The 144,179-nt window shown below is 40.9% G+C and overlaps 1 protein-coding gene and 1 non-coding gene across 2 annotated transcripts; both read left to right on the top strand.

Annotated features, from left to right (window-relative positions):
- The first annotated feature begins 790 nt into the window (after positions 1 to 790).
- Tecta (tectorin alpha) lies at positions 791 to 69,560 on the top strand. The gene is made up of 23 exons (XM_021728534.3): positions 791 to 2,346; positions 5,530 to 5,663; positions 8,304 to 8,591; positions 12,321 to 12,458; positions 12,794 to 12,959; positions 16,992 to 17,404; positions 23,399 to 23,969; positions 25,884 to 26,476; positions 27,748 to 28,321; positions 33,311 to 33,912; positions 40,701 to 41,262; positions 47,758 to 47,957; positions 52,048 to 52,431; positions 54,574 to 54,860; positions 56,523 to 56,803; positions 58,950 to 59,060; positions 60,270 to 60,472; positions 61,167 to 61,330; positions 61,786 to 62,034; positions 66,290 to 66,452; positions 67,479 to 67,566; positions 67,854 to 67,970; positions 68,781 to 69,560. Exons 1-23 carry the CDS (start codon positions 2,283 to 2,285, stop codon positions 68,879 to 68,881), a joined length of 6,453 nt encoding a protein of 2,150 aa, XP_021584209.3. The 5' UTR covers positions 791 to 2,282; the 3' UTR covers positions 68,882 to 69,560.
- Positions 69,561 to 128,408: 58,848 nt separating this feature from the next.
- Trnai-aau (transfer RNA isoleucine (anticodon AAU)) lies at positions 128,409 to 128,481 on the top strand. The gene has a single exon. It is a non-coding gene; the product is annotated as a tRNA-Ile (tRNA).
- The last annotated feature ends 15,698 nt before the right edge of the window (positions 128,482 to 144,179 follow it).

Consider the following 144,179-nt stretch of genomic DNA (forward strand, 5'->3'; position numbering starts at 1 on the left):
AAAATTTTGGAATAATTTTAGGCTTTTCACTCATTCAAGTTACTTCTTTTTACCAAATTTTATTTTAAACACTTTGAGCAGTATACTTAGTTTATGCAGCAGCCAGTTTTTCTCATCTTGCCTTCACCAGCTGCCTGGGAGAATGCCGCTCCCATGGTCCCCTTGCCCACAATGCCTCTGAAGTTCTTTACTTACTGCACGTTCTCATCAGGAGGGGTCTATGGCCTCTCTCCCTGCAAGGACCTTAGTGGGCACCAATGAAGGCATCCAGGACGTGCTGGGCTTCCCCTTGAGAAATGTCCTGCCTTGCCCTGGGAGCCTCATTCAGGGTTTTGCCTAGAAAGCGCCCTGTCCTGTCCTGTCCTGTCCTTTCCCATGGCACAGCTGCGGATCAGGGAGAAAAGAGAGGGACTAAAACCTAGAAAAATTCGGGAAAGTTTCTTTAAATACTTCATGCATACCTGTGAAAAACCAGAGTAGAGCCTATCTGTGAACAGAAACAACAACAACAAAAGACTTCAGTAGAAACCCAACTTCATTTAAACGTTGGAGGCAGCAGCTTTGTTTGCAGTTTTAATCCCATGCCGGTGGATGCTAATTCTGTAACATTATACAGTTGCCTTCTTTTGGGTACAAAGGGAGAAGGGGGGTTTTCTTTTTTGTGTTTTTCAGTGCAAAGTGATTCTGATCAGAAAGAACCAAGGCTTCAGCTCCAAGTATCTGACATTTCCAAATGAATCTACTTTTTTTTTTTTTTTAAGAGGCAGGGGGGTGGGGAAGGTCTAGTTTTTCAAGGAAAGGACCTCTCTACGCAATCCTGAAACTGATCTTTAGATTTACTTTTTCTTAATCAATAGGAAAAAACCTTGATTGCAACTCAACACTTCCCTGACTCTAGCGCAGAACTAACTGAATTTTTGGTTTTAAGAGTACGGGATTCAGACATCATTTCAGGAATCAGAAATAATTGGCAGCAAGTTGAGGAGAACTGACATGAATTCTTGTTTTACCTAATTTTTCCTGGTTTACCAAGATTTGGCTTAATATTTCTGACTCAGTTCCTCCAGTCTCTACAGAACAGGTCAGTGACATTTTTCATAAATACGAATATCTAAATGAATCCTCCGTTCCTGCTCTCTGCTTACTGTTTCCCTAAGAGCTCATGTCTTAAACTTGCATAGCACCTGCTCCACTGGAGCTATGTGTGTATCTCTACTGAAGTTCTGTGCCATTTTCAGCAAAACTGACTAATATTTAATATGTGTTGCAAATTTCCACGCGTGTACTTGACAACTGGAGATTTACAACCAAAATCTCACAAGGTGAATTCTTTGCTATTTCATGAAAGTCTGACTGAAGAATGGTGAAAATCTCAAATGATAAGTTCCTGTAAGAACGCTGTCAGGAGCGAATTTCAGAGGCTGGCCACACACTTTGGTGGGTGCAGGTGTGTGTTTTAAGTTGGAGCTTACATGTGTGTTTGCATCCTAGCTTTGTGGAGCAGCATACACCATCCTTGCCCCTGAGAGCAAAACCGCTAGTTGAACTGATTAAACTAACATGAGAACATGTCCATTTTTGCAATGTTCTTTCTTTAATTAACTTGCTGGAACTAATTGCTTGCTTGTGTGCTGGCTTCTGTCTTTATTGTCATTCCAAAGAGCAACCCTGGTGTGGTTCTTTTTGATTACCAATGTAGTTATCATTCACTTTGCTATGGAAAGAGAATAGGGAGCGTCTCAGACAACACCTGAATCTGGCCAGTAAAATGATGGGTTGGCTCCAAATCATTGAGAAGGTAATGGCAAACTATAAATTTCCTACCTGTAGAAATGCATGGTGTCTGAACCAACATTTCTTTGATCCTGATGGAAAGCCCTTGTGAAAATTAGGAAAGCCAGTGTCGGAGTTTGTGTGCTTGAGACCTGACCCTTTGGAGTGAGGTGTTCTTTTCCGGGGCTTTATCAGCTGCCGAGTAGGAACCTCTCCTTGACTCATAGCTGCTCTCCTCGGTCTTGTATAATTACCTGACAATTTGCGTGATCTTATTGCACTTCCAGATGGCTTCTTCTGGGGTCTAACTTGTTCACCAAGTGTTGAACTTGGGAGGACCTGCAGCCTACAGGGAATTTCAACCCGACTCAGAACTATTGATATTGTGATGTGAATTTGTTCTATGATGGTTGTGATGTGTCTTGGGATTTGCCACCAAACACACCTGGTGTTCTATTTACTCTGGCAAGCTGGGGATTTTTTTTTCTTTTTCTTTTTAAAATTCCAGGATGAATTATTCATCATTACTTAGAATTTGGGTCTCTTTCATCTTCGCACTTGTACAGCACCAAGGTGAGTACTACAGAATTCCATAAAGCTCTCGATTAGCATGCTCTTGAATTTATAAAGAGACACTTTTGTTGGAACCATGATTGTAAGGGCAGGTGTACATGTGTCTACAGATACAATGAGAAAATATGTAAATTAAATTCTGTTGTGGAGGGTAAAGTACATTAACTTTGAATGATGTTCACTTATATTCTCACTTTTTATTATTTAACTTAGAACACAATTTTTGAAGAAGTTATTTAATGCAAACTATTTCTATTAAAAGAATATAGAGTAGTTACCTGATCACTTATTTCCATAAAGGCATTTAACTTGTGTTAGAAATTTTTAAATATATATTTATTTTAGCCCTAAATTAAGAAGTTACAATGTCACTGATGTTGGTGACTGTGTATCAGTGAGCTATGTCATGGCCAGAAAATCTAAAAGTGCAAGTGGAATAAGACAATTATCACCTCTGTGGTTCCTTCTTTTCTCTGACCTTTTTCTTTGAGCACTGCCTCGGGTAAGTGAAAGTCCACATATATTTCTTTTTACTGTAGTTTTCTTTTTAAAAAAAATTAGACAAGAAAAATGGGGCACTGCACATAGATCTTGAACTTTTATGGTTAGAATTCTAAAGCATCTTTATTTTGCTGATATGTTTGTTTGGCTCAGCTGGTGCATGGTCACAAGTCTTAGGTGAACAGGTTTTTATGACCATGTGTGGCCCCAACATTTTTCCAAGGTTGGGTGAATTGAAATAGCTATAACACGTAAACCCCACAATGATCCTGCTGACTCCAACCTCCTACTTTTACTCCAAAAAATAGATTTTCTTTGGTGAAAGAAAGAATCCTGAAAACATAGTTATGTTTATTGTGAACATTTCAGCCATTTCAGGTGGAGAATATTCCTTCTTTTACAAACTCTGATACTATTAATAGGTCATGATGCTAACAGATGTATATATGTACAAATAGATATTTATATTTATTTATATAATTAAAAATAATAATAATGGCTTCTGAGATGGAAATTGCTTATTGTGTAAACCTACTCCCTTTTATTAAGCATTCTTTTTTTAATTTAACAAGTATTTATTGAATATTTATAATATTAGATACCTTTATTGTTTGTCTTCTTCTTAAGATTGAAAAATTTCAACTGTCTGTTCTTTCCTGTTCAAAATCACAAACTAGTCAGAATCACTCATGAAGAGAAGAGATTTGGAACTCACTTCACCTTTTGGACAGCCAGAGAAATTAGGAACAGTCTCCATGCCATTTCTTTCTTCTCCATGAATGCTTATAGGTTTTCTCATCCTAGGCAAATTGGCCAACACTTCCCCAAATGCCAATTAACCTTTCCAGGAAAATTACTATAATTCAAGGTGAATTTGAGCCCTTTAACACAGTCAAATGCTGTTTTTCATACTTGGGCATTATTCCTAAAAAGTTCCCCATGAGAGACAAATCCATAGCATGACTTGATTTTTTGCTCTTTATTTGAGGAATTCTGTCATCTTTCCGATTCAGGAAGTGTTTGTGCATAACATTTTAGTAGGGATTATAAAGAAAGTTTTTTCCAAGTCCCTATCTTATAGAAATTTAGAGTTTATTACTATTATGTAAATAGGCAAGTTAGAAGGTCCTGCTTCAAGTACTGATTGTAACATCAAGTGTGGCTCACTGGCTCAGTGCTCCTGGGATAAACTATCAGAGTGCCTCCTACAGGTTAAGATTTGGTTGGCTTCCCTGAAACTCTTGGGGTTTGGGGAACAATGCATATACTCTAATGACCGGGCTAGTTTTCTCTGCTCTCCTACTTTGTGAGCCTCAGAAAGAGATCAGCTCTTGGTCCAGGCTGATCTTTTCCTGCTCCCTGCTCCAGAACTAGGGGGCTGGCACTTTGGCACTCTGGGCTGCTCTCTGGCTGCTCTTGTGCTCCTGTCCGTGAGCTGTTGTCTTTTCACTAACAGACTCCCAAAGGACCAGGACAGTCCTTGGCCAGTTGCTCACAATACTATCGGCTCCATCAGTGCCGAACAGAGACTTTCCCAAGAAGAGGGCCTGACGTGACAAAGGGCATGAAGGGGACAGCCTCTGGATGGCTGTGAGTGGGAACCTCAAGAGCAAAGGCCAGAGGTCCAAAATGGACTGACTGCTGCCCCTGAAAACTACGAGTAGTTTTTTTTAATGGAAAAAAGAGATGATGTTTCATTGTTCTATTTTTTATTCAAGAGAAGAAAGGTCAGAGGCAGAGAAAAGAGACCTGAAATGTAGATAATTTCATAGATGCAATTGGACCTTGTTGTTAGTAACATCGACCCTGGGGAAGTTGTCTCGTTTCTCTTGCCAAACCAGGGCACACCTTGCAAGAGTCTGAATGGGAAACATAGAAGAAATAAGCCACGTACCCAAGGAGGTGGTAACGCTGCCACAGGAGGGGCCTAGGTGTTTGTGTGGTGACTTTCACCTTCGATCAGGAGGGTGAGGAAGAGCCCTGTGCCTCTTCTCCAGAGAGTTCTCAAGTGCCCATCCTCCCTGGGCTCAGAAGATCCCATGTCTGCCTTTTGTGAACGGGAGATGGGCACAGAGCCTCTCAGAGCCAGCCCTCAATCAAGGTCATTCACAGGCCAGTTACTACAAACCCTCTCCTCTCATTTTTGTTCTGGTTCCAACTGTTGTTTACTTCCTTCTGGGCTCTGGTATCTTCTTTTTCTATTGTGTGGCAGGAGGGAGGAGACTCCTTTCAGGAAAAGACATGATAGTAGAATTCTTGGCCACAGCCACACTGCCTTCTCCCCACCTTGCTGTCTCATCCAGAGGCAAGGCCTCCCGAGCCATGCCAGACCTAGAGGCCTCTGGCAGCTCCAGGCAGTGTGGTTTCACTGCCTTCCAGCCGGTTCTCAACGTTGCTTTCTCCAAAATGCACCATAGCCTAGGAATAGAGCACTGAATGCTTTCTTCTAAGGAGAAATGGTGTCCTTAACCTTATCTGTGTCTGAGTTCACAGAAATGGACACCTTCCAGAGGCAGAAGGTAAAGGCCTGAATATGGCTTAGGTTAGGATGAAAGACAAGGCTCTTTGACCTGTGGTTAGCTTGGAAGCCATACTCAGAGAAGATGGCTTTAGGTGAGAGGGAAGTAGCTTGCATAACCAAAAGGGAGCTGCCATCTGCCTAATCACCATGTCTCTTGACAGTTCAGCCCAGGGAGCTCATGTATCCATTTTGGCAGAATGACACCAAAACCCCCAAAGTAGATGACGGAAGCTCATCTGAGATCAAGCTGGCCATCCCGGTGTTCTTCTTCGGCGTTCCCTACCGCACTGTCTATGTAAGTGGAGACGCAGCCCAGCTGTTGCTCTGTGGCTCTCCTTTGTGTTTGTCATTAAGGAAAGCATGTTAAATACCCTCTCCCAAGACTCTGGAATAGAGGATTTATTGGCAGCCAAAACGACAAGTTCTGAGATTTCATGAGCTGATAGGTTTTATGATTAAGAAAGTCAAAGGTATATTTAATGGCTAATGTTCATAGTAGAGGAGTATACAGGGCAATAAATTGTGTTTGTGGGTGATTAAACACAGAAGTGAAGCAGAGGCCCCAATGCCATGAACATTATTTCTGCTACTCGACAAGATAAAAAGATACAATGAACCACGATAGGAGCAATATAATTTTTCTTTCCCTTCTGGGGGTGTGAAAAGTTTAGGTACCTGCTGTTCTTGGGCTTCCAACCAATTTGAAGCAGGGTTGGAGCCTAAAGTAGGGGAAATCAACCATCGTATAAGAGTCATTTACAGAATTGGCCACCCTCATTGGGTCTGTACCTATGCCAGAGGGTCCCATTGTCAAGCCTGCACTCAGAAATGGTAACTTCCTCTGTCAGAGCTCCCCGGGGCACCTGCATTCTCAGGCTATTTTTTGGATCATTGGTTTAGCTGCTGAGATTGTTGCACATCAAGAGGAAGGTGCAGAGTGGCTGAGCCTTTCTCTATCTTTGGCCTTGAAGGACTAAAGAAGCCATATGTAGATTATACCACATCCTATCCTATTCTGTGTCTTGCTCAGAGATACAAATGGGACTCTGAGCACCTCCACCTTTGGCCCTCTGCACATCTGACACCTCTACTTTCCCAACTTGTGATGGATAGCTCGAGGCTGATTCCCACTCAAAAACAGTTCCCTCTTCCATTACCTGGCTGGTAGTTATCGCCTAACCAGTTGACCCTGGATTGGTAGCATCAACATCACCTGGACACTTGTTAGCAATGTCACATCTCAGGGCCTAACCCAGCCCTACTGGATCAGAAACTTGGAGAGGGGAGCCTGGCAATCCAGTTTCATGTGCCTTTCAAGTGATTCCAAGGCTCACAAAAGTTTGAGAACCACTGATTTTAACTATAGAATATAATCAAAACACATGTGAGTCATTGCCAGCTTCTTCTGCGAGTCTGTGTGTTTTAATTACACCTATTATTCCCTAGCAAACACATCGCTCTTGGCATCCTGAAATGCCTTTTATGCTCTGCTCACAGCAGGGCCTCCCCAGTCTGTGTTTGTAATAGCTGACTGTGAGTTTTGGAACGTGTTGACCTGATTTTGGAGATGAGACGGAGTGTAGGACTTCCTTTCTAGAAGCCTTCGCTTCCCAGGTCTCTAGAACAAAGGTATTTAGTTAAGCTCTTTTTCCCCATTCATTACACAATGCCGCCAGGAGCCTGAAGAATTCTTGTCCTTGCAAAAGGATAAACCATCGTTTGGGGCAGACTTGTTCCAGGGTAAATTATTCTGAGTTTCTAGGTCATTGAGTAGTGTAGTCCTTTGCCACCCTCTGGGTTGTTCGAAGACAAGAGGCTCTTAACATCCCTGTAGCTTTGTTTCCATCTTCTTTCCAACCCCATATGCTTGTTTCCAAGGTGTGACAAGGTACGCTTACCCAGGTGCAGATCCCTTGTCTGTGGGTCACTATTAATGTCCATAATGTTATTTGATCAATAGGAACCTAAATAACTAAATGTAAAGGAAAATGGCCCCAGGGCTTCCTTACCCAGCTGTAAGCACTCCTGACTTATATGTTCTGCTGTCCAAGCCAAGCAAGCCACTGGGTAAATCAGTTCACCTCAGAGGCAGGCAGAAGCTGGGTTATTCATAGGTCCTGTGCGAGGAAACCTACTGACTTGTGATGTGCAGCAAGGTTTTGTAATTTCATAAGTTGGCTGCGCTATTTACAAATCATGAAGAAATCACCATAAGCAAGTCATTTACATATATAATGTAAGGTACTCATGTCTCAATTTTTATGCAGTAATTGTACAAGGAAGCTATCAAACTATAAGAGCCGGAATGGAATTGGACATCTGGAGGTCTTAACCTTGTCTGTGTTCTGAGTTCACAGTTCTGAGTGACATCAATAGAAGTCTTAAAGTTCTCCTCCAGAGCAGGGACGTGGTTCATCCTGAGATCTGAGTTCCATGAAAGAATATTTGTTTTATCTTTCTCTGACTTGCCTTTCGTTATAAAATAAGAATCAAGGACCAATATCAAGCGCCTCAAATTTAAATTTAACTTGCCTCTGTGTTTTTGTTTTTCCTTTCTATCTCCAATCTGTCGTTCTGAATTTGGCTTTATTACCCACATTGCCCCCAGGCTGGCCTAGCACACACATACAGGCACAACCCAGTAGTATTTGGTAAGTGCCAATAGAGACAGGATAGACACCATGAAAATGAGACTGATTATTAATAAAAAAAAAACCAAACAAACCACAAAGCTAACTACAAGCTGAAAGTGAAAGAAAGCCAGTGTGTGTGCCCTGAATCTTCTCCTTTGGACCATGGTGCTGACATTGAGGTTTTTAAGTCAGTCGTTGAGAAGTCTTTTCCATTCATACAATTAGGCAAATGTCCGTCTTCGTGTGTGACTGAAGTTGTCCTGATTTCAGATCCACTGTGCAACACCTCTCTCATTTTGTAGGTCAATAACAACGGCGTTGTCTCCTTCAATGTGCTGGTGAGCCAGTTCACACCGGAGTCCTTTCCCCTGACGGATGGGAGGGCCTTCATTGCCCCATTTTGGGCGGACGTGCACAATGGAATTCGAGGCGAGATCTATTACAGAGAGACCATGGACCCTGTCATCTTGAAAAGAGCCACCAGGGACATCAGGAAGTACTTCAAAGACATGGCAACCTTCTCTGCCACTTGGGTTTTCATTGTGACATGGGAGGAAGTCACGTTTTATGGAGGCAGCAGCACCACACCTGTAATAATTCAAATTTTCCACTTTCCACTTCATATTCTGACATCTAATTCTTGTCCATCTTCACTACTGTGAAGGAGTCTAATTGGTAGAGCTGAGGAATGTCAGTTCACTTGAGTTAAACTAATGGGTCTTGCCACCCACTTTCCAGGAAACAGAGGGAAATATCAGAGTGAACCAGACCAGTCAGCTGTAATATTTCAGAAGATGTGCCAGCCCAATCACAATTCATTAGGAATGTCTAAAAAGAGTCCCTCAACCATATTCTTGCAGCAGGTGGCCTTCCTGTTTTGCAGTAGAGTGATCAAGGCACTGAGACCTATTCCAGGTCCCATGATAAAGGGATCCAGAGGACCTCAAGGGTCTTTTTCTCTTGCCAGAGGCACAAAATGTTTCTCTCCATCAATAATTTCCTCCCCCAACCCTGCTCCATAAAATCTGGTAGAAAGAGATAAGTAAGGTGCTGGATTTGGGTACAAATGACCTGGCTCATTTTATTATGTTATGACATTTTTTTATTATGACCAGGGTTGATATTATTCATATTTGATGTTAATTAGAGTGGGCAGCTAAAGCGTTTCATGAATAAAGTTTTAACATCTGCTCTGAAATCCCAAATGAGCAGTCAAATAAAAGTCAAATAAGAAAGATTATCGCTGGCATTATCGTAGAGATAATCAACTTTCTGCATAAAGGGACAGAATGTGGTTTTCAGGAAAGTCTGCAGCTTGTTTGAGTGACTTTGACAATGGAAGTTTTTGAAGTAGCAGACACATGCATCTTCAACTGCATAATGTTTCCAGTAAGCAAAGATAGTTTAAAAAGTTACCCTCCCCTTTCTTAGAATTATTTCTAATTCCATCTGTTTTCCCACTTCCTTGGCAATGAGTCAATTGTTTAGGGGTAAAACAGAAACTCCCAAGTTAGAGAGAGGTTGAAAAGTGCTGGCCTTGCAATCTATAGCTTTGACGCAATGAGCACATTGTGTTTTAGCACTTTCTGGCCAGAGCATCTCAGAGCACTTTATCTCTAAGAGGTCCTGCAGAACAGAAAGACACAAGTTTAAACAGTGGATGCATTGGTTAGAAATAACCTCTAAAGAAGCATACATTTCCCTCTGTCATGTTCTGGATCGCTAATGACTCCTCAGGTGATGTTTTATGTCCTTTAAGTCTCATATCTTACAGCTTTAGAATGTAGGATGCCAGCAATCGATAAATTTTAGTGTCAGTGGGGGAGAACAAGAGAAGGAATGCCCATCAAATGCTGACCACCATTTTTTTTCCAAAAAACTTCCATTGGCAATAAAAATGGCAAGATAATTTAGATACTTTCTGGTTTGTACTTTGGAATGAATTTCTGAACGAGGTGAGATCTCGGTCTATGAAGACAAATGAGGAAACATCTAAGTCCTTTGAGCTCTGGGCCCGCCATAGCCGATGCTGTCTATGATAGAATTGCCCAGGTATGTGCCTTCATTCTAGAGCTGCAAGTGTCCATCCATCCCTCCCTTTGAAAAGTGCACCACCTGTTCCATAGAGGAACGTGGATCATCAGGCCAACTGAACACTGGCTTGAGAGATTTTTTTTTAGAGGCAGATAGTGCCATAGAAGCCCTGTAAAAAGGGAAGGGGACATGTTTATTTCAAGGAAGGAAAACCAATACTTATTGAGGGCTTCCTATGTGCCCAGCTCTGTAAGAAGATATTCTGATTTATCATTTAAACCCCACAATAATGTTCCCCCAAGTGCTAGCTCCTATTCCAAGGTGAAATAACTTGCCCAGGTGGTAAGAAAAGGAATTCAAAACTTCCACGAAGCAGAACAGGGGTTCCCACTCACTAAATCCTCGCCTCGTTCCTCAGTGGTCCCCTCCAGGCATCATGGGAAGTCCTCTGAAGCAAAAAGGGTTTTTCAAGAACTGAAAAACAAGTTTTTACTGAGACAAATCCAAAACGATTTTATATGAATAAAGAAATGTCTATGTGTAGGGGTATGTGATGGCGAGCAACAGTGTGTGTGGGGGCTGGTGTGCATGTGATACAGTTAGCCTCAGGGTGCTGTTGAGATGGCTGGTTGGATTTGGAGTGACTTATAGGGTGGGAAATAGATTGCTCTCAAGAGCTGCTTGGACCACAGATATTTCCAACTTCATTTTGGGGGAAGAAATTCACTTCTGCAGGAGAATCCTGCTCTGAAAGAAGGTATAACTTTAGTCCTCATGTGACCTTGACTTTGCATCTGCCTCTTGAACCTGACCCCACTAGTGACCTTTTAGCAATCTTGAGCTGACTGCTCACTCATTTTTGTGTCCTACTTTCCTCTTTTGTTAAAGGAAGTCAAAGAATGAAGGCATATACCTGGGCGGCTCTATCATAGACAGCATCGGCTGTGGCAGGCCCAGAGCTCAAGGAGAAAGCTTTTCTTTACTAAAAGGGCTTTTCTTTGCTTGCACCTTGCCCCTCCCTGGGACCTTCTAGAATGGGGAGATCTGGGGCTTCCAAGATCCTCTACCCCAGTTTGATTACACAGGATAGGGATTTGGGTCTTCCTCTGAGTTGGACAGAATGTTAACTGGGATGGTATCAGGAAGCTGGAGAAAGGGCTAGAATTGAAAAGAAAAAGGTAAATGCAGTCTCTGCTTTCAACTCTATTTTTTATTTGCATTTCCTGAAAATCAGGGGTGAGGATTAGGAAAGGGAATTAGTTAAAAAAAAAAAAAGAATTTGCTACAGCTTATTTCTGAGAACTTGTTGCAAGGTTTGTTTGAATCCTTAGCATCTCTGTCCTAGAAAGTTTAAAATTAAGACAGCATGGAATGACAGTGCACTGATAGACTGGGAACTCTGGCTTGAATCCCATCATCAATGTAAGGGTCACTGTGAAGTGTCCAGAAATTATTTTCCTTAGTCCTCAGCTTTCTTAGCTACAGGGTGGGCATGGGGACTGGAGGTGCTGCTCAGGAGCAGAGCACTTGCCCAGCATGCATGAGGACCTGAGTTTCATCCCCAGCACCTCCAAAATAAAAAAGGGGGTAAAAAAAACGATGGGAGTGGGCCAAAAACACTGGCCATCTTAACATTGGTCTAAGTTACAGATGAGCACTGAGGATTTTACAGATAGAAAGCAATACATGAATGCTCAATTAGAGGAGCAATTTCTTCCCACAAAGTGCTTTTTAAAAACCACTTTCCAACTTCCATTTTAAAAAGGGGAGACATCTCGTCAAGATGTGTTTTCCAGGAATGGAGAGAGCACAATCCAGAGGACCATTTTAATCCCACTGACTAGCATTTGCTGGCTCTTCCCCCTCCCACCCACCCTGCTGTGGGAACAGGTATTTGCATCCCGTCCTGGCTCCGCGGCTGCCTATAGTTATTCTCATGCTGCCATCTATAGGTGCTCTCTTAATATCACAAGCTCAGCCGGGGCCTCTGAATCTTCTGTCTGCTCCAAGACAGAGAGATGTGAGCTGGGCGCTGAGTCAGACTCCAGGTTTATCTCAGGCAATTTCTCTTTTAGACGCACCATCCCACATGTCTCACTTTTCCCACTGGAGGTGAGAACAAATTCAGAGAGAAGGCAGAGCTTGAGGGCTGGGCTGCAGAACAGCTCTGAGCTGCTTGGGGACAGGGTGGGGGGACCAGTGGTGGGTGTGCTTAGTAAAAGGAGCTGTCCCTGAGGAGAGCACCTCCTGAGAGTGGCGTGAGACCATCCTATCCCCTCCTGTAGGTGAACACCTTCCAGGCTGTCCTGGTGTCTGATGGCTCCTATACATTCACGCTCTTCAATTACTATGAAATCAACTGGACCACGGGCACAGCAAGTGGTGGGGACCCCCTGACGGGTCTTGGAGGAGTGATGGCACAGGTAGGTGGTTCTCCATGTCATAATCCTGCCCATCTAAACCACAGCAATCCCTGCTTTGCTGCTCAGCATCCTGGACAGAGTCCTGCCAACAGCTTTTAACTAGAGATGCTGGGTGATTGTGCAGGTGGACGAAAGGCTAGTCTTTGCTACGTGACCTGGAGGGTGGGATGAACTAGGCAAGTCTTTTGCACCTTGGATGGCTGCCCCAGGGAGTCCAGGGGAAGAGGGTGACTGGGTTTCAGATGTGCTAAATTTGAAAAGTAAGACAATTGGACCAGGTAACCAACTGAGGTGGTGCATGTGCTCAAAAGTCTTATCTTCCTTTTGTGCTTCAGGCAGGATTTAATGGTGGAAACCTCACCAATTTCTTCAGCCTCCCAGGCTCAAGAACCCCTGAGATTGTGAATATCCAAGAGACCACAAATGTCAATGTTCCAGGCCGCTGGGCATTTAAAGTTGACGGGAAGGAAATTGACCCGGCCAACGGCTGCACCTCTAGGGGTAAAGCATTTCCTGTTCTCTATGGCAAAACAGGGTTTGTTTGGTTTAGATTGACAGGCAGGCTTTTCAGCCACGGGGGCGGCCTCATTCGGATGCCTTACTCTTTTGACATCTCTCAGCTGGGTAATGGAGATCAAGGTAATTTTAGCATGCACATTCATCACTCTGGGAGCTGAAACTCTGCATTTGCTATGCTGCGGCTTTTTCCAAGTCCTTGCCTGCGGTGTGAACGCAGCCTTCAGTTCTGAACAACTCCAAAGTGGACCCAGATCTTGAGTGATTTCTTAGGCCGACGGACAGAAGGGAACCCCCTCCTGTTTAATATTATTTTTGTTGTTGTTGTTGCCATCGCCGTTTAAATCTTTCTTCTCCTTACTCTGCCATCTGCACTTTGTAGCTCTACAGGAGTGGGTGGTCTTGGAGTGTTGCCAAGTCCCAGCGAGGGGTAAATCCATACTTTCTAGTACAATTAGAAAGAAAGAAAAGGTAGCAGAGTCTTTCAGTCAACTTCTCTTTAAATCTTCCCAGCAGCAGCAAAACATGCAGGAATTTGGGGAAAATCAAAGTTGGCTGTAGGTCTCTGTGAACAAGCTGTAGTTGAACCTCAGTGGGTTTCCTTTACATGGTGATCCAAAGTCTGGAGCTTTCTCTGAACTCTCAAGACCTCTTTGGATGTGCAAAATAGCCTTGGACTCTCACAGGAACATCTCCATTTATAGATATCTGCCTCTTATGTGTTCAAAAGTATTCAGAAAATGGGATTTCTGTTAATATTTCTGCTTCCAGGAGTAGAGTCTGTGGCAACTAGTAGAAGGAAATTGGGCCTTCCCTACTCATCCCTGTGTCCCCATCATCCATCTATCCATCCATTTATGCAACCATCCACTCCCACCAATCCATCTACCTACCCATCTACTCTACCTAGCTAGTCATCTGACCCATCTATCCCGCCACCTACCTATCCATCCACTCACCATCTCCAGTTCCATTCCTCTATCTGTCCACCAAGCCAGCCAGCCAGCCATTGCACGTTTCCAAAGAACATCTTGAGAGCTCCAGTGAGCGCCAGCTACTCTATTATTTGAGAAATATTAGCCAACTCTTTTCAAACAACCAGTGGTTCCTGGTGTACAACATTCTTCTTCTTTTTTGCCGTGCTAAGGATCGAACCCAGGGAGGGCCTCACACATGCTGTGACATTTACATTTCTTAAATTGAGTTTTCTTAATATTACATTTCTTAATATGGAGTCTTTGATACATTCCCTCCCTTATACAGGTCAAGATACTATAGACTTCCATGACACTAACAAGGTAGAAATGATAGCCACAAGAACAATGGTGACACAGTGTAAGACGTGAAAGACCCAAATACAAGGTACTGTGGAAACAGAGGGAGACCTTTAGAAACGTGTTTTTAGATCTCTAGGAAAGTTCTGATGTGGAATGAGGAGGTCTCTTCCCCTCTTTGGGTAGAAAGCATGGCCTACGTGTTTTGGCAGCCCTGAAAAAGCTCCAGCCTACCTCTTGACTCAGCTTTAATTTGTTAAACACACAGAAAAACCATCTACACATGGTCTGGACATGCCAGTGTCCCTCCCTTCCATTCCCTGCACTGTGGTCAGGCTTATCAAACCCCTTCCTTTGCCCCAAGGTGAGGTCATGTGTGAAGATGGCCTGCCTGGGCATCCTTGCCTTTTGGACTCTGTGAAGTCCCCCTTGTTCAGAAAAGAAAATACGAGTTTTGGAATTTGGCCAGTTTTAACCACATAGGAAAAAATCTAGGCCCAGAGCTCACCAGGAGTTCTGAGATAGTGCCCCCTTCCCTCCTGCAAGGGAAGAGATAGTGCGCCCTTCCCTCCTACAGCCTCACTTAGGTCCAGGAGAGAGACTCACCCCATACCTCATCATCCCTTTCCCCTTTCTGGCCTGAACCGAAGCCTGACAGTTTATGGACTCTCACCCAAACCTCTCTTTCCTTTTGTCCAAGCATCACGCTGCTGACTGGCTGTGGATCTGCAACCTAAGTGCCCAGTGACAGCCTCTCACCTGAGTCTTGGGAATGAAATGCTGTGATAATGGAAAACATTGGCTTGCAGAGCCACGGAGTTGGTCAGATGCCAGCTGTGTACAAAGTCCCCACTTCGACTTCATTCTTTTCCTCCTGAGTTATGGGTTTGGGTTTCATACACAGAACAAATTCAATAACCTTATACAGACTGCTGTGCATTTTTATGTGCCACTGAATGTATATCAATCTAATGAGATTAGAATTTGGCCTGGGTGATAGCAGGAGATGCAATTCCATAGAACTGGTTTATTATATCATCATTTCACAAACAAAATTGTCACGGAGAGTCTACCTTTTGGTCCAAACCTCCTCTATTCAAAGGCGTTTTCCTCTCATTTATTGGAAGCCTGAAAAAGCAGAGAGTGGAAATGATATTGAATGCAGGCTGTTACAATATATGCAGCCTTGAATTAGTGCCAAACCGTGTTGAGGATTGAAGGCCCATTTTAAGGGCTAATGTGTATGACCTAACTGGGAATGTGAATAAATCTATTATCTCGTTTTGGGGCACTGTTCTCACCAGGCATAAAACATAATTGCCTGTTGAGACATGTTCCCGTTGGACACGTATAGAAAGGACTGTTCCGGAGGCGCCCATCCTTCTGCTTGAATTAAGCGCGTAGCCTTCTGTGGTTTGAAAGACAGTCAATTTTATGAAAATTTGAGAAATATTAACCAACTCTTTTCAAACAACCAGTGATTCCTGGTGTATGACATTCTTCTTTTTTGCCATGCTGAGGATCGAACCCAGCATGCTGCGACATTATTTACATTTCTTAAATTGAGTTTCCTTAATATTACATTTCTTAATATGGAGTCTTTGATACATTCCCTCCCCAAATTCCTCAGTTTACAAATGCTGCTACCTCTATCAACATGTGTCAGCTCTTTCATAGCATCACTGTTCCCCGTGAAGCAGGGATGAGAAATAACATTATTTATATTTTACAGATTAGGAAAACTGATACACGTGAGAATTAAGTCAGTAGTCTTGAAAGTTGATTGCACAGTTGTGACCATTGCAAGTTCTCTTGATTCCAACACTAACCCAGGATTAGATCACAGACCCCAGATCAGCGAAGTTCCTGTTCAAGTGAAGGTTGATATTAGCAAGTGACAAGTTTCAGGTTTCTTGGTGGAGAGATTATTTATTTAGGGAAGTTATTTTAAAGATGAAATGCCTACTAAAGGAAATGGCAGTGAATATTTTTATTGGCACATACCTACCCCATACAGCATCCTCCTTTTGATCTCAAATTTGTCAAGAATTCTGTCCAATGGATAAAGAGAAGAGAGTGTTGGACTTGGACAGGGCATAGAGATGAAGGGAAGACAACTCATATAGGTGTAAACTCTGCCTATGCAGCATTTATAGGATTCATGGGTCTTTGAAAGTGCTATATAAGTGGTCAGCTCTTTCCAGAATCTTCCCAGGGAGCAGGGATTTCTATTTGTACACCTGACTCCTGATTTGTGCTATTGATCCTTTTTGGCACCCAGAGGGCTTCCAACAAATATCTGTTGACTGAATAAACAAATTAGCAAATAAATAAGCTACTGCTGAGTTACCTGGGTACATTGGGTTTTCTTTCAGAATACCCCTCCTCAGATTCCTGAAAAGATGGAAATGATTCCCGAGTGTCACAGTCTTTCACAGACAGAGGCAGTGTCTTTCCCTGAATGTGGGTTTGCTCACCAACTGCAGAGTTGATGATGCCAAGGCTTTGCCTGGATTCCGACACACTCACCTTGGAATCTTGGCTTTAAACCTGAGCTGCTGAGTGATCTCAAGATGAATTACTCAACCACTCTGAGGCCTCAGTTTCCTCACTTGTCAAGTGAGGGCAACAGCCCCCCGTTGTGTGGATTACATGGAATAAAGGATGTGGAGCATTTAGCCCCACACCTGGCACAGAGGGTAAGTGCTCCGTAAATGTTGGCTCTGATGTCGTTATTCCCCAGGACAGTTCCTTCGGCGAGGGGAGGTGTTTTGGGATGACCTGAACTGCACCATCAAGTGCCGCTGTCTGGATTTCAACAATGAGATCTACTGCCAGGAGGCCTCCTGCAGCCCCTACGAGGTGTGCGAACCCAAGGGCAAATTCTTCTACTGCAGCCCTGTGGAGATCAGCACATGCGTGGTGTTTGGAGAGCCGCACTACCACACTTTTGACGGCTTCCTCTTCCACTTCCAAGGCTCCTGTGCCTACCTGTTGGCCCGACAGTGCTTGCAGACTTCCAGCCTCCCCTTCTTCAGTGTGGAGGCCAAGAATGAGCACCGAGGAGGCTCTGCCGTCTCCTGGGTGAAGGAGCTCTCTGTGGAGGTCAATGGTTACAAGATTCTCATCCCCAAAGGAAGCTATGGCAAAGTCAAGGTGAGACCCTTTCCATCCTTCCTAGGGAGATGGAGAAGTTAAGAGATTCTTCAGCCTGGGGAAGATTTCCCCAAGCGCACTAGTTCTGTTCATCGTTTCTTCTACAGTACCAAAAAGATGCAGGCTCTTCCTGCTCTACAAAGACCTTTTAAGATGCTTTACTTAGCCAAACTTTATTTGTACAACAGCTTCACTAAACTCTCTCCTCAAAGTGTCCATTCATTTTTTAACTTAAAATATATTAACATCCCTAGATTCCTCATGGGTACACACATAGGCACACACACAATCACACCGCTCAGAAGTAACAGGGAAGACAGGTCAGTTTAATTTCCCATGGACCCGGCTGTAGTCACATGGAAAGCCCTGACGATGGTGTCAGCACAAAGTGTAAATCTGGGATTAATAACTCTTATCCTACCCCATCCCCCATCCTGTTTGTCCAAGAGCTGTTGTATCATCTTCAGAGAGAGCCCCACATTGACTGATGTCTCCAGAGGATCTGGAGTAACCTTGCTGGTTTCCTTAGGGAGGCCTGTGTGGGAAGTTCCCACGAAAGCTTTGCCCGAACACCACTCTACCAGAACCTACCATTCCCATGTAGAATAACAGAGAAGAACATGGGCCTCTGCTGGCCTGTTTAGCATGTGCAAATGAGGCTTGTCACTGTCCACCTGGATTTCAAGCAGAGGCATGGACAAAAGAGGGAGTGCGAAAAGCCACTAGCAATTACTCAATTTGTGAAGGCCCCAATTTTCATAATGTTAATGAAAACCTTGTTGCAACCATGTATTTATTCAAGCAAAAATAACCAAGACCACAAGGGGTTGATTGCGGCAACCGGTGCAATCCTTAATCCTCATGCATGGAGGCCTTTATGGAGATTACGAACCAGACTGATGCCAGTACAGGGATTTCTTTCTTAGAAAAAAAAAAAAACTGCATTGTAGTTTTAATTGATGTAGCATGTCAAACAAAAGGTAGGACTGGGGAACTAATTCCACTTTTCCTGGCTCTGCCCTTCCAGGTCTCTGCAGCTTAACAGTCTCATAATTAAGAAAGTGAGCTCTTCCTGTGCTTGAAATGCCAGTTTGCCTGTTATTTGGTTAGCCTCTCTAGGGAGAGCCCTGTATATCGAATCAAAGCTAAGAGTTTGGGTGCAGAATTTTGCAGTTTCTCCATTTTAAATTTATACTGTGCGTTGAGCACTGTCCTTATTCTATAGGTAGCTGCTAGCCTTTCAAGCTACCCATTTTCACTAGCTTTCCTCTACTTTGCCTGTATTGTGAAGATGATGTGGATGATATCCGTAGTGGAAAAAGCAAGCTTCATGCTTTATTCCTACTTTCCATTTTGATTAAAATTCTTTTTCACCCACAGTCAGACTTTTTTTTTTTTTTCTAGAAAGAAAGGGGCACTGTCATTTCTTTCAGGCCCAGCAGCTCTGCTAATTTTGTGTGGCTCTGTTCCATCGTCCAGGCGTAGGGCACGGATTCCTCAATTTTCTGTAGCAACAGGGAGATGTGGATGTGAATATAAATGTTTCAGAAAGAAAAGGTTATGTGACTCCGACTGCAGGCTAACAATGGCTGCCTTTTCCTTTTGCCAAATGGTTTCCAGTGTCTTTGAATACACCTGCCCTGCTGGGGACAGTGGCTGGATGGATGGCAGAGTCCTGACCCAGGGTGATATGGGGACAGGCAGGGAGAGGGCTGGGAAGCAGGAAGGAGCCCCAGATGCCTGGGAGGCCACTGTCTCCTTCAGCCACATTGTGCCAGGCTGGGAATGGATGCTAAGCTCTGTCCTCCCAAACTATAGACCCCCTTTCTCCAACCCTGTCTCCAGATGCTGGGGTTAGGAGGTACGTTCTGTCTATAGATTTTCCCCTGTTGAACTGTTCTCAGATAACAACATAAACAATTTAGAATTGTGTATGCTAATGAGGCCAGAGAAAGTCAACATAACTCAAAATCCATATGTAACAAAGACCTCCTTCTAACTAATACTTGTAGATTCTCCTGTTTTCTCACCAATGTAACCCAGTAGAAAGGGAGCTAAGGCCAACTAGTCCATAGTAACAAAGAGCTCAGACTCTGGGGTGGGACCTGCCCAAATCCCTGGGTTGGGACCTACCCAAGTCCCAAGTGGCCTCTTGGATCCTCAGTTTCTTCATCTGTAAAATGGGGGTAGTTGTCTCTTGGAAAGCACGCCTGGGCTGTGGTCCAGAATGGGCTGCTGCTCTTCAGCACTGGGACAGAGACAGCAGAGAGCAGTGGTGAGAACTCAGCTTTGGAGCACAACTGGCTGGAGTTGGGGTCCTGCCTCCTGAATATAAGTCACACCAGCCCTGATCCTCAATTTCATCATCTGTAAAAAGGGAACATAATAAGGACCTTTAAATTTGTCATAAGTACCTTTAAATTTGTCACGAGCATTAAGTGGATCAGCCACATGTGCAATGTCCAGTACAAAGCCTGGTGCTCAGCACGTACTCAGTGCACGCTGGCTGCACGTGGCCATTCCCATTGGAATCTCTGAGATTCCTCTTCTCTCTCCTCGCCTTGCCCTGCCCACATCCTGAGAGAGACACTGCTGGAGAGGGAAGAGACCAGAACACAGGGAGGAGAAAGGAGAGCAGAGAGGTGAGGCTCATCTACTGTTGGTTGCTTAAGGCCTGGAGGGACGGAACAAGAAGTCACACATCAGGATCATCAGGATAAGACTTCTCCCAGAGCTCCTGTGCTGAGCACCATGGGACACAAGCCCTGGGGGCTTAGTGATGAGTGTAAAAGCAGGTGCCATGACACTCAGACCTGGAAAAAGGAGCTGGGATGTTACTGACATCTACAGCCAACCCAGGTGTGAGGTCAGCCAGAGCGGGAGGGCAGATGCAGGAAGCTGGGGGAACTGTGGCAATACCCAGAGCCTGTCTACACCCCGGCCTCTGCCTTGAGAAACACAAGACTCTGCCCCTTGTTAGCCGGAGTTTAAGAGGACAGGGGAGCAGTCAGCAATCAATGTATCTGGCATTTAAAATTTTATCAACTTCGGGCAAGACTTCTCCCTCTCTGTCCCAGCACAGCACAATGCATAATAATTATTCCATACTCTGCCAGCTGTCCTTCCTTCATGGCATGGCTTTTCTCACCCTTGTAGACTAAGTTGGCCTAGAAATAAGGATAATTAGCCAACTCCTTGGCTTTTCTTTCTATGGCTCTCTGCAGGACAGTTTCCTAATGAAGCCTACTTTTTTGTCCCCTTTTCCCATTGCTACCATCTGAATATTTATGTCCCTTCCCATTCATATGTTAACACCCAAACCCTCAAGGAAATGGTGTCAGGAGTTGGGAACTTGGGAGGTGATTAGGTCATGAGAGTGGAGCTCTCATGAATGGGATAAGGGGGCTTATAAAAGGCCTCAGGGAGCTCATCTGCCCTGCCATGTGAGGACACTCGGAGAAGGCACCATCTATGAACCAAAAAAATTAGCCCTTATAGACACGGAATTGATTAGCACCCTAATCTTGGATTTCCCAATCTCTAGGATTGTGAGAAATACAAATACATTTATGTTGTTTTGTAAACCACCCTTTTTATGGTGTTTTGTGGTAACAACCCAGACACAGATAGACACAGACAGAAGACTTGTACCAGGAGTGGGGTGCTGCTATGATAAATACCCCAACAATGTGGCAGCAGGTTTGGAACTGGATAATGGTGGAAGCTGGAAGAGTTTTGAGATGCATATTAGCAAAAGCCTACATTACTGTGCATTCATTAGGGTGAGTCTGGTGAGGGTGAACTACCCACCAATCTGAGAGCTGCATGTGGTGTCTGCCGTGGTAAATCTTGGATGCGATATTTACACGTCTACCGTCTCATCTTCTAGAAAACTCAGTAAGTAGCAGCAATGGCACCAGAAACAAGTGTGGATCCAGGTCAGCCCAGAAAGTTGGTTTGCACTTACAGTCAAGCCCCAAGGGCTGTTCTAGAAATAATCATTCCATCCCAGCCTGTGAGTGTGAGGGTCTAAAGATGCTAGTCATGGTAAATTTGAAAAAGAAAATTCTCTCTCTCTCTTGGAAGCTTTTCAAGCCACCTGCTTATATTGTTTAGCCACCTGGGACTCACTCTTGATTCTTCCCCATTTCTCATTCTCACCAGGGCCACTAAGTGGGCTGCTTAAGCTCGTGCCTCCCCCCTCCCATCCACGTCTGGTCTGGGCTCTCATCCTGGTCCTCCTCCATGACTCTTGCAGCAATTGCGTCTGGGTTTCTTTCTTCTCACCTTGACTTAGTTCAATAAGTGCTTCTTGCTGGGCAGCATGGACTTTCTAAAATGCAAATCTGTCATTTCCTTGCTTAAAATCCTTAAGAGGCTCTCCCTGCACAGCAGAAGTTCAAGCCTTGTGTTGTATTTTCATGTCTTGTTTTTAACATGGTTAAAAGGCCCTCCACAGTCTGCTCTCAACACAGAAGCAGAGTGGCTCCCGGAAAGCAGAAGTCAGTTTGTATTGCTCCTTTTCTCTAAACACCCTCTTGGTTCAAAGTCTTTGCAGAGGCTGACAAGCCGCCCCTGTTGTGCTACTCTTCTCCCTCTGACATCAGCTACCATGGCCCTCTCCTGTTCTCTCTGCTCCAGCCACACTGGGCCCCCTGCTCACTCCCACCTAAAGACCCACTGATCCCTCCTTGTGAGCCCTTCCCATGCCAGAGAACATCACAGCTGCTTCCTCATCTCAAAATTCCTCTTCCTACAGAGCTCTGCCCTGATAATCCTTTTTTTTTTAATTGGAAACCCTTTTTCTTGGCTCTTGTAGTCCACAGTCCTTGCTTGACTTTTTTTCTGTATAACATCAACTTGACATAATTAAGTATTTTACTCATTTATGTTGTTTGTTGAACCTAAAATATAGGTTATGAGGCAGGCATTTCCAACCCTTAGAACAGTGCTTGACTACACGAGGCCTAAGGAGATACTTGCAGGGTGGCTGGGTCTGGCCTAAGTCTTCAGCTTCATCTCTGGCCACCAGTTCCCCCTGAAGTCTAGAACACCTGATGCCTGTCCTCAGCCCACATAGCTGCCTCTAACACATCTGCCTTTATATTGTTGTTCTGGAATTCTCTACTCCACCCCCCTATTCTTGATCTCCTTTGGCCACTTCTGTTTATCTTTAAAAACCCAGATCAGATTTAACTGCCTCTAAAAACGTTCTGTGGTTCCCCTAGGCTGGATTAAATGTTCATTTACCGTTCTCCCATTGCATCATTTATCGATTTATATTTTAAACCGTCTACTATAAATATCTATTTGTGTTCCTCTTCTGCAGTAGGCTGAGGGCTCCTTGAGGAGCAGGAGTAATTGTTCTTTTTCAATCTTGTACTTCTCAGTTCCTGACATAGTGCTTGGTACCTAGCAGGTGTTCAAATTTGTTGTTGTTGTTGAGTAATTAAATAATGTTCTTCTCATATCATAAAGTTATGGGACTTAGAGCATAGTGTCAGGGTGGCCTCAAAGCTCAGCTGAGCCTAGAAGTTGTTCTATTCACATTTCAGCTAGAAGCAGGGTCAGTAAACATGAAGGGCAGTAACGGGGTCTTGGAAAATGTGTGACAACCTGAGACTTAATGGATCTTTAGAGAAATAAAGAGAAAACCAAGGTGATGAGCCTTTCAAGAAAAGGCCTAGAGCTGCCCGAGAGCCAGCTAGGACTGGGTGACAACCACGCAGTCCCCAGAGGAATCCACAGTGGCACTAGAAATGTCACAGCTCTCACAGTTCAAATGCATAGTGCTCTGGTGGCCCACATCCAGAGGCTCTCTAGAATGTTCTTCCAGGCTTTTGCCAGAATAAGAGGTAAGCCCACTGGAGCCTGGACGTTGGGTAGTCAGTCTCTCTGGAACATGAGTTGCTCTGCCCTCCTTTCCTGATCTCCGCTGGAACCTCTTGCCGGGCCACCTGCTCACCTGCCTTTTACTGTTACTGTTGTTGGCAGGTTAATGACCTAGTGACTTCTTTGCCTGTCACCTTAGACTTGGGGGCAGTGAAAATCTACCAGAGTGGCATGTCTACTGCTGTGGAAACAGATTTTGGGCTTCTAGTGACGTTCGATGGCCAGCACTACGCCTCCATTTCCGTCCCAGGCTCTTACATAAACTCCACCTGCGGGCTTTGTGGGAACTATAATAAAAACCCACTGGATGACTTTCTCCGCCCTGATGGCAGGCCAGCCATGTCTGTGCTGGACCTGGGCGAGAGCTGGCGTGTCTATCACGTGGACTGGAAGTGTGACTCCGGCTGTGTGGACAACTGTACCCAGTGTGATGCTGCCACCGAAACCCTCTACTTTGGCTCTGACTACTGTGGCTTCCTCAACAAGACGGATGGCCCCCTGTGGGAGTGTGGCACCGTGGTGGACCCCACGGCCTTTGTGCACAGCTGCGTGTATGACCTGTGCAGCGTGAGGGACAATGGCACGCTCCTCTGTCAAGCCATCCAGGCCTACGCTCTCGTGTGCCAAGCTCTCGGCATCCCAATTGGAGACTGGAGAATCCAGGCTGGGTGTGGTAAGCTGGTCCCCCATCCCAGTGAGAGGTCTCTCTTATGCAGCGAGCTGGGCCAGGGTTTCAAGGCTCCTCCAAATGCCCTTGTTAAGACTTGCAGCCCACGAGTGAGGGGGAGGTGAATATCACAAATCATAAAGAATGAACTGTAAAAGGATCTTTACTTTTCTCCTACCTGATAGCAGAGCCAGGAAACAAGAACTCATTGATGAACAAAAATGATCTGGAAACAGGAAATGAATGGCAGGAATCTCATGGCTGGAGGGAGGCCCCCATAGCAGGGGGGAGCAATCCCAGAGCTGAGCCAGAAGGCGGGATTTCCAGGCGTAGAGGTGGTGTGCAGACACTGGCTCGGGAAAATGGTTTGCCTCCCAAATGGATCCCACACCCTTTGCTGCCTGGCCCTTCCTCCTCCATTTTTAGTCTCCTTAGAATTTGTGCCCTTTGCTCTCGAGCATCTCAGCTGACCTGCTGTTGCTGGTCAAAGAAAGGGCTGCAGAAAAGAAGTAGACTATACCAATATAGAAGCCCTTTTTCTGAAATGCTAAGAGCAGTTAGAAAGCCCCAAGTTTGGGGAAAATCCAGGTTCTTTGAATTACACTCTGGATTAAGCCTTTTGCACCATTTGGTTGTCTCACTGCCCCCCTCATCCCATTTAAATCACTTTCTTTCCTAGTAATGTAAAATTTTTAACAAAACAAAAACAACACATTTTGTTTCCTATGTGACCTTGGGTTTCCTCCATGTGAGTAAACAGAAAATTATAATCCGTGCATTTGAGAATGCTATGTAGATGAGAAGATGTGAATTTCTTTAAATACAAGGCCAGGGAGATTTTATCCCCTGTAAGTATAGATTGTGTTCACATAAATCATCATCTATCAGATTCAAATCTTTGAGTATTGGTCAAACTACTAAGTGACAGTGTATTTTTCTTGATATGTGACTGACCAGACTCTGTTATCCCAGAGCAGCCATATCATGAGTTGAGTTGAAATGGAATACAGCTTCTCTCTGATCCTTATATAATCCAAGAGCATTCAAACTGCCTAACTAAATTTTTACGTAGAATGGCTATTTTTTTTTTCTAGTAGCACTTCTTTCCCATCTTCCATACTTCTCTCTTCTCACTTTAGTAGGATGAATTATATTTCAACTCAGAGAGCTAGTTTACTAGGCCCCTGAGCCCCTGCCTGCTGGATTCAACTAGACTGAAACATTTATGTAGTCTTGGATGCTCTTAAAATAAGGATAGAAGGTTTCTAAGGCAAGAAGAGCCTTCAGAAGGCACCAGCTCCTATCCCAACTCCTGGAGGAACAAAGCACATGATCTTTGCAGCTAACAGCTGGGGCTCTTTCTAATATTTAATATCCCAGGGAATTCATTTCCACAGTCTCTGCTTTTGCATACCTAGGTATTTTAAGCACCTTCCTGTTTGAAATTTATGTTTTTAAATTACTCCCCTAACAGTTCCATTTTCCATTTCTCCTAAAAGTGGCATTTATTTCCTTCTAGAACGAGCCAGGCTCTTCTTGAAAATCAGGTCAGCTCATATGTCCATCCATTGAAGATCTGGAAATATCTTGAGGATTATAGATCACCAAGTAGTAGCTCTGTATTAAGTTAGTCTAGTACCAGTGGTAACCTGAAGTTTAACTTCAGTGATGATCAAATTCAAGTAAAAATTCACAATCCAATTGTGGCGCTGTTATTGGGAAAGCAGTTGAGGTGGTTGTTATAGATATCACCTCACAGTCTCTGTCCCCATCTGAGTCGCCTGTGGCCCTCACATAGGACCTTAATGATTAGGAAGAAACATTCTTTCTCCGGGCCCCTGTACTTGTCGGATTCTGGCCTCTTGGCCCTCCGGGTCCACTCACCCTGTGACCACGCTCTCTTCCTTTCCCCTGCGTCAGTGTCCACCGTGCAGTGTCCGAGTTTCAGCCACTATTCCGTGTGCACCAGCAGCTGCCCCGACACGTGCTCGGACCTGACCGCCTCTCAGAACTGCGCCACGCCGTGCACTGAGGGCTGCGAGTGCAACGAGGGTTTCGTCCTCAGCACCAGCCAGTGTGTCCCCCTGCACAAGTGCGGCTGTGACTTCGACGGCCATTACTACACCATGGGGGAGTTCTTCTGGGCCACGGCCAACTGCACCGTGCAGTGCTTGTGCGAAGAGGGCGGCGACGTGTACTGCTTCAACAAGACCTGCCGCAGCGGCGAGGTATGCGCCGTGGAGGACGGCTACCAGGGCTGCTTCCCCCGGCGGGAGACCGTGTGCCTGCTCAGCCAGAACCAGGTGCTGCACACCTTCGACGGCGCCGCCTACGCCTTCCCCTCCGAGTTCTCCTACACCCTCCTGAAGACCTGCCCTGAGCGGCCCGAGTACTTGGAAATCGACATCAACAAGAAGAAGCCCGACGCAGGACCTGCTTGGCTACGGGGCCTGCGGATCCTGGTGGCTGACCAGGAGGTCAAGATCGGAGGAGTCGGGGCTTCGGAAGTCAAGGTAAGACTCCTTGGTCCCTTTCAGTGTCTTCCGATGAGTCTCCTCAAGCCAAGGAACTTGCCCTTCTCATCAGGCTTTCTGCCTCTGCCCAAGAGTGGATTCTAGGAAGGGGACGGCTCCCAAATGGGAGCATCTTCTCAGGAACAGCACCAAGTAAGAATCTCAGGAGGAGCCATGGAGGAAAGCTGGAATTTCTTGAATTAGAATAGGACTTGTTCTCCACAAGAGCAAATGCGATACAATGCCAACTATGTGCTAAGCACTAGTCTGGGCCCTTTCCAAGCACTATCATGCTTAACCTTATGCAGCAGAAAATATTACCATTTTACAGATGACATAACTGAGTTCCAGAGGGGCTAAGTAACTTTCTCCAGGAACACACAGACACAAAATGGGATTCAAGCTCACACAGGCTGGCTCCAGAATCTATGCTCTTAACCTTGTACTATACTAACTCTTCTACCTGTAGATGAGAAGCCGTGTGGGGACATATAAAGGATACCTGCTCTGATGCCTCCCTCCCGCTGACCTGGTCTAAAATACCTACTTCTAGGCATCCAGACTCAGATCATTAGTTCTAGAAGAAAGTCATCTAGTGAAACTATTTTCATATGAAAATCCCAAAGGGCCAAGTGAGGGCCCCACAGCTCATTGAGGCAGAGCTAGGATGTGTGTGTGTGTGGGGGGGGGATAATCTCTGTCCTCCAGGCTAACATGCGTTTTGTGTATCATCTGGTCTAGAAAACAAACGTCAACACAGTGCAGTCCAAGGAGGTGATAACATACACTGCCACCAACTGAAAGGGCTCTGTTTTCATTCCCACTGACAAGAGATTAATTTGGTAAAAGAATAGTGAGAGCTAGATGGGTGACGGACAGTTAGACCGAGAGATAAGCTCTGCATGCCCCAAGGGACTGAGGCATAGGAAATGTAAGACTTGAAGAGAAAATGGAGCTGTGAAGAGGTGAAGAGGTACCCAAGTAGAGATTCGGGGCAGCAGGAGGATGCCATAGATCTGAGACAACTTTTGCTCACAATTTTATTAGTTTGGAGCTAGCTTAGGGTCTAGAAAGCACAACCATGAAGAGCAAATGAGAGTTTCCAAAGAAAGTGATGATGAAAAAACAGTTGTGGTTTCCATAGACCATCAGCTTCTTGATATTTCTCAAGAGCCAGTCACCCGGCAGAGCTGTGTCTTCATTCCACAGCCTCCGAAACGGTGGCTGCTCTGTGTGTCCATGCAATTGATCACAGCGCTTTGATTTTTCAGCTGAACGGTCAGGAAGTGGAATTACCGTTTTTCCATCCTTCGGGGAAGCTGGAGATTTATCGAAACAAAAACAGCACGACCGTGGAGTCCAAGGGCGTGGTGAGCGTGCAGTACTCGGACACAGGCCTGCTGGACATCCGCCTGTCCACCGCCTACTTCAACTGCACCGGCGGCTTGTGTGGCTTCTTCAACGCCAACGCCAGCGACGAGTTCTGCCTCCCCAATGGCAAGTGCACCGACAACTTGGTGGTGTTTCTGGAAAGCTGGACCACGTTCGAGGAGATCTGCAACGGCGAGTGCGGGGACCTGCTCAAGGCCTGCAACAACGACTCGGAGCTGCTCAAGTTCTATCGGAGCCGCTCCAGGTGCGGCCTCATCAACGACCCCTCCAACAGCTCCTTTCTGGAGTGCCACGGGGTGGTCAACGTCACCGCCTACTATCGCACCTGCCTCTTCCGCCTGTGCCAGAGCGGAGGCAACGAGTCGGAACTCTGTGACTCGGTGGCGCGCTACGCCAGCGCCTGCAAGAACGCCGACGTGGAGGTGGGCCCCTGGCGGACCTACGACTTCTGCCGTAAGTTGGGCTGTGCCACGTGGAGGGGGGACCCATGCCACACCCTCGCTCCTTACTCAGGACTCCTCTTCCTGGTGGGACTGAGCCCAAGGGCAAACAATGACTGGTATACCTTCCCCAGCCCCCTCTGGAAGGCCCCTGGTCCCCAAGCTGACTCTTTCCCACCTTCGTTTTCATTTCTCATTCCACAATACCTTTTCATCGCAGGTGGGTCAGCCAGCCTATTGACTCATGGTTTTATCTAGCGAAGGGTACCACATGTCAAAGAACTAGAAGGCTTTGTGATGGTTCTGTAGGTGCCTTCTCCCTAGCAAAGAGGGGCTCCATTCATTTTGATAGGAGGTGATGGGTCAGGGAGCCTTTCAGGGTGTGGAGATTAGCACCACTCCCTGGGGGCACACCTGACAATGGCTACTAAGTGCATCCCATGTTGCTGGCTCTTTGTTTTGTCCCTAGAGTACCTGACCCCTCTCAGCAGGGCCGTGGCAATACTATTAGTCCTTAGAATAACTGCTGGGAAGAGCTGAGTCTGAATACCCTTGCTTATCAGGAGTAGCACAAAAGGGGAGAGGAGTAGCTGGGGGTGGGGGAGCCCGTATCTGGAGCAAGAACCGCCTCACCTGGACTTCAGCACACATCCTTCTCTCACCAAAAGGTTCAGCCCTAAACCATTATGACTACATCCTCTATATCTAGTTATTTTTCTTATTGCACTTCTTCCTAAGTTTAACTTTTTATTTTGAAATAGTTTCTAAGTTCCATAAAAGAGCAAGAATACCCATATACTCATCACCCAGATTAACCATCATTAACATTTTGTCTCGTTTGCTCTCTTCACTCCTCTCCAACTGATAGTAATTTGCATACATACAGCACTTACTGAGACCAATACATATATACTCAGTACTATACATACTCTCTGTTTGAGAGTAAGTTACCTCTTGTGTTAGCTTTCTGACACTACATGTAGCAAAATACTTGAGATAATCAACTTATAAAGTGAGAAGGTTTATTTGGTTTCAAAGATTTCAGTACATGATTTGTTGGCTGCTTTGCTTTGGGGCCTATGGCAAGGAGCATATGGGGAGCAAAGCTGTTCACCTCATGGTCAGGAATGAATGAGAGAGGAAGATGAATGGTTAGGCTCCCACTGTCCTCTCTAAGAACAAAACTGTAGCGATCAGATCATCTCACTAGGTCCCACCTCTTAAAGATCCCCCCTCCAATAGCTTCCGTTAAAGGTAACTAAGGCTTTAAAATATGGGCCCTTTGGGGACATTTCAGATCCAAACTATAGTGTCCCTTTACACCTGAATCTTCAGTGTGTGTTTCCTTAGGGTAAAAACCGTCTCTTACGTAACCACAGTACGGTGATCAACCTTAGGAAACTTAACATGTATACCATAATGTAACACCTGTATTCCAGTTTTGTCAACTAACTCAGTAATGTGCTTTATGGCTTGTTTTTGTTTCTGCTTTGGCCTTGGTACAGATCTAGTCTAGGGACACGTGTTTTTGTTGCCATAGCTCTTCAGTCTCCTTCAATCGGGAACAATTCCTTGTTTTTCACTATGGCTTATGATCTGGACAGTTTTGAAGGATTCGGCCTTGTCTTTTGTAACAGAATGCCCCTTTGGGGTGTGGTGTGCCCTCATGTGAGCTTCAGCTCACACCCCCACCCAGTGGTCCTGCACGTGTCACTCATGGTTTTTCTCATGAGCTCTGAGGGTGTGCAGAGGAGTACTGTGTCCTGCAGCCCACGCTGGTGATGTGCCTGCTGGTCACCTGGCCAGGGGTTGTCAGATGTCTCCTCTCTGTAGTCTCTGTGCTTTCCCTGCCACCAGCCAGCCAAATGGCAAATATCCTGTTGTTCACCAAAATCCCCATCCTTGATTCAATGTTTGTTGTTGATTTTTGCTTGTGTCAATCTTTTGCATGATGATTACAAACTGGGATCTCCAGCTGCAGTATTGTCCCTACTTTTTCCAGCCAGCAATTGTCACCCCAATGTGAGCAAGAGCCCTAACTCTGTCTCTCAGCTCACGCAGTCATTCATTCGCCCCTCTCTTTGTCTCTATTTCACTCTCATCACTGTGGATGTGGATTTGTATTTTTTCCAGTGGCTTCTATTTTGTATTACACTTGTCAATTATTTGGGGGTGTTAAAACTGTTCTGGATTTGGTCTTTAAACTGGCTCCTGTGTCCTTTTGGCACGCCTCTCATTTTTTTCTTTTATTTTCTTTTTTTTAGCAGTTTCTTACTTTCTGACATAACTCGATGCTCCACATTCATCTCTCAACCTGCTCTGCCCCATGCTGGAATCAGTCATTACTCTAAGAAGCTCTGATTCCTTTTCATGGGGAGTATTATTAGAAACCAAGACCGGGGTATTATTAGAAACCATTGCTCTTGGGTGTCTTTGCTTTGTCTCTAGGCCCTTTTGATAGACAGAGCTAAGAATTAATATGCATACACACATTACACACACAGGCGCACACACATCTTTTTGAATCTCTGATTTTCTGAACTTAGGAAGTCCAATGAGCAGGTGGAGGGGTTGGTGGCTGCCATCTCAGCAGAGGGCAGCTGTCTGTGTCCCTGATGAGCTTTACCCACCCTGGAGAGGCATGAATAGTAGATTCTGTGAATCCAAAACAAGGCTCTGGGAACATGCTCTTTTTATAAAGTCAGGAAAACCACACCATTTTCCATTGGCCACCACATGTAGTGGGATCTTGTGATGCTTTCCCAGAACATTCTCTAACCACTCTGAGCACCCTCTTTTGTCCCATCTCCAGCTTACCTAACATGGTTTTCACCCTTGTGTTCACACCCAGCTTTCTAGTTGTGTTTCACTCAGGCACGGAATTGCTGAGCCTCCCCCATGTCAAATCTGGTTGTTGCAGACTGCTGGTGGCCATCCTTTTGGACAACTAATTCCTACCTGGCAGAGAGTGTTCTGGACGGTTTTTGTACTGCAGGGAGCACAGTTTGTGTGTGCCAAGTTAGCCTGGTGTAATGGTGGTGGGCCTTCTTTTCCGGGGTGTGATGGCAGCTGAGCAGAACTTGTCACTGTGCCTCATTTGTGCCAGTGGAACTAGAGGGATCCCTTGCAAGTGCCTTTTTAGAGAAAGATTGTACAGCAGCAGGTATGTGGCACGTGGGTGGAGGGCCAGGGCTCACACTTGAAATCTTCCAGAGGTCTCATCTACTCTTGTGCACTTGGGTCTGGCAAGAAGGACTGAATTGTGCACACTTGATTCATGGAGTCTCCAGGCACTGAGGGGTTAATACAGTTGAGTTCTGTAGAATGGGGATGGGATTGAGCGACACCTGCAGATCGGGAGCACCATCTTCTTTGCACTGCTTCCACATTCAGAATTTCCTACCACCCCTCTCTTTGGAAGAGCCAGGCTGTCCAATTAAGTAATTTCACAGAGTCATTTCAGGGGCGGGGGGAAGTTTTATTACTCTACGTCTGTATGTTCCAGACTTTCAGACAAATTCAGACAACACAATAAGTCATAAAGCAAGAGCCATTTAAATAAGTCATGTTATTTGCTATCACCATAATCCTGCAGTCACTGTTAGAACATTCATAATTTAGAGACAAATGTGAAAATCCCTTCACACAGACATTTATAATCAGTGCTGAACTAGCCTTCAACTCCAAAGCCGTATGGTATTGTAGTCAACTGAAATGGAGAGAATCCTTTAGCCCAGAGGAAAAAAAAGATTGGCTTCCAGTACATAGTGCAGAACTATCGAGTTGGTACTTGTGGGCAGAGCTATTATTGCCATGCAATTTATTTCTCTGTAGTGTCCTTCACGTCCTTGGATTGTAAAACACTATTAAGGAATGATGATGGTCTGTGTAAGGGCCAAAGAAAGTTCTAAAGGCAAGATCTTCTTTTCCTTGGAAACGGTGGGGACCTTTTCAAACAGTTGGGCCACATTGTCATCTCGTAGACAGATTGCTTCTGTGCTCCTGGATTCTGTTCCTGGAACACAAGTCTGTCAAATTGTGATCAACCAGAGTCATAGAGAGAAATGGGACACTTACCCAGAACTCCACAGTGGGCAGCACATGCAATTTTGTGTGACTCCAAGACTTAATCTGTTGAGGAAGTGTCCTGGGAGGAAGTGCAGTTGGAAATGGAATGTGAAGTTGGCTTTGAAGGGGGCCATCCAGGCAGGGAATGGGTGTGAGCATAGGTGTGGGTGACCATGTGCAGAGGGTGGTGAGGAGGTGGAGGAGACCGAGGGTCCCTGGAGCAGAGAAACCAAGGACAAAGAGAGAGACATTGGACCAATTTGTAGAGTAAAAATGCCTGCAGAAGGCCTGTCTATATAAGGGAGGGAAGTACAAAGAGAAAGGGCATACTATTTATTGAGACCATAATGGACTTCATATACTAGATTATTAGCCTTCGGAACAGTCCTATAGGTAAACTTGGCACTTATTTAATAAAAGAAGACATGGAAGCTCAGAGACATCAGTAAGCCAGTTAAGAGAACAGCATCCCCAGGTCTGGTCCCAAGGCACATGTTGTTTCTAGCACATCATTAGCTCCCGAGTCTACAACAGGAGACCTGGATTTGAATCCTTCTCTGGCTCTTACTAGTTAGATAAGTTAAATCACTGAACTTCCATGTCCTTGCTTGTAGGATAGGGAGGGTAAAACCTGCATTACTGTCCTGAGATGAGGTAAACATGGGCGTAGGATGGTGCCTGGCACATGGCAAGTACTTAATCCTGGCCTGTAGTCTCAGAATCTTCTACATGGAAAACTAAGGACACTAATGGGCCCTGTGAATGCGGGATTTTTCTAGGCCTTTGGTAACCCCCAATGAGGATGACAATGGTGCCCCTCACATGCATTCATTGAGCTCACAGTGCTACATAAGCATGAATGCCCACAGCTGGGCGAACGCACGCACCCTGCGCACACCTTTCTCCAGCCTGTTTTCTCTTTGATCACCTTCAGCTCTGGAATGCCCAGAGAACAGCCATTTCGAGGAGTGCATGACCTGTACAGAAACCTGTGAGACGCTGGCCCTGGGCCCCATCTGCGTAGACAGCTGCTCGGAGGGATGTCAGTGTGACGAGGGGTATGCCCTGCTGGGCAGCCAGTGCGTGACCCGGAGCCAGTGCGGCTGCAACTTCGAGGGGCACCAACTTGCCACCAATGAGACCTTCTGGGTGGACCAGGACTGCCAGATCTTCTGTTACTGCAATGGCACAGACAACAGTGTCCACTGTGAGACCATCCCCTGCAAGGATGACGAGTACTGCATGGAGGAGGGCAGCCTGTACTCCTGCCAGCCACGCACCGACGCCTCCTGCATCGTCTCGGGCTACGGCCACTACCTTACCTTTGATGGCTACCCCTTTGACTTCCAAACTAGCTGTCCACTCATCCTGTGCACTACAGGAAGCCGGCCGAGCTCAGACCCTTTCCCCAAGTTCACCGTGACAGCCAAGAACGAGGACCGGGACCCATCCCTGGCCCTGTGGGTCAAGCAGGTGGATGTGACTGTGTTTGGCTACAGCATCGTGATTCACCGGGCCTACAAGCACACTGTGTTGGTGAGTAGTCACAGGCTGATCTTGAGGAGGGAATCGAATCGTGGGTACATGAGGACAGAGGTCCTCGGTTCACTAGCCAGGCTGCAGCTGAATCAGGCTGGTCTAGCATCCAAAGAAAATCATAGTGTACTGGGGCAGGCAGACTTTGGAGAATTTCTGTCACTATCTTACAGACTAGGAAACTGAGGCTCAGGGTGAAGAAAGAATTTGCCCAAGTCACAGACCTCAAATTGGTAGAAGTGCCAGCTTTAGAAATGTATCTTTCATATTATAGCAGGGTCTGTTGGAGAGAGCATTGGCCCAGATTGAAATCCCAGCTTGGTGACCTCTGTGCATCCTTGGGCACAGAGGATGCAGAACCTCCAGTTCTGTCATGGGGTCTGTAAGAGGTTGCATGTCTCAGTGGCCTGTTGTCCTGATCTACCCTTTCCCTGTTTTGATCAGAATACATGCTCTGGCCTCTGCCATCTCTTCTAGTCTCCCTGTGGCTTCCATGACACCCCAGAGTTCAAGGGTCTTGCTCACATCTATAGCAATCTCTTTACTCTCTGGGCTTCAGGACCCTCTTTCTTACCTTCCTAGCTTTTCCACCCAAGAACCCCTGCCCCCCCACCCTTGGTTGTGAAGACAGGGGCAGCAGGGCAGAGGTGGAGTTCTGAATGCCCCTTGGACTGCCCAGTGATGGCAGCCCAGGCGACAGGCCCAGCCCTTCCTTCTCCACTGTCTTGTCTGAGCAGGATGTGAAATATGAACAAGCTGACCAGCAGCCTCTGCGTGGGCATCTTGGAAGAGCTGATTTAGGGCGTTCACCTTCTTGACATTATCTTCATGGGTCTGTGTCATAACTCGTCTGTCTCCAAGGGGCTGCCTTTTCATCTTTACAATTCTCAGCTAAACGGAACTAAACTAACCACGCTAAGCTCAAGTTCTCTGAGCAGCTCTACTGTGTCCCCCCTGGGATTCACTCTACTTTCTCTGACAAAGAGGGGTCCCAGCTTCTTGAACTGTCATCCTTTACCTTCATTGGAAATAAGATGCCTGCTGGCATCTAAGGCGGCAGTCTTAGCCTGCCTTTTCATCTTCACTTTCTTGGATATCAGGAACCTAAATCCCAGCTGCTTCCTCTATGCCTCTCCTAGCAGTTTAGTTCTGAATCCATTACTTCATTAATCTTCTTGTATTTTTTTTGTGTGTGTGTGTCTGACTCCCTCAGTTCCAATCATGGGCTTGTTAAGGACAGGATCCACACCTCATTCATCTTTATGTTAGGTGCATGTCTAGTGCCCTGCACACAGCAACACTCAAAACACTTGTGAATAAATGAGGTGATAAAGTGACCCCTTTCCTCCAAGGTCCCTGTGAGTTTCCTTTTGCTGCTGGCCACGTCTTTGGCAAGCTGAGAGATTAAACGAGCCAATGAGGCTAGTTAGGAATGTATCAGAGGCTCTGCTTTTTTCTAGCAGATGTCTGCACAGTTGAAGCTGCCCATTATAATAACTTCCCTGTACTCCAGTTTCATTATAGTTTAAAACAAATAGATCAATCATTTTGTCCATGCAGCTGGCATCATATTTGTCCTTTCCCCGCCTTTAGCCTCAGCTGACAGATCTCCACCCCTAGGTTTAGACATTTTCATGTAGTTACTTATCTCCTTGACATTCACCACCTTTGCACCTTTCTACCTTTGGGTTTTTTTTTTCTTCTTCTTCTTCTTTTTTAAAATAAGATCTGTTCATAGGTCCTGTCCCACCTACTTTATTGGGAAGAGTCTTTCTGCTTTATGTTACATTCTCAGTATTTAGGTGGATGGACACCTGAGGCTGCACACCTTGTGTTCTGATCTCCTTTGCTCTGCGTCCATGTTGCCCTTTATTTTTAAGTACACGAGTCATTGGATTTAGGGCCCACTAAATCCACTGTCACCTCATCTTAATTACATCAACTAAGACCCTGTTTCCAAATAAGGTTACATCCATGGGTCCCAGGGATAAAAATCTCAAAATATCATTTGGGGGAACACAATTCCACCTACAACTGGGGGCGATTAGAGAGAAATGGGCATGCAGGAGGATCTGATAAAAGGAGTAAGGGGTCCTGCCAGGGCCCTTCATTTCAAGTCACCCAGAAGTCCTAAGTGCCCAAGCTGGGAACAGAGTAGCTGGCTCTCAAAGCCCTGGCAAGAAGACCAAGCTCAGGATGCACTGGAGGTTCTTTCCTTTGGGGGCCCCAGGGATGGATTTAGCATCCACTTTGAATTATTAATATGTTTGATGGGATCTGCTTATTCGATGATTTGCATTTGTTTTGCCCATGATGTTATTATTAGTCATCATCTCTCCCTGAGCCTGAAGAGTAATGGCTGTCAGGATGACAGTGTGAAATGAAATGCAGGACAGAACACCCCCCAGAGCCCTCAGTCACTGCTGGCGCTCTCAGACATGCAGGGTGACATGGAGGTGATTCCTTGGGATAAGGATTCTTCTGTGACTCTGAGCTTTCTCTGAATTAAGCATCTGCAAAGGCGAAAGAAAATCCACTCAGCCAAAAGAAGGTGGAGATAAACATGCTGTCTATAGACCAGGTGGGGTGATGGGGAGAGCGGCAGGTGAGCCTGGGCAGGTGAGTCACCGCCGGGGATGCTGCTCTCTCCTGTCCCAGGCCAGGACTGAACAGAGATGGCCTCTTTTCCAGACTCATGTCCAGGCCAACAGGGAAGTTTTAGGGGTCTTCAAAGCCTGAGTCCTTCTCACTAGTCTTGTCACCATCAGAGAAGAGTGAGGTGTTTGAGGGTCACTCTGACTTAGTTTAGTTTGACAATCTGGTATTGATGCCTGTTCTGGGCAAGAAATGAAAGTTTCTTGAAAGATAGTATCAAACATGAGAATAGAAAAAATAAAAAAGTAAACAAGTCTTCTGTCCTAAGAGAGCTCAGAGTCTGGGGGAGCAACAGACCTGTTAACAGTTGGTGTCAATGTCATGCGAAGTGCTGTAAAAATGTTACAAAGGGCCACAAGAGCAGAGGAGGGGTTGCCCCAGTCAGCCTGGGGGTTTCAGGGAGGGCCTCTTGGCAGGGATGACCCAGATCTGAGCCCTGAAGGAGTATATCCGCCATGCTGAGAGTGACAGGAGGGTGTCCAGGGGAATATCCAGGTGGGAGGTAAAGCCTAGGTGTGACCACTGAAGACGCTGTAGGAGGCCCGGGCTGGTTGTTTAGAGAGAAATGCTACAGAAATTCAAATGTGTGATCTTATTCCTGATACAGTCTATGGGTCCTGCATCTGTAGATTCAACCAACTTTGGGTTGGGAAAAAGTAGACAGACAGGTAGATACATATATAGATCTATAGATGTGTGTGTGTACACACAGACATGTATAAAATTGCATGGATACTGAACATGTATAGATTTTTGTGTCATTATCCCCAAGCAAAACAATATAACAACAATTTGCATAGCATTTATATGGTATTATGTATCATAAGTCATCTAGAGATGATTTGAAGTAGATAGGAGCATGTGTATAGGTTTTGTGAAAATACTGTCCTATAAGGGACTTGAGCATCCTCAGAGTCTGGTGTCCATAGGGGTCCTGAACCAACCCCCCATGGACATGGAGGGATGACTGTATTTAAATATCCCAAATGTTTCCCCACACTGATCCCTATGCCTTCCTTTCTTCCTCCTCCATCCATCAAGTCCTGTTGCCATGCCAACCTCCTCCTTTTCCTCTGATCTCCTCCCCCTCAGTTCCCTCTTTCCCTCCGTATCTCACTTCCAGAGAGATTCAAGGCAGTGGTGGCACAAAAGCGGTCTCATCCATGGGGTGTCAGAGACAGAGAGATGTGGAGCCTGCCAGAGTGTCTTTCTCAGGTGCTCCTTGGCGGGGACAGAATTTACAAGCCTTTTAGCTTTAGTGCCATTATTTATGCCTCCCCAAGGTGTTGCCTCCCACGTGACACCAGGTAGCCCAGAACACAGAATTCAGGGACCGTGTGGTGGACCACATCAGCCACCTTTGAGTGCACAGCTTTTGGATTTCTGCTCATGAGCCTCTAGTGCGGGTCAGAGTCTCTGCAGCCTTGGCTTCCCTAGGTGACCTGCAGAGCCTGTGTTCTGCATTTGCACAGGGCCACCTCCTTCTACCTCTAGGCCTCCTGGTTGAGGAAGCCGTGCTTACCAGCACCCTCTCCCTTCTCCTCCCCCTCCAGGAACCCTGGCACTTGATGGCTCCCCACGGCATCCTCTGCCCTCCTCTCTTCCAGGCACAAAGATGGAGGCATCTCCTCTCCTCCTCACCCCTTGCCTTCCCAAGGGCCAGACCTTCTTTTGTCTTTAACCTTTCCTTTTCTAAGAGGTCTTTCTCTTCAGCCCATGGACATACTTACTGTAAAGTAGACCCTCCTCCAGTCGTTCTCCAATCTCCCTCCTCCCTTCCCAGCCAGACTCCTCCATTGGTCATCTCTGCTTCTGTGTCTCCTCTTGGCTATTTGCTTCCAGAATCTGACTTACGGCTATATCATCAGATTCTCTTATTAAGACCACAGGTAGCTTTTCTTTCAAAAGACTTTTTTTCAGGCTTTATGTCATGGCCTCTTTGCCATGTGGGACACTGCATTTGAGGCCCTCCTCATCCTTTGGTATCTGATGTGGGCATCATCTTCTGCAGGCAACCTTGAACCGTTCCCCAGGCCAAGTCTGATGCCTATGCATCTCTGTTTGCCTCTATGCTTTTATCAGATGGTCTTACTATCTGCTTATGTTCTTGTCTCTGCCACATGCCATTGAGCTCTTAGAAAAAGGGCCTATGCTTCATCCCAGCCTAGTACAGTGCCTGGCACTCAGTAGTGCCAACTAGATGGATGAATTCAACCTGGACACATTTTCATAAGAGAGGACAGAGTTGAGTTGTTTTGAAGGGTGAACAGTGCCTTGTGGAAGGGTGTGGAGGAAGGGCCTCCTTGCAGATATAGGGCCGGGCCCTAGAAGCAAAGCCTGAGATGGACACTCTTGGGAAATGGGGGAAGCACTGGGGAAAAGAGCCCAACACCCATGTCCTCTGACCTGGAGCCCATCTGTAGCCTGGGTGGCCAGAAGCTCTGAGTATGACCTGCACCCCAGGGTCAGTCCTCAGTGTGGTCAGTCATTGACCAAGGGCTACCCAGGGGGTGGAAGAGTTGGAGTGGGTGCTCATTAGTTTATGGACAAAGTGGGTCCCATTGAGCCAAGGCCAGCTGAGTTTTGGGGAGCCCACAGAGTCTGGGAATGGGACCCCAGATAGGACATGGAAGGCATCAGTCCCACTTGAGGCAGAGGACTGGTGGGATGAGAAGACATAATTGGTCCTGTTAAGAAACTGCAAACTGTGAGTACAGCTGGTGTGGAGGACCAAGTGGGCTGGCTCTGAGAGGCAGGGCCCCCTGGAGAGCCCAGTGGGATGTGCTGAGCACGTCAGACTTTTTATCATGATCTGCAGAGGGTGTCAAGTATTAGCTCAACAGCTTTCAATTGTCTTTTAAAGATGGCAGGTGTAGGTGAATGAAGGAGAGGGGCCAGCCCAGGACCAGGGAGGTAAGTTAGGAGGTGATTCCATCTGAAGGGTGAAAGATGATGGGCTTCTCAACTAAGGTAGGAGCTGTGTGGTTGTGAGGGGCTGGAAGAGAGATGCAGGAGGTCAGGGGAGGGGCTTCTGGTCAGAAAGCACTGTTAAAACACCTGCTTCTCTCTCAAGGACACCCAGCTCTCCTGCTCTCCGTTGCCCTGGCTGCTGTGAGCACCTGGAAACCCCTATTTTCTGTCACGCTCTAACCCAGCCCAGGCTCTAGGATGTAGTTTATCATAATCAGAATATTTCAAGGACACAACAGTTCTGGAGCTTTATGTTAAGGGATTTCCCTGTTGTCTGACTTTGGAAACATATGTGAAGAAATGGGTGTCAAGCGTCCCTTTCATGTGATGTATTGTGCTGTGGATCACCACGAAAGTCAAGAGGGGAAGGTGGTCATAAAGGTCAATAAAATGCAATCCCTGCCCTCAGGTTGCTCATAATCTTGCAGGTGAGACAGAAGCATACACAACCAACCATGATATAAGGCAGATGGAGTTGTTTGTGTCCATGGCAGCACGCACAAGCTTGATCTTGGCCCCAAATGGAGAAGAATATAAGAAAATATAAATAACACGCTCTGCTTTCCCTGGGCAAGGAAGTGATTAATTCTGACCATGGTCTTGGACTTGGAAAGTCTTGCTTTACAGGAGAGGGGACACTGGAGCAGGGTCTGGAGGACCAGAGGGATGCTGCCAGGTGAAGGGTGGCATGCCAGGCAGAGGGACCAGTGAGTCAGCCCAGAGGATGAAGTCATCCTCCAAGAAAGAAAAAACAAATCACACAAGTAAAGGAATTAATAAAGTGGGACTCGCCTAAAATAAATCCACAAAAGAGCTGAAAATAGAAACACAAAAGTCCTAGTTTGGGTATTTTAGTCTAAACTTTAATTGAATTCTTATTACCCTCTCATTACCTTGGAGAAAACAATTTGAACTCCTGGGGGAAAATAATGTTGTATAGACAGAAGGCACTGAAATAAATAGGTATATTAGTGTACAAAGGATAGACATTTAAGTCTGTTCAAATCCTAATAATAATAGTTGACTGGCATCAACAACAGTACATGCAAAGATTGCATCCAACCTGCCCAAGCTCCCCTCTGGGACTTATCTTTCTAGAAATTGGAAGGGCTGAGGACTCTGGGCCAATTGTACTTCTCCCCTCTACCCTCCTTCTCTTACAGGTCAACAGTGAACGGCTCTATTTGCCCCTGAAGTTGGGACAAGGGAAGATAAATATCTTTTCCTTTGGTTTCCACGTGGTGGTGGAAACGGACTTTGGCCTGAAGGTTGTGTATGACTGGAAGACCTTCCTGTCCATCACGGTCCCTCGGAGCATGCAGAACAGTACCTATGGCTTGTGTGGCCGCTACAATGGCAACCCTGACGATGACCTGGAGATGCCCATGGGTCTGCTTGCACTGAGTGTCAGTGAGTTTGGGCAGAGCTGGGTGAAGAGGGACACCTTCTGCCAGGTGGGCTGTGGGGACCGCTGTCCATCCTGTGCCAAGGTTGAAGGTTTCTCTAAGGTGCAACAACTGTGCAGCCTGATCCCCAACCAGAACGCCGGCTTTGCCAAGTGTCACAGCAAAGTCAATCCCACCTTCTTCTACAAGAACTGCCTGTTTGACTCCTGCATTGATGGGGGCGCGGTGCAGACCGCGTGCAGCTGGCTGCAGAACTACGCCAGTACTTGCCAGACTCAGGGGATTGCCGTGACCGGCTGGAGGAATTACACATCCTGCTGTGAGTTCTCCTCCTTATCTCTCCCTATAGTTTCTCCCTTTTCTTGGTTGGTGAGGGAGGACAGTCTTCCAACTCCATAGAAGCCAAATGATCAAGTAAAGTGATTTAAGGATATGCACTTTGATATTGAGTTCATTATATGAAACAAAATATGTAACCTCCATTTTCTTATCTGTAAAATGGGGTTGATACCTCTTATTCAGTGAGTTACCCTGGAGGATGAAATACAATCAGACATATAAAGCACTATGTGTGGCATTCGGATTCAGCAAGTGCACAATAAAATGCTAACCAGACACTAGTGGGGAGAGAGCTAGTTAATTCATTCTTCCATTCTAGAACTTCATGGGTCCACCATGGCATTGATCAATTATATGCTTTCTCTAAGTGAATCATTCTATTTGATTCATAGATATCACAATCCAGTCTTTGTGCTTATGAAATATAGCAGAATATTAAAAGCATTAGAGTTCCTGGATTCTAGCCTTGACTCTGTCCTTAAGGGTCTGTGTGACCTTGGATCAATTTACTTTCCATCCCTTGTGCTCAGTTTCCCCCTCCAAAGAGCAGTGTTAATGCTGCCTGTATCACTTATGCTACAGAAACGTCAGGAGGATCAAATTAGGTAATTGGAACACTAGCACGTGCATCGCATGCTGAGTGGCATTATTATATTAATGGCTTGCTCTGGGCCAAGCCCAGTGCTAAACGCTCTGTCCACATTATCTCATTTATTCTTCTCAATAACCCAATTAGGCAAGGAGAAATTGAGACTCAGAGGAGTTAAGTAACTTGCCTAAGATCATAAAATTCCAGTGGCAAAGTTGGCATTTGAACTTCTAACCCCAAAGCCCATACACTATTCTAGTGGACTATGGACTGGGATATTTGCTTGCATTTAGCATGTGCAAATAGGAAAAGGTTGGGAGGGGAAACTACCGTTGGTCTTTGACTAACCTGCCGTGGTTTATTTTCCCATCTCAGTCTCATTAAGTACTGCAAATTTCTTTTAGAAGATCTGACTGTATAAAAAGGCTATATAAATTGATTCTGAATGCCTAGAGCTCTAAGTAAGGGATACAGCAGGGTTCCCCGAGAATCGACTCCCATTTTCATCCTGTAAAAGGAAGATTTGGATGAAGAACCAGAAATGGAATTGTGGTTTAATGTTCACACACTTTACATTCCACATGCAGTCCCTGAGAGAGAGGGTGAAGAGGGGAGAGGGACAGAAAAGGTGCCAATACCGTTTCATCCAGGCTCAGTCTCTGAGCCAGGGTGGTGGGGACATGGTGCCACTAGGGGTGACTTTCCAGATGAATTGGTCTATGGTGTTTTCAATAAAATAAATCTGCCTATGAAAAAGTCAAGGTCTGGATAAACCCTAGAGCTATGTGGGTGTCACATATAGGTTGGGAGAGCTTGGCTTCCTCTAAATCAGAAAACCAGAGGCCTTAACATGGTTCAGGATCAGTAAACTAGTTTGGAAGGTGAGACTTCCTCTCTCCTTGAGAAGGGAAACCTCTTCATCCAAGGTTTCCTCTTGAAAACCTACTACAGGGAGCTCCCCTTACCTGTTGCCATGGCTGGTGGCTGTACAGTGGCTGGTATTAGGGGGCCACCATCCAAAACCTGTCAATTCTAATCAACAGGGAAAGGCACTGGGGGATAATACCAGGAACACTCACCTCAACTGGTGGTGTCAATTTTTGTCACTCATGGGAAAGAAAAGGAATTGAGTTAGCAAGCCCTATAACCTTCTTTCCAAGGAAGAAGTCCATCCTACCCCACTGGGCTTGGCTAAGGATAAAGGATAGGAAGACAATTCTCTTGTCCTCTGGTCCCCTCTACAAGTAACTCCGTCCTCTCCTCTCCTAAAGTTCTGCCCAGACATTGGTCACCTTGTTTTTATGGCTAAACTTGTCATGGGGAGCTCCACCTATGGCACTCAGAGCCGAGTCTGCCCCACCTCCCTCTGAGTCTTGGGTCCCATCCAGGACCAGCTGCCTCCAGGACATCCCAGGCTGACACATCAGAGCCACCAGGTGATAAAGAACAGTTCCCATTGCAAGGGTTTAGACCTTCCTTTGCTTCAGCATTTCAGGACAAGGGCAAAGATCCAAAAGACAGAGCACCAGAAGATATGGTGGTAATGAAGGGCAGGAAAATTTTCAAAAAGTTATAATAAATACTTGGAAGACAGTCTGTGGGAAGCTGGGGAATAAGGCACAGCTGGAGGTCACTTAGTCTTCCATTTTGAATTCCAGAAGCAGGGAAAATCTGCGAGTGATTGAGTACGACCTCATCGATTCAACAGAAAACCTGGCCTGAGCATGGTCATTTGTAACTGTATTTGAGGTGACTTTGACTTCTGAGAAGTGAGAGCAGGACTGACCTCCATCCCTCTCATTCTACTAAAATTAATCCAATTCAGTACTCACTGAGATATGAGAAATGGTGCTTTCAGAAGAAAAGGGGTTAAGTCAGATTGCCCTTTAAACTTGTGCTTTATTGGTAACAAGGTAAAATGCCTGTGTTTTTCAAAGATATTGGCTGTTCGTATCAATAGGATAATTTATTACTCAATTATCTTATTTGTAAATGCATTGGAAAAACCTCTCCACCCAAGTTGAACAAATGGGCTGAGGGAGAAGGGGAGGTAAATTGTCTTAATTACCAACCCCTTCTTAAAATTCCTTCAGCCGAGTATCATTCTCCCAGCCCCTCAATGTGGTACTTAGAGCAGTGGATGGTGAGAATACAGTAACAGAAGCAAGTGATAACTAGTAACTGGACCCCGCCTTAGCTCTTGCTGTGGCCTTTCCTGGGTGGGCTGTGTGGACTTGTTTCAGTAGGCACTAGTGACAGTCCCATTCTCTCCAGGAGGGAACTAAGAAACAGAGCAGCTTTCCCAAGGAAGGGAGCTCAGGAATGTGGAAAAGTGTCTCCAGAGACAGTGTTCTCCTCAGAGATGTGACCCCGAGGAGACTCAGCACCTGATGTATTATGGGAAGCCATCAGTCAAGGTCAACTATCATTATCATTTCCCTTTTATCAGAGGGAGTTTTTGCTATTTCAGGGTCCTGAGTCCAAAGTCCTTTAATTAGGAATTTTATTACTTATTTCTCTGCCTATCCAATAAAATTTAATTGAACTCTTTTCTTAAAAAGTAATTCCTGCTCTGACTACTATAACTAGTACTACCATGGATATCAGAAGCTATCATTAAAGTACCGCACGTTGTCACTCATGGGAAGGAAGAGCAAAGTCTGGATAGCATCACAAATTGTATCTCGTTTTATCTGATGAGGGAAACATCTCATCCCCATTTTACAGATGAGAAAACAGAGGTTCAGAGAGGGAGAGGAACCTGACCACAGTGACCCTCCTAGTTATCGTTAGAGCCACGGCTGAAAACCAAATCAGTCTAATACCAAAGCCCTTGTCCATTCTGTTGTGTATTAATGCTTTCAGTGGATCCATTCATGCTGCTGTCTCCTCAGGGCACACATGCTAAAAGGATCTCCTGGCCACAACAAAAGTCACAGTCTTGACCACAGTAAAAATCCAGGTGCAGAGCCAGGTGTCACTTCTCAGCTCTCTAGACTGCATTCAGGGGGAGAAAGAAGCAGCAAATCAGTATAAGGAATTTGAAAGTTTGTTTTTGAGAATCGAATGTAATTACCCACCTGCCATATTCTCAGCATTGTTTTGGATGCCATGGAAGAATCCAAAGCATAAGACTTGGAGTTTGTAGACTAGTTGAAGAAATAGGACTCATTTGAAGTACTTGAAAGAACAATGAACTTCTTCCCAGATATTAACTCATATTGTAGAACTTCAAACACTGTTAGTACTGGCTCATGAACAAGTTAAACCAAATATGTTAGTGATAAAAATAAAACAAGTTAATATTGGCACATGAGTGAAAGGTCAATCAGTGAAAATATGAGACTGTCCAGAAATAACCCTGAACACTAAATAGAAATTAGTATATGGTCAAGCTGGCATTGTAGATCACTGGAGGAAAAAATATATCATTTAATAAATAGTAAAGGGATGAAGGGCAAATTAGCTGGGAATAAAATAGCTAAATCCCTTCTTCTCTCCTCACTGCAAAATCAAGTCCAGACAGAAGAAAGATTAAATTAAAAAATTGAATTATAAAAGTACTGGTAAAAAACTAAGGAGTTTTGTTATTTTTTAGTAATCTTGTAGTAAAGAGGGCTTTCCTAAGCAAAACACTCTAAAGTTGTAAAGGAAAACCCGATAAATTTAACAGTATTAAAATTTCATATCTCTTCATAGCAAAAACATAATCAAAAACTGAAACAAGTACAAAAATTTTTAAAGGAAGCAAAGTGAAAGACAAGTGATAAATGTTTTATAACACATATGACACATAAAAGCCTCTTTTTAATTTATAAAAAGCTTTTACAATTTAATAAGAAGAAATTTTAACCACACAACATGTGCAAAGAATATGAAAAGGCAATTCACACACAAAAAAACTATACAAATGGATTAAAAACAAATGAAAAGATGATCTACTTCACAAAGAAATGCAAACTAAGTGCAGATACAGCATTTTTAACTATTCCTGTTTCTAGGAATCAGAAAAGATGGTGCGAAGCAGTCAGTGAGAATAGAGATTAAATCTATTGGCACAGCCCCTTTAGAAGGCAGCTCAGTGGCATCTGTCAAAAATGTAAGGGGTCAGACATGTAATTCAGTGGTAGAGCTGTTGTCTCTAGCATGCATAAGGCCCTGGGTTCATGCCCAGCACTGAAACAAATAAATAAATGTGCATACCCTTTGACTCAGAAATTCCGCTTTTAGGAACTTATTCTACAGACTCAGGAGGACAAAAATATATGTACAGCAATATTCACTGCCACATCATCATAAATGCATAAAATATACACACCATACAGTGGAGCAAAAACAATAATTTGAGACTAAATGGAAGAAAACTGCCATGAAAAAGCAATGAACAGAAAGATTTGTAGATTGTATTCCTGTTTATGTAAAATAATAAGTAGGTACAAGATGCACATACATGCTTGTATATGTATAGAAAATTTCTGGAAGAATTGATTATAATTGTTATTAAAATTTTCCTTATGCATTGATATGGTTTGCATTTTCTATTATGTGCAGATAGTATCTTTTGAACTAAAAATACTTTTTAAAATGTACAATATATTGTAGTAGTGGTCATATGAATCTATGCTTGTGTTAGAATTCAAAGAATTATGCATTCCAAAAGAACATTTTACTACTAGGTAAAATAAACCCCCAAAACATATTGTATATTGTTGTTTAGGATAGAAGTTCCCAAAAAATTGTAATTGTAGTGATGCCTTTAGTATATATTGATTAAGATAATAGCTTTTCCAAAACTTTTAAGCAAACTTACCCTAAATGATTAGCTAATGCTTACTAAACACTTCTGTGCCCAGCACTGGCCAAGCATACAAACTCATTTAATCCATTACACCCGCCATGAGGTAGGTGCTGTTGGAATCTGCATTTTATAGAAGAGAAAGCTGAGGCTCAAAGAGGTGAAATAACTCTCCTGGGTCACTTGTCAGAGCCCACATTCCTCACCAGGACCCTACCTGTCTTCCTTAAATGCATCTAGATGCCCTTGAAAAATGGTAGGAATGGCTGTGCGCAGTGGCACACACCTATAATCCCAGCAGCTCAGGAGGCTGAGGCTGGAGGATTGTGAGTTCAAAGCCAACTTCAGCAAAAGCCAGGTACTAAGCAACTCAGTGAGACCCTGTCTCTAAATAAAATACAAAATAGGGCTTGGGATGTGGCTCAGTGGTTGAGTGCCCCTGAGTTCAATACCTGGTAGCCCCCCACAAAAAAATGGTAGAAATGCGAGCGCGCACACACACACACACACACACACACACACACACACACACACACACACACCACTGCACATTTGCCTTCTCAGTGATCATGGGGCCCAGCTGTCTATGGTTGAAAAACCACTGGTTTGCCAAAACAGTCCTGTAGAAGTTTTGAGGTAAAGACAAAAGTGAATTGACACTGGTACAGAAGTGAGTTCTATGGATGAGAATCCCAACTGGAATTTGAAGAATGGGGAATTTGAATAGGCTGAGAGAACAAAGAGGGGCGTGAAAGAAAGATCAATGTTGAGTGGACCTAATGCTGGAGTGGTGAGGAAACATCCCCAACCAAAGTGAAGGTCCATGTTGGGAGGTGAGTTTAAGGAGATAGGTAATAAAGATCTCAAAAACCAAGGGTGAGGAGGCTCGGCACCCTCTGTCTGTCTGCACGTTGATCCATTATTTAATCAGATGGAGGTGGTCCATAAGCAGAGGGTAACAAGGAGGAACAGTGGCAGGCCTCACACCTCCTCCCTCACCTCTGCCTCCATCTTCCTGAGCAATTGCTGCGAGAAAGCCATTTACAGTGCTGCGTAACTGCGCGAGTCTTGACTTGTCTCTTCTGTCCCAGCGGTCACCTGCCCTCCCAACAGCCATTACGAGAGCTGCGTGAGTGTGTGCCAGCCCCGCTGTGCCGCCATCCGCCTAAAGAGCGACTGCAACCACTACTGCGTGGAGGGCTGTCAGTGCGACCCAGGCTACGTCCTCAACGGCAAGAGCTGCATCCTGCCGCACAACTGCGGCTGCTACTCAGACGGCAAATACTACGAGGTATGGGAGCCAGCCGGCCGTTTCCTCCCTGCCCATCATCAGACCCCTCTCCAACTCCAAGGGGGTGGTCAGAATTCCCAGGTCTTCCCCCTCCATGATGAAAACCGTAGTGCTGATTGTCAGGAAGGTGGGAGAGGGCGAAGAGGCTAAGGAGCCTTCGGAGGAAGCTCTAGCGCCTTGCCAGATCCAGAAGAGCAGAGCCTGGGCCCCTCACCCTCTTCTCCTCCCTCTCAGGCCTTTCTCTGGAGCTTGGGCCCTTCTCCTTTCCTCTCCTGTAAATCTCAGTTTGCAAGCTTCTGACATGGCTCTAGTTTGGAAATATGGTGGCTGTGAATCTGACATTTGTAGCTGTCTTAGCTAAGGGTATTTTTAACTGGAAAATACAGTGCTTGAAGCTGGGAGGAGTGGCCTTCCCTCTCTGACAATTGAAACTTCCCCACAAGTGCCATTTGCCATTCTGATATCATCCCCAGGGAGTTGGGGCTGCTTATTGACACACCCTCTCTACTTCTCTCCCTATGGGAGCTTAAGCACAGAGCTTAGCCCTTTTATCACTGTTTCCCAACAAAACCTATTCGCTCACTAAGTCATTTTACTTTTTAGACTTTGTAATCAAACTCCCCTCCTTCCTTTCTTTCCTTCTTTTTGTGCTGGGGATTGAACCCAGGGCTTTCTGCCTGATAGTCAAGCTATACCCCCAGCCCTGTAATCTTTCTTACTGTGCCATAACACTAAGCTAGAAAAGGCCCTGCTACAGGTCTTCCATTCACAGTTCTAACCCCTTTTCTGTTTAAGAGACATCAACACTTAGGTGGGAAAGTAGACAGTTAACAAACACAAATACTGAGAGTCTGTGTTTGCAGACCTCGATGCTGATGATATTGTGAGACATGAGATTGTGTGATCCCTGCCTTAAGGAACTTAAAAAATAGATTCAGGAGAGGAAAAAAATGTGCTTTAAAGAATAAAAGAAGAATTACAAAATAACATATCATTAGGTGAAAAAGAATACCCCACTGAATGAATCAATTTTAAATGAAGGAGTATAGTAGCCTTTAAAAGAAATCTAATTGAAACGTTTGAATTGGAAATCAACTAAGCAAAAAATAATGTCTTCTTTTTGTAAAGATGGATTGACTTGTTCAAGGACAACTACGTTGTCTTTGGGAATAAATAAGAGATTAGAGATGTCCACATTATCTTCAGACATTACCTTCAATTTCCTTGTCATTGGAAAAGGTATTTTAATTCTATGTTATAAAAAAGAGAAGTAGAGTAAAACAGTAGAACTAATCAAAGAGGACTTCTTGGGGGAGGTATTGAACTCCCTCACATGTGTCCTTTGTCACTCTGATATTGTCCCCAGAGTGTTTGGGCTGCTTATTGCCATACCCACTCTGCTTCTCTCTATTGGGATTTTGAAATTAGCTCTTAGAAATATTTGAAAAGAAGAGGCAAAACATGGAGGAGAAAATAATACGGTCAGTATTCTCATAATCTGGGAGAAAAAATAATCAGGCTCAAAACCCAAAGAACATTCCTCTATTTTTTGTCTCTTAGCCAAAAGGCATCTATCAACTGTGTCATGCACCCCTCTGCAGGTATCCTGCATATTGGTGTGGCATATGGGAATGAGACCTGGGTTTGACCCTAGCCATACCACTCCTGGAAGTGTGACATTGAACCAACTTGCATTTCTCTGAGCTTCTGTTTTGCTATGAATGAAACGTGGCTAAAAATACCAACTCCATCGGGTCCTTGTAGAAGTGACCTAAGCCAGGTGCCCAGCTTAGTACCTGTCCCCTAGTCATTCAGTAATTGGTAGCTGCTATTATTGTTGTTGTTGTTCTCTTGAGAAACATTTCATGAATAAAAGTCCAGGCATGTTAATGAAACGATGCATATAAAAGCCCTTGGAACTCTCAAGAAAGGCACAGAACAGCTCTGGGCAGCCATTAGTACTATAAACATTATTATCTGGCTTTCATCAGAAAGTCAGTGGGTTTTGACAACAGCTTCTATCTGGGAAGCAGCAAACTCACAGAATAAACAATCCACATCCACTTGCCACAGTTCAAACAAGCTTGGGGGCTTGTTTATACAGCAGATTTCTTTGGAAATAAAGAGAGACATCTAGCCATTTGCATGTAGGGTAATCACCAGCTGTGGCTGTCGTGTCTAATTAAGGTAAAGAAAGCAGCATGGGGCCAGCCACTTTCCTGAGATGCTAGTTTCATGATCAAGTCCTCCTGTGGATGAGTTATTTATCCTTGACCACATATCCACATAGATTAGGTTGTTTTCTCTCTCTACCAATGTAATGTCTGAGTTTTTATCAGAGAGAGGCCAGACTAACTCAATTATTCCATAAATCTGATAAGAGAAATGAAGTCAATATGTGAGTCTGCTGGCACCCAGAATATGTTATGGATCTCGAAGAAGAGAAGACTCAGTTCCAGGAACTACCTAACTTTGAGGATAAAAGAATTGGCAAAGGCACGTTGCAGTGAACTGGACTGGAAGATTTCACCCTCTGCCTGTTTATTCTTGAAAAAGAGTCACAGTTATAGTTGATATGAGGGTTTGATAAGTCTGTAAGTTAAAGCAGAAAACAGTGAGCAGGGCTTTTTATTCCATTAAAATATCGTTTCTGGATAGGACTGTGTTGATAAATTGTTACTGATTGAGCATCTCTAATGTAAAAATCTGAAATCCAAAATGTTCCAAAATACAAAACTTTCTGAGTGGTGACATGATGCTATGAGTAAAAAAGTCCACTCCTTGGAACTTTATCTCATGCACAAAATTATTTAAAATATTGTATTCAATTACCTTCAGGCTATGAGTAGAAGGTATATGTCAAATAAATGAATTTTGTGTTTAGACTTGGATCCTATATCCAAAATATCTTGTAACATATATACAAATATTTCAAAATTTGGGGAAAACAATCCCAAATTGAAATCCCTTCTGATCTCGAGCATTTTAAATACTCCACCTGAGGGCCCACATCTTAATGTCTTAGTCTGTTTATCAAGACCATACCCCACTTGGACTGTCAAAATGGTTTTCCAACAGTTCCCTGGAATTCTTAGTACAGAGCAAGTACAAAATCAAGAATACAAGCTTTACCTGGTAGAGTCATGCCTACAGATGTTCCCCATTTGGGGAAGAATAGAAAACAATAGCTGCCTCCAATTGAGGATATCCGGTGTTGTATGTATCTTAATAACTTTATATATAGTTCCTTCATCATCTGAAGGAGGATAAGTGGTTTTTCTTTTGTGATATGAACAACAGCTACTCTATGCCAGGAAATATGCTTTCCACGTTTTGCTTAATTTTCCCTTACAATTACTTGCAAGACATGATTATGATCTCCAATTTAGAGATGAACACACTGACTCTGCGAGGTTAGTAACGTTCAAGATAGCACATGTAGTTACAGGGCTGGGACTGACATCCAAGTTGTCTAATCCCAAATTTTCCTTTCATGAAACCTAGCTGTTCACTAGATCTTTCACATTCAAGATCCAGAGAAATGGAGGCACTGGCAACAAGAGCAAATTAGAAGTAGACTAGACACAAGGGAAATGTTTAGAAGGGTGAGAGTTGTGAAGTGTTGAAATGGTTAATCCTAAGAGTTGATCATCACTTTCTTTTGACTATTTGAAGGGCTGGTTATTCGTTCTCAAGTGAATTTAAATTTCATCCTTGAAGTGAAGCCTGTACTTGTTAGAAGTGTGATTCCTTGGTTTAAAAAAAAAAAAATCTACAATGTATTTTCTTCTTCACCTAACAGCTGCACATTCAGGTTGGCTGTGATTAGTTCTACAATCCAGCCATAAAGATTCCAGAGTTCTTGATTGAAGCCAATAAAGTCTAAATTGCATATTATTTGGCATCTGAGTTGCATGGAACTGATGGAGCATTTGAACTGAGGCAGCCTCCCTACTGCTACCTATTGCAAACTGCAGCCCCGTTAAAGATAGGCTAACCCAGCCTGGTACAGGGTCCAGATGGACGGGGCTTTGAGTTCCCCAGTATTGACCACAGCCTGAGTTTAACGCAAAGGCCCACTTTCTTCCAGCCCAAGCAGCTGTTCTGGAACAGCGACTGCACGCGGCGGTGTCGCTGTTTCCGGCGCAACCTCATCCAGTGCGACCCGCGCCAGTGCAAATCCGACGAGGAGTGCGCGCTGCGCAACGGGGTGCGCGGCTGCTTCAGCACCAAGACCTCCTACTGCCTGGCGGCCGGCGGCGGCGTCTTCCGCACCTTCGACGGCGCCTTCCTCCGCTTCCCCGCCAACTGTGCCTTCGTGCTCTCCACCATCTGCCAGAAGCTCCCCGACATCTCCTTCCAGCTCATCATCAACTTCGACAAGTGGTCCTCCCCTAACTTGACCATCATTTCGCCCGTCTACTTCTACATTAACGAAGAGCAGATTCTCATTAATGACCGGAACACCGTCAAGGTGACAAGCCAGACCTTGATTCTTAAGAAATGTGCCCGGGAAACAAGGGTTTGGCTAGTGGACTGTTCATTGCGGTTTTCCCAGATAACTAAGTTGTAGGGTAATAGGTTGTTGCTTCTTATGTAACCGTATGCAAATGACCGAGCATAAGGTTTCTACCAGTGTAGGAATGGGGCCCATTCCATCCCTCACTGATGATTCCAGAGGCCTTGCAGGAAATTTACAGCATCTCAGGGCAGTAATAATGGCCTGGGTGGTAATAGAGTTTCAGGTGATAAAATGGTAGATAAGTCGGGTTTTATTCTGAATTAATTTCCAAAAAGCATCTCATTTGTTTTTAAGAGCCTTTTAAATTATTCTTGCCTCTGCTAACCTGTACCAGACCAGCCTTCATCTCTGCCATCCTTTCTGTAAACCAAGAGAAGGCGAGCATTTGCCTATAAAAACAACTACCTAAATAAAACCTGATGGAGCATCCCCCACTATCAGAGGTCCTGATGAGATACCACGTGAAAGAAAATGGGAGGCGGAATATGGCAAATTTTGCTGAGGCTGGCTCTTCCTTGGGCCTGTTGCCTGCTTTTTGTGAATCTTAGACTTGATATGTAAATAAGTGTGAAGTCCCTATCTACCCACATAGCTAATGTCTCACTTGGATTCCTACCCTTGCCTCTTAATCCATTTGTTCCATCATCCCAGATGTTGAAGACCTATAAAAACTTAAAAATAGTATATGGTATATAATATAATGATATAATTATATTCTAGGAAGACTATGATTATGTTATAATAATATCAATACAATAATATAGTTAAACTCTAGATTATTGTTTCCAACCCATTTTAATGTTCCTATCTTGATTTCATTGAAATATCTGCAGAATTCAAAACTTGGGACTTAATAGGTTAAGAAGATAATTGCTCTGATGAACTATTGACAGGGATCCCAATTTCTCACCTAAACCAAACTGATCTCAGCAAGTAGACCTGAAAGGTAGAGCCGGGTGCCATTGCTCTGAGCACAGATAGGGAAGCATGAGAAGAGACAATATATTAACATTTTTTTTTTTTTGGAACCAAGTGTTATATGTCTGCTTTTTGTTCTTAGCTCAGATAATCAGGCATTAATGTATTTTTATTTGAAGAGTCATCAAATAGCTTAGTATCCAGTGTTAGGCAAAAGACTGCCTGTATTTTGCAAGCTTAAAAGGAAAAATCTGGATTTTCATAGTGGTTTTTAACTTCAATTAAAGCGGCTGCTGATGTTTTTGATATTCTAATTCCTATTGCAAATTAGCCCACATGGACACTATTGCATTGGTCCAGAAACACAGGAGCAAGAAAGTGAAAGTGACCACCTGAGAGAGCAAAACTGACATTGTTGCTGAATAAAATACCCTAAGCTAGCCAAAATAGTCAGGACATATATTTTTAAAAGGCATCTGCCTTTTTTATGAAACAAAAGTTACTAATAACCTGCAGGGGAAAAAATTTATTTTGTAAGTACAGAAAAAGTATGTTATATTCTATCCCAAGGGCTAAGAAAAGAAAATGTTATAAAGCAGGAAAATGACGACTGTAGAAAATACTGTGTCTATAGGACCTCTGGGGGGAACCTCAGGTTTGAACATTAATAACAAGAAAACAATAAGCATGGCAATGATCCCTTGATCCATTTAAGTGTGTTGGAGTCTCCTTGGATTGGAATGTCATTTTCAGTAATTGGTTTATGCTGGGGAGAGTTTTACACAGAACGCCAGCTATTCGCTATGGGTTATCCTGGTCTAACACATTCTTCTCTTGACTTCCTTCCCCTCTTCTCCTCCATAGTTTGCTTCCTTTGGGAAAACTATGGAGGGTAAGAAAAGTACATGCTTTTAAACTTTAGGGTAGAGGTTAGTAGACCACAGCCTGTGGCCAAATCTGCTTGCTGCTTGTTTTTGTAAATGAAGTTGTTATTGGGCACACAGCCACACTCACTTAGTTACATGTTTGTGACTGCTGTGGCTTCTCTATGCTATAAGGGTAGAGTTAGTAGTTAAGATAAATTTCCTAGGGCCTGCAACACCTGGCCCTAACTGAATAGTTTAGCCAACCCCAGCTTTCAGGGTAATGACTTACTTTCTCCCTCCCCTCCAATAGGTGAATGGCACCCAAGTGAACGTTCCATTTATAACTGGTTTAGCTACCAAAATCTACAGCAGTGAGGGATTTCTGGTGATTGACACCAGCCCTGACATCCAGATCTACTACAACGGTTTCAATGTCATTAAAATCAGCATCAGTGAGAGGCTGCAGAACAAAGTCTGCGGCCTCTGTGGCAACTTCAATGGGGACCTGACTGATGATTATGTGACCTTGCGGGGGAAGCCAGTGGTGAGCAGCGTGGTTCTGGCCCAGAGCTGGAAAACCAATGGCATGCAAAAGAGGTAAGGGGTCTAGAGAGTTCAAAGCATTAAACTTGGTGGCTCCCATCTTCCCATATCCATGGAAGTGTTAATGAGGAGTGTACTGTCCTTAGCATCTGTCATCCTTCCTCTCTGCAGAGCGGAGCCAAAGGTCTTTGGAGTTTTGATGCTACAAATAGGCACATCAGAATCCCCAGTAATTTCTTGAACTGCAAAGAAGGAACTGGGTTAGAGGATATGACCTTAAATGATCATGTCATCTAGCCTCAGCTAAACACAAGAGTGTGCCAGGATTAGAGTTCTGAATCCTGACCAGCTGCCCACCTAGGGTCTGGGCTCCCCTGCTGGGGGTGGCCAGGATTGATTCAGTAGAAGAAAGGCAGCCCTTTGATTCCTGGTGCTGGACCTAATTGAGTGTCTTTGACTTGACTGTGGTTGTGTAGGCAATTGGTGGGAATCAGGAAATCCTTTTTTAGAACATAAGTCATGGAAGTTAGGCTCACCTCTAATCACCTGAGATATAATGAACTAAACAAGTTATTCCAAAGGTTTTTAATTGAGGGTCTCTCTGGGTTGCTGATTTATGATGATAGCTTTCTGGTTCTGCTTCTTTTTCTTCGTGTCTCTTTGCTTATGTGCTGGATGTCTTCATGCTTTACAGGCCAGATATCAGCTAATACACAGAAACATAGCTAATACATTAGAAACTATGCTCCAAACCCTCTTTGGTTACACTTGGCCCAAGTGTAAGCTGAATGATGTATCATGTATTAGATTATCCTGTGAATTATGGGACCCCGAGTTGGGAAGAATCTTGGGCAATACCTAGTCCAGTCTCTTCCTTTTCTTGATGAAAAAATGGCTAAAACAATGGCTTATTTATAGGAGAGGACCCATTAGTGCAAGCCAGGACTAGACTTAAGGATTCCTAATTTCATGGTTTCTCTGAAATAGAAAGAAGATGACTTTGGACATTTAAGTCCTCTTGGTTTTTCCTGACAAGCAAGCTTTGGTTCCTCCCATGGAGTTGTGATTCTGCTTGAACTTTTCCCCTGCCTCCCTCCCTCCTTTCTTTTCTTTCTTCTTCCTTTCTTTTCCTTTATAAACTATCACCAGCTGGACACCAGTTTTCTTATGAAGGTTTTAAATTTGGTCTCTGACAGCTAAACTGAAGCTGGTGTGGAAGACTCCTGGATTTCTTTGCAAACCTTTATTTCTGCCATCTATCAGACATTATTATTGCTATTACCATTCTGTCATTACCTGAAGACTCAAGTGGCTGTTTTGCTTTACTTACTCTGATGAAACTCTTACCCCCAGCTTCAATGAACTGCCGTTCACACAGTTAGTGGTTATTAGATCAATGATATCAATCAATTCTAGGAAAGTATTAATGGTTATTATATCAATATCTACCTTTCTTGTGTCACTGTGGCTACCAGCCCAGCCCATCTTCACTGTGTTGTAATGCTATAAGCAATGGGAATTCCTTTTTCACTTTCTTGGCTGGGTAGCTCAAGGCCATTAGCACCTGACTTTTCTAAGGTGAAGGTAGCACTGGCCTCCCATACTGCCTTGTTCAGAGCTAGCACAGCAGATGCAACAGATAAGGCCTGACTTTGCCTGGAAGACTCAAGTGGCTGGTTTTGCTTCACTTACTCTGACCAAACCTCTTGCCCCCAGCTGCAACGAACTGCAGTTCTCACAGTACGCAGCCACCTGTGACAACGTGCACATTCAGAAGATGCAGGGTGATGGCTACTGCCTGAAGCTCACCGACATGAAAGGTTTCTTCCAGCCCTGCTACGGACTCCTCGACCCCCTCCCCTTCTACGAGTCCTGCTACTTGGATGGCTGCTACAACCACAACAAATTCCAGTTGTGCGGCTCCCTGGCTGCCTATGGGGAAGCCTGCCGCTCCTTTGGGATCCTGAGCACAGAGTGGATCGAGAAGGAGAATTGCTGTAAGAGAATTATTTTATTTCTTTGCATTATTTTCTGGTAGCCTTGCTTTGTCTAGGGATGACTGATCCTCTCCATTTTCACTCTTGGATCTGCAAGTTTGTAGTATGCATATATGTGTCAACATGCATAAAAAGCTACTCCCATTCACGCAGGGTGATACTGGGACCAACAGATTGTGTTTTTGTACCCTGACCCACAACACCAATCCTGTGTATGATTCTAGGCCCATTCCAAGGCTATGCATACACGTTGGTAAATTTAGAGCTTAATCTTCATCAAGTGTGGGAATACACATAATTCAAAACTTAAGAACGATAAAGCTAATTAAAACATGTATTCAATGATTTCAGAAATGTTAAGCAAATTACTAGTCTCTGCTGGAAATTAACTGAAATGTTTTGTTTGGTAACTTTAATATTTTGTTCTGCTGTGTTCATAAGAAATGCTTTAAAATTAACTGTTTTGAACTCTGAAAATTGTAAATGTGATCATCTATGTTTATTTGTGTACATGTGAGCCTCAAGTTTCCCATTGTCTAAGGGCCTGCTGTGCTTGCCAGCTGGCGGACAGGCCACCACATTTTAAAGTGAGGTCTCTCTTCCTGGGGCTCTAAACTCAGCCCATTCTTTCTGTTGTTTTCTTTGGTCGTTTTCAGACTAGGTTAATCAGCCACCCCATTTTCTGCCTGGCTACTGTGTGCCTGGAAATACATTATACACTGAATACTCTTGGAAGAAATTCTTTTAAAACAAATATATTTAAATGATATAGATGCTTTTCCTTCAGTCATCTTTCCAGAAATAGAAACTGGCTGACACAGTGCAATCCATGTGCTCCCACCTTGTGCTGTTACTTGCTTAGTGGAGGAGCATGGCAGCCAGGTCGCATGAGGCAGGTGAAGCTGTGGGATTTTTCTTTTTAAAAGTTTTTACTAGTGCACTCTAGTTATACATAATTTTGGGGTTCTTTTTGACATAGTCCTACATGCATGGAATATAATGGCTACCCTTCAGTTCCCAGAGCGTCTCCTCCTCCCTCCCCCTGTTCCCCTTCTGCTATTGGTCTTCCTTCTATTTATCTATAGTTTTTATTTAAAATTAGTTCTTTTTAACCTCTTTTTTCCCTTGTACATGTCTGTATATGTGGTGAGAGCACTCAAAATGTACTCATTTAGTCATTTTCAAATATATAATATCTTGTTATTAACTATTATAGATCTCTTGAGCTTGTTCCTCCAACGGAAATGTTGTATCTTTTTTCAACTTTCTTTTTAAAAATTCTTGAAGTGAACTTAGCTCATGCCACACAGTTACTTCTTTAGCACCAACCATTGTGATGAACAAGAATTCTTCTATCTTGATAGGAAGGAGATTCTTCAAATAAAAAAATGAGTCTCAAAACAAAAATGCTCTCAATTAATGGATCTCAAATGGAGATGCTAAATATCTTGCAGGGAGTCTCATCTGTCACAGAAATGCTATTCATAATAACATGGCGCCATTAATCTTAGTCAATGATGATGAATTATGTGTAGTTTTGATTTGTCTGCTTTTATATAATCAAGTCAGTTGTTATTAAGGTTTACCATGAATCCAAGAAGTCCTGATATCCCCGGGGAACTCCTCTGGGATCTTACTGGCCCTCAAATTTTCATTATCGGCAAATACATATTGAACATCGTGAGGTGGCTATATGCTAGGAACATAAAGAGAAATATTTGGCATCTACTCTTTACATAAATATGAAGATATAAATGCAAGTAATCATAATATAATATAGTATAGTAGGTACCGTCACCGTGGAGTACCTTGGCAGGTAACAGTGTTGTGCATTCTGTCTTTACCTTTTACCTTCCTTGGTGACCTTGGGTAAATTTGGATTATAATAGCTTAAGGAGCATTTTTGAGGATCTAACATGCTAATTCAGCTGAAGCCTGAGGCACAGTGCCGGGTCCATAGCAAACACCCAATCACTAGCTATTGCCATTCATTTTTTTTCTGGAAGGTTGCCCTCTCTGTTAACTTACAGCTAATCTCTGACCATTTCTGACTGAACTGAAGTGGTAAATCCAGAGTATGACCAAATGCTACCACGTGTAGTGTGAAAATCAAGTTGTGCGTGTTTCTGTGTGTTTTCCTTTTTAGCAGGAGTGGTTGAAGATCCCTGTGTGGGGGCGGACTGTCCCAACCGAACCTGTGAGCTGGAAAATGGAGGAGAACTGTGTGGTTGCATTGAGCCACCCCCCTACGGAAACAGTGAGTAACAAGTGCCACCTCTCCACCCAGAAAGGCCCAATGGAGGAGGGCTGGCAGTGGCATAGGAAAGCTCCAAGGAAGGACCATGATGTGTCCTACCTCATGGGTTAGAAAAATTCCAGGAGCAAAACTTTTGGGAGTGTTTAAGCAGAACAAAGAAGCAATCTGACCAAAATAGGCTAATGTTCATTTCTCACAGCTTCATCCTTTCTTCAACAAATGATAATGTGCACATTTGTATATGAATGGGATGGGCCAATTCCATCAAGTCAACATACAGCATAGAGATCCAAGTGGATCTTTTAGATGAGGAAGAAGTAAGGTGATTTGACACCGGCATGAAGGAAGGAAGAGAGCCAGGTGCCTTAGACTGACCTACAGCCAGTTTTATCTGGCCCAAACCTTTTTGGTCTTGAAGATACAATAGGAATGTTTGAAGCAAGCAGCAAATACCTGGGACTCCTGGCCTTGTCAACTGTGTTTGCCTTAAGGTAGAAATGGCCCTGATCTTGGCAGAGCACATCATCTCGGTGCCAGCTTGCAGAGCTGCTTTGCTTTCCATCCCCACGCCCTTTGTTGAACCAAGTAATTCAGAGGCATGTGCTAAATTTAACATCCTTCGAGAATGAAAACCTAATTGACTAAAAGGCTCCATAGGAGGGGACAATATGGTTCACCTAGGCAGATATAAATATTTCTGTTTCTTATTACCAGCTATTTATACACTCAGAGAAAATGTCAATTGGTGCAATATCCTGTGAAAAGGCAATTCCTGGTGCTCACCTGGGACTTGCTAAGAGGTTGTGCTGAGCTGGATTCAACCAGGGCTTTGGGTGTGGCCAGGCCAGTGCTGTTCTTCCTGGGGAGGATGCTCCTTAGCCAGGCCACAAAGTGCCAGATTCTGTATGTCACCGAAAAGTAGCTGCCACCAGTATGTGTGGGAGGAAGGCCTGGGTTTATAAAGAAAGACAAAGGGCTCTTTATTAGCATTTTTATCTTTTTAATAAGTCTCTACCAATGCCCAAGTTATTGCTTTGAATGAATTCATATGCTCATTTGGTCTGATCAAAGCTTAATTAGAAATGCTTGCAGCCTGAGTGGAGCTCATTTGCCTTTTCTATAGGAGCATGGCAGGGTGATGCCTCAGTCCCACCCCTGCAGCAAGACTGGCTCCCACTGATTTGCTTTCCTTAACAACTGTTCCCACAGACTCACATGACATCATTGATGCAGAGGTGACCTGCAAGGCGGCCCAGATGGAAGTGTCCATATCTAAGTGCAAGCTCTTCCAGCTTGGCTTTGAGAGGGAGGGTGTGAGAATCAATGACAGACAGTGCACTGGCATCGAGGGGGAAGACTTTATCTCCTTTCAGATCAACAACACCAAAGGGAATTGTGGCAACATCGTGCAGGTGAGAAAATGGGCATAGGAAGGAGCACCTGGCAGAGGTAGAGATAGCTCCTGGTATTTGCCTATTGATCGTCCTTAAAGCCAAGGTCAAGGTGGTCCTCTTAAAAATATGCTCTTTGGAGAACAGTGAAAGGCATATGCACAAGGCAGTCATCACTAAGTGGCTGAATTGAAAGAGCGATGTGTAGGTTAACAAAGCTTCTCACTTCTTTTCTTGTTCCTTCTGGGGGTGTGTCTTCCATTCATGACTCTGCTCATTAACATTTATCAGAAGGCGAGAAAGGAGTAAGTACCTTCACGTATGGCAAAATGTTTGGTGGAGGAGAGATTTGAATTAAGGGTTTAAAAATAATTTTCAATCAGTTTATATTACCTCAAACCAGCAATACTCCATGTTCTCCCTAGCTTGCATTTCCCTGGATGACTGGGGACTGGGTGTTGTTAGAATTCAGTGGTACATGAAATCTACCTTCCATGGGCATTTCAAGGTTATCAGACTGAAGGGTGCTGTTGACATCTATTGTAATACTTTCTCCCTGAGTAAATGCTGAGGCCAGTGCCATACTGATTTATAATGGCCTCTGGGTTATGTATGGAATGAAGCCATTTCTCCACTTTCAGGGATATGGATTTAAAATGCAAGCCACATACTCGTTCCCAGATTTAAAGATTTCTGACCTCCCTTTGCTCTGCAGTCCAACAGCACTCATATCATGTATAAAAACACAATCTGGATCGAAAGTGCCAACAACACTGGCAACATCATCACCAGGGACCGCACAATCAATGTGGAATTTTCATGTGCTTATGAGCTGGATATCAAGATCTCCTTGGATTCTGTAGTGAAGCCTATGCTAAGGTAAAGGATTTCATGGGCTGTGTTCATAACTTTGTCTTTCCTTGACAGTTAAGGTTAGCATAATCAAAATTGTTAGCATTTATCTCTGAAGCACTAGGGAAAATAAAATTCTTATTTCCTGAACCTAGGTACTTTAGACCAGCACTGTTCAATAGAACTTTCTACAGTGATGGAAATGTTCCATATCTCAACTATACAATATGGTAGCTACATGTGGCCATTGAGCACTTGGAATGTGGCTGAGGAATTGAATTTTTAATTTTTGAATTAATTGTGTTTCATTTGGATTTAAATTGCTCCATGTACCTGGTAGGAACCAGTTTGGACTGTGCAGCCTTAGACTTTATAACTACCTACTTTGCCTTCTCTCTGCTTTTTCAGCTTGAAAAAATGGAAGGCAGTTGAATTAATGAAATTATTTTGTATTGCCTGCCTTATGACTATTTCTGTTTTAGTGTCATTAACCTGACGGTTCCAACCCAAGAAGGCAGCTTCACCACCAAGATGGCGCTCTACAAAAATGCTTCCTACAAACATCCTTACCGCCAGGGTGAAGTAGTCTTGACCACACGAGATGTGCTGTACGTAGGGGTCTTTGTGGTTGGAGCTGACTCTACACATTTGATCCTCACGCTCAACAAGTGCTATGCCACCCCTTCCCGTGACAGCAATGATAAGCTCCGATACTTCATCATTGAAGGAGGGTGAGTGGTCTTTTAATAGATGGCAGTCTCAGAGCCTTTAATATAATATTGTCTACATTATGTTTTAGGGAAAGGAATAGAAACTAACATTTGTTGACACCTTCAGAACCAGCATTTTGTATCAGCGAATTCATTTAATTCTCATAACAACCTATGATGTAGACTTTCTAAGCCTCGTTTTATAGATGAGGTCAAGTAACTTGCTTAAAGTCACACAGCAGTTAGTGGCAGGTCTTTCAAGTCATGCAGTATTAACTACAAGATGCTTTATTATCGTTGGGATCAAAAAGGGATTTGGTCCTGTCTACTTTGAACTTCAATTTGAGAGGAATGAGAATTATACAAATGAAAGAATAGGATGAATAGGACACCTATCAAAATAAGGGGGCACTACTCTTGTAATTTCTTTCTTATCTGAGGGTGACATTCCAAGACTCCCAGTAGATGCCTGAAATGAAACCATGGAGAATACTGAACCCTCCATGTGCTGTGCCCTGTCCCATACACACATGCCATGGTAAAGTTCAGTTTATAATTTAGGCAAAGGAAGGGATTAAAAACAATAACTAATAATTAAACAAAATTATTATAATAGTATACTATGATAAAATTTATGCAAACATGGTATCTCTCTCAAAATATCTTACTATACTGTACTTATCCTTCATCTTCTTGTGATATTGTGAGGTGATTCAGTGCTCACATGATGAGAGATAAGTAAGGTGAATGATGTAGGTGGGCATTGGGATATAGCATCGGGCTACCACATAAGGGTTGCACACAAGCACTGAGATAACATAACTAAGGTGGTTACTAGATAACTAGCAGGCAGGTAGCATATACAGCATAGATACAGTGGACAATGGGATGATTCATGTCCTGGACAGTACAATATCTCATTGTGCTACTCAGAACGGCATGCGATTTCAAATGTATGTGCTATTTCTGGAATATTTCATATAATATTTTTGTATGGCTGTTGAATGCAGGTAACTGAAATTGTAGAAAGTGAAACTTTGGGTAAAAGGGAATTACAGCAATAGTTTGTAAGCTCTACAAGTTTCTTTTTACTTATCACTGTATGCCCACCATCTCGTGTATTTCCTGAAACATAGTGGTTACACAACAAAATTTATTTAGTGAATTAATGGATGGATGACAAGAGAAGACTAAAGAACCAAACAACAGTAAAAATAATCATCTTTATTTAAAAAAAAAAACACAAGCTATGTCAGGCAGTTTATACACATAACAGATTTTTTTGCAAAAATTTATTTTTAACAGCTTGATTGAAAACATAATTTATATGCAATGAAATTTACTTGCTTTAAGCATAAAATTCCGTGATTTTTAGTAAGGCTTCAAACGAGCACGAACATCACCATAGTCTAATTTTAGAACAGTTCCATCACCCCAATAAAATAATTCTTTAAATAAGGACTTTATTAAATCAAAATTCTTTTGTTATAACTGGTAAAGGCCAATTCAATTAGCCTATGCCAAAAAAAAAAAAAAAATCCCACAACCAGAACCAAATAAAACCAAGGCGTTTAAGGGGTAATCAAATCACAGGAGTAGATGTAGCCTGAGGAGGAGCGAATCCAGGGAGCTGTCAAGCCTCTCTTCTTGCTCATCTCTTGTCTCTACCTCTCTCTGCTCTCTCATTGACCTTGTCAGTCACTGACAATCCTGGCCTCACACTCACGCACACCATTGTCACCACAGAGGAGAGAGCTCTTCTAATTCCAACTCAGGGACTCCTAGGGAAGGAAGACAACTCTGTCTTGGATCACTTGCCTGTCCTTTGTAGGGGGAATGCACCACAGCAGTTGTCTGGGTTGGATCAGTACCTACCCCTATGTTGGGCAGAGGGTGCTGTGGACACTGTTTAAGAGCTTTGTGGTCGTGGGAAAGAGGAATGGTGCCCCAAGAGAAGAGGGGTGTGACTCTGGGCAAATAATTGACATCCACCATTTTGTGGACAAGGCAGGCTTGGAGAAGGCAGGCTCAGAATTCACCATGGTCACATGACCAGCAAGGGGAGGGAAGGAATTTTTTTTAGGTGTCAGAAAACACAGCTCATTGCTAGGGCTGGCATGGCACATGGCATGGGTTGTCCAGGCATGTCGTGGAATTTTCAACAAAGGCCCCGCTAAGGCATGTGTCTCTCTGAGTTGGTATTAGCCTTCTCAGAGGCAAAGGGAGGGGCTTTGAGTCCTTGGTGTCTTTGAGTCCTTGGTGCTTGGGTTAATGGGACGGTTTTCCTTTTCTCCATATCTCCTCCCTGTCCTTATGGTACTTCTTTCCCCGTGTAAAAGAGCTACAACCTGAGCTACTCTGCAAATGGAAACTCAGATTATGGAACTTGTGTCTCCTTTGAAGGATGAGGTGGCATTTAGCATTTTAAAAACAGTATTTAATGGACTTGACCCAGAGAGGAAGTGCAAGCCAGCAGGCATGTTCATAAATCTCAGCTTACCCCAGGGTCTGTGTGAATAAAGGCCTTCAAATTAAACTGTGGTTAGGTGGGAAATGATTTCGTCATCTGGGAGAATTTGAATCCATCAATCCTTCTAACCTTTCTTGGAGGGATGCGGTTATTGTTTTGTTTTGTTTTCTTCCACTGAACTTATGGGAAAACTGGTGCTCAGTGCTTAATTAATGAGCAGCGAAACAGGTCCACTTAAATGTTTTGGGGTCAGTTGATCCTCCCTAGCTGTGTGGAGCACAGAGACAGCACCAACTTATCAGTAGCTCAGAAACTGGTGGGGGTTGGGGCACAATGCCCACTTCTTTCTTCTCTGAAAAAGTAGGAAGGACAGCTATTCTTCATTGGTGTTCAGAAAATTCATGCCTGGCTTGTTTGCTTGCTTTAAAGGAGGCCCCCAAATAGCCAAGGATGCTTTGCTTCATGTTTTTCTGATACCTAAACTTCATCTCCCTGGGAGAGAGCTGGTGATCTGGCTAAGAGGGGAAGTCTGTGTGAAGATTGGAGAGATGCTACCATTTTAGAATCCTTGAGCCAATTTAGATTATCCACAATCATAATAAGGACAAGAAAAAAAAAGGGATGGCATATAAAGTTTTGCTTTCAAAGCATTTCAGAGACGACTGCCTTGAAAAGCAACTTGCATTTTGCCTAGAAGACTAATTATGAAACTTAATAGGTGTGGGAATGCTGAAGGATAACTTCAATTTTTAATTTTCCTTATTACTAAGCTATTTAATCCTGTGGGCTTGGGGAAAAGAAACATAAGAAAGAGAAAGGGTCGCCCCTTTTATCTTGATCATTTTAAAGAGCCTCTTGGCACCTAGGAGCCCACCTTGGGCCATGGCAGCACAACTCATTCATTCATTCGCTTATTCATTCATTCAACAAAGATTTTTATCTTTGCATCACTTACCATGTGCCCTGTGATGTATTGGGACCTCAGGGAGGATGGCAGTTTGATTCTTGCACTGGAGGAGCTCAACAGGGTGCTGTTGGCAAATCTGGAAAAGACCTCTTATTCCTGCCTGCTTAGAGCATGCCTAGAGGCTCTGTGTACAGAAGGGGTGCTGTAGACTGTGCTGTGAAAGAGCAGGTGTCATGCAAGGGGTCAGGAGCAGAAAGACCTTCCAGTGGGGAAAACATTCCATGAAGACACTGGAATGTATGCCACTGTGATACATTTGGGGAACTTTTAAGTCGTTAGAGCAAAATATCTGTGCTTGAGGAAGGTCTTGCCTGGGACTGGGTATTGGCTCGGTACCACAAGGAAGAAGGAGTTGAGGAGAGGCACTCACCTGCGCCAGGACCCTGCTCCAGCTCCTCCTGGGCTGTGCTTCTCCCCCCAGCCCCAGCTCCTATCTATTTTAATGCGTGGGAAGAGTTCCCAAGAGGCTTTGAATCAGGGGCCCCTGCCAACATTGATAATTAACTGAAGAAAGTACAGAGGAAGTCAGAACTAATCTTGTGTTTGCTAAATTGTTATCAGTGAAACACAGCATCATGAGGGGGCGGACTGAGAACCTGAAGCACAGGGAAATTGAGTGCAGTCCCTACGGTCATTTAATTTTTAGTTGCAGTTAGGATACTAACTGAGGTGGTATTTAAAGTTTCAGAACAAACAATGAGAGTAGGAGGGAGTGATAATAGATGACAAACCTGCCCAGTCCAGAGGCCACATTCATTTGAAATTCTGAAATGAAGATGAGGATTAACGTGTAAGAGGAAAAAATGGGAAGCCAAGATGCCATTATTTTTTCTGAATAGGTGTCAGAACATTAAAGATAACACCATCGGCATCGAGGAGAATGGAGTCTCCCTAACCTGCCGTTTTCACGTCACCGTCTTTAAATTCATTGGGGATTATGATGAAGTGCATCTTCACTGTGCAGTGTCGCTCTGTGACTCAGAAAAGTACTCCTGTAAAATCGTAAGTGACAGTGTAAAAATCAAATGCTTAGACTTACTCTCCCTGCTCCAGCATTCCCAGCATGAAGACTGAGTACCAGGTGGTTGAACTGGAGTAATCCACAGATGCTCAGGAGTCTTTGGTGGGTAGTCATCTTTGGTGGGGGAGAGCACAGTGGAATAATGTGCTCCCGTCTCCGAAATGTCAACTGGTCATTGACTTAACATCAGACCAGGGCTCCTCAAGCTAGCACCACTGATATCCTTTGTTGTGGGGGATTGCCCTGTGCAGTGTCCCTGGTCTCTGCCCAACAGATGCCAGTGCTATATACTCTCCCGTTGTAACATCCAAAAATGTGTCCAGACATTGCCAAAAAGTCCACTGGAGGTAGGGGTGGGGGCATTGGTCTGGCTGAGGACCACTGTACTGAAGTCTCAAGGAATCTCAGGCCACCTGAGTCTGATGACACTGAGCAGAGTATCACTCCACCATAGCAAACTGCTGACCTCGGGAAGCAATTTATCAAAGTATCCACAGCTCATCTGATCCACAGGGCCTGAGGCTCTAGGGGGGCTGTGGGATGAGGCTGAAGTACAAATTAAGCATCTCTTCCTCGCCAGACTTACACCCCCACTACATATTGCTATGTCCTTAAGATGTGATTGCATTGGTACCTGGATCCTAACCTTTAATATTGCAGCTTTTTGCTTACCCCCTTGTTTGCAGAATCAAGATATGAATTATGGCCAGGGCTCCTTGCAGATGGTGCTGCATACATTAGTGTCCATGAGATTCAACAATCCTCATTCCTGAGCAAAGGGCCTCTTTGAATATAATTCTACTGTGAAGAGTATATTTAATTCTGCTCAACATAAAGCCTAGCATCCCAGTGGATTCAATGATCAAGAATGCATTGGTTCTAATTAATCTGAGCAGCAATAGTGCTGGAGGCCGGAGCCTCTGCCTCTTTTGCAGGTGGAGACGTGGTGAGGAATAAGTTATCAGCTTAATTGTGTGAAATTTTCCCTCTGGTGTTCTGTCTTTCAGACCTGCCCACAAAATTCCAGGATTGCCACAGATTATACAAAAGAACCTAAAGAACAGATCATTTCAGTGGGACCTATTAGGAGAAAAAGTATGTATGTTTCCTAAAACACACTATAAATTATTGAAACAGTGGGACTGGAAGGCTCAGACGTGCTTCACCTGTGATGTGGGTCTAGTGCATGAGGTGATGGTGTTGGGGACACCAGTGTGAGAAGACTGCCCGCCTGCTCCCTTGAAGAAATATTTTCACTGGCTTTTAAGAACTCAGCAGCATGGGGCTTTTCTTCATCCTCTCCTTTCATTAAAACCTTCCCTTCTATATGAATTGGAGGGTGGAATGGTCTACAGTTAATTTGTCCGACTGCTTGTTTTCAGGGCTGGACTGGTGTGAAGACAACGGAGGATGTGAGCAGATCTGCACCAGCCGGGTGGACGGGCCTCTGTGCAGCTGCGTGACGGGAACCCTGCAAGAGGACGGCAGGAGCTGCCGAGGTAGAGGCTCTTCTGAGTCAGGACAGGCAACGAGGGTCCTAGAAAGTCCCCAACCCCAGAAGGAGAAACTCAGATCCGAAGCCCACCCCGTCAGCAACTTACCTAGGAAAGTTTCAGAAATTGAGAAGGGAAGATGGCTGGGCGGGCTGACCCACGCCTGTAATCCCAGTGGCTCTGGAGGCTGAGGCGGGAGGATCACGAGTTCAGGGCCAGCCTCAGCAACAGCGAGACGCTGAGCAACTCAACTCAGTGAGACCCTGTCTCTAAATAAAATACAATTTTTATTTTATTGTATAGTGGGCTGGGGATGTGATGCAGTGATTGAATGCCCCTGAGTTCAATCCCTGGTACCCATCCTCCCCAAAAAAGAGGAAAGATGGGAGAACACCCAAAGAATTCTAGCACCATTAAAAAAAAAAAAAAGAAAAAAGAAAAACCTTTGCATCCCTGCTTTTTCATCTAAAGATAATGATAGAAGAAAATTTACACTACCACTTCAGGATTATATATTGGCTATAAATCTGAATGCCAGGTCTACCTGGGCTGAGACTGGGATTAGATGTTTGCCTTAACAAATGGGAGAGCAGTCTTGACATGGTTTCCTCCCTCTGAGCTTAGCAGGATCCTCTTCAAGGTTGGATTAATTTTGCTTTTTTGCTGCCTGAGCCAGGGCCATTTGGGTAAAGGGAGTCCTTGGCCATGGAATTTCCTTTATTTAGTTGAGTGTTGCAGAGATGTCTGATGCCTGTCTAACTGGCCTTCTCCCCACCATCACCCCTTAGGACTTATTATGTTCCTCTCTGTCCACAGCCTCTAATTCTTCAGTTGAACTTCAAGTTTGGACACTTCTTCTCATCGTGACCCAAATTTCATTATGGCATTTTGTATATCAATCAGACACAACCTCATAATGCACTCAAGGTTGCTATATAAAGTACTGTAATTTACTTACTTCAACTCCCTGTAGGATAAAAAGTGTGTGTCCCTAAGTCAAAATCTATTTGAAAGTGTCCACCTTCTCACAATCATGCTACCTGCCACCAGTGGTCAGAGATTCCAGGTCCCTCTTTCAAAATATGCACCAGGGCTTCTAAAAGCCAGTCATGGGAAGGATGTATTTAACCTAAAATTCCCAAACAGTTGTCACTAGAAACCTTGGCTCATGTGAAAAGCCAGTAAAGAAAATGAACTCTAGTTATAGAAATCTGACCTGAAATCTGACCAGAGAAATCTGTCCAGCCAACTGCTAGTTCTGGATCCTACTTGTTACAGAGTTAGGGCTCGCTGGAACAATCTGGGAGTGATGACTAGAGGGTTTGGCTCCCTCTAAGGAATCTCTCTGGTGTGTGGAAGTGTCTGATCTACAACCTGCACCATGGCTCTGTTCTGTTGAGGACAAGTCCCTTTGCCTATCCACCGCAGCTCTCCACCTTGCCATGGCAGCTTTGGCCACTGGATATATTATTTGCAGACCTGGGGAACCTCACCCCGATCCCACCCCTCAAACCCACTCCCTTCTCTTTTCACAGATCAACCAAATAATTTTAATGTGTTTTATCCTTAAATAAACTTTGTGTTCAAGTATTCTCATTATTTGGTGGCCGGAATCATTCTTATTGATGTGAAGCTTTGCACACTAAATAGCTCGCTATGATTAAAAACAGAAAAAAGCAAGCAGCAGCCATTGGACCAGGTAGGCACTGCTGGCCAGAGCTGTAATGTGTTGTGTTATTACTACTCGGGTGCACTTACAGAGCATTAGTGGAGCATTAAGGTGCTTTGCAGAAGAAAATCAGGCAGTGTCCTCCATTGTAAGTGGTATATAAATACACATTTACTATAATTAACTGCAAAATGGAGGGCCTGCAAAATATATCCCTGGAGTGCCTCCCCTTTTAAGGTTAAAAACAAAACAAAACCCACTTCAAGTTTATTTTAAAATTGTCTTGGATTCAAGTTGATAGCATTTTTGCATTTTTCTGGGAACACTGAAAAGCTGAGCAGAAATGCTGAGCATCCTTGAGCGTGGCGTGGTAGATGCTGTCTCACAGGTTAAAGCATCATACTGTCACTGGGTTGATGAAGTGGGATGTAGACAGTCTGCCCCGAGCTGCTGTGTTCTCCTGGCTCTGGCTTGGAGGGCCTACAAATTCTGGCTGGTCTGGGCTGTCACTGGTGTTGTGAGGCTCAGAGGACGGTATTGATGGAGAAAAATTGGTATCTGCTTATGCTTGGACATTGTAAGATCTTTTTAAGAAAATGCTGAACATTGAGATAGATGAAGGAGTCAAATCATCTATTCAAGCTGTGTCTCAATATTTCATCTTCCTGGTGATAGAAACTCATGTTGGGTGCATGTTTGTGGTTACCTGAAACCACAGCTCCTGATGGTCCCAGACTTCAAGATCAGAAGACACATCAGCTATTGCACCATTTCCACTAAGACCATATAAGGTGAAGTCTTAGTCAGCTTTTGCATCACTGTGACTAAAAGACCCAACCAGCATAAATATGGAGGAGGAAGAGTTTATTTGGGGGCTCACGGTTTCAGATGTCTCAGTCCATAAACAGCAGGCTCCATTCCTTGGGGCTCAAGATGAGGAAGGAGATCATGGTGGAAGAGTGTAGCAGAGGGAAGGAGCTCACCTGATGATCAGAATGCAGAAAGGGACTCCACTAGCCAGATACAAAATATATACCCCAAAGGCAAGCCCCCAATGACCTACCTCCTCCAGCCACACCCCCAGTTAGTCCTTTTAGGGGATTAATTCACTGATTGGGTTAATGCTCTCGTAACCCAATCATTTGTCCTCTAAACCTTTTTGCACTTGGGGGACACTTCATATTGAAACCGTTAACAGAAGGCTAATCGGATGGATTATGGGATAAACACAAAAGTGTCTTCTTATGGCTTTACTAAAGTTTCTTGGATGAATTGTGAACAAAAACATACAAGAAAGAAAAATGATATATAACCTCCTTGATAACTTCTCCATTGATTCTCATATCTAAGTTAGAAATTACTAAATTAAAAATGGTAACTTTTTTTTTTTATTAGATCCTTTCTTGTGACACTGGTGTCTGGCTTTCTCACTTGACAGACAGCCTTCCCTTGTCTGTCATTGGGATCAGCCAGGTTATGGAGCCAGTGTCTCAGTTTCCTTCAACAATAAAGGTTTGTTTCTTGCTGATACAAGAAGGCTCTGCTCCCCACCGGCATCCTGGAATGGAAGTTGACAATGGTGTCATTATCTTTTGAGGCTCAACATGTGGCTTCAAGAGTTACCTCAGCAAGGGAAGAGGGCACAGAGCATCACACCCCACCCCCTGTCATGCCTTTGCCTGAAAGGGCACCTATTGCCACTGTTCCCATCCCATCAGTCAATGCAAGCCACATGGCTGTCCCTCGCTTTCAGAGAGGTGGAAGTGGGATCGTCCCCTGTGCTTGAAAGGAAGAGCTGGAAATCAGCAGTGATGACTCTCATCTCCTGGTCAATCACTTCTTTCTGGACTGAGAAATACTTGCACAGAACGAAAACACAAAGCCCTTTAGTTAACTCCCTGGAAGGCAGAAGAACTGGAGGTGACCTTGACCCTTCTATACATTCTCTGCTCCAAACAAATTATTCAGTGCCTCAATACCCTAATTTTCTTCCTTGTAAAATGAGAACATCAAGTTTATTTTCAAATATTCTTATGTCAGAAAATGACACCACAAACATAAACCATATGATAGTATGCATTAAGACAATTCTGGAACATTACCTTGTCCTTGTAAAAGATTTGCCTAGGGGGTGGGGGTGAGGCAAAAGCACATGCTTAGCAAAGGTTTAAAAAGGAGCTAATTGGGAATCTTATTGACTTGGTATTTGATATCAAAAGAAACCGCATCTTGGGGTCTGGCATTTGTGACAGTTGGGAATTCTATAATTAGTTTCTTAACTACTAGTAGATGTGTGCTCTCCTGAAAATTCTAATGGCAAAATTTGAGAGCACTAATTGTTTAACATAGTCTAATATTATAACTATTTTTAGAACCATTTGACATTTAGCAAGAGCTTGAAATTTAATAAAATTTCTTTCAACCAAAAGAATTAAGTAATTATCAAAAGATGACAATCATGCAGGACGAGGGTAATAAAGAATTATTTCTTTACTAATTCTGAATTAATTAAGCCTATACCTCATTCTGAACCTTCCATCCTTTTCCCAAAATTCAGGATATTTTCACCCGTTCCCCCCTGCACCTTGTATCTCATTGCAATTTTGTCCTGTTTAAAAGAACACGATGGCATTTTTCAGTGCCCCAAGTGCACTGACATCTGCAGCGCAGCTCAGAGAAAAAGAAAATCAAATAGCTCCCTCTAGTGCCCACTTTTTATTTTTGCATGGAACCCAAATGTAAATCAACCACACCAATCAAATTATGATTCCCACCCCCCGCCCATCGCCGCCCCACCAACCTTAGATGCAGAACATTACCAGAATATAGCTTTAGAAAACACATCAAATGCCAAGGACATTTTCTGGAGAACAGTATAAGATTTATTTTTATGCGCACAGTAAGCCTCATTCCAGGAAAATACCAGCTTTTGGCATCCCATGCAAATTCTGCCCTTAATATCTATTTTTCTAACGTGATGACAAAAGTAGCTGCTGAGAAAAATTAAGTATCTCTTTAAAATGTCGAGAAATAAACAATCTGATCAAGAAAAACCCATGAAATATTTAGTGGCCTTTATTTTCCCCCAGCAGAATGTGAAATACTTGGCTATGCATCTACAGCACATGAGCAATAACTCTCCTCTGACTAATGGAAGGCTCTGTTTGTGATGGTTTAATTATGTTTGCTGAAATACGACTCTCCTCTAAGACAACATCTCCATGGCAGAGGGACAGATCTCAGTGGCTATAGATAGAAATAAAATACAAAAGACTCATCGTTCCATGAAGAACTCAGCAATCAAATTCTATTTGCTAAGGAAACAAATGGAGGAAGAATATTCACTGTACACATTTTGGTGTATGTTTCTGTTTGCCCATAGCCTCCAGGTTAACTATTGTTTTATTCGTTATCATAAAAAATACCAATTACAAAATATTTTTGAAACAAAGATATTCATTCTTCCACTAGACGAAACTACCATACCTGATACTAATGTAGCACCTTCCATAACTAATGCTTTCCCACCTGTATTTAATGTTGCTCATTCTTGAATCTTGCTGCACTTGGGCAGAGAAATTAGAGAAGTGTTAATTTGAAGTTATATCTTATTTGGCATAAGTACTAACTAAAGAAAACAGCAACCCACTCACATATGTGTCCTTTTGTAAGTTTACTTAATAATTTTAGATTTCTAATGAGACATATTGGAATGATAACAATCTTTTAAGAACAAAGAACCCATGAAACAGGTGTCTTAAATTTTTCCTCTTAAATTTCTTTGTGGAATATGGTAAGGCACAAAAATCTACTGATATTGTCCTACTTTAGTAAGGGAAAAAAATTATTATTTTACTGAAGAAAATAACCTATTTAATTACCTAAGTCATGAAAATCTTTGCATCGAATCTATCCAGATTTAGAGCCTTTTTGTTGTTGTTGTTTAATTTAAAGACTACATTCATACACAAATTTGCCACTAAGTTATTGTCTTAACTAAAGGCAGAAAAGGCATGGTTCCTTTGGCTTTCCTCTATCTGCCACCTGTTTTCCTTTTACCTGTTGAATGACCTCAATTCAACAGTCCATCCTGGCCCTTGAAGTTTACATCACTATGTGGATCCTTTGAATCTGGGAGCCACAAGTGTGTGTTCATTCACTTTCCGTGAGTCTTTGCAGTGATGGCTGCAAAATGCTGTTAAGGAATATCTGCAGCCGAGCAGGGCAGGGAGTCTGCCCTCCTGAAGAGTCGGGATCAGAAAGCAATTTGGCAAACTAATTCCACAAGGGAAAAATGACTCAACGTATAATGCAAAAGCATCTAGGCATCCTATCAGAATATTCACAGCATAAAATGAGAAAAAGAGCTGTGGATAGCACTGAACACAATTTTTGCCCTTTTAAAAAGCCCTGGATTTTCAATGCTTGCTTTGAACCTTCAAGAGAGAAGAGGAGGCATATCAATCGAAGATCAGCAGAAATGTAGTGAGCCTAGAGATGCCTGGCCCCATAGATTTTATTCATGTCCCCCATGGGTTCAGATGTTCTAGCTGTATTTTTAACCTGGTCTTTTTCACAGACAATGACTTTCATTCGTTAGCTTTAAGTGAAACCTAGGAACAGAAGGTGAGAAATCTCACTATCTCTGCCTTAAGCGTCTCTTGGGATCACATTGAATAATTTACCTAATGATTGCAGACAATTTAAATGTATGTTATTTAGGCAAATTGCCCCAAAGGCACAGACTAAGTCAAGGGTCCCCTGTTTCCATCATACAACTCTAAATATTTTTATTATGAAACAGTTTTATGTGGTTATAGTACATGAAAACTTTGCTGTATTTCCAGGCATCATGCTCTAAAAACACGAATTCAGTAAAAGTTAACTTTTTCCATAAACATCAAAGAGGTACGTGACTCATCCAATCCAAGAACTTCACAGCTACATCACAGTTTCCTCTGCATTAGGGGCTTCTATACTTTGTCGGGAAAAGGAAAGTACAGAACTTAACGCATAATGATTTGAAAACTCTCACAATAAAATTTTGTAAAATGTTTGTGCTTCTAAGTCTTCTATCAAAAATTTTCATTCCGAGATGCTCTGGTGTAAAAAAACAAAACAACAACAACAACAAAAAAAAAAAAAAAACAGGAAAAAAACCCAGCAAAATTTTACATCTGTGGGTCTCCTCTTAGCTGGGGTCTTTAAATGCCACCCCAAAACATGAACTTGAGTCATTGACCCATGGCAGTCTGCTATTGTTTGTGTAAACAACTGAAAATGCAAACATTTTTTTTACCAATCCCTACTGTTATGGTTTGGATACGAGGTGTTCCCCCAAAACTCATGTGTGAGACAGTGTAAGAAGCTTCAGAGGTGAAATGGTTAGAGGATGAGAGTTGTAACTAATCAGTGGATTAACTGGGTGGTAACTGTAGCAGGGAGGTGATGGATGCAGGAGGTAGGGGACCTACCTACTGGGGACGAGCCTTTGGGGTTTGTATCTCGTCCCTGCTGAGCAGAGCTCTGGCTGCTTTCTTGTTGCCATATCCTGAGCTGCTCTCCTCTGCTCTGCTCCTCCATCATCATGTTCTGCATCATCCGGGGCCAAGAGCTATGGAATCGGCTGCCTATGGACCTCTGGAACTGTGAGCCAAGGAAGCTTGCTCGTCTGTGTGGCTCTCATCAGGTCCTTTGGTCACAGTGATGAAAGGCTGGCTGAAACACCTCCATTATTTATTCCAATGCTATTTGTATTTTGCCTTCTCATTTGTGTAAATGCACATGGGGCTGGGAAATGAGAATGTGAAGCTAGGACAAGAAGATTTCATTGAGATATGTAATGAAGTACAGAAGATGGTGGAGGGGCGAGGGGTGGGGCCTTGGGCCGTCCCCACACTGCCCACTTCCCATGGGACCTGAGTCAGCCAGGTCAAGCAGATGCCACTGAAGGCCTCTTCCCTATCCAGAAATGTCAAGAAAAGGAAAGGTCACTTTTGTTAAAACTCCTAAGCAGATTTTATTGAAAGGTAGAGAAAATGATCTTAATGTTGAGATATTTGAAAATACTATAAGGAGAAGAGCAATGGCTCTCTCAGATTTAATTCAGTAACTAAGAGTCTTCTGGAAGCAAGAACAAAGAAATGAAATAGAAAGTCAGAATTTCCCCGAGGAAGAAAGTTGAATTTAACAAAATAATTTCTTGTAGATGCTAAACTAATGTAAAGGAAAGAAAAAAGTGTCTTGATCCTATTATCTTTACATAATACAAGATTTTACAAATGAAAAAAAGAACTAAATGGATTACCCTGAACAGTGAGTAAATAAATATTAAAGCCAACCCCTAGGACACATAAGAAACACCAACAATTTTCCCCTAGGATCTTGTAAAACTATTTCCTTGGCCATTACCTGTAGTCCAGATCCCAGTCACTGAGTTCAGGTTCCCTTTTATTTCTATGGGGGAGAGAGGTGTCTCTGTGCTCGCACGCAGATGAGCTTGTCATGTGTATGTGTGTGTGTGAGCATGTGTGCACACAGTGAGTTACAAGGAAAGAACCTCATTCTGATGCATCTCAACATTTTTAGTACTTAGCCCTAAGCTTTTCTTCTCCAAATTATATAAACATTCGACAAATATTCTATTTTTTCTAAGGTAGATGGTACCAGGAATCCATTGTTGAAAATCCATTGATCTCCATTTATTAGACCTAAAGATTCTCAAAGAACTTCTGTGGTTTCCTCTGCCAGCCTGTCTAATTTTGTCATGATAATATTCAAAACCTAAGAGACAGAAAAGAAAGTCTGAGGTATTGTTTTGTTTTGTTTTGTGTGGAAGAAATATGGTCCTCTCAAACTGATCTCAAAGAAAAATGGGACCCAAGACTTTCATTAAAACTGCATGAAATAGAACACATGGAAAATGCTGGAAAACAAAGTCCCCTGAATTTAAAAAAAAAATGGAAAAAAGGTAGAAAAAGAAAGAAAGAAAAGGAGAAATTATCACTAAAAATCGGTGTTTTTACCTTTTTAGTATTGTCATTTAGACAGAATCAATTAACTGAATCAAACTTTTCTTTAAAAGTAATTTAGAAAAGAACATGTATACTGGCTTATTCCTCTTGTAAAAAGAAATTATACCCCAGTGTGACATAAAAATTCATGAGCCAAACACAAATTCCAAGGATGGCACCAACTTCAAACTGGGACAGTAGCTGTCCTTCGCAACAATTGTAAAGGATACACTCGATGGAAATTTTGAGCCTGATTTGTCCAGATTTTGAACTTGTCTGTGGATTTCTCCTGCTTAATTCCTTCCTGTTCCATTGGCCTTTGATGACTTGACAAGTCAATCAAGCTCACAGCTTGATTTAAAAACAGCTATAAAAGGAACCCTGGATTTTTACTTGAAGATTGGAGGCTTTCAATCAACTAAAGAATTTTCCAATTTAGTTATTATTCACTTACTGTATATTATGTACAATGGTAAGGACTTAAGCATCTATTATTTCCTTTAGTTCCTGTTAACGATCTAATGAGATAATAATTTTCTGAACTTATAGGCAAAGAAACAACAGTTCAAAATGTTAAGTAATTTGCCCAAGGTCATTTTATTTGATTTCATGAAATTTTTGATATAGTCGAAAGATCATTGCAAAGGATTTTCTCTGGGCATCTTATCAACAAAATGCCAATATGGTATAATTGATGTTATTCAGCATCACTGTCAATTAGAGGATAGAGGTCAATCAAGTATGCCAATGTCAATGGAAGATTATCATAATATGTGTGATCAAAGTTTAAGAGAAATTTAGATTTTTATATTAAAATTAATTTCACACTGAAACTCCACCCAATATAAATTAATTTTGTTCATAGTGTAATAGTTCAGAGAAGAGATTCTGGAGGCAGACAGATCTGGATTGGATTCTATTTCACTTTCTAGTCATTTCATTCATCAAATATTTACTGATTGTATATCTAGTACCAGGTATTAGGTCTATAGTGATAAATGAACATTGCCCTCACAGAGTTTTTCAGTTTAGTAAGACAGAGCAATAATAAATGAATAAACAAAACAATAAAGATGTGATCACCAAAGTCCTATGAAGAAAACAAATAGGATATTAAGGGGAAAAAATGTGGATTGGAGAATTCAATTATATAAAGTAGTCCAGAAGTCCTACTGAGATGGTAGCATTTCAGTTGAGATTTGAGGGGAAAGAAGGAAGCAAGCAAGAATGAAGGTGGGGATCCAGGGGCAGATCTCAGACAGGTCAGAGCAGGAGCAGGGCCTGAAGTCTTTTGAGAGTAGTATGTTTGCAGGGATGAGAAACAGCCAGTATGGACAGAGTGCTGCAGGCTGACATGAGTTTAGGGCTGGAGAGGTAGCGGGGATTTTATCAGCTGTGAGGAGTCTGAATTTATTTCAGGGGTAGTGAGCCACTAGAGAATTGTAAGCAGGAGAGTGGCACCATTCAATTTACATTCTTAAGATGACTGCAAATACTATATGGAAATGGGGTTTGGAGGAAGAAAGAACCAACAAAAACAAATGACTACTGCATGAGTCTAGGGCTGCAGCAATTTGCCTTCTGTACCCACAGGTTCTGCATCCATGGATTCAACCAACTATTGATTGAAAACAGTAAAAAAAAAAAAAAAAAAAATTCGCATGTGTACTGAACTGATTTTTTCCCTTGCCCTTATTCCCTGAACAATATATTATAACAACTATTTACATATCACTTACATTGCATTAGGTATTATAAATAACCCAGGAATGATTTAAAACATAAGGGAAAATATGCAGAGATTATATGCAAATACTGTACGAATTTATATAGGAACTTGAGCATCCACACATTTTGGTATGGGAGAGATCCTGGAATCAATCTTTAGTGGATATCAAAGGGTGACTGTTAGCAAGAGCCCAAGGAAATGGAATATGGAAAGAAATGGATACCTCTGAGCTATATATGTTGGAGATAAGAAACAATGGGACTTAGTCATTTATTGGATTCAAAAAGAGTGAAAGGAGGAATCAAAGATGTTTCTAATCTATGCCTCTGGATGAATGGGGGTATTATTTACTGAGTTGGGTGAGAAATTGTTTCAGAGAGAAAATCAAGAGTTGAATTTTGTACATGTCAAGTGTGAGATGTCTGTAAGAGATCCAAGTAGAGGTGTCAAGTAGGCAGTAAGAAACATGACAGGAGTTTGTCAGACTAGTGTGGGATCATGATAAACCATATATAGCAATCATGCACATTTAGACGTTTTTTTAAACTTAGGACAGAATTTCGAGAGAGAATAAAAGAGGCCCCAATCTCAAGAGGTCTGTAAACCTATGGAATCAAAAAAAATGGGAAGAGAAATTACCTGAGGAATAACCAGAAAAAGGCAAGGGGAACTCAAGAGGATGGTTTGATTGGTACTAAGATAAATGGGTATTTCGAGCAGGGTAAGGTGGCTGATCGTATTGAGCATAAGAGAATGTTAGGCACGAAACATAGTCTGGAAACCTATAAAATCTGTAATTAGATTAAAATATAAATACTATTTATCCCTATGGTTGTTCAGAGTATTAAATAAAACGACAAACCTAACTTATCATGGGTCTCTGTATTAATAGTACAGTAGTTTTAAAAATCTTGTATTATCTCAATGTCAGTTATCTCAACTATCAGTTGCCATTGTATTGCAGATATGCAGAAGATTGGCTAGTAGAGAATTGTGCTTATAAGAATAGCAATTAAACCAGATTTTTACTTTTCCTCTTTTCTCACTGATGCTATAATTCATTTAAAAGGTATGAGAATAAATTTCTTCTTGACGTAAACTATTACTTCTCAGTGTAAGTGAAAGGGTACACTGTTAATTACTTCATCATCTACATTTCCCGTCCACCATTGCCTAACATTATTTGGTTTTCATGTAAAGTGTAGGTGTGTTTGTTGTTGTTTTTCAATTAATTTTAACTGCAACCTGATGAGGGACCAAATCAGCAAAGTTATTAACGTCTTACAAACACTAAGCCACTTACAGCAAAAGCTTTTTTTTTTTTTGCAGAAATCTTATGGGACTAGTTTTCAAAAAGCTTGCTAGTGTTTCTGAATGCCAAAGTGCTATTAAAAAGGAAAATCACCAAGCAGGCAGGCTTTCTGGAAAGGCAACAGAAATTAAAAGCTACTAAAAACAGTAAGGCATTAATGAAAAGAAAATGAGCAGATTTTACTTATTAAAAATTATGTAAACACGCTCATTTCAGACCCATTATTAATGCACTTAGATCCTTTTGCTAAATGTTATCAGCAGGTATAAATAGAAGATGAAAATCTGTTCTCAACTTTCATTAAAACAAAAAGTTCTTTTCACAAAGTTCTATTAAGACTGTTGGGACCGATAACAATTACTTTAGCCCATGAAAATTCAAACAAATAAAATTTGAAGGTTATAATAAACTAAGTTTGCAAAAAAAATTCAAGTGAAATAAAAAGAAAGACCGTTCCTCTGTTATTTTCCAGGTGTCATGTGTGGAAAAACTTTCTTCCCATTAACTAAAAAGATGCACTTTAAACTTTTGATGGAGCAATGAAGCGTATTTTATAATCAAAAATCAATGATAATTTTCCTTGAAAGGTCTTACTAATCTGTTGGTATTTATCCAATGAATATGGAATTGGTGAATAAATATCTTGAAAGAGAAAGAAATGTCCATGAAGTATTATAATACAAATTGAAATCTTGGACCCTAACCTAGTTATCATGCGAATGTATGCGTAACTCTGAACACACTTAGGTCCCTTCAAACCACTTTTTCTTTTTTTTTTTTCCTCTCATTCATGTTCCTATCCTCATTCTCTTCCTTCTCCTGACTATCTCCCAACAACTCTTTAAGACAATAGCAAGAATACAGAAATATTCATATCATGTTTAAAAGTTGATGAGAAAAAGGAGATAAAAATATAAAATAGTACAAAACTTAGACACTTTTTTGGTATGCCACAAAATTCTTCATATGTGCTAAAGAGGGCCACTAATTTGATTCTAAACTCTCTAGCAAATCATCTGGAAGTCACTGATAGGATAAAAAAAAATTGCTTAAAATAACTGGTGAGGTAGAAAAAACAGACATAAGCACTCAGTGAGATCAAGCAAGGATTCACTTCTGTTGGGGTCTACATATCCACGGGAAATACCTTTTGTCAGCTGTGACAGCCACTGAAACCAAGTATCAGATCCAGACCATCATGTTGCTGTATTACACAGAATAGAATAATTATTCCCTATACCAAGAACAGAAAGAATTAGCTCCTAAGTGCTCTCCTGAGGAAGACAGTCTTGTAACAATAAGAAGACACCCCTGATTGACACCTCTGTGCAGAGGGCTCCATGATCTGCCCTCTCCATCCATTACGTCTTCATTCTAGCTGCTGGCATAAATTTGAAAAGTCATTTCTTTCTTACAGAGTCCTTCAATGCAGGTCAATAGTATCATGCCAAAGTTCCATTCAAGGAAAGCTGTTCTGTGCAGTGTGGGTCACAGCTCTCTAAATGTGTGGCTTTAATGGTAGCCTAATGCAGGACAAAACTATGGCACTCCATTTGCTAAAGTATGAATTAAAAACGGATGTTCCAGGACCCTCTCCAGGCTGAACAAATCAGAATTCCAGGACAGGGGATAGCATGTCTGCTGTGCATTCAGGTGAGACTCAGGTGAGTCTCAGGTGCCCTCTAATTTGTATGATATATCTAAATACTAGCTTACTAATATATGATGCACACAAAGGATTTAAAAGGATGAGGTTTGAGATAATTATTGAGTGATAATCTCTCAGTAGGAGCAAAGTGATAGAATAAGCACCATTATTTTTGAAAATATTTTGGTACTTACCTGAGAATTCTACTATCTTCCAGAAAATACTGGTAGATTAATAAGCTTCTTCTGGTGTTAATAGTATTTCTGTTGATGAATGTGATTTCTAATATGTTAAAATGTTTTGAAAAACATGTTTGCAAATAATCAAAGAAAATGTCCAAGTATTTACTTTACAGTTGTAAATGTTTAATTAAATTTTTCTGTGAAATATATCACATTCTTAAGAGGATATAAACAGTTGAAAGAATCATAATAAACCAAGGACTTGGGTCCAACCACATAGGTTCTGAAATAGGATAGTAGTCACCTCCTTGGGTGATCCTCCCTAAACACATCTGTGTACACTCCTTGCCTCCAGGTAATCTGCATCTTATTAGCCATTTATCTGTCTTTCCTTGTCATTTTAACAGCTAACTATGTATCCCCCAAACTATGTATTAATTCCTTTTCCTTTGTTCATACTGAATATAAGAGAAAGCATACTGGATATATTTATCAACTTTTTTTTTTCCTTTTCACTCAATACTATGATTCTGAGATCCATCTGTGCTAATGCATAGCTCCAGTTCCTTCATTTCCACTAATGTATCGAGGTTCATTATGGAGATAACCCACAATTTGTTTACCATTCCATTACAGATGGGCATTTGGATTGCATGCAGTATTTTTTTTTTAAACAGTGCTGCTGTGCACATTTCTGTCTGGTTCACAGATCTAAGAGTTTCTCAAGTACAGATCTAGGAATGAATTGACCGGGGTCATGGGAATGTGGAGCTTACTGAGACAATGCCAATAGTTTTCCAAAGTGATTTTATCGATTTGTCCCCTTTGATCAATTTCTCCTCAGTCATGAACATTACCATTGCTTTGTCTCTTTGCTCAGATCTGGTTTTGCAAAGTTTTTATTTTTTAATGTTTGCCAGTCTTTTGGGTCTGAAAGCTCATGGTTTGGGTTTAAGTTTTCTTGGTTACTATGGAGGGTGAGCATCAGTCCATGAATTTATGAGCCATTTTTGTTCCTCTTCTCTGCCATCTGTTGGAGTCTTCTGCTCGTGTTTCTAAGTTGTCCATCACTTTCTTACCGATCCACAGAATTCTTTTATATTCTGGACTCTAATCTTTATATTTATATGCACTGAGAATAAAAACCCCAGCTTGAGACCTGTTTTGATTCCCTTTGTTTTTAAGAAACACAAGTTCTTAATTTTAACACAGTTGTCTTATCAATCAATGGCTGTGTGTTTTAAGAAATGCTTTCTTACCCCAAGTTCATAGAAGTTTTTACATTTACATTTTACGTACAGTTTTTACATTTTACATTTCAAACTTTATATTTTCACCTTAATCTACTAGGATTGAGTTTTGTGTGAGATTGGGATACACTTTAATTTTTCTTTCCATTTGGTAGCAAATGCCGTAAGAACACGATTTCTGCACTACTCCATCTTTTCTCCATTGTTTTTTAGTGTCTGCTTTGTAGACATGGATCTTTTCCTCTGAGCTCTCTATTTTATCTACCGGTTTATTTACTTATCCCTGCTCTAAAATCACAGTCCTACTTAGGGTTTTAGTTTACATCTTGATGCACAGAAAACACACATCCTTTCATTCTTTTTCTAAGGTGTCTTTGCTATCTTAGGTATTTGCTCATAGATATAATTTTAGAATCAGCTCCTCAAGTTCAAATAAATCAAAATAATCACACACACATACACACATACCTGTTTGTTTGGAATTGCATTGAATCCAAAGATCCATTTTACATTAAAATTTCCTACACCAGACACAGTGGCACATGCCTGTAATACCAGCGACTCAGGAGGCTGAGACAGGAGCATCACAAGTTTGAGGCCAGCCTCAGCAATTTAGCGAGAACCTGTCTCAAAATAAACAAATAAATAAAAAGGACTAGGGGTGCAGCTCAGTGCCCCACATAGCATTCTCTATTTAAGTTGTTGATATTTTACAAATATTGCAGTTTTTTTCTTCCTGAGGTTTCATAAATCTTTTCCTTTTTTATAATTCCTGGGTATTTTTTTTTATTTTTTTAACATTTTTTTATTGGTTATTCAAAACATTACAAGGATTGCAGAATCGCATCGGTTACACATCCACATTTTTACATAATGCCATACTAGTAACTGTTGTATTCTGCTGTCTTTCCTATCCTCTACTATCCCCCCTCCCCTCCCCTCCCATCTTCTCTCTCTCTACCCCATCTACTGTAATTCATTTCTCTCCTTATTTTTTCCCATTCCCCTCACAACCTCTTATATGTAATTTTGTTTAACAATGAGAGTCTCCTTCCATTTCCATGAAATTTCCCTTTTCTCTCCCTTTCCCTCCTACCTCATGACTCTGTTTAATGTTAATCTTTTCCTCCTGCTCTTCCTCCCTGCTCTGTTCTTAGTTGTTCTCATTATATCAAAGAAGACATTTGGCATTTGTTTTTTAGGGATTGGCTAGCTTCACTAAGCATAATCTGCTCTAATGCCATCATTTCCCTGCAAATTCCATGATTTTGTCATTTCTTAGTGCTGCGTAGTACTCCATTGTGTATAAATGCCACATTTTTTTATCCATTCATCTATTGAGGGGCATCTAGGTTGGTTCCACAGTCTAGCTATTGTGAATTATGCTGCTATGAACATCGATGTGGCAGTATCCCTGTAGTACGCTCTTTTAAGGTCTTTAGGGAATAGACCGAGAAGGGGAATAGCTGGGTCAAATGGTGGTTCCATTCCCAGCTTTCCAAGAAATCTCCATACTGCTTTCCAAATTGGCTGCACCAATTTGTAGTCCCACCAGCAATGTACAAGTGTACCCTTTTCCCCACATCCTTGCCAGCACTCCTTGTTGTTTGACTTCATAATGGCTGCCAATCTTACTGGAGTGAGATGGTATCTTAGGGTGGTTTTGATTTGCCTTTCTCTGACTGCTAGAGATGGTGAGCATTTCTTCATGTACTTATTGATTGATTGTATGTCCTCCTCTGAGAAGTGTCTGTTCAGGTCCTTGGCCCATTTGTTGATTGGGTTATTTGTTATCTTATTGTCTAATTTTTTGAGTTCTTTGTATACTCTGGATATTAGGGCTCTATCTGAAGTGTGAGGAGTAAAAATTTGTTCCCAGGATGTAGGCTCCCTATTTACCTCTCTTATTGTTTCTCTTGCTGAGAAAAAACTTTTCAGTTTAAGAAAGTCCCATTTGTTGATTCTTGTTATTAAGTCTTGGGCTATGGGCATCCTATTAAGGAAGTTGGAGCCCGACCCCACAATATGTAGATCGGAGCCAACTTTTTCTTCTATCAGACGCAGAGTCTCTGATTTGATTATTTTTTGATCTTAATGTAATGGTATTTGTTTCTTCATAAATTTTCTAGTTGTTGCTGATGTCCAAATATAATTGCTTTTGCATATTGAATTTCTCTTAGTAATCTTGAATAGCTGTCATTCCAATGATTTATCTCTAGAATCCTTGGGTTTTCTACATACACAATCATATAATCTGAAAATAAAAATAACAATTTTGTTTTTTTCCATTCTAAGTCCCTTTAACTCTCCTCCCTCTCACCTCTCACCCTGTGCTGGGGGTGCAACCCAGAGCTTGACACCTGCTAGGCTACACCCCAGCCCCTAGTCCAATTTTATACCTTTTATAAAAAATTATTCTGTGTAAATTTATAAAAAGGTCACTGTGTTGGCTATCCAGGACACTGGGTGATAGGGCAGGTGTTTTTGTCTTGTTGCTGATAATAAGTAAAAACTTCCAGTGCTTCTCCATTAAGTATGACCTTCACTGTGGAAATTTTTTGTGGATGTCTTTGATCAGTTTACAGTGGGTTCCTTGTATTTCTACTTAATTAATGACTGGATACTGAATTTTCTCAAATGCTTTTCCAGCACCTATTGAGTTGATCTTATGATGGTCTCCTTTTACCTATTAATGTGGTCAAGTGCTTTTTTGATTTTCTAATATTATGCATTCCTGGGATAAAAACAATATTATGCATTCCTGGGATAAAAACAACTTGCATCTGAAATATGAACCTTTTTTAAAGACTTTTGTAAAATTTTTATTTGTTCTTTTTAGTTATACATGACAATAGAATGTATTTTGGCATATTACACATACATGGATTATGACTTATTCTAATTAGGATCCCATTCTTGTGGTCGTGCATGATGTGGAGTCACACTGGTGGTGTATTCATATATGAACATACGAAAGTCCTATCTGATTCATTCTACTGTCTTTCCTGTTCTCATCCACCTCATTTCCTTTCATTTCCTTTGTCTAATCCAAAATTCTTTTATTCTTTTCCCCCATTGTGTATTAGCTTCCGCATATCAGAAAGAACATTCAATCTTTGGTTCTTTGGGATTGGTTTATTTCTCTTAGCATGATTGTCTCTAGTTCCATCCATTTACTGGCAAATACCATAATTTCATTCTTCTTTAGTGCTGAGTAATATTCCATTGTGTATATAAACCACATTTTCTTTATCCACTCATCTTTTGAAGAGCACTTAGATTGGTTCTATAGCTCAGCTATTGTGAATTGAGCTGCTATAAACATTGATGTGACTGTGTCACTATAGGATGCTGATTTTAAGTCCTTTGGATATATACTGAGGAGTGTGATAACTAGATCAAATGGTGGTTCCATTCCAAGTTTTCTGAGGAACCTCCACACTGATTTCCAGAGTGGTTGCACCAATTTGCAGTCCCACCAGCACTGTATGAGTGACCTTTGTCCCCACATCCTTGCCAACATTTGTTACTTGTAAATCATATGAACCTTTTTGAACATTTCTATGTTGCTGTTGCTAATAATCAGTTTATGTAAAAGAAAAAATACAGAATAGTATAGAGTCCTCATTGGAATTGCACACCAAAATTATGCTACCCTCATGAGTTACAGAATGTGTGTGTGTGTGTGTGTGTGTGTGTGTGTTTGTGTTATATACTGGAGATTGAACCCTGTATGCTCTACCCCTGAGCCAGATCCCCAGACCCTCTTTGTTTCCAGACAAGGTTTCACTAAATTGCTTAGGGCCTCACTAAGTTGCTAAGGCTGGCTTTGAACTTGTGCTCCTCCTGCCTCGGCCTCCTGAATCATTGGGATTACAGGCACGTGCCACTGCACCCAGCATATTTTCTATTTTTAAAAATTCTCTGAAATTGTTTTTGGAGATTGGAGTTATTTTTTCTTTTAATGTTATTGGCATAAAGTTTTTTTTATCTCCATTCATTATATTTTTAATATCTGCAATATCCCATTTTTTTCATTCCTGATATTATTTTGGCTTTCTCCATTTATTTTCTTAATAGAAGTTTGTCAATTTTATTAGTCTTTCAAAATGTCAACCTTTGATTTTGCTAATTTCTGATTATATTTATGCTTTCTATTTTATTAATTGCTGTTCTTGTTTTTATTACATATTCTTTAAATTAATTTTGTTTTTTTCCCTCTAACTTATCAGAATGTAGCTTTAGTTGATGAATTTTAAGAAACTCTTTTCTTGTACTAAAATAAGTATTTAAAGTTATGTATTTTTGTAGGAGTTGCTTTAGCCCAATCCTATATTATTTTGTATGTAGCACTTTCTCATTTAAAAATTTTTCTAAATTTTACTATAAAATTTAGTATTAAGTTTAGTGAAACTTTATGAGCTACATACTATCATGTCATTCTAAACCTCACTTAATATTGGGCAGGCTTATTTTCACATATAGACACCTAATTTTAATCTACTGCTTATGCTGTTCTGCTTACAATGGTGCTTTTATATTCTATCTGTGGCTTCTTTGTAGGACTCTATTTCAGCCATGTTCATTTGGGAACCATGAATTTCCCTTAAATTTGGGTAAATATGTTGCCTAACTCCCAGTATGGTGAAATAGAACAGATGAAGGAAAATACCACTGATAATCCTTTCTCCTTCTTTCCTCAGAATGCTCAGGACTAGAATGGTCATAGCTGTGTGACTTAGAAATCAAGTGAAGGAATAATGTTAACTAATGCATTAATTATTAGTAACAGTTAATTTATTTCCCTTGTTAACTAAAAGAAAAAGAGACAGAGAGAGAAAATAAACATTTGATTCTCTCTCACCACAAGTGGTTGGAATCCACTCGTCTAGAGCAGTTGTTAACAGAAGACATTAACATCCACAGATGTTAACAGAAGACAGATCCTGCCAGTAGGCACACATCAGTCTCTGACACACAAAAGATGGCCATCTTGGCTGGTGGAAATTTGCAAAGGAAGCATCGATTATCAAGAAGTATACACTTCAGGAAACTGGGCATGGTGGCCCACGCCTGTAATTCCAGCAACTCAGGAGGCTGAGGCAGGAGGATCACAAGTTTGAGGCCAGCCTTGACAACTCAGGCCCTAAGCACTTTAGCAAGACACTGTCTCAAAATAAAATATGCACATCACAATCTCTGGGAGGAGGAAGAGGTTTTCACGTTTCTCATAGGTACTAAAATCAGTACTAAAATGATTGAATAAACAGTGATACACACTGAAGAAACACAAATGCAGCTTGACCCAGTCAAAGTACTTTCTCTCTATAGGGCTATAGACAGCTTTTGGATGGTGGAGACTTGGAAGATGGTGACGCTCTGTCACCCAGCATAAAGAGAAGCAGCACTTCCACACAGTGGAGCTGGAAGTCCACTGATACCCATCCTCGACCCACACCCTGGTCATTATGACTCCCTTGTCCACCATGGCTCCCCAATTTTCCACCTTCTGATCTTTTTTCTATTCACATTTTAAATTGGGAAAGGGTATGAGGAATCCAGGGACACCATGACAACCCCGGGGCCAAAGGTAGTGTTAAAGAAATGGTTTTCATTTTTAATATCTCATTGATCAGAATAGATGTTATGCAAAAATAAATTATTGGTGCTAGCAAGTTAGCAAATGTTTAGGAGGTAACATGAAAATTTTATATGGAAAATACCATATAGGGACTCTTAAGCACATCTAAGTGATGCCAGCTCTCATTTTTCTAATTCAGTGCTCACCATCTAAAATGATGCTCAGATGATTCATTCCAGAAAACACAGCCTCATGCATTTTAATCACTCTTATCTAGTGTTTCAGAAGAAACATATCAATAAGTTGTTTACTGGCAAATCCTGTAACCTATACGATAGACCAGTCATTGTAATTTCACTTTAAAGGGAACAGAAATGAAAACTATTTACAGGAACTTCTCCTATTACTGTTCTGGCCTCTCAAGCATAGAGAACAAGAATTCCTCTTTCCACATCTGCTTGTACAGAGGGTCACGCTCCCATGGCTTGCCAGAAACTTGTCTTGGTTCTTAGAATAGTAAACATAAAAGGAACTGAATTGTTGTCTCAGAGACAAGATTATTTGGATATATAGAGTTAACCAAAAGCAAACCTACCAAATATTTCTTAGGCCTCTTCTAGATGACAGTGTGTTTTTTCTTTTTCCTTTTCTTTTCTTTCTTTCTTTTTTCTTTTCTTTTCTTTTTTTTTTTTTTACTAGAGATTGAACCAAGGGCCACTTAACCACATCCCCAGTCCTTTTAATTTTTAATTTTGAGACAGGGTCTCCCTGAGGTGCTTAGGGCTTCCCTAAATTGCTGAGGCTGGCTTTGAACTCGTGATCCTCCTGCCTCAGCCTCCAGAGCCACCGGGATTACAGGCGTGTGCCACTGCATCTGGCATATTTATCATTTTAAGAGTAGAAGTGAAGGGGGGCATTAGAAAGATGTTAGTGAAAGATACAAAATTTTAGACCAGAGGAATAAGTTCAAGAGATCTAAGATACAACATGGTGACTATAGTTAGTAACAATGTATTTTATTCTTGAAAATAGCCAAAAGAGTAAACTGTAAGTGCTCTTATCACAAGAATGATACATATAAGAGGTAAGGCATGTGCTAATTGGCTTAATTTAGCTGTTCCAGAATGTATACCTACTCCAAAACATTATATTGTATGTGATAAATAGGTACAGATTTTATTTGACATTCAAAATTAATTAATTTTTAAAAAGAGTGTATGTGTCATCTCCTTAAAGAAGTCTTTCCTGAGCCCCCAAAGATGGTATAAGTAGGGGCTCATATAAGGGTTCTCTAGCTTCACTTATGCTATTATTATTATTATACTTATTATATCCTACTGCAATTTCCTGTTTGTCTGCCTCCCACTACAATACATCTTCCTCAAGCAGATATTAATCTATCTTACTCAGCTATTTATTACAGTACTTGCTTAGCCCATAGTAGGAGCTTAATAAATACCTGTTTAATTAAATTAAATGAACTTCAAAACATGTTAAGACTGCAACTGGGCATGGTGGCGCATGCCTGTAAACCCAGCAGCTCAGGAGGCTGAGGCAGGTTCAATACCAGCCTCAGCAACTTAGTGAGACCCTGCCTCAAAATAAAAATAAATAAATAAAAAGGAGTGGGGACAGGGATGTGTTTCAGTGGTTAAGCACCCCTGGGTTCAATCCCTGGCACCCAAAACAAAACAAAATAAATAAAAACAAAACATATTAAACCTGCAGATTAATATAGTTTATCTAAAATAAATTTCTGATGTTGTGGACTAACCTCTCCATCACTTATACTTTCTCCTCTATAACAGTGGTTTTCAGCATGAGCATCATCTGGAAACTAGTTAGAAATGCACATTCCAAGTCTCCACTGCAGACCTGCTGGATCAGAATGACTGTGGTGGGGCCCAGCAATTTGCCATTTAACAGGCTTCCATGTGTTTCCATCTGCGTTTAATGTTTGAGAACCACTGCCCCTTAAGATTTTATTATTCAAACAGGTGTATTGCATTTCCAAGTGGATAATTTCCTATACAAGTATTTGATGAGATCACTAGCTGAGCTGACAACCTGGCATCATGCAAAAGGGTCACCTCCTACATAGCCTGTATGTTAAATTTGCTGAAGATTTATGTTATGGCTTTGATCTGGAAAGTCTCATGTGTCCCAAAGTGGGGATTACAGGCAGTGCTTGGATCTTGAGAGCTCTGACTTCAAATGTGGGTTAATCCATTGGATGGATTAATCCACTGATTGCTGAATGGACTACTGGGAGGTAGGACCTAATTGGAGGTGTGTCACTGGGGGTGTGTCTTGGAAGAGTTTTCCTTCTCCCCAACTTCTCTGTGTCTTTACTTCCTGTGTTCCAGGGGCTGAATGGCTTTCCTCCAACATGCCTTTCCACTATGATGTCCTGCCTCACCTCAGGCCCAGAGCAGTGGAACCAGCCCACCATGAACCAAAACCACTATAGCCAGGAGCCAAAACAAATTTTTCCTTCTTTAACTCATTTGTCAGATATTTTGGTCGCAGCAATGAAAAGCTAGCACAACATATGAAGGCTAGGTTGGACATTAGATTTAATTTTACCTGTGCACAATTTACCAAGAAAGCAATAGACTATTGGCCTTGACATAGGATGGCCAAATGGACTACAGACCACAGACCTTCACACTGTGTTCTTTGGAGCCCCAGAGTTCTTCATGACCTCTACAGGGCCTGCTTGCTGACCACTCACTCTCCACTAAAAATGAAACATCTTCCATTTGCTTCTGTTTTCTACATGAGGGTCTCCGTACGATTTCCTTTCAGTAGAAAATCCAAACTCTGAAGCAAAAAGAGTTTCAAAACCACCGATGCAGTGACTTGAACATGTGAAAAACTCATTCAACTATGAGTCGATATTTTAGGGAACTCAACCACACTTTGAGCAATCTACTGTGGATGAGTTACAGTGATCTGCTCCAAACAAAAGAACCCCTATTGTGAGAAGTAGACCTAGTTCTTTATAGACAGTATCTCAGGTGTATTCACAACTGCCTTAAGACATCTCATGACAAAAATGTTACGTGTAAGAGGTAATGCATATGTTAATTAGCTTAAGTTAGGCATTCCAAAGTGTATACATATTTCAAAATGTTATGTTGTACATGATCAGCATCATTACCTCCCTTTAACAGATGAGGGGCTTGAAACAGAGCTTCATAACTTGCTGGAGGATCATATAACTAGTACAAAGGGGAGCCAGATTCTATCCTACACAATCTGTCTTCATAGACAAAACACCGAAAGCATTGTGTTAGGTTGCTTTCTAGCTAAAGCCACTGAAAGACCCTAAAAGGCTCCAAGTTCTCCCTACTGGCTCTGCTTCAGCAGGAAGTGGAGACTAAACTGGAATTGTGATCTATTTGGCTGAGTGTTGAAAACCTGCCCAACACACACAGATAGAGCCTTTTGGCAAAGACCAGGAGACTGAATGGTTGTAGACATCAAAGGAAATGTGCTGAAGTTTCCTAGTGGAGATAGATGGTGAGTGGGTGGGTAGATAGATAGATAGATAAATAGAGGTTGACTTCAAATTGGAATGGATTCCCAGGAATCCCTATTATATTATAATCACCTTCACTGAGCAGCATGCTGGAAGATACAGGAGGAGCATTAGAGCCAGGATGCTGAGCATTGTCCTCACACACAGCCCAAGTTCATCTCTGCAGTAGATCATAAAGAGTCACCACCACAGATGGTTGGTGAACTGCTCTGATGATGGCAAATTATTCTAATGCATGACTTTTGAATTTGGGAAATGTTTGTCAAAATAAGAATGTGCCCTTGACAGTGTTCTACACATAGGAGAATCATTTATCAAACATGTCGTGGCAGCAGAGGAAGGCTGGGACTGCCATTGCCTGGGAGGGTACTCACTGCAGTTGTGCTGATTTGAATTATCTACCAGCCAGGGGACAGAGTGACCCAACACACTTCCCTGGGCTGCTAAGATGTCTGAAAGCTGGGAGTCTTCAAAAGAAACAACAACGTCTGAGAGGTTTTGTTGTATAGGTTGTGTAGTTTTGTTTGTTTTTTTTTTTTTTGAAAATTAAAAAAAGCAAAGATTTTTAAAAACTGAAAGATGGCTTTCAAGTGCTTAAAGGAGTTGACTTTTCACAGGAAAATATTCTTCAGTCATCCTTAACCTAGCCACGTAGTCCTCCTTCATGCAAAATAACAATCCAATTTTTTTCTATTAATGATACTTGAGGAATATGCTTATTCCTACTTCACTTAGTATGTAAACAAACCTTCCCCTGAGCTGACACACAGCTCCCAGCTATATAGATCACTTAGAGGATCAGGGTGTAAATCAAACTCATCTTCCCTCGCTGCCTTGTCTTTAGCCGCTCATCACATGATAAAATATTTTGCTTTTGGAAGACCTGCATCAATATTCTTTATATATGGTACAAACAATCACTTAAGCCTCTTTCTCTGTCTTTAAAACATATTCAACGATATATGTGCAGTTTAAAAATCTAATCTTCAGAAGAACTCTATGCTGACATCAGTGTGAATGACAGCGAAAGTCCCTCCCTAAATCCTCAGTTTTGGAAAAGCATAGACACCAGCAAACATGGTCAGAAACAACTTTTTCACGGTTCTGGAAATTAATCAAAGGCTTGATGCAAGTGGGAAGTATTTTGTTTCTAAGAAAAATGGTTGAACCTTGGTAAGAACAAGCATTTTGCTGTTTTACGTCACCCTGCCCCCATCCTCTCTGACTCAATAGTGGCCATGAAAACCAGCAGCTGGGCAGCCATCAAGAGGTAGCTGAAAGGGGCTGGTGTTCCCTCAAAGCACAATAAGGTAACTGAAAAGTTAGGGGTAAAAGAAAAAGGTGATATACGTGTAATAACAATTGTAATGCATTTATTTAAAAAATTTATTAAAAAAAAAATTTAAAAAATCAATTTAAAGTCATTTATTAAAAAAATCAATTTAAAAATAAAGTAATCAGAAAAAAAAAACAAAGATGAGGTATAAAATGCCTGTGTCAGGCTTCAAAATGCTCTGACCTTGGGCTAGTCAGCTTTGAGTCCCACACGAGTAAGGAGCCGTGTAAGGATGGAGGCTGGCGTTGGAGCCATGCAGTCCCAAGCCAAGGAACGCCAGCAGTGGCCAGCAACCCACAGAAGCCAGGCAAGGAAGGATTCTTCTCTAGAGCCTTTAGAGGGAGCATGTTCCTGCGGCACCTTCATTTGGGACTTGCAGCCCCGAGAACCGTGAGAGGAAACACTTGTGTTGTTTCAAGCCACCCAGTTTGTGGTCCACTGCTCCAAGGCTCCCTAGAAATGAATGCAGGGCTCTTAACCTTACATAGCATTTGCTCAACACTTTCAACCTCCTTCTTAAAACTCTGTCCTCCCTTGCCCAGTAGATGTGAGTTTCCACATCTACATATAACTTACTTGTCTACAGTTGTTGTTAGTTTCTCTAGGAGTTAGAATCTGAACTTTGGTTGACTCAAGATAATATCAACAATATCATTGTGGAAATTTCCATTCTCGTTCCTTGAAATTTTGTCTAAATTTAGGAGGCTTCCGGATTGCTAAGTGCCTTAAAAAGAGGATTCCTGGGTCTTTGTTATCTACCTGCTGTGGAATTCATTCATGCATCCCTATTGCTCTCTGGTCTCCCGTCACTGGATCATAATGACACAAGGTATCACTGCCCCAACTGCCATGTGTCCAGGCCTGCTGGCACTCTGGGCCATGTCCCACCCTCAACTGCCCAGGAAAACATTCTGCTGGTCCCTGTGCCATAAGGGAACGTGTAGAGACTGTGAGACTGCCTCAAGCCCATGTCCCTACATATCCTTTGAAGCCATTTCTACTTGATGCTTGCACAGAATCCTGAGGACTTGACAGGTTTTCACCCAGTAGAGAATCCAGGCATAAACCTTTTATTTTTGGATCCCCAAACTTCTCTAGTCTGGACCTGGAAGACAGTGGGCATGGAATAGACCCCTTTCTCTGGGGGAACACAAGGCTTTTGCCTTCTACTAACTCTTCATTTTTTCTCCCACATAGGAAAGCTTTTTCCTTTGGGTGGTGAATATTTGGCTTTGACTAACAAGTACTCTTCCAAACCTGTCCTGTTCCAAGCCATGACATGTAACATGATTCAAAAAATAAATTTATATATCAAAATCATTTTGAATTTACAGAAGAATTGGAGACAATATGCTCACACGGAGTTTCCCCCATCATTAAAAAATCTTATATTGGTATGGTACATTTGTTACAATTAATAAATCCATACTGATTCAATAAAGTGCATATTTTCTTTAAATCTCCATAATTCTGACCCGATGTCCTTCAGTTCTGAGATGACATTAGGGTACCTCAAGTTGTCATGTCTCTTTAGGTTTCTCTTGACTGTGACTTTTCTGAGATTTTCCTTATTTTGATGATTTTTATGTTTTGATGACAGTTTTCAGGAGTACTGGCCACATAAATTTTATACAATGTTTCTCAGTTGGATTTGTCTGTTGTTTTTCTTATAGTTAGACTGGGAGTATGTGTTTGGGGGAGGAAGGACACAGAAGTGCCATTGTCCTTGCAATACACCAATATGACTCACCACTGTTGTTGACCTTGATCCCCTGCCTGAGGCAGTGCTACATTTCTCCATTGTGAAGATATTCTTTTTTTCCTCTCTTTTTACTGTATTGTTCTCTTTGGAAGGAAGTCACTGTGCACAGCCCACACTTGAAGAGTGGGGAACTTTACCTTAACTCCGCGTCTGCATCAGTTGTTTGGAATTCTTCTGCAGGGAGATTTGTATAGTCTCCTTCATTCATTCAGCCCATCAGTTTGAGCTCATGGATATTTATTTTACATCTTGGGTTGTGAAACAATAATACTTTTACTACTTTATTTTGTAGATCAGATCCTTCCAACTTTGACCTTGGGGTCTCTATCTGTTGGATTCTATATCTTTCTTTTTTGTTGTTGTTGTTTTTCAGTTGGAATTATCCAAAATATTCAAATGCAAAAAAAGTGAGCACTGACTTTTTTTTAACACCTGTACACATGGGTCAAACAGGCAAGGAATTGAGCTCCTACTCTGTCCTCCACAGCCCCCATCCTATGGTTGAAGCAGCCACTGATCCTCGCTACCCTCTAGGAGTTGGGAGTGGCTGCTTTGTACTGCAGCTGGGATGCATTTGGTGTGTTCTATATTGTCTGCATGGCCCTCCCCAAATCTTCATTCTCCAAAAAATAAAAACTTAGTCATTAATAGGCAGGGTCCTTTCCTCCCACTGGCATCCATTCCTAACCTGCAACAAGCAAGAAGTCTCCTGAATAGGTCAACTTAGTGAAAGAGGCAGGGTGGCCAGAGCTGAGGAACAGCTGCAGGGCTGCTCTCCTATGTCAGAGTGTGGATGGAAGAAATGAGCCAGATCAGTGTGGAAGGCTCAGCTGCACATCAGGACTCTCCACGAGACAGCGTGAGAGCAGTTATCTCCACCGTGTTTAGATGGTTCAATATACCCATGTTAAGGGGGAAAAAAATAACCAGCTGTTCAAGCACTGTCGAATTTCACACTTTTCCACCAAGATAGCTCACATGGAGCTCTCCAGGTCTGTGCAGCAAGTGAAGGGAGGGTACCTGCCACTCTCCTGACAGCCTGTGTGAGGCACCAGAAACATCTGCTGCTGCTGCTAGCTCCCTTTGCAAATTCTCAGAGAACAGGAAGAACCAGGTGGTGAAGGGAGTGGTCCCACAGGCGGTCCTGGAAAATCTGTATGTTTTTTCAAGCCACAAAGAGCAAGAGATAGAAAATGGTTCTGGCCATGAACAGGACCCTCCTGGGGAACATCTCCATCAGACCCCAGGGTCTCTCCAACAGTCTTACCTAGCTCCTCGTCTTCTGCCAGCAAATCCTCAGTCCACTTAGCATAGAACCTTTTGGAAGCAGATTACCTGTGGAGAGGGTGCCCCAGCCCTGGCTGCAAAAGCAGGGGCCATGGCTGTTGGGTGGGTCTTGCGTCACCTTGACACAACCCCGTCATTGCAGGTTTTGTCTGTTTGTGTAGTGCTTCTTTATTTTCTGGTTCTTTGAGATGTTTCTGTCCTAGAACCAGTCATTTCTCTGAGCCCTAGGTCCTTTAATTGGAGGATTGCTTCTGGAATCCAAGATCTGGGTGCAAGGTGTGGTTGCTGCTATTGTGGTGTCATGGCTTTGAGGCCCTCACAGCTGACAGAAACAGGAGATATGGGTGTGTATATTAAGCTGCATTTCTGCACGTAGCTATAAATATTTCTATACGTAACTCTTTGGTAGATAGAAAATGAGTACCCCCCACACTAGCTGTCCACCTCTGAATCCCTGGAGCCTATTGGACCTTACAAGGCCAAGGGGATGTGTAGGTATGATTCTGTTGTGGATCCTGACATGGGAACATTATTCTGAATTACCTGGTTGAGTCCAGTATAATCACAAGCGTCCTTATAGACGGAGACAGGACAGCTCAGAGAAGAGACCTGAAGACAGAAGAAGCTGAGATCAGACAGACACAGAGACATCCAAAGATGCTGTGCTGCTAATGTTGAACATAGAAGGAGGTACTGTGGGCTGCAGAGCGCAGCAGCCTCTGGAAATGGGAAAAGGCGAGGAAATGGATTCTTTCCCAGAGCTTCCAGAAAGAACAATATCTTTGCTTTATCCTAGAGAGACTCTAATTTTGGACTTGTGGCCTGCAGAACTGCAAGAAAACACATTTGTGTTGTTTTAAGCCAGTAAATTTGTAGAAATTTGTAACAACAGCAATAGGAGACAAATACCCAGCCTGTGTCTATATGAAGCTAAGCATGAGTTTACAGTCAGGTCACCAACTCAAATACACTTCCACATGGATCTTTTATCCCCCACCCCTGTTTATCTGTCGCCTGCAATTCCAACAGTGAGACCCTGATTCCCACACTCTGTCACCCATTTACTTATTGCTTTCTTCTAGATACATGTGTAATGGTATCAGAATTGCTACCCTTCCCATGGAAGCACCACTACACCTGGCATTGATAGGTCATTTCTTTTTGTTATTTTATTTTTTGGGGTGGGGAAACCAGAGATTGAACTCAGGGGAACTTGACCACAGAGCCACATCTCCAGCCCTATTTTGTATTTTATTTAGAGACAGGGACTCACTGAGTTGCTTAGTGCCTCACTTCTGTTGAGGCTGGCTTTGAACTTGCCATCCTCTTGCCTCAGCCTCCTGAGCCGCTGGGATTACAGGCATGCACCACCGCGCCTGGCTAAGTCATTTCTTTTTACCACTGAAGAATATTCCATTGCATGAATGTATTACTTTCGTTTATTGGTTAATCTCCATTGCATGAATGTATTACTTTCGTTTATTGGTTAATCTCCTAAAGGATATCTTGGTTGTTTCTAGTTTGGGGTGATTATAAATAAAGGTACTAGAAACATTCTGCGTGCAGGTTTTTGTGAGGACATAACTTTTCTTATCAGTTTAGAAATGTCGGTTGGCCAAATAAACCTTTAGGAGTGTATATAAATAGTGTCAGCAAGGACAAGATAATGCATGGAACGGGCACACAAAACATGTGCAAAATTGTTTGACTTTTGTTATTCTTTGTAACTTGCCTGTAAAAGCCTTCCCCAATTGTCAAAATAATGTGCATGTGCATTAGGACTTTATCTCTGACCTGTTTTCTTCCCTTATTTTTTTTGCTATTGTCCCGAAACCTTTTTTGAGAAAATTGGTCTGACAATCTGCTGCACACAGCTCCGTCTGAATGTTATCTAAGGCTTTCTGAATACCTAAACTAAGATGGAATTGGTCCAACATCTCAGTTATGCCTTTTTCTTTTAGGGGGGTGGTACCAGGGATTGAACTCAGGGTCACTTGACCACTGGGCCACATCCTCAGCCCTATTTTGTATTTTATTTAGGGACAGGGTCTCACTGAGTTGCTTAGTGCCTCACTTTTGCTGAGGTTGGCTTTGAACTCATGATCCTCCTGCCTCAGCCTCCCGAGCTGCTGGGATTACAGGCGTGAGCCACCACACCCGGCTTATACATTTTTAAGAGAGTAGTTTTCCTGAGGAACTATGTTGTTGAAGTGAGGAATTATAATCACATGGAGCATGGACAGTCAACAGTATGCACACTCAGTTGCACTAATGCATATGGGTGCATACAAATGCTAATATGCTTTGGTACAGCTGGTCCTGTACCAGCAGCATTTTCTTTTATCGTTACTTGCTTTTTACACTTTGTTGGGCCACCCAAAGAAAATCTGCATATGGTACAATTTTACTCGAATCCATTCCAAGTTGTATATTTGTTTTCCAATTTAAAAATCACAACTCACCCATGGAAAGACTATGTGTAATTCTGTAAGAAACTGCTAAACTGTCTTCCAAAGTGACTGTGCCATTTTGTATTCCCAACAGCAATGAATCAGAGTTCCTGTTGCTCTGCATCTGTACCAGCATTTGGTGTTGTCAGTTTAAGTTTTGTTTTGGATTTTAGCCATTCTAATATGTTTAAGGTGGTATCTTATTGTAATTTTAATTCCCTAATTATATTAAGTATTTTTTGATATGAATATTTGCCCCTAAGAATCTTCTTTGGTGAAGTGTCTGTTCCAATCTTTAGCCCATTTTTAATATATTTTGTTTGTTTTATTGCTGTTGTATTTTGAAAGTGGAACCAGATATTTTGAGACTTGAATTCCCAGCATTTGTCCCTACTGTTTTCTATATCATCTCTTGTCCTACGCCATTGCAGTGGTTTGAAAACACCCACTAAAACTCATGTTGAAACTTAATTCCCAAATTAGTATGTCAATGGCACTTGAAGGTGGAGCCTTTAGGAGATAAGTGGGGTTAGGTGACATCATCAGGGTGGGGTCCCCAAAATGGGTTCCCATGATGGATGATGGAGCTAGCACACTTGCTCTCTGCCATGTGATGCCGTCTGCCATCTTATGTACAGCTGGAAGGCCCTCCAAAATGCAGCACCTTGGTATTGAATTTCTAGCCTCCAGGACCAGCACTAAATAAACCTCTCCTTTTAAATAAATAAATAAATAAATAAATTACCCAGTCTTTGATAGTCAGTTATAGCAACAGAAAACTGACACAGATAGTGGCAAAGTAAGAAAGTATGGACTGTGTCCTTGGGTGGGGGTGAACCCAAGACACGAGGCGGTGGATATGTGGGTATGTGTGCAGGTAACACTTTGGTTAATACTTTAAAATATTCTCCTTTAAAAAATTCTCCTGTGAGGGGGAGAACAGATGGTGGGCCAGAGGGAGGCAGCATTCTGTGTCTCTCTGTGATCCAGATCGCACCTAGTCGGATTACGGCTTCTCTGAGAGTGTTAGAGGACCCCTATCCAGCTGCTCTCCGTGGAAATCACCAGCACTGTGACCCCATGAAGGGCTCCGGACCTCAGTGTTGGAGCAGGACACTGAGCATTTGAGCAGGACTCCTGGCTCCCAACACACAAAGTCCAAAGACCTAGCCATGCAGGACCTGTGAGCGCCATAGCAGAATCACCTATCAACACATCTGCAGACCGCCAAGACTGTCCCTGCTCCCACGCAGGTCACTTAGCTGCTACCTACCCACAGCACAATGCCATCACCCGCTCCCCCCACCTCACCAGACACCTGGGCCCAGACCACCTCCATTTTACCTCAACATTCTCACCATATTGGGTGGAGGCAGTTCCCAGATGGGATCTCCAGCAGCCAGGTACCAGGTTTGCAACCGCCCCCCCCCCCCAAAAGCAGCAGTAACCCAACACAGTAGCTGCCCAACACAGGTGCCCAGTGCGACCAGGATGCTGCCCACAGGAGCCCTGGTGTGAGGGGTTCCTCAACTGGGAATTGTTAAGGAAAAGGAAGACGGGGCTAAAGTTTGGGGCCTAACAGGGATTGGGAAATCTCCAGGCGAGATAGGGAGATAGTACTGGGTGTTCAAGTCAGATGAGCAGTCCCAAAAAGAGGCCCATGAGGTGCAGTCTTCCTGCTGGGACTGGCGGGTGCCACTCCCCGCTTCCAGGAACCCTGCACCAGGACTGGTCTTCCCACCCTGATTACCTTCACCATCCTGAGGGCAGAGACACCAGCTTACAACAGACAACCCCACCTATTCCATGAGAAGGGAAGCAGAAAAGACACAGATCTCTAAAACTAGCAACAATCCTGGTTTCTTCCTTTGAGTTTTTTTTCCTTCTACTCCTCTATCCTCCAGCCCTCACACCCCCAACATATGTAAAACTAAGAACTTTGCATGAAAGAGGATTGTGAGAACTGAGTCATCTGAATAATAAAATATAGAGGTGTTGTATATGCCCTTTTTTTCTTTTTCTCTTCCTTTTTCTACTTTCATTTTTATTTTCCCCCACAAATTTTACTATTTTAACATCCTGTATTTTTCTAAATACATATGTGTGTTCGTTTTATGTACTCTATTGTCTTCCCTAAATTAATTCCTTTCTATTCTCTTGATACTAACCCTCTTCATTAGATTTCTCTTTCACACTTCCTAAGATATGTTAACTCTATATCCTCACATCCTACCTGCTCAGCATATCGTCCAATGCCTCACCCCCAGTTCACTGGCCACCATCAGAATCTGTAAACTTTTTACAAAACTACTCATTACATTTTAGACAATAATTGAGTCCAACATTTCTGTACATTGAGACTAAACTATAAATGGCTTAATAACAACAAATTGTTATAGGTGGCATATTGTTGATATTGAAATCTGTTAACATTGTCCTTACCCACAAAGGAGAGGTCTGGGAACCCTACTAGAGCACTACAAACCTATAGGGTGAAAACAATAACACCCCAGACCCACAGAGCTGGAAAGGAACACACAGCAGTAACATGAAAAGACAAGGGAAGAAAGTGCCCCAAACAAATCAAGACAACACATCATGAGAATCATTGGCAGTCACAGCAGAAGAAAAGACAGAGAAGAATTTCAGAATGTACATAGTTAAAATGTTCTGTGAACTCAAGGAAGATATAAGAGAGCAAATACAGGCAGTGAAAGATCACTTCGACAAGGAGCTACATAAACAAATACAGGAAACAAAAGATCGCCTCAACAGGGAGACAGAGGTTCTAAAAAAACCAAACAGAAATTCTTGAAATAAAAAAAAACAATAAACCAAATTAAAAGCTCAATTGAAAGCATCATCAACAGAGTAGACCACTTGGAAGATAGGGTATTATACAATAAAAAATATATAATCTTGAAAAGAATATAGATAACACAGTGAAAATGGTAAGAAACCATGAGCAGAACATTCAAGAAATATGGGATCGCATAAAAAGACCAAATTTAAGAGTTATTGGGATAGAGGAAGGCATACAGTTTCAAGCCAAAGGAATGAACAATCTATTTAATGATTTGGAAAACCAAATTCAAGAAACCTACAGGACACCGAATGTACAAAATCACAACAGATTCACACCAAGGTACATTATAATGAAAATGCCCAACATATAGAATAAGGAGAGAATATTAAAAGCCACAAGAGAAAGGAATCAGATTATGTATAGGAGGGAACCAATTAGGATAACAGCAGATTTTTCAACACAGGCCCTGAAAGCTAGAAGATCCTGGGACAACATATATCAAGCTCTGAAAGATAATGGGTGCCAACCAAGAATCTTGTATCCAGCAAAACTAAGCTTTACATTTAAAGATGAAATAAAAGCCTTCCATGATAAACAAAAGTTAAAAGAATTTATAGCTAGAAAACCGGCACTACAGAACATCCTTGGGAAAATATTCCATGAAGAAAATATTCCATGAAGAAAAACAACAATGAAAATAGCAGAGGGAAGTAGTTACCCTAAAGGAAAAACTAAACAAAGAAGAAAATCAAGTCAAATTAAGTAACAAAAATAACAAATATGGCTGGGATTACAAACCATGTCTCAATAATAACCCTGAATGTTAATGGCTTAAACTCACCAATCAAAAGACATAGGCCAGCAGATTGGATTTAAAAAAAAAAAAAAGAGAGACCTAACAATATGCTGCCTCCAGTAAACTCATCTGATAGGAAAAGACATGCACAGATTGAAGGCGAAAGGTTGGGAAAAACCACTCACAGGGACTGCAGAAGGAAGCAGAGGTTTCCATCCTTGTATCAAATAAAGTAGACTTCAAGCCAAAGTTAATCAAAATGGATAAAGGAGGACATTATATACTGCTCAAGGGATACACCAACAAGACATAAAATCATAAATATATATGCCCCAAACAATGGTGCAGCTCTGTTCAGCAAACAAATTCTTCTCAAGTACAAGAGTCAAATTGACCACAACACAATAATATTGGGTGACTTTAACACACCTCTATCACCACTGGATTGATATTTCAAACAAAAGTTGAATAAAGAAACTATAGAACTCAATAATACAATCATTAACTTAGACTTAACTGACATATATAGAATATTTCAACCTGCATCAAGTAGATATACTTTTTTTTTCTCAACAGCACAAGGATCTTTTTCTAAAATAGACCATATACTATGCCACAAAGCAATGCTTAGCAAATACAAAAAAGTAGAGATAATACCATTCATTTTATCAGATCATAATGGAATGAAATTGGAAATCAATGACAAAATAAAAAATAAAAATTACTCCAACACCTGGAGACTAAACAATATGCTACTGAATGAACAATGGGTCACAGAAGACATCAAGGAGGAGATTAAAAAATTCTTAGAGGTAAATGAGAACATAGACACAACATATCAAAATCCCTGGGACACTATGAAAGCAGTACTAAAAGGAAAGTTCATTGCATGGAGTTCATTCCTTAAAAGAAGAAAAAGTCGACAAATAAATAGCTTCACATTATATCACAAAGCCCTAGAAAAAGAAGAAGAAATCAGCAGCAAAAGCAGTAAAAGGCAAGAAATAATTAAAATTAGAGCTGAAATCAGAACAAAATAAACAATTGAAAAAATTGACAAAACAAAAAGTTGGTTCTTTGAAAAAATAAATAAACTTGACAGATCCTTAGCTGTGCTAACAAAGAGAAGGAGAGAGAAAACTCAAATTACCAGCATATGTGATGAAAAAGTTAACAACCCAACAGACATTACAGAAACACAGAGAATAATTAGAAATTATTTTGAAAACTTATACTCCAATAAAATAGAAGATATTGAAGGCATTGACAAATTTCTTAAGTCATACAATTTGCCCAGATTGAGTCAGGAAGATATACACAATTTAAACAGACCAATATCAAGTGATGAAATATAAGACACCATCAGAAGCCTACAAACCAAGAAAAGCCCAGGACTGGATGGATACACAGCCAAGTTCTACAAGACCTTTAAAGAGGAACTAATACCAATACTTTCTATTTTATTTCAGGAAATATAAAAAGAGGGAACACTTCCAAACTCATTCTATGAGACCAATATCACCCTGATTCCAAAACCAGGCAAAGACACATCAAAGGAAGAAAACTTTAGACCAATATTTCTAATGAACATAGATGCAAAAACTCTCAATAAAATTCTGTCAAATTGAATACAAAAACATATTGAAAAGATCCTGCAACCATGATCAAGTGGGATTCATCCTAGGTATGCAAGGTTGATTCAACATATGAAAATCAATAAATGTAATTCATCACATCAATAGACTCAAAAATAAAAATCATATGATCATTTCAATGGATGCAGAAAAAGCATTTTAAATACATCACCCCTTCATGTTCAAAGCACTAGAAAAACTAGGGATAACAGGAACATATCTCAACATTGTAAAGGCTATCTATACTAAGCCTCAGGCCAACATCATTCTAAATGGAGAAAAATTGAAGGCATTACCTCTAAAAACTGGAACAAGACAGGTATGCCCTCTTTCACCACTTCTATTTAACATAGTTCTTGAAACACCTTTCAGATCAATTAGACTAAAGAAATTAAAGGGATATGTATAGGAAAAGAAGAACTTAAATTAGCACTATTTGCTGACAATATGATTATATACTTGGAAGATCCAAAAAGCTCCGCCAGAAAACTTCTAGAACTAGTAAATTAATTCAGCAAAGTAGCAGGATATAAAGTCAACACCCATAAACAAAGGCATTTCTATATATCACTGACAAATCCTCTGAGAGGAAAACGAGGAAAACTACCCCATTTACAATAGCCTCAAAAAAAAAAATATTTAGGAATCAACTTAATGAAAGAGGTGAAAGATCTATACTATAAAAACTACAGAACCCTAAGAAAGAAATCAAAGAATACATTTGAAGATAGATAGATCTACCTTGCTCTTGGATAGGCAGAATTAATATTATCAAAATTACCATACTACCAAAAACACTATACAGATTTAATGCAATTCCAATCAAAATCCCAATGGCATTCCTCATAGAAATAGAAAAAGCAACCATGAAATTCATCTGGAAAAATAAGAGACCCGGAATCACTAAAGCAATCCTTAGCAAGAAGAAAGACGCAGGTGACATCACTATACCAGACCTTAAACTATACTACAGAGCAATAGTAACAAAGTCAGTATGGTATTGGAACCAAAATAGAGTGGTAGACCAATGGTACAGAATAGAGGACACAGAAACTAACCCACAAAATTACAATTATCTTATATTGAACAAAGGCACCAAAAACATGCATTGGAGAAAAGATAGCCTCTTCAACAAATGGTGCTGGGAAAACTGGGAATCCATATGCAACTAAATGAAATTAAACCCCTATATCTCACCATGCACAAAACTTAACTCAAAGCAGATCAAGGACCTAGGAATTAAATCAGAGACCCTGTGTCTAATAGAAGAAAAAGTAGGCCCTAATCTTCATCATGTGAGATTAGGCCCCAACTTCCTTAATAAGACTCCTATAGCACAAGAATTAAAACCAAGAATCAATAAATGGAATGAACTCAAACTAAAAAGTTTCTTCTCGGCAAAAGAAACAATCTGTGAGGTGAATAGAGAGCCCATATTCTGGGAGCAAATTTTTACCCCTCACACATCAGATAGAGCACTAATCTCTAGGACATATAAAGAACTCAAAAAGCTAAGCACCAAAAAACAAATAACCCAATCAATAAATGGGCCAAGGACCTGAACAGACACTTCTCAGAAGAGGATATATAATTAATCAACAAATATATGAAAAAAATGTTCATTATCTCTAGCAATTAAAGAAATGCAAATCAAAACAACTCTAAGATATCATCTCACTCCAGTCAGAATGGCAGCTATTATGAAGACAAACAACAATAGGTGTTGGCAAGGATGTGGGGGAAAAGGTACACTCATACACTGCTGATGGGACTGCAAATTGGTGCAGCCAATATGGAAAGCAGTAGGGAGATTCCTTGGAAAACTGGAAATGGAACCACCATTTGACCCAGATATCCCTCTCCTCAGCCTATACTCAAAGGACTTGAAAATAGCATACTACAGGGACACAGCCACATCAGTGTTTATAGCAGCACAATTCACAATAGCTAAACTGTGGAACCAACCTAGATGTCCTTCATTAGATGATGGATTAAAAAAATGTGGCATATATACACAATGGAATTTTACTGAGCAATAAAAGAGAATAAAAGCATGGCATTTGCAGACAAATGGATGGAGTTAAAGAAAATAATGCTAAGTCAAGTTAGCCAATCCCAAAAAGACAAATGCTGAATGTTTTCTCTGATATAAGGTGACTGACTCATAGTGGGGTAGGGGGGGGAGCATGGGAGGAATAGACAAACTCTAGATAGGGCAGAGGGATGAGAAGGGAAGAGAGGGGGCAGGGGGTTAGCAAGGATGGTGGAATGTGATGGACATCATTATCCAAAGTACATGTATGAAGACATGAATTGATGTGAACATACTTTATATACAGAGATATGAAAAACTGTGCTCTTTATGTGTAATAAGAACTGTAATGCATTCTGTCGTCATATATTTAAATAAAGCAATTAAAAAATAAAAATAAAAGTTTTCCTGCTTCTAGGGCTGGAGTTTAGCTCAGTACTTGCCTAGCATGTATGAGGCACGGGTTCGATTCTCAGCACCACATATAAATTAAAGGTCCATCAACAACTAAAAACTATTTTTTAAAAAGTCCTCCTGCTTCTATCTTACTGCTCCTCACTGGCTTTTCTTCCTCCACCATTCCCTTCAGTGGATGGTCATTGTTTAAGGTTCATGTCCTGCCCATGCCCTATTTCACTGTACCTCATGGCAGCTTCTCTCGTGGTTCCATATATCCTTTCCACAGCCCTGCCTCCAATCTGTACCTCTGAGTGTTAATCACCCAGTTATCTGAGTATCCCCCACAATACCTTCTGGGCATCCAGAATTCAATTTGCCCACAATAGAATGCTTCTGCTTTCTCTCTGGCCCTGCCTCCTATTGCTAATCTCCACTGTCCTCTGTCTCCATTGATGGTATCACTGCAGCAGCTAAATTCTGCCAATTCTTCCTTTTAAACCTAGCTTATATTTCTCTTTTCTTTTCCATTGCCATATTTTTATTTAAGTCTCCCTGCAGTCTTTCCCCTTCCAAATTGTCCTCTGCATAGAATTTCTTCCTAAATAATTTTTCTCAATGGTTCAAAACCTCCATTGATACAAAATAGCATTGACCTCTCACAAACCCAGTGCTCAATGTCCTCCCAAGCCTGCATTCCCTTGAGGATGCCCATTTGGCACAGTTCCTGTGTGAGCCATGTGAAGCAATGGGAGTATATGCCCTGTGCCACCTTGAGCACACGGGACCACCCCAAAGCCATTTTAAAGTATATGTAAAATTTATTAAATATTTTAAAATAATTGCAGGCATAAAAATTTCAAAAGAAAGTCAAAGAATTCCATTATACCAGGCCTATGGATACAGCTGGGTGGTAGAGGACTTACCTAGCATGCATGTAGTCCTGGGTTTGACCCGCCACACACACTGCAAAAAATAAATGCATACCTAAATAAAAACCACCAACAAGAAAAACAAACAAACATTTTCCTGGAATCTCAGGGAAATGGGAGGCCGAGGCAGGAAGATTGCAAGTTTGAGACCAACCTGGGCAACTTAGCGAGACCTTGTCTCAAAATAAAATATAAAAAAGGGCTGTAGGTATAACTCAGTAGTAAAATGTGTCCATGAGTTCAATGCCCAGTACTGGAAAAAAGAAAAAGGAATTCCCTTATGCCTTGCAAAGCATATCTTGTACATTTCACCCAGATTCCTCAAATTTTAACATACTCCAAGAATGAGCTATACTTGCGCTCTCTCTCTCTCTCTCTCTCTCTCTCTCTCTCTCTCTCTCTCTCTCTCTCTGTGTGTGTGTGTGTGTGTGTGGGTGTGTGAATTTGTATCATGCTCCTTTTACTATGGTTATCCAGGGTAACAGGCCCCAACTTTCCTCTTTCCTACTACCTGCTGATGACTATGATCTTTTTCAGGAGTAAGCACCAACCCCATTGAAGTTCCAACCCAGGGTTTGCTTCATTGGAACCGAAGAAAAGTCAGGCTTCTTTTGCAGAAGAAAGCCACAGATGTCAAAGCCAAGAGCTGCTGGATGCCTGTCTCCTATTGTGTCGGAGGAACCAATGTGGGAAAGGAGGCTACGTGCAGAGGATGGAGGGCATTTATAGAAGTAGGAGGAAGTTTACTATTGCAGGACTTACAAATAATTTTATGAAAAAGAATGGGAACCAAAGGCCAAGTATATGGGGGCTGGAGGTGTGGCTTAGTTATCTAGAAAATCTTTCCAAACACCTAAGCCACACCTCCAGCCCCAATGTGCTTGCTGGGTTTGATCCCCAGCACTGCAGAAACAAAACAAAGCAAAAACACACACATGCACACACGAGCACGCATGCGCACGCACACACATATACACAAAGCTATGCGCAGTTGTCTGCACTTTACTGTGTACAGGCCAAGTGGAGCAAGTGCACATTTTAAGGCACAGGTTTTGAGAAGGCTTCCTGACAGGAGCTCCCTCCTAGGAGATCTTGTTGTTGTTATATTAGGAGAGGAGTCCGTTTGCTAAATGCCCAGTATGTTTTTTTGGTTTGCTTTGGTTTAACTTTCTCTCCATCACTTACCTCCTCAGAACCTTCACCTCAGCGCCTATTGTGAGGGCTTTTGTTGTTGCTTTTACCTGTTTGTTTACAGGTCTTCCACTCCCTACTGGGCAATGGCCTTCATCAGGATCCTGTATCTCTGTAGGCACTAGGGCTCACAGGAAAGGCAAATACAGCAGAGGGTTAATGCACAAATTTCAAAGCCAATTAGACTTTTGAATCCCATCTCTATGTAGTTTATAACAACTGTGAGATCCTAGCCAAGAATTTTTAAGCTGTCATCTTTTTATCTTCGCCTCAACCCTTCATCAGGATACTATGAAGAGTATATTAAATTGTATGATCACACACAAGTGCCTGGAACATAAGACTCAATAAATGTTAAGTAGTAGTGTGATTAACAGAGTACCTGGCACATGGTAGGTATTCAACAAGTGGTAATTGTCATCGTTATCATCATATTTATCATTAATAATAGTGTTTTATTTGAGTGATACCACTAATAGAAGTAAGGAGCCTGGGGATGAAGGTCGGCCTCATGCAGGTAAATGGGATCTTGGCACAACACCAGGTAAAAGCAGTTGGTGGCACAACACCAGGTAAAAGCAATTGGCTCTTTGGGTTGTACTTACCAGGGTTAAACAAAGTTATCCTTATTCCTTCTATAGAAATGTCATTCACAGTGTTGTAAGTAGCTGCTTCCATCAGGTAATTATCCAGAAAATCCTTCCAAACACCTCTAATCTCATCAGTAGAGAGTTCTCTCAAAACTGTATTTATCTAGCAGAACACAAGCAGGTGATTGAAGGTGGAAAAATCAATAAACTAGAGAGAGGAGAAAAACTGACACATTAACACAGATAAAATCAACTTTGTTTTGCTTCCTTCCCTCACCTTCAAAATAGAATTAAGGGAGATTAACTCTTAGTCATGAGGAGCAGTGGCTAGGGACAAGAATAAGCAAACCATCAGACTGCACTGCTCCTGTTCTGTGACTGTCACTGCTGATTCCCACCTGGTCACTCGCCCTTCGTTACTTGTGCCTTTGCCCCTGGTTTACCCCTCTCCTTCCATCTCTAATCTGTAGCCATTCTTGGAGATTTCAGTGCATGCAGATGATTTAGTCCCAGCCTTGAACTCTTAGGTCTCTGGCCTTCACCCTGCCTCAGCCATCCCTCACATGGTCACATCCTGATCCTTGGCATCTAAAAATGGAGCCGAATCTGCCATCTTGACCTTGAATGCCACATGCATGAACACCCACATCTCATTCTCCAACTCCTTATGCCCCATCCCAGAGATTCTCGGGCTCTGGCAGGGCCTGCCATCGGGGATAATCACTTGTCCTCCATCCATCGCACTCCTCTGTCCTCACTCCCCACATTACCTAGCTTGGACTCTACCGGCTGTTGCACAACCACTCCCTTGCAACTGTGCCCAAACCTTTAGCACAACTCTTCTTGCATCTTACCTGGGATTTGCCAACCTTAGTTAATATTCGATCCTGGGCACCGTGTGTCTGTGGCCCAGGAGCTGGACACTGCTAGAGTAAACCATGCGCTGCACCTACTGGTTTCCAAAATGAACGTGCCAAAAGCTCAGTGGGCAACCGTCTCGACCAGTCCTCCTTATTTTCTAGGGAGTTTACTCCCTCCCTCCAGAAACTGTTTCCCAGCTTAATGTCTCCCCTTATACCTGTAATGCCTTCTACCCACTCATTCTTAATTCACCAAGGAAAGAAAGTGGCAGGGAGCCATCCTTGACTACCACCTGTCCCTGGAGTAGTACCCCATTTCTCTTCTTCAGAGCAAAAATCCTTAAAAAAAACAAAAAACCTGTATATTCCCACTTCCTTCACTCCCATTCTCTCTTCAGTCTACTTCAACCCAGATTTGGTCTTTATTCTGCCCTTGACTTACCTAACTTCTTAATAGTATTTGATAAAATTCTTGAAAATCAAATTCATTAATATATAATTTACAAATGATAAAATGTGCCCAGAATTTGGCAAATTTTGATCAGGGTACACATCTCCATAAAGACCGTTACCACAGTCAAGGTTCAGAATATTTCTATCATCCCAAAAGTTATCTTTGTCACTCATCTAGCCAATTCTCACACTCACCTTGACCCCAGATGGCCACTGAGGCTACCCTAATGGGTGTGTTGGGGTAGCTCATCATGAAAATAACTTTGAATTTTCTTGATGACTAATAATGATGGACATTTTTTTGTGTGTGTGATCATTGGCCACTTACGCATCTTTTTCTTTTGAGAAATGTGTGTTTAAATCTTGTTGATTATTTAATATTGTCTTACCAGATGCCAGATTTCTTTGTGCATTTTAGATAAATTCCTTTGTCAGATACAGGTAGAGTTCCCCCCCCTCTTGCTTTATGGTTTTTCATTGACTTTTAATTTTCTTAATGGTGTTTTTTAAAAAATAAGATTTTAATTGTAACAAAGTTTATTTTATAAAATGTTTCACTCACAGATTATAACTTTGTGCCCTAAAAACTTATTGCCAACTCCAGAATCTCAAAGATTTATTCCACGTTTTGTTTTAGAAGTTCTGTAGTTTACATACTTGCATTTTGGTCTGTGATTTATGTTGAGTTGATTTTTTGCAAATAGCATGAGGTGAGAGTTGTTCCTCTACTCCATGTGAACATCTAGTTGTTCTGGGGACATTTGTGGAAAAGACTAACCTTTCCTAATTGTCCTATCTCCTCTGTCAAAACTCAGTTCATGATACGTGCGTAGTCTATTTCTGGACCACACTGTGTTCCGTTGATCTATTAATGCTGACTTTTCTTCCTGTTTGCTTTCTGTGAAGCCATAGTCTCCTGATTTTCCTCCTGGTCTCTATTGTCTAGATCCTTCTAAAAACTTGATCCTAGGCCTCCTCTTGTCTTTTCTGTCTGTCCCTTGCCCCTCCATTAAAGATCCACGGGGGTTAATTAGAAAAAAAGGGAGTGGGAGCAAGAAGCGAGGAGACGTGAGGTATGGAGAGGAAGGAAGCCGCCTGAGAATGATCAGCATTGCAGGATCTGGGAAGTGAGGGAGAACACGACTTGCAGAAATTCACTATGTAGCTGGAGTCTAGTCTGGGGAAAGGACCGGGCAAGGGAAAGCTGAAGGATACTCTGTGGGCCATACCGAGTTTGTCCTTAAACCCGACAGCAGAGCGGAGAACTGTCATAATTAGAATGGGTGAAAAATAAAATGTCGTGGTTGTAAATGGTGAATAAGTATGCAGTCCCTAATATGGAGTTTATGAAGAGTATTTAATCACCTCAGTAAATTTCAAATTATGTATCTTTGAAAAATAAGCTCAATCCGAACTACATAAAATATATTAGTATGCATTTTAAAACACATTAATGTTAGCATTTTTAAAAGAAAGAAAAATGTATCACATGGTCAACAATAGCTATTCTTTAGTGTTAAGATTGCAGATGGTTTCATTTTCTTCCTTTTACTTTTCTAAATTTTTAATTTTTAATACAATTATCTGGTATTAAAGCTACAAGAAGACATTTTTAAAAGCATGCCAGAAAAGAAATGTCGTATTTTTAGAAAAGATACAAAGTTCCTGTTAAGAATAAGGAAGCTGTAAGGGTCTTGTGTTACAAATCTGTATCTTATGGTTTTATTTCTAGTTTCAAGTTCACTGTTTTGTACTTCTTGGACATAGTAGATGAATAAATATGTGATCTCAAGCCATCAGCTGGATAAAAATCAAGTTTCTGAATTGAAGGAGCCATTCCTTAGGGATGTAGTAATCAACACCCACGTCTGGTTCAAAATCATGTAGCTGGCTGGGAAGGCTTCTTCCCAAATCATCCTTTTTAATATTTGTTTATCCATCCCAGGACTTGGGTATTATGGTGGAAATGAATAGGAGAATATTTTGAAATGATCTGATCATTTAGGACAAGTGTTCTACTTACACAAATACAAATTACTACCATTATTTTTTTTATCCCACTCTAGGGTCCTGAGCCAGCTTTTGAAATTTTCTATATAAATGTCCTCGCAAACCCGTGAGCCAAATGGATAAAGCAAAGGCAGCACGCCAGGCGGATTTGCATGGGCACCCTCTGGAGGACTGTGGTGGAGGGTTGTCTTGCAGTTTCGGAGGCAAATTTATTTGTTGTAGTGCAGATGGTTGCCTCAAGAACCATTTATAACAAGTGGCTGTTATAGTATTCCATTTTCATTAATTTAGGGCCAGATCAGTTTTTGTCTGAGTTACAAATGGATCAGGGAGTCTGTTCATTTCAGACTTCCAACAATATACATACATTTTTATTATACATATTATATATATCGTGACCAAAAACACCTGGCAAGAACAACTCAGAGAGGAAAAGTCTATCTTGGCTTATAGTTTCAGAGATCTCAGTCCATGGTCAGTGGACTCCATTGCTTTGGACCTGAGATTGAGCCAGAACATCATGGCAGAAAGGTATGGCAGAGGAAGGCAGCTCAGGATGTGGTCACTGGGAAGCAGAGAGAACTCTGCTCAGCCGGGACAAAATATAAATTCCCCAGCCATGCTCCCAGTCACCTGCTTCTTCTAGCTATGCCCTATCCGCCTGCAGTTGCCACCCACTTAATCCATATTAGTGGATTAATCCACTGTTTAGATTACACCTCAGAGTCTTATTATTTCACCTCTAAATGTTCTTGCATTGTCTGACACTTGAATCTGGAGGGACACCTCATGTCTAAACCATAACATTCCATGCTTGGCCCCTGAAAGCTCATGCCCATCTCACAATTCAAATACTTAGTCTACTTCTAAGAGTTCCCTCAATCTTAATAGTTTCAGCATTACAAGAATTCCTAGTCCAAAATCTCTTTTGAGAGTTAGAACTCCACCTGGGCAAACAAGTTCTATAAATCCATGCCCAGCATCTGGGGCACATAGCATTAAGACGTTCTGTCCAAAAGGCTTCTGTAGCTCTGTTCCTATGGTCTTGCTGGTAGCAGCCCACATGGCCTCTCTCTTGGCTTGATTCCTACAGTTTTCCTTTGGCAGACATCCTGCGTTCCTGGCATCTCTTAATCTTGGGGCTTTCCAGTGCAGCTTTGGCTTCCTTCTCGCATTTTCATGCCTCACACTCTTAGGGCTGCCTACAGGGACTCTGAGCCTGTTATGTTTTGCGTTGCCTCCCAGGCCTTCCTTTGGAATCTTGGTGGAAGCCTCCATGACCCCTTAACTCCAGCATCCTATATTCCTGCAGAAACAGCACCACATGGTGGATGCCAAAGTCTGCCACTATCTTGAGGAGCAGTGAAGCCTCCATGGACCCTGGCTGCAGCAGCCTCTAAGGACCTGGGCAGCTGAACATGAAGAAACAACTTCCTAGCCCCCCCCCCCCCCCCCCCCGTGCAAGCAGGGTGCCCCACTCATCTCTTCTCAAAGTATTTTGACTTTTATACCCTTGAACCTGAGATGAGTGTAGTCTCGCCAATGTCTGAGTGTCCTTAAGCCATCTGTCCTGTTGTTTCTGGGTAAAGGACTAGAGTGTTGCTTTAGTGGCTATGATTCTTTCAACAAACTCATCTTCCTCAGCCCAGTTATACTCACAATTTTCTGGCTAACTTGCAAGTTTTTCAAGTCTTTCTGCTCCTTATCATCATAGTAAACCTGGATAAAAGCTGCCAGCAATATCCATGCTGCTACCTGAATGCTGTACTGCCTCAAAATTTTCTCCATCAGATTAATTAGTCTATCCTCTTTAAATTGAGCATTATAAAAAGTCTCGGGACATGGGCAAAATGTAAGACAACTTCTTTGCCAGAATGTAACATGAATGTCCTCGAGTCTAATTTTCAATAGAATCCCCTTCCTCTGAAATCTCATGAGCCCAGTCTTTACTGTTTAGTCCTAACAACATTCTGGTCTTCTGAGCTCCCACCAAAATTGCTCATTAAGCTGTAATTACAACATTCTAAAGCTTTTCCAGTTTGTGTCTCTAAACTTGTCAAAATTCCTGCAAACCAGATCCAGTGACTTACTTCCTCTAAGCACAACCTACCTGTCTACAGTTACCACCCAGTCAATCCGTATCAGTGGATATGGATACACCTCATCATGTAAACATTTCGCTTGTGAATGTTCTTGCATTGTCTCACACGTGTGATTTTGGGAGGCACTTCATATCTAAACTGTAACAGAATCAACAGGTTGATGGCTGGTTTCGTGTACTTTCAGACACACAAGCTGTTTGGGTAGCTGGAGTTAAGAGATCAGGAGGGGCAGGAAGGAGATAAACTTGGAAAAGTGGCTAGATGGTAAAGGAAACAGATCATGTCATAAGCTTGATTTTATAGATTAGGCACCATTTGTAAAATTTCATGTGATCAGCATCAGTTTCCCATTTCTTTATGTTTGTTTGTGAGTTTGTTTCTTTGCTTGATTTGAATCTGTCCTTGTCCTTCCACCCATATCTTCCCCAGCCTGTTCTTTCTGCCCCTGGTGATCTGGAAGTTTACTTCTATCTCAGTTGGTTAGCAGTTGCCCTTAAGAATATTCTTAAATGCCTCTGAGTAATTTGTAAAGAAAAGAAAATGTACTTCTTAAAATCTTGAAGCTGGTAAGTCTGAGATCTAGGGGCATAGACAAGGACCTTTGGGTTGCAGAAGGTGAGAGAACAAGACAGGGTCAAAATCACTTTTATAACAAACCTACTCTCTTGATAATGAACCCACAAACATGGCTTTAATCTATTCATGAAGGCAGATCTCCTCATGACCTAATCAACTCTTGAAGGTCCCACTTCTTAACACTATTGCATTGGGGATTAAGTTTCTAACACTTGAACTTTGTGAGACATTCAAAATACAGCATTGTCAAAAGACAAAATACAGCAGATTTATTGTAAAGATCAATTGGCTCTATTTTCAGTCCTAGAATCAGGCAATATCTCTTTCTATAAAACAATAGGAGGGAGGGGGATTGATGGGGAGTGATACTGGCCAAATTATATAGCTATAATTTATTCATGTGCAAATATGTAACGACAAATCCCATCATTATGTACAAATATTATGCACTAATAAAAAAATGTGAAGAAATGAAAAAAGAAAAAAAACAGAATATGTGTTCCAATGAACTTAGTAAAAAAGTTTTTTGCTTGTTTGTTTTTAAGAAGATCTGAGGAAAGCAGAAACAAAGGGAAAAAAGAGGGATTGGTCATTTCAGTTATTTCTTGAAAGGTCAGAGAGACAAAACCAAAGAAAAATAACTGATTGGTTAACTTTAGCTCTCTGGCTCACTTGGGCGCTCTCTCTCTCTCTCTCTCTCTCTCTCTCTCTCTCTCTCTCTCTCTCTCTCTCTCTCTCTCTCTCCTCTCTCCTTCTGGTAAAGATTAAAGCTGAGGGAACTTCATTAAAATACTTGAATCTAGCTTATTTGAGAACATTGGCAGTTACTTCTCTCTTCTGATTACTCAGGTCAAATAACAACTTAGTTTCCAGTTTGGTGGAACTTTAGCGTGAATGACTCCATTTTGATTTTTAGTCTGACCTGTTGGGGACATCTAGCCAGTGTAGTGACATATGCTTGCAGTCCCAGCTACTTGAGGCTGAGGTAGGAAGAGCACTTGAACCCAGGAGTTTAAGCACTTAAGATAAGCCTGGGCAACACAGGGAGACCTGGTTGCAAAAACAAACAAACATCAAGCCATTCTGTAATTGTAATTGAACAGAACCTTCTTTATTTGTCAAACTTTCCTAGCTTCAACTCTTAAAGAATGTGCGATTTTCTCTGCTTTCTAAAATTAAACTAGTAGGCATTTAGAGAGACTAGTAGAGGGACAATGTGCTGACATAACCATGAGCTCATATCATGAGCTACTAGCCTGACCTTGGATTGGTTGCCATTAGAGCTAATCGACCAGCCCTCATGGGGCAACCTGGGCAAAGGTTCAGAAATCAGAGTACTAAATGCAACTGCCAAAGGCCATCATTAAACATGCACTGTGAGCAGGTCCTTTCTCCTTTGAACCAGCCATGAGTGAGGCAGGCGCTGAGGGCAGCTCTCCCACTCACCACGTGCTGCCCTGTTTGAGCCCATGAATCCTGATGGACCACCACTTGCGGACCACCAACCTCAAATCCCTAACTGAGAGAGAGAGAAAAAAATTTGCAGAGTGAAGAAAAAGTAGAGATCACAATAGTAAGTGCTCCTATTGAGCACTTTTATAGCAAGTGGTCAGTGAACAGTGCCCCCCACACGGCAATCTCAGTCTGCTTAATTAAAAAAAAAAAAAGAATTTACCCAATTTAAAATGAACTTCCCCTAGCCATTACCTCTCCTGTGGAACATTTTAAGGTTGTTCCAGTTTTCCATTTTTATGATAAATGCTACAAAAAACATCATCGTGGATACAGTTTTATCTTTTGAACTATTTTAAGATAAATCCTTATGGTAGGTGTCAGTTAAACAAAGAATATAAATATATAAATGTAAAATCTGTAGATTTTAATCCATGTTGTCAAGTAGGGATTTCAAAAGAAATTAATGAATAATTCCTAAATCTGTTAAGAGTTCACCAGTTATCTTAAAGACATGCTTGAATTAAGTGTGATATTCTTTCCATTGTTTTGCTTGACAGATGTAAATGAGACCTTATTAATATTTGGATGGGGTATTATGACTGATAATATTAGATCTTAGAATATCCAATAGTTGATTCTGCTTTTGTGTGACTGTGTTGTCTTGTATTTTAGTGGTAGGTTACCATGCATGAGCATAAACACAGGTAGGTACACATGTACATGCTATGATACTCACCTCATTACCTATTATGTTTTCATATGTGATTTTCTATATTTATGGATTTTCCACTCATCACCCTCTTTGAAATTTCTGACTTTATGTCAGCATCATTTAAAATGCATTCTAAGGATATTAACCCTTTTCCTTACTCTGTCTTTCCTTCTTTTGTTATTGCTGTTGGTGTTGTCTTTTGATTGCTTACAATCATCATTGTCTGTCACTTTATCCACAATAATTCTAAAATTATTTTATTGGGTTCTAAAAATAATTATGTTAGAATTTGGACTGATGCTGATTAATGCAATTTATACTTGAACTTGGAAAACTATTTAATTTCTTCACTAAGATATAGAAGATCTCTGAAGTACTCTTTTTCCATATCCCAGTGTAATTGCATAATTTATCTTATGTAGACATGCACATCCCAGACTAATTCATAGTGCACATTTATTAGAGTCTTTATTGTCTTTTTTCCTTTTATTTTTTTAACCAGGGGTTGAATGCAGGGGCACTTAGCCACTGAGCCACATCTCCAGCTTTTTATTTATTTATTTATTTATTTGTTTGTTTGTTTGTTTGTTTGTTTGTTTATTTATTTATTTATTTATTTATTTATTTATTTATTTATTTAGAGACAGGTTCTCACTAAGTTGCTCAGGGCCTCACTAGGTTTCTGAGGATGGCCTCAAACTTGGGATCCTCTTGCCCCAGTCTCCTGAGCCACTGGGATTACAGGTGCGGGCCACCATGCCTGGCTATCCTGAATGATTTTAAGCTGACTCCTTAGATCCTTTTTATTTAACTACAAGTAATGCGTTTTCACTACAAATTTTTTATCACAGATAATAAATTTGTGAAGGGCAAGTTTAAGAGGAAAAGGAAAGGAAAATTTCAACCAGAATCTACGAGCTTTTAAAATTTCAGTTAAAACCATTCATATCCTTTTTTTTAAAAAATACTAGCACATATTTAATGCAATTCATATTTTTAAGTAAAAATATGACTATCTTGTATATATTTCTTTCTCTGGTAATTTTCTTAAATTTTATTATCTATAAATAATAGATATTTATAGATAATAAATATTTTATTTCTTTCAGGTAATCAATTATAAAATTTTATTTATTTGTCACATTATAACTTACAAAAGCAATGTAAGAAAACAGTTCTAGAGAGAGGAGGGAAGGGGAACATACAGCCAACTCCCCCCTCCCCCACCCCTCCCGCCGCCATATTTCTCCTCTGCTGCTGAGAAAGGACACACTTCTACACCCGCTACCCAAGCTGGGCATATAGCCTGCAGTGTTCAAAGTTCTTGTTGGATGTTCAGGAGATTCATTGGCACACGTTTTCCCAGTGGAAAGGGGTGCTCTATTAAAAAGAGATGTGTGTTTATGCACAAGCTCTGACCCAACGTCTGCTTGAACTGATGATCCACTCTGACCAACCTACAGCTGTGTCGGGGAGCAGGTCTCAGGAAGCTGAGTTCTCCAGCACAGCTTTGTATTCTAATTTATACTACATATTGCCTACTATTAATTAATAAAGGGTGTGTTGTTTCCTACAGCTTTCTACTCCCAGATGCTTAACATATTAATGCCTCCATGGGACCAAGGACTCAATGTGTCCAGAAGCTAGCCCATGAGAATACAGCCCTAAGTGCAGAAGTGCTTCTGGCTCATGTGGTATCTGTGTAATCGAAAACTCCCAGGGCTTAAAGTAATTGAGTGCCTTCTGCTATGCTATTTTATTTTAATAAATGCAACCTAAATGAACACAATATGGGTGGTGTTACTTAAAGTTGTTCAACATGTAACCTACCAACAGTATACATTGTACTGGCCGGGTGTGGAGACAGAGATTCATTGTGACACTGAGGTGACTTCACTGATAGGGGAGAGGCAGTTGATCCGACATTTGAGTGATAGCTGAAATCTGCAGGCAAAGCTTCACAGGCTCAAATGGCATTAGGTTGTCCAGAAAGTGGATTCATTTTGATATTAATAAAGGGTTGCCTGGGTTCTCCAAACGGAGTTCTTATCTTAGGCAGACCATCTTTCCTAGGGTAGGAGTAAATACCTTGGGGACTTAAAGTTGCAGAAGCTTGGCAGTACTGTGGATGTCAGAGTCCCACAGGGACAAGATAAAATTATTGCTGGAGCTAGGAGGACTCACCTCAAAATAGATTTGTAAAATACAGAAACAGGGCATAGGGAAGTATGGGCAATTTGGGAAATGTTCAGTAGAGTAGGAAAATAAGAGGTGAACAAAGACTTTTAGTGCAGTGAAAATTAAGCAAGGTACAGGAAGTAAAAAAAATGGTTGAGGGAGGGGCCAGCGAGAAATATGCAATAGACGTCACTGTTTCCTATGGGACCCTTATGGGTTTGTTCTGAGGAAACACCGACTGCAGAATAGGTTTCACGTTGGGATTGAGGACTCTCATATCCAGTAACATGGTGGACCAGAGAACCTAAGCATTTCTTCTAAACACATGGAGGTGATAGATAAAACATGCCAATCATGCTTATAAAAGTTTGAATGAACTCCCAAGAAGGTAAAAGAAATCCCCAACGTTCAAAAATAAAAGGACCTGGTGTGGTGGTGCACACTTGTGGTGGTGCACACCTGTGATCCCATTGCGCTGTACCCCCTCCCCCAAAGCCAATAATTTTTCAAAAGCTAAAATCATAAAACCTTTTATGTTGGCAAATTTAAAAGCACAGGAATAACAACCAACCTTTTCCAAGTGCTTATTAATTTCTAGACATTGCTCTAAACATGTGATGTTTATTAATCTCTGAATTTCCCAATAATCATGGGAGATGGATATAATTATAATCCTCATTTTACAAATGGGGAAACTGCAAAGCAGAAAGCAGCAAAGATTTATACAAAGTTACACTGCTAATAAGTGTCAAAGATGGGAACGAGCCAGGAGATTGGGTGTGAAAGCCCTTGAGCTTAGTTGTTACGGCACAGTGGTCTTCATTCTTGTGATAATTCACCAAAGAAATTACTTCAATGGAAATCAGAACCTGCTTGATGTTGACAATACTTAAATTTGTGGAATGTACTTAATGGGAAATGTACACTTTCTAAATACTTATGATGGAAGAGAGGAGGAAGGTTAGTAATAAAATAATGGTGGTCATCAGCATGTGCTGAGTGTCAGACTTAAGGAATTTCAAACTTAAGTAGTTTTAGAAAGAATAAACAACTATAGAAATTTTTTTAAAAAATTGGAGATATTAATACAAAGGAAATGTAAAGACCATAGAGGCATAAGTTAGTTGTTTAGAAAACAGTAAAACAAGAGAAAACAACATTCCTGACAGAGTAATAGAGATAGAGAAAAAAAAAAATAAGATTAAAATGCAAAAGAGGACATAAATGCAGCAGAGGTTTAAAAGTAAAAAAATATATATATTTTGGACAACTTTCTGGTATCAAATTTGAAAATTCAGACAAAATGGACAATGTTCTAAAAATATAAATGTTATTTACTAAAATTGGCTCAAGGAAACATAAAAAACTCAATGCATTTAAAACCATAAAAGAAATTGAATTAGAAGTTTAAAATCTATACTCATTAGAGTAAAAAGATGACATATAAATGCATAGTAAGCCAAAACTCAAAAATCTATACTTTGCTTCTTAGTTTCTAGATTAAGCATGAAAAAATAATAAATTTCAAAATCATGATCTGACTGGATTTCTTAAAATTTGAAAAATTTTAAGAATTTAAGCAAGAGATTTCTAACTGTATGTGATATATTATTTCTAACTGTATTATGATCCCTTTTCCTTCTTCTCCTTCTCCTTCTTCTTCTTCTTCTTCTTCTTCTTCAGAATTTGCTCAAGGAGTGGTGGGGATAATTCACATTTATAGTCCCTTTTATTTTTATCAACATAAATCATTTTTTTCTGGTAAAAACACTAACTTCAATTAAATTCCAAATATTACCCTTAGGAAAATATTATGGAGGATTTTTATATTCAGCCTCACAAGAAGAAAAAATTTTAGATTACAGCAAGTTTGAAACAGTCTCATAATTTTGGTTTGCCAGATTCTAATGACAGATGAAGAACACATAAGATATGGTAAAAAAAAAAAAATTGTTTATCTGCCTTAATACAATTCTCTAACAGTGTCTGAAATCTGTCTGCAGGCCAGGTAGCCCATGCATTGTGTCCCTATCCCCTTCAGTTGTTTAAAATCAAGAGCTCCAGGGTCAGTTACACAGATCACTGGGTGGGTTAAGATGGTTTAAGTTTACGTGGCAAAAATTTATGTGAGCTGGGTGTATTGGTGCACACCTATAATTCTAGCAGCTTGGGAGGCTGAGGCAGGAGGATCACAAATTTAAAGCCAACCTCAGAAACTTATCAAGGCCCTAGGTAACTTAGTGAGAACTTGTCTCAAAAAATAAAACATGCAGGAGATGTGGCTCAATGGTTAAGCACCTCTGGGTTCAGTTTCTGAAATAAATTAAATTAAATTAAAAAAAATAGTGTATGTGTGTGTGTGTGTGTGTGTGTGTGTGTGTATACACAAATGTGTTACCTGATGACATCTCCAAAGTTAGCCACTCACCATGACAAAAACAATTTTTAACAATGCAGATTGAAATCCAATAAAGCCAAAAAACAGTTACAAAAAAAATATCTCCTAAAATCCAGGATGGCATGATCAACTGTACATTGTGTCTTTTCCCTTGGGGTGCCTTATGTGTGTGTTTATTTTGCTTCTTGGTTAGTCTAGAGCCCTTAACCGCAATACTACTCATGGTATATTCCACCACCCCTAATGTGAGACACTGTGAAATACAACCCTTTCACCAGTATCTCTGTTTTGGAATATGTTTACACTTTTACAATTAAAATATTCAAGAACTTCAACAGAAGGGCACTGCAGATCTAGTCTAGATACTGTGAAATTCATTTGTTGAGAGTTTTCTTACCATTCTATTGATGATGTTTCAATTAGGATACTTTCACTTAGAAAAGAAAAACAACCTAAGTGGACTTCAACAATGAAAAATTGGCCAGCTGGCATTTACACAAAGTCCAGAGAGAGAGCAGGCTGCAAGCAGAGTTGGTTCTGAGGCTCACTGTGTGTTCAGAAGCTGGATTCTTTCCTTCTCTGTCACCACAGGATTAGTATCACCATATGGAGCCTGGTTTCCCTGTGATTGTAGGACACCTGCCAGTTAGGAATGAGGCCACTCACTTTCTTATTTACACCCTCCAAAGCAGTCACCTTTCCCTAAGCTCCTAGACAAATCGTTGAACAAGTTGGAGATAAACTGCAGTATTTTGCCATCTTTCTGAAAACAGAGAGGGCTGTTTTGAAGCTTTGCATTCTGGTGCATTCCTTGAGTTGGAATATCCCTGCACGGAGATTCTCTAATTCACCACTAGATGGACCCATTAGTTATTTTGTCTTCTAAAAAAGGACAGTTTTCTATATAGAGGCCTTTCTGACTCAGATGTTGACTGTTGATCTTCAAATAAGATTTATTTGAGCTTTATAAAACATATAAAATCACTTATAAAAATATTTTATAAAAGTTATCTATATATTTAAATAATGTTGATTTAAAAACAAGCAGTCGTATAATCACCACTCCTGGTTTAGGAAATAAAATGCAACCAAACACATCTTGGAAGCAGCCTTCCGTCTCTGATCTTCCCCTCCTTCTTCCCTACCTGGGTAATCCACAAGTCTGAATTAGAAATTACCAGTTACTTTAAAAACAGTTTTACAATGCACGATGTATTCTTGAAAAATATAAAATATTTGTAATTTGTACAGGTCTTGAAACCTATAATTAAAAACTCATAATATTTGATGCACTTTTCTGTTTTCACTTTTTGCTCTCATCATTGTGTTTCAGAGATTCATGCATGCCGATGCTTTCAACTATTGCATTTTTAAAACTGCTGTATGGCATTGTGTTATATAAATAGACTAAACTTCATTTCTCTGTTTTACTGATTTGGGACTTGCTCATTTCATTCAACATTATGATTTTAAGATTTTCAGATTCATTCAAGCATCTAAAATGCAGGCAGATTCAACATTCTTGATCTATAATCTGTAAGTAATAATTCCAGGATCAATCTTGAGAGGAGGAAATGACTCTTCATTATCTTTCTGCTGGCTTTTATTAATTTGGACTTGTTTCCTCATGTGTTCTAGTAATTTTTTAAAATTCGGAGTGCATATTCCTTCCATTATGTTTCCTTTTTGTTTTCTCCCCCATGCCATTATGTCTTCAGCCACAAGGAGTTCTTCACTTCTCTGTTCTAGAAGTTGTTTCCTGTGCTGCTCTGTTTGGCTGACACTGTTTGTTTTCAGCAATGGTGAAGCAAGTACCCTTTCTTTGGGGCAGAGAAGTCAATGATCCATTGTTTTCTCCAGTGAAAAATATATTGGAAAGCCTGCTGGCAAAGCTATTGCTACTGACATCTTCCACACAAGCCACATTAAAAAGGAGTCAGGTTGCCTCACTCTGCCTGTCTCTGTCTCTCTCTGTCGATGGCCACACCAGTCTGTCTCAGGTTAGCACTTAATATACATAGGTTACCAGAATTTAATGAAATGTCTAATTAACTTGGCCAACCTCCAAATCTGGAAGATTGCTATCTGGTGAGGATCATAAAGATCTTTCTTATTTCTCAGAACTTATACCTGGCCTCCTCAGGCGAATTTAATAGAAAGATGACCCTTGGGTAACACATCAGATGGAAATTCTCACTAGTCTTGTCAATCCTGATGCTGTCCATAAAACAGGCAGTGTAGCTTATACTAAAGAGGAGTCTTCCCTCAATCTTAACAAGCCACTGCTTGCAGATTTTTTTATTCCTCTTCCATCAGAACACACTTCGGCCTGGTCCTCAGGGAAGGAATGAGAGGGAGAAGCTTGGGGGACCACTGGATATACAACAAGAAAACACAGCAGTCAACTTATCCAGCATCTGATGCTTTGGGCCTGCTGTGTAATTCAGAACCATGAGTCATAGATGTTCTAGGTACAGGAAGAACTGAAAGTAGTGTGTTAAATTCAACAGGAAGGGTTTGCTTTGCCTCTGCCAGGCATAGAGCGGCAGTCCCAACCTGAGGCTACTTTAAAGTGACATCTTTGCTTGGCAGTGTTCAGACCATGTGGGTGGCATTGATCATATTACCAAACCAAAATGAGTGTGGGCTTGTGGTTCAAAATTCTTAGAGGAAATTCTTCCCCCGCTCCCCCATTTATCCTAGAATGAAGCACAAACAGGCAAGTCTTCCTTTGCATGTTAGTTTCTACTTCAACCCTTTATAGAGTTCTGGCTTTTGCTAGAATCGTGGGTTCTACTTTTCATCCTTTTTAACACCCAGATTCGTATCTCCTCTACATCAGAAACAATTAAAGCCCAAGATCCAGGCCTTCCAATTTTGAGTCACAAGAGGCTGTTGCTGCCTCCCTGACAATAATATACCAGGTAGGCAACAAAAACCTAGTTTTTAAAATTTACCAGAGGCCTGAGAACAGACATAAAGCTAAATTAAAGTCCAGAACTAAAAATCTAGAAAGTAAAGATCCCTTCAAGTCAGAATAGTTTCAACCTGTTTTCATCCTAGCAGAATAGTCCACAGAGAAGGAACACATCGTGATGGGTGATAGGAAAATACACCATAATGAATCTTTAATGGCTGCATGTGAGCTAGCATGAGGAGTTAGAATCCCAAGGAGCACCATCCACAGAGAGAGTATATATTTCCGGCCCATTATTCCCTCAGGTCTTCACAAAGGGCTCATGGGGAAACCCGTGAAGGCTGGGGAGAGGCAGAAGAGCTTAGAGACATGTACTATAAAGTGCTTGGAACTTTCTCAAGTTAAGACAATGACCCAGTGATGGGTAGAGCAGGACAGAAAGAGGAAAGAAAGCTGAGACACTCTAGGTTTTCATTGAATTTAATGCAGGAGAACTGAAAAAAACTGTAAGCTACATGAGAACAAAATAGTGGTCCTCCAGTGACTGGAACAACAGGCCACAAGGGCAGGGAGAGAGAATACACAATATGGCAGTGGAACTGAAAACCCGAGAAATTCTCATTTCTACAATAACAGCTGGAATCCAGACTATGAAGCAGAGAGAAATTTCTCATGGTTCAGAAAGTTGGTGTCTGTGCTATAAATCAGCAGATAAATTTCTGATATCTTACTGATCCTTACTTGGTGCTTCTGCAGGGCTAATGATTCTTATCATTCTGAAAGAAGAAAGATTGAATAATTTTCTGGGAAAAACATAATTTACTTTGGTCTCTACTGTTCTTTTATTTATTATGTTCAATGTACAATTAAAACTGTGAGACAAAGAAGCAAGAATATGGAATATATTATCATGAGAGGAAAGAAGCAGGCACTGGGATAGAATTTCAGAATTATCAACAGGAATTTAAAAATAACCATGAAAACATGTTAAAGAATCCAGAGGGGGAAAAAACCGAACAACATTCATGAAAATATGAGGACTATAAGCAGACAGATGAAAACTACAAAAATGGACCAAATGGAAGTACTAGATGAAAAATATATCACAAAAGAAGAATTTGTCCAATGGGATCAACAGTAGGAAGGACACAACAATGACAAAAATTATAAACTTGAAAATAGTTGAACTTCTATAAACTGAAACAAACAAACAAAAATAAAAAAGACAGAAAATACAATGAAGCATCTGAGATCTATGGAACATATGTATGTAGAGGACAATAAAATGGGAGCAAGTAGGTCAGAAGAAAAAACTAATGAGATAATCTGATTTTCCAAAATCAAATTTGCAGATGCCAATCAGTAAAATTCAAGAAAGAAAACTGCTTTCACGTGCATAGATGTGCACACACACAAATATGCCAAAATATACACTTAAGAACATAAGATCCATCTCTTTCTCTGAAAACTGAGATAAAGAGAAAATCCAAAAGTGGTGACTGTATACTATACATAGAAAACCAACAAAAAGAATTGTGCTGACTTCTCACCAGAAACAATGTAGGCCAGAAGACAATGGAAAGATAACTTCTAAATGTTTAAAGAAAAAAAGCCATCCTAGAATTTTATATACAGTAAAATATATCCTTCAAAAGCAGAGATAATACAAAAAAATTTTAGTTAGCCAAAGGAGAGATATTTTGTCCTAGAAGAGCTTTACTACAAGATGCTAAAAGAGCTGTGTAGGCTGAAGGACAATGATACCAGAAGAAAGATCAGTGTTGACAGAAGGAATGAAATACACAAGAAATGGAAATGGGTAAACACAGAAGACTAGTTTTGTTGTGTTTAACAGATATATACACACACATTTATACCTAAGAACATCATGGACTATTTAAAGCAAAAATAATTCCATTGTTTTGTGGGGTTTATGACATATGTAGAAGTAAAATATACAACAAAAGCACAAAGTGTAAAAGAATAAATAGGATAACTGTAATTATGTGGGTTACTCTCTGTGTCCTCTATTCTGTACCATTGGTCTACCAGTCTATTTTGGTGCCAGTACCACGCTGTTTTTGTTACTATTGCTCTGTAGTATAGTTTAAGGTCTGGTATAGTGATGTCACCTGCTTCACTCTTCTTGCTAAGAATTGTTTTAGCTATTCTTGGCCTCTTATTTTTCCAGATGAATTTCATGATTGCTTTTTCTATTTCTATGAGGAATGCCATTGGGATTTTGATTAGAATTTAATTAAATCTATGTAGTTCTTTTATATCAGACAAAGATTCCAAAAACATGCATTGGAGAAAAGATAGCCTCTTCAACAAATGGTGCTGGGAAAACTGGAAATCCACATGCAACAAAATAAAATTAAACCCCTATCTCTTACCATGCACAAAAGTCAACTCAAAGTGGATCAAAGACCTAGGAATTAAACCAGAGACACTGTGTCTAATAGAAGAAAAGGTAGGTTCAAATCTTCATCATGTCAGATTAGGCCACAACTTTCTTAATAAGACTCCTATAGTACAAGAATTAAAATAAAGAAACAAAAAAATGGGATGAATTCAAACTAAAAAGCTTCCTCTCAGCAAAAGAAACAATCAGTGAGGTGAATAGAGAGCCTACATCTTGGGAACGAATTTTTACCCCTCACACATCAGATAGAGCACTAATCTCTAGGGTATATAAAGAACTCAAAAAAGCTAAACATCAAAAAGCAAATAACTAATCAATAAATGGGCAAAGGAACTGAACAGACACTTCTCAGAAGAAGATATACAATCAATCCACAAATATATGAAAAAATGTTCAACATCTCTAGCAATTAGAGAAATGCAAATCAAAACTACTGTAAGATTTCATCTCACTCCAGTCAGAATGGCAGCTATTAAGAATACAAACAACAATAAGTGTTGGCAAGGATGTGGAGGGAAAGGGCACACTCATACATTGCTGGTGGGACTGAAAATTGGTGCAGCCAATATGGAAAGCAGTCTGGAGCTTTCTTGGAAAACTAGTAATGGAACCACCATATGACCTGGCTATCTCTCTCCTGAGTCTATACCCAAAGGACTTAAAAACAGCATACTACAGAGATGCAGCCACATCAATGTTTATAGCAGCACAATTCACAATAGCTAAACTGTGGGACTAACTTAAATGCCCTTCAGTGGATGAATGAATAAAGAAATGTAGTATACCTACACAGTGAATATTACTCAGCAATAAAAGATAATAAAATCATGGCATTTGCAGGAAAATGGATGGAGTTGAAGAACATAATGCTAAATAAAGTTAGCTAGTCCCAAAAAACCAAATGCCAAATGTTTTCTCTAAAATAAGGAGGCTGATTCATAGTGGGGTTGGGAGGGGAAACATGGGAGGAATAGATGATCTCTAGATAAGGCAAAGAGGTATGAGGGGAAGGGAGGGGACACAGGGACAGAAAAGATGGTGGAATGAGATGGACATCATTACCTTATGTATGAGGACACGAATGGTGTGAATACACTTTGCATACTACCAGAGATATGAAAAATTGTGTTTTATATGTGTAATTTGAATTGTAATGCATTCTGCTGCCATATATAACAAATTAGAATAAAAAATCAATTAAAAATAATAAATAGGGGCTGGGGTTGTGGCTCAGTGGTAGAGCACTTGCCTAATATGCATGAGGCCCTGGGTTCGATCCTCAGCACCACATTAAAATAAAGGAATTGTGTCCAAATACAACTAAAAAATAAATATTAAAAAAAGGATTAAGGCTATACATCAGAGGAAGAATGCTGCTGGGTTTGAGCCCTAGAACAACAAAAAAAAAAGTGACTTTCTAAAAATAACAAATAGGACCCTTACTATTGTAAGATTCTAATATTTTCAGAAAGTAGCATGATACAATTTTAAAATAGACTAATTTAATGATAAATTAAAGATGTGTATTATAATCTCTAAAATGCCACTAATAATTTTTTTCAGTACTAGGACTGAACCCAGGAACAATCTACAACTGAGCTACATTCCCAGTTCTTTTTATTTTTTTAGTTTGAGGCTGGTTCTTGTTCATTTGCCCATGCTGGCCTTGAACTTGCAATTGTTCTGCCTCAGCCTTCTGAGTAGCTGGGCTTTCAGACATGTGTCACCATATTCAGCCAGGAACCAATTTCTGATACATGCTACATAACATAGATGAACTTTGAAAAATTACATTAAGTGAAATAATTCAGACACAAAGAGAAGATATTGTATGACCGAAATAGCAAATTCACAGAGACAGAAGTAAAATAGAGTTTTCCAGAGGCTAGGGTTGGGAGTAATGGGAAGCAATTAATGATTACCATTTCCATTTGGGATGTTGAGTTGTTGTGGATATGGATTGTGAATGTAATTAAGGTTACTGAATTCTACTTTACAATGAATAAAAGTGTGAATTTTTATTTAATGTATAGCTTACCACAATAAAAAATTTGAGAATAAAAATCAGACCTGATTCCTCCCCTTACTTATACTCTAATTGATACTTAAGAATGTTTTTCATATTTTATTCGGATATTTATATATTTTGTCTACTTTGGTAAATGGTAAACAGAGCTCTAATTATCTTTCATGATTTTCTTGACCTTAATTCCTTTCTTGTACGTGCAGGTGTGCATATATACATTCCCTCTATCATTCCTTCTTACTTTTCCTACTCCCTCCCTCTCTCTTTCTCTCCTATCAATCATCCACACTGACCAAGTGACTTTTCTTACTTACTTTCGAGTATTCCTCAGTACACTTTAACCCGACTTCTGCTACTCTGCTGCCCTTCCTACTTAACCATTAATAAGTCTTTTATCTCCCTTGCCAAATCCAATCATTACTTTTCAGGCATTACCTTAATTGACTTCTCCAACTCACTTGGCCTTTTTAATACTCTCTCAGGCCTTGCTTTCTAGGAATCTGTATTCTCCTGGTCTTCTTACCTCCAAATCTTCCAAATCTCTTTCACTGGATCCTTTACCCCAGGTCAACCCTTACATTTTAATATCTCCTAAGCTTCTATTAAAAATATCTTTTATTTTTACTCAAAGGAACTATCCTAGAATATCTCATCTATTTTTTGTTTGTTTTGAACCATCAGTTCCATCAGAAAAGGAACTGGGTTTTCTTTTTTCTTTATTTGATCGATTGTTTTCTTTTTTTAACTTAATGATAAATAGGATTTGAAATTTTAAGTTTGCTACTGTCTCTACCACTTCATTTATGTTTTAAGTTTTTTAAGTGTGCTTGTCTGTCCTGCTAACTTCTTTTTTCAGCCTCAGACCTATAAATCTAATTGCGTATTAGGTGTTTCAACTGGGATGCCTGTAAGAACATGTCCAAAATTGAACTTACTCTCCCTGACAAACCTGCTCTTCCTGCTATTGTTCCTCTTTTGAGGAACCAAATAAGTAACCAAACTTAAACCCAGGAGTTGTTCTTTAGATGTGAGGTAAAGAAAAAAAAAACATTCAATTGTTCAATATTATCAAATATATATCTGCAATAAATCCAGACCTAAATTCCCTTGCTCAATCCCTGTAATCTCTACTTTATTTTAGATGTTTGTGATTTTTCAACTGGATTCCTGGAATAATGTCCTAATTTGTCTCCCTACCTGTAATTTGCCTTCCTAAAAATTTCCCTCTCAATTGCTTTCAAAATTATTTCCTTCTCTCCTTTCTTTAAGATTCTTTAATAACTCCTCCTTGGTTACAAATAGAGACCCAGCTCCTTTATACCATCTAAAACCATCTGATCTCATCTTTACCCATCTTTCTACCTGTATCTGGGAATTCTTTGTTTTATACATTGTACTCCAATAATTCCAAATTACTTAAGACTTTTTTTTTTTTTTTACACATCTTACACTTCTATATCTGGAACCCTTTCCTCTGTGCCTGGTAATTTATTATTTAAAACCTTATTCTCTATGGCCCCTGACTCTGTATTCTGTCTGAGATTTCCCCCTATGGATTTATTGCTCATTCACATATGACCTCTATAGTTTTGATGCATTATATAATCTAATTATATGCTAATATAATTATATGTATAACATGTTATATGGCCTGAATTTTTCATTTTTAATTGATATATAAAGCATCCACCATAAAATTCATCCTGCTAAGATGTACACTTCAGCAGTTTCCAGTATATTCACAGACCTGTACAAACATCACCGCTATCTAATTTCAAGATTATTTTCATCATTCCCAGAAATAATCCTATTACCATTAGCAAGTCTTCCCACTCTCCCTGCCCTCTAGTGTCTGAAAAACACTATCTACTTTCTGCTTCTATAGATTTGCCTATTTTGAGCTTTCCATATAAATGGAATACTATAATATGTGGCCTTTTGTTTCTTCATAAAGTTTTTCAAAATTTATTCAAATTGTACTATGGACCAATATTCATTCCTTTTTATTATCATATGATATCCATTTTGGTATGGTGAATATATCTTGATTTATTTATCTGGTCACTAATTGATGAACACTTGGATTCTTTGCACTTTTGGGCTATTATAAATAATATTATTATATAATGAACATCCAGTTACAAGTTTTTGTATAGAGATACATTTTTCAACTCTCTTGGGTATATTCTACAATTATTCTGGAATTACAGGGGAACATGATAGTTCTGTGTTTACCATTTTGAGGAATAGGTTTCCAAACTGCTCCAAAGTGTTGAAACTCCTTAGATTCTCATTAGCAATGTATGAGAGTTCTAATCCTCCATACCCTTGCCAACTCTTATTATTAACTGTACATTAAAAATTATGGCCTACATAATAGGTTAAGTGCTATCTCATTGTGCTTTTGTTTGGCATTTGCCTAATAAATCACCATGTTAAAAATGGGACAAATTTTTCTTTTGGTTGAATTGTAAGAATCCTTTCTATCTAAGAATCAATTTATAAACATATACAAATTTTATCAAACACAAAATTTGATATAAAACCTTTATCAGAAATATTATGCAAATATTTTCTCCCATTCTGTAGGTTATATATTTACTTTCTTCATAGTTCTCTTTGAATATTGATGGAGAAACATTTCCAATTTTTTTCTTCTGATGCTTGTGCTTTTGATGCCATGGCTAATAAACCTTCCCTATTCCAAGATAATAAAGACTTAGGTCCATATTTTCTTCTAAAAGTTTTACAGTTTTAGCTTTTAAATTTAGTTCTCTGATCCATTTTGAGTTAATATTTGTGTCTGGTGTGAGACAGGGGATCTGATTTCTTTTATTTGTGAGAGGATTTCCAAGTGTTTCAGCACTACTTGCTTAAAAGGCAATTCTTTTCTAATTAACTTATTGTGTTTGTTGAAAATCAATTGATTATAAATGCATTAGTTTATTTCTTTTTTATTAGTTGTTCAAAACATTACATAGCTCTTGACATATCATATTTCATACATTTGATTCAAGTGGGCTATGAACTCCCATTTTTCCCCTGTATACAGTTTGCAGAATCACATCGGTTACACATCCACGTTTTTACATACTGCCATACTATCGTCTGTTGTATTCTGCTGTCTTTCCTATCCTCTACTATCCCCCCTCCCTTTCCCTCCCCTCTCATCTTCTCTTTCTACCCCATCTACTGTAATTCATTGCTCTCCCTTGTTTTCCCCCCTTTCCCCTCACATCCTCTTATATGTAATTTTGTATAACAATGAGGGTCTCCTTCCATTTCCATGCAATTTCCCTTCTCTCTCCCTTTCCCTCCCACCTCTTGTCCCTGTTTAATGTTAATCTTCTTCTCATGCTCTTCCTCCCTGCTCTGTTCTTAGTTGCTCTCCTTATATCAAAGATGACATTTGGCATTTATTTTTTAGAAATTGGCTATCTTCGCTTAGCATAATCTGCTCTAGTGCCAACCATTTCCCTGCAAATGCCATGATTTTGTCATTTTTTAGTGCTGAGTAGTACTCCATTGTGTATAAATGCCACGTTTTTTTTTTAATCATTCATCTATTGAAGGGCATCTAGGTTGGTTCAAAAGTCCAGCTATTCAAGGGCATCTAGGTTGGTTCTACAGTCTTGCTATTGTGAATTGTGCTGCTATGAACATCAATGTAGCAGTGTCCCTGTAGCATGCTCTTTTTAGGTCTTTAGGGAATAGACCAAGAAGAGGAATAGCTGGGTCAAATGGTGGTTCCATTCCCAGCTCTCCAAGGCATCTCTGCTAGCGATGGTGAGCATTTTTTCATGTACTTGTTGATTGATTGTATGTCCTCCTCTGAGAAGTGTCTGTTCAGGTCCTTGGCCCTTTTGTTGATTGGGTTATTTGTTATCTTATTGTCTAATTTTTTGAGTTCTTTTTATACTCTGGATATTAGGGCTCTATCTGAAGTGTGAGGAGTAAAGATGTGTTCCCAGGATGTAGGCTCCCTGTTTACCTCTCTTATTGTTTCTCTTGCCGAGAAAAAACTTTTTAGTTTAAGTAAGTCCCATTTGTTGACTCATTCTACTGTCTTTCTTACTCCCATCCTCCCTCTCTTCCCTTCATTCCCCTTTTTCTAATCTGATGAACTTCTATTCTTTCTCCCCTGACCCCACATTGTTTATTAGTATCTGCATATCAGAGAAAACATTCAGCCTTTGGTTTGGGGGATTGGTTTATTTCACTTAGTTTGCTCATCTCCAGATCTATCCATTTACTGGCAAAAGTCATAAAGGTATTCTTCTATTATGGCTGAATAGTATTTAATTGTATATATATATATGTACCACATTTTCTTTATCCATTCATCTGGTGGAGGGCACATAGTTTGGTTCCATAGCTTAACAGTAGTGAGTTGAGCTTCTATAAACATTGACGTAGCTGTGTCACCGTAGAATGCCGATTTTAAGTCCTTTGAGTATAGGCCAAGGAGTGGGATAACTGAGTCAAATATGTTGCCATTTCCAGTTTTCTGAGGAATCTCCACATTGCTTTCCAGAGTGGTCACTCCAATTTGCAGTCCCACCAGCAATGTACAAGTGTCTTTTATACTTAATTCTATTCCATTATCTTCCTATATTGATCAAGACCACACAGTCTTGACTTCCGTAGTTTTGTGGTAAGTATTGAAATTCAGGAATACAACTCCTTCAACTTCATTCCCTTTTAAAAGATTGTCTTCTTTTAATTTGTTTTTTCAATTCTAGATCTCTGGCATTTTTGTGTAAATTTTAGCACCACTCTGTCATTTTCTGCAAAAAAAAATGTATGTGAAATTTATCAATATTATTGTAAAACTGTAGGAATTTTGTGTGTCCTGCCGTCCTAACAACATTGTTTTCCAATCCATGAACATAGGATATTTTTTCCATTATGCAGGTTTTTAACTTTTCCCAATGATGTTTTATAGTTGTAAGTATGCAAAGCTTGCATATGCTTTGTTAAATTCCTCTTAAGCATTTTATAATTTTGATGCATATCAATATAATTGCTTTCTGAATTTCATTTTCTGTTCAGGTAGTTTATAGAAATACAATTGAGTTTTGAATATTCGTCTAATATCTAGCAGCCTTGCCATACTGGTTTATTAGTTCTAATACTGTTTTTGTAGCTTTGTTAGGCTTTTCTATTTACCATATCATGTTATCTGTGAATAGAGACAGTATTGGTTCTTCCTATTCTATATGACACCTTTTATTTCTTCTTGCTGAATTACCCTGGCTAGGATCTCCAGTACAATATTGAGTAGAAGAGATGAGAGCAGATATCCTTGTCTTGTATCTGAAGGTAGAGTAAAACTCAGTTTTAACAATTAAGCATGAAGTTTGCTATGGGTTATTCATAGTTGTCTTTTTATCAGGTTGAGGCAATGCCCTTTTATTCCTAGTAAGTTGATTGTTTGTGCATAAAAGGGTTTTTCTGGTTTTTTAAAAGAAGTTTTATCTTTGCCTGTTGAGATGATTATGTGATTTTTCTTCTTCTTTGTTATTAAAAGGCATCATTCATTTTCTAATGTTAAACCAATCTTTTATTTTATTTCTGGAATAAATCCTTTGTGGTCTTGAGTTTTAATCTTTTTGATATGATGTTGAAGTCAGATTGATAATATTTTGTGGAGGACTTTTATGTTCAGATTTTTAAGGAACATTGCTCTGCAGTTCTCTTCTATTGTGGTACTTCCGTCTGGCTTTGGTATCAAGGTGACACTGGCCTCAAAAATAGTTAGGAAGCATTCTCTCCTATTTTCTAAAAGAAATTGTAAATAATTGGTGTTAATTCTCCACTAAAATTTGAGCTGGGCATGAATACAGCCATGTGGCACCTGGCTGTATTCTCAGTGACTCAGGAGGGTGAGGCAGAAGTATTTCAAGTTCAAGATAAGCCAAATCAACTTAGTGAGATTGTATCTCAAAATAATAAGGGCTGGGGATATAAATCAGTGGTAGAGCAGCACTGTATTCATTTTCATTTCCCAGTACCACAAAAAATAAAATTGAAAAGATTTTATCAGTGAAGTCATCTATACTGAACTTTTCTCATTTTTAAAAAAAAAGTTTGATTACTAATTCAACCTTCTTATTTGTTATAGCCCTGTCCAAATTTTCAATTTCTTGTAGATTCAGATTTGGTAGTTAGTATCTTTGTAGGAAACTGTTCATTTTGTGTAGGTTATCACATTTGCTGGTAGACCATTATTGACAATGTTTCCTTATAATTCACTATATTTCTGTAAGGTTGTTAGTAACCAACTTCAAATCCACCTAAAATCATTCCTGATTTCAGTAGATTGGATTTTTTCCCTTGGTCTAGCTAAAATTTTGCCAATTTGTTGATCTTTTCAAAGAATCAACTCAAGAGTTCAGTTTTATTTCTATTGCTTTTCTAATTCTCTATTTCATATATTTCTATACTAGCCTTTTATAAATTTCTCTTCCCTTCCTTTTCTTTTTCTAATATAAGTTGGAAGACAAGATTGTTGATAAAATAATTTTCTCCTTTTTTAGTGTAGGTATTTACAACTGTAATTTTCCCTCTAAGTACTGCCTTGGCTTCATCTATTAAGTTTTTTTTAATGTTGTGTTTTGATTTCATCAATCACAATGATTTTACAATTTCCCTTGTGATTTCTTCCTTGATGCATTTGTTATTTGGTAGTGTGTTGTTTAATTTCACATATTTGTAAGTGTTCCAGATTTCCTTCTATTGTTGATACCTAATTTTGTTCCATTCTGGTAGAACATATTTTATATGATTTCAGTCTATTAAAACTTATTTAAGATAATTAGATGCACTATCATGTGGTCTAGAGAATATCCCATATGCACTTGAAAATAATGTATATTCTGCCTTTTTGGATGTATAGACATCTGTTAGATCTGATGCTTTTTAGTGTTTTCTTCTCTTTCCTTGTTTATCTTTTTCCTAGTTTTGCTATTTATTACTGTAAGTAAGATTTTGAAATCTCCAATGATTGTTGTTAAATGGTCTATTTCTCTTTTCTACACTGTCAGTTCTTGTTTTATGTGTTCTAAAGCCCTAGGTGCATATATGTTTAATTTTGTAACCCAAATTATTGATCCTTTTATCAGTCTGCATTTGTCTTTTTTTAGACACCATATAATTATATCATTGTTTTCAACAAATACATTCTTCCAATTTCTGTCTTTGAATCGAGTGTGCTATAGTTTGGATCTGAAATGTCTCCTAAAAACCCAGGTCATTAAAAGCCGGGTCCCCAGTGTGTGATTCTATTAGGAAATTGGGGGGGGGGAGCTAGTGGGAAGTCTTCTGACTATTGACTCTGACTAAAAAAAACTGTGAGACTGACTCTCTCTCTTTCCATCACATGGAAAATGAACAATATGTTACTGAATGATCAATGGGTTACAGAAGACATAAAGGAGGAAATAAAAAATTCTTAGAGATAAATGAAAATACAGACACAACATATCGGAATCTATGGGACACAATGAAAGCAGTTTTAGGAGGGAAATTCATCACCTGGAGGTTATTCCTCAAAAAAAGGAAAAACCAACAAATAAATAAGCTCACACTTCATCTCAAAGCCCTAGAAAATGAAGAGCAAAACAATAGCAAATGTAGCAGAAGGCAAGAAATAATTAAAATCAGAGCAGAAATCAATGAAATTGAAACAAAAGAAACTATTGAAAAAATTAACAAAACTAAAAGTTGGTTCTTTGAAAAAATAAATAAGATTGACAGACCCTTAGCCATGCTAATGAAGAGAAGAAGAGAGAGAACTCAAATTACTAACATATGGGATGAAAAAGGCAATATCACAACAGATGCTACAGAAATAGAGAAGACAATTAGAAATTATTTCGAAATTTCTTAGGTCATATGATTTGCCCAGACTGAGTCAGGAGGATACACACAATTTGAACAGACCAATATCAATGGATGAAATAGAAGAAGCAATCAAAAGACTACCAACCAAGAAAAGCCCAGGACCGGATGGGACACAGCAGAGTTTTACAAAACCTTTAAAGAAGAATTAATACCAATACTTTTCAAATTATTTCAGGAAATAGAAAAAAAGGGAGCTCTGCCAAATTCATTCTATGAGGCCAACATCACCCTGATTCCAAAACCAGACAAAGACACCTCAAAGAAAGAAAACTACAGACCAGTATCTCTGATGAACCTAGATGTAAAAATCCTCAATAAAATTCTGGCGAATCAGATACAAAGGCACATCAAAAAAATTGTGCACCATGATCAAGTAGGATTTATCCCTGAGATGCAAGGATGGTTCAACATACAGAAATCAATAAATGTTATTCACCACATCAATAGACTTAAAGATAAGAACCATATGATCATCTTGATAGACGCAGAAAAAGCATTTGACAAAGTACAGCATCCCTTTATGTTCAAAACATTAGAAAAAGTAGGGATAACAGGAACTTACCTCGACATTGTAAAAGCTATATATGCTAATCCTCAGGCTAGCATCATTCTGAATGGAGAAAAATTGAAGGCATTCCCTCTAAAATCTGGAACAAGACAGGGATGCCCCCTATCACCACTTCTATTCAATATAGTTCTCGAAACACTGGCCAGAGCAATTAGACAAACGAAAGAAATTAAAAGCATAAAAATAGGAAAAGAAGAACTTAAATTATCACTATATGCAGATGAAATGATTCTATACCTAGCAGAAAAGATTCTACAAAAAAACTACTAGAACTAATAAATGAATTCAGCAAAGTGGCAGGATATAAAATCAACACAAAACTTCTGAAACGGAAATGAGGAAAAACACTCCATTCACAATATCCTTAAAAAAAATAAAATACTTGGGAATCAACCTAACAAAAGAGGTGAAAGACTTATACAATGAAAACTACAGAACCCTAAAGAGAGAAATAGAAGAAGATCTTAGAAGATGGAAAAATATACTCTGTTCATGGATAGGCAGAACTAACATCATCAAAATGATGATATTACCAAAAGTTCTCTATAGGTTTAATGCAATGCCAATCAAAATCCCAATGGCATTTCTTGTAGAAATAGATAAAGCAATCATGAAATTCATATGGAAAAATAAAAGACCCAGAATAGCAAAAGCAATTCTAAGCAGGAAGTGTGAATCAGGGGGTATAGTGATACCATATTTCAAACTATATTACAGAGCAATAGTAACAAAAACAGCATGGTACTGGTACCAAAACAGGCGGGTGGACCAATGGTACAGAATAGAGGACACAGAGACTAATCCACAAAGCTACAACTATCTCATATTTGATAAAGGAGCTAAAAGCATGCAATGGAGGAAGGATAGCATCTTCAACAAATGGTGTTGGGAAAACTGGAAATCCATATGCAACAAAATGAAACTGAATCCCCTCCTCTCGCCATGCACAAAAGTTAACTCAAAGTGGATCAAGGAGCTAGATATCAAATCAGAGACTCTGCATATGATAGAAGAAAAAGTTGGCTCCGATCTACATATTGTGGGGTCAGGCTCCAAATTCCTCAATAGGACACTCATAGCCCACAAGAGTTAATAACAAGAATCAACAAATGGGACTTTCTTAAACTAAAAAGTTTTTTTCTCATCAAGAGAAACAATAAGAGCAGTAAATAGGGAGCCTACATCATGGGAACAAATTTTTACTCCTCACACTTCAGATAGAGCCCTAATATCCAGAGTATACAAAGAACTCAAAAAATTAAACAATAAGATAACAAATAACCCAATCAACAAATGGGCCAAGGACCTGAACAGACACTTCTCAGAGGAGGACATACAATCAATCAACAAGTACATGAAATAATGCTCACCATCTCTAGTAGTCAAGGAAATGCAAATCAAAACCATCCTAAGATACCATCTCACTCCAGTAAGATTGGCAGCCATTATGAAGTCAAACAACAAGGAGTGCTGGCAAGGATGTGGGGAAAAGGGTACACTTGTACATTGCTGGTGGGACTGCAAACAGGTGCGGCCAATTTGGAAAGCAGTATGGAGATTCCTAGGAAAGCTGGGAATGGAACCACCATTTGACCCAGCTATTGCCCTTCTCAGACTATTCCCTGAAGACCTTAAAAGAGCGCACTATAAGGATACTGACACATCGATGTTCATAGCAGCACAATTCACAATTGCTAGACTGTGGAATCAACCCAGATGCCCTTCAATAGATGAATGGATAAAAAAAAATGTGGCATTTATACACCATGGAGTATTACGCAGCACTAAAAAATGACAAAATCATGGAATTTGCAGGGAAATGGATGGCACTAGAGCAGATTATGCTAAGTGAAGCTAGCCAATCCCTAAAAAACAAATACCAAATGTCTTCTTTGATATAATGAGAGCAACTAAGAACAGAGCAGGGAGGAAGAGCAGGAAGAAAAGATTAACTTTAAACAGAGACATGAGGTGGGAGGGAAAGGGAGAAAAAAGGGAAATTGCATGGAAATGGATGGAGACCCCCATTGTTATACAAAATTACATATAAGAGGTTGTGAGGGGAATGGGATAATAAACAAGGAGGGAAATGAATTACAGTAGATGGGGTAGAGAGAGAAGATGGGAGGGCAGGGGAGGGGGGATAGTAGGGGATAGGAAAGGTAGCAGAATACAACAGTTACTAATATGGCATCATGTAAAAATGTGGATGTGTAACCGATGTGATTCTGCAATCTGTATTTGGGGTAAAAATGGGAGTTCATAACCCATTGAAATATGATATGTTAAGAGCTTTGTAATGTTGTGAACAACCAATTAAAAATTTTAAAAAAAATAATAAAAATTAAAAAAATAAAATAAAATAAAAAAATAAAACCTGTGTTCAACCATCCTCAAAATGTTTGGGTATCAACGGCAGTGGATTTTTTTTATAGGGATGACTAGACTTGTCCATGATTGATATCTTTTGATTACAAAGATGAGCAGTATCTTTATACATATATGATTGCATGAATGGTGTGACTCTACATTGTGTACAACCCAGAGAAATAAAAAGCTGTGCTCCATTAAAAAAAAATAAAATAAAAGTTAAGAATTCTTTCTGTTGGAGTTCACAAAATTCTTGGCTTGGGGCTGGGGAGGTGGCTCAAGCGGTAGCGCGCTCGCCTGGCATGCGCACGGCCCGGGTTCAATCCTCAGCACCACATACCAACAAAGATGTTGTGTCCGCCGAGAACTAAAAAATAAATATTAAAAATTCTCTTTCTCATTCTCTCTCTCTCTCTCTCTCTCTCTCTCTCTCTCTCTCTGTCTCTCTCTCTCTCTCTCTCTCTCTCTCTCTCTCTCCCTCTCTCTCTCCCTCTCCTCTCTCACTCTCTCTTAAAAAAAAAAAAATTCTTGGCTTCCTTTGTCAGGTGTGTCAGGTGAATGGGGTTTAGGCTTAGGTTGCCTCAGGGTGTTCCTTGAATGGTGATTTGTTTGAGGATTTTAAATCAGCATACCTCCTCGGCCAGGCAGGTACCATACCAACCTGGGAGACTGTCCCTGAGGAAAATCCCCTGCATTTCACTCCCGTGGTGGAGGCCTCCATCCTTGTTCCCCTCAGTCACTCATGAACTTAGTATGCTCTGCACTCTGGGATTCAGATTCCAAACTCAAATAATTCCTTCCTTACCTTTTCAAATTACCAGTCAAATTACTTCTCTCTTAGCTGATCTTTCAAGCTGCCTGTCTGGAGCAGAAGTGGGGAAGCTGAGTGAGTCTCCAGTATTCCCCTGTATAAACCCCTCTGTCCATTTGATTTTCTCCTGGCCACCTAGGCACACACTATATTGTGGGGTCTGGGTTTGCCAGACCTGCATTTCTGGTCAGCACAGTCGCCAGGATTTGGTTCCTCCAGCTGCTGGTTCCCCAAGTCAAAGCTGCAATGAGTCCTAGCTTTGTTTTCCCTGGCAGCCAGGAGAGGTTCGGCTTCTTCACCCACACACGATACTGGGCAGGACACCTTTTAGGTGAGTTGGGCAGTAGTGTCTTTGATCCATATCTAGGCACACCTCAGGCCTTCTAAAAATGAGCGTTCCTTTAATGGAGGTATGCTGTCACTATTTTAGTGCAGAGGGGATGGCACAAGTCAGTGCTTCTGCTGGTGGCAGCAACGCAGTGATTTCTTCTTTATTTTGTTGTATTCAACAACCTGAGTCCCCAGTCTGCTCTGAATGTCCAGGATTAATTCCCAGAAAAGTTCCCCCTTCTCATCTTGCTGAGAAGCTGCATGTATGATTTCTTGGTTTCATACCATGGAGCAATCAGGAAAGCAATCTAATCCACCATTTTGAATCTCCAAATTTGAGCAGTTTTGTACCACTGTTTTCCCCGAATATTCTCTGTTCCACTTTCATTGTCTGTCTTCTGCTTCTCTGAGTCATACAATAGGATGTTAGAGAAGAAAGGCTCTCATCAATACTCACAGGTGACACCTTGGGTGTGAAAATTCAGAATTGACAGAGGATCCAACTGAATAAAATTAGTACACAATAACAATCTATTTAAATTATTTATTTAATGTTATTCTTTCTGAGAGCTGTAATGGGACAGAACTGCAATAAATGAATCTGTCATTTCATATAACTATGCTATTCTTTAATCACTCCTATAACAATATTTATTATTATTTCATGATACAGTACTAAATATCCCTTTGGAGATAAAATTGCAGAGTAAGGCAACCAAGGCATTTATTTTCATTGATAATAGAGTGTATGGCACTGGTCATATGAGGGTCAAAGAGCAATGATCTTCCTTTTGGGACAGAAATTTTGAGTTACAAGAACTTGCCTAATCTAAAACAACACTGCTTTTTAGTTGTCTCTTTGAGGCTATAAGCTATTTTAAAACCTAGCTCAAGGAACATGTATAAAATATCCAGGACTAACCTATGGAGGATCAGGAAAAAATGAAACAATGTTTTAGTCAGCTTTTAGCTCCCTGCAATAAAGAATTTATAAGGAAGAAAAAAAACAAAAGGAAAGAAAGGAGGAGCTGGGGTCTTAATGTCTCCTCAAGAGCATGCCCCCAAGAGCCTAACTTCCTTCCACTAAACCCCACGTCTAACGGCTCCACCTTCTCCCACTACCACCACAAGCTGGCAATCAAGCCTTCAAACAGCCTTCAGGGGACATCTGAGTCCTAAACCATGACTCAGAATATATCTTTAGTCAAAAGTTCTCATCTCCTTGTAAAATACTTCATATTATGTCTTATTATGGTTAATTCAGGGTCATCCTACATAAAATGAATGGAAGTGGGGTGCACTTCAGAGAACCCCAAAAGTGTCCAGCCTCCTTATTGTCTGTGTCTGTATTGTCTGTATAATATGCACAAAACAGATACATTTCTTAAATTCTCCAGCAATCCTTGAATCCAGATACTCTGGGAGATATCCATTTTCTATGTTCATTTTTCCTGCTCTGTTTACCAGACAGCCTCTTACAGTTCTTTAGTCTATGAAATACATGACAAATCATTAAATATGCCAAACAAAAATCAATGGTTGAAGGAAAAAACAAGTAAACAGAAAACATACAGGATACCAGTGCAGAGCATGCAGCATCTTCTCCAGGTCACAGATACTACGTTAAAGACTAGTGAAATTTATGGTCATCAGTTTATTGACTCAACTTTATGAAAATAATTTGATCATTTAATATAATCACTCCAGGCTCTACCTATTGGGAAGAATTTTCTTGACTATATCCTTCAGTACTATACCTGAGAGGAACTCAAGAAAGGAATGTACTACTTCCTACAGATATCAGAACTGGAGTTTGGATATTGCCTTAAGAATTGGGTAATCATATTTGCCTGATCTGAAAAGCTTTTTCTCACTACAAATGCTTTAAATCCATATAAGTAATATTTTTGTTTTAATTGTTGGAGAAAACAGGTGCTAATAGATTGTGCTCAGTTGTTAAGCCTGCATTTCAGTTCAAAAGTCTCACCTGCAGGTGTAGATGGGTGACTACTATGTTGTTAACTTTCTTCCCACTTTATAATAGGAGGCATCATAACTTTTTACATGGGACACACATATGCATACACAAAGTGAGGAGGAGTAGGAAGGTAAGGAGAAGCAAAGTCCTTTCACAGTATGGTAGGTGGCTTCCAACACAGCTCTCAATGATTCCTCTGGTATTCATGCTTTGTTTACAGACTGAACCCAGTATGAACTAGTCCTAACAAATAGTGTAAATGAATCAAGGATAATGGAATGTTTCTTCTGAGATTAGGTTGCAAAAGACCATAACTTCCAACTTGTTTATACACATTCCCTCTGATCCATTGCGTGTACTTGCTCTGATAAGGCAATATGAAGAGGCTCATGCGTCAAAAAACTAAAGATAACTGCCAGACAACCACCAGTAAGGATCTGAGGCCTTCACTCCACCATCCATTGAGGACCTGAATCCTGTCAAAAGCCCATAAGTGTGATGTTAGAGTAAATACATCTCCAGTTGAGCCTTTGGATGACACCTCAGCTATGGCCAACACCCTGACAGCAACTTTGTGAGAAACCTTGAAGCTCTGAAGCATCACATTCAGCTAAACCATACCTAGATTCCTAACAATTAAAATAAAAACTATTATAATTTTATTACTTTGATGACCATGCTAGATATTGAACCCAGGGTCACTGAGATACACCCCCAACCTCTCATACATTTTGAGATAATGTGTGTTGCTTTAAGCAACTGGGTAATTTTTTATGAAGCAATAGATTATTATACAGATGGTTATCTCATTCTAGTATACTAATATCTCATACCATCCTAATCAGTATGATACTGAAAGTCAACCTATATAGACAGGACACTTTCTTACCATCCTGTGGTATTAAAAAAAAAACCAACCTTCAGAATTTAAATTAAAGTGATCTTGAAAGAGAACTCTCCCCAGAAGGCTGATGGAAGAAATTTCTCCCTGAAAAAATTCA

This window comes from Ictidomys tridecemlineatus, chromosome 4 (assembly GCF_052094955.1).
Source record: "Ictidomys tridecemlineatus isolate mIctTri1 chromosome 4, mIctTri1.hap1, whole genome shotgun sequence".
NCBI lineage: Eukaryota > Metazoa > Chordata > Mammalia > Rodentia > Sciuridae > Ictidomys > Ictidomys tridecemlineatus.

Bases quoted from the DNA above. Each gene is read 5' to 3' on its own strand.
- Tecta (XM_021728534.3), top strand. From the start codon at position 2,283: ATGAATTATTCATCATTACTTAGAATTTGGGTCTCTTTCATCTTCGCA. The intron at 12,459-12,793 runs GTAGGTGGTTCT...TTTGTGCTTCAG, and splicing joins TTGGAGGAGTGATGGCACAG to GCAGGATTTAATGGTGGAAA. The intron at 33,913-40,700 runs GTGAGTAGTCAC...CTTCTCTTACAG, and splicing joins CCTACAAGCACACTGTGTTG to GTCAACAGTGAACGGCTCTA.